Source organism: Aulonocara stuartgranti (assembly GCF_965226115.1).
Source record: "Aulonocara stuartgranti genome assembly, chromosome: 3".
In the NCBI taxonomy this organism is placed as follows: domain Eukaryota; kingdom Metazoa; phylum Chordata; class Actinopteri; order Cichliformes; family Cichlidae; genus Aulonocara; species Aulonocara stuartgranti.
In genome coordinates, this window is record NC_138941.1 from 77366837 (window position 1) to 77488732 (window position 121896).

Sequence of the window (121896 nt, forward strand, 5' to 3'; positions counted from 1 at the left end):
GCACTTCTACACCAAGTTTTTAGATTAGATAAAACTTTATTAGTTCCTCGGGTGGGTTCTAATAGCACAGCACCGACAGAAGTCACAGAATGTGAGCTGAAATATATACATACATATATAATAATATACACATGTATAAATACAGAGTATACAGAAGGGATCATAGAGTAAATAAGAATACAAGGGAATTGCACATTTCAAGTAATGTGAGTCTTTTGCACCGTTGGATATTAACAAAAGTATTACACAGTGAAAGGCACTACAGCTTTTTTTTTACGCTCGCGATTTTTGTTCCACAAACCAAAAGAACAAAGATTCAACCTTTAATATATTTTCATGTGTGTTTCAAGCACTGTGACATATCACACACACACATGCTGAGTGTGTCACTGATAAAGCTGTGACACAGCAGCTCACTCAGTCCAGTCCAGGTAACAGACTCACCTGTTAGCAGCAGCTCTGCCCTCACAGAGCTCAGCTGCTTATTTCAGTCAGCAGGAAACATTAATATTATGGACTACAGCCGTCTGTCAGGGCCGTTCAAGGACACAACGTCACACACAGGTTTAAACTGTTAGACTCATGAATACCCACAACGTTCGATGCACATCTATCTTTAACAGGAGCAAACGGCCTGATCAGATAATATAAGAACTCATAAAAGCTCATTTATGTAAATCTCTGCTTGGACCAGTGAAACAGTCTCACACTGATTAAACACCATCACTACTTCAGTAATGACAGAGGGGCGTAGGCGTGCTCGTGGGACAGCTTCCTCCAGCTGTGGAAACCAGATGTGGAAGCAGACTCCCTGATGTTGCAGTCCAACACCAGTGTGAGCAGAGAGGACTCAGCTGCTGGGCGGAGCTTATCTTCCTGTCCTGTTCAAATCCAGCATGAAACTCTTCTTATGTTCCCTCTTCAGTCTGATCCTGTCTAACAAACATCACTGTTCACCTCCTCCTCCCTCTGTGACTCCTTCATGTCCACTTTACTCCTCAGTAAGTCTCCACAGCTCCAAGCCAGCTCTGCATTCAGAGTTAGTCCACGTTCTCACCTCCATCTTCAACCTTTCCTCAGCCAGAGTGTTGTGTCTGTGCTTCCACAGGCCCCGCTGGTTTACAAACTTGTTCCTGTTAACGGAAACAAGATGAACAGCTTTTACTTGCTAGCAAGGGAGGACCGCTCGGTGTGTCAGGAAAGCACTGAATCCACCCACAGACGACCTTTTACTGAACACAGTTACAGTACACACAAGCACCACCCATTGTAACCCCCTATGGTCAACAAACATAAGGCCCTATGTGTGTGTGTGTGTTTGGGGTGCGTTTGTGTGACCTCCTGCCCACAAAGGATGATAAAGCAGGAAGCTTACTAAGCAGCAAACAGAGCCCTCACATAGATGAGCCTATAAGAAAACACTGCAGCCTCCCCACCAACAAACTGGCTGGAGAGGTGGTCAGAGACAAAGGAACGTCTTTGATCAGGCTGCTTGAACCAAGACTTACAAACTTAAGTAACACAATGACAACATTTAACAACTTGACTCCAACACAGAGCACTATCCCCACATGCTTCAAGACCACAACATCATGCCCCTCCCCAAGAAAAGCCCAGCCACTAAACGCCTGCAGACCAGTCGCACTGACTCCCATCATTGCAAAGTGCTTTGAGAGAGCGGTGCTGGCCTACATCCAGAGCAACATCCCAGACACTCTGGACCCCCTGCAGTCTGCCTACCGGCCCAATAGGTCCACGTCAGACGCCATCGCTGCTGCCCCTCACTACTTCCTCTCCCACCTGGAAAACAAAGACCTCAGGGTGCTTTTTGTTGATTATAGCTCCGCCTTCAATACAGTCATCCCTCACAAACTCATTCCCAAGATCCTCAGCAGCTTCTACAGCTGCACTGTGGAGAGCACACTGACCAGCTGCATCACTGCATGGTACGGCAGCACTACTGCTATGGACCAAACGCCTGCAGAGAAGATGATCAGGACCCCGCTGCCCTCTGCATCCACCATCGCAGAGTCCAGAGGAGAGCTGCCTCCATCCTCAAAGACCCCACATCCCCCCAACACGGCTGTTCACACTTCTGCCCTCAGAACGAAGGTTCAGAAGTTCAAAATCCAGAACATCCAGACTCAACAACTCCTTCTTCCCACTGCTGTCAGACTCTTGGACAGCTGACCTGTTTTAACAGTAATGTTTGCACATCAGGTCATCTTTTATATCAAGCTCACAGCTCCTTTGCACATACATCTACCTCACACTTACATTTAGTCTCCACTCATTTATTCATAGTATTTGTATTTTATCTTGTTCTATTTGTATTTATTAGCCTGCATCTGTGTGTGGACAGCACAGAGATCCACATCTGAAACCATCAACAGTCACATGTAGATCTGCTTCATCTTCAGCTCTGTTTCGTTTTTGTCTGATCTTCTCTGAAGCTTCCTGACAGTCAGCAGCTTTGACCTTTGACCCACATGAAGCTAACATGTGACACAGAGTCAGGACGCTCCGTGGAGATCCATCAGCACAGCAGAAACACGCTCGGGGTCATCATCTTTAGAAACTTCCTGTGGATCCTACAGTCTAAGATCCAGAACTGTCACTAGGATGGTTCAGTCATTTCACATCAGCTACAATTAGAACTCAGAGCTGAGCAAATATAATCAATCACATGCTGTAGAAACATAGAAGTTTCTATCCTTCAGAAAACATCTGACAAAAAGATCTAAAAGTGTGTGAAGAGCAACACTTGTTGTTCTCTAAATGTTTGGCCACAGCTGTAGAAAACACTGTGAGTGTTGGTCAGTAATGACATTTCATTTAATTTCTCTTTGTGCAGGTGAACACTGTCCAATCTTCTATCTAAATGACTGCTTTGTCTTTAAAAAGGTGAAGAGCCTGAGGCCGGTGACCTTTCCCCGAGTACATCCTCACAGCGGCTCACAGGACCAGGCCTCACTCCTGTCCTGCCAGAGGAGAAGCTTCAGAGTGTCCGTGCAGTTCAACCACACCTGTCATATTCAGTACGGCGTTCATGCAGGTTGCTACCCGACAGTTACAGCATGTAGTAATACAGTCCCACTGCCTGTTCAGCATATGCAAACATATTCATGTTCAAGCATGTGATGACAAAGGCCTCCCACTGTGGGCATTTCATCATGTTTAGGAGCCTCATCCAGCCACACATCTGATCAGTGGAGTATTAGTAACACAGAAAACTAAAGAGGACACATGTTACTTTTATCTTTATTTGTTTTATACATCTGTCATTGTTAGACATGAGGTTCACTGAAATCATTAGTTTTGTCAGATTTCTCTCCCTCTTCCATGTGACTGTGTCAGCTCGTCAGCATCTGTTTGGGACGAGAATGCACCAGGAAGTAATGAAAAGTACCATTAAAAGCAGGAGAGGTTCTTATATTACAGAAGAAGAGATTATTTAAAAAACTATCTCAATGCCATCAATGATTTATGGCACTGAGATAGTCCCGTTCTACCTTTAAATACTCGAGAAACAACAAGTAGGCCTGCAGTGCGAGAGCGAAGAGACCTGAACACTGAACAGAATCAGAATACTTTATTAATCCCTTGACTACGTCATGATCCACCTGATCGCTCCGTACAGACAGAGGCTGAAGCTCTCCAAACCTGTCATGAGGACTAAAAAACTGTGGAGTAACAAGTTGCTGGAGGACCTTGGCACATGTTTACAGATGAGGATGAGTTCATGGACGCTGTCGCCTCCTATATCCACTTCTGCGAGGACAGCATCGTGCCATCACGCACCAGGGTGAGTTATAACAGTGACAAACCCTGGTTTACTCTTAAACTCAAACAGCTGTGGCTGGAAAAGAGACAGGGACAGAGGCCAAGTACAGGTTCAGTAAAGAAGTGGACATTGCTAAACACCAGCACTCTGACAAGATGCAGCAGCAGATCTCAGAGAACGACTCTGCCGACAACTTCTTCTTGGCCAACACCGTCAACGACTTTTACTGCCCTTTTTATGAGCCATCAAGCAGCCTTCATACCTCCACCAGCCCCAACAATAGAGACACCTCGGACACTAATTTTTGATTAAAGTGTTGTCTTGCAGTATGTTTCGCACTAAGTACCACAGCAATTCCCTAATGTTGTAAATCTGCTCAATGTTTGGCAATAAAACCCTTTTCTGATTCTGATCTGGAAGGAAATTATGTAACAGCTGTTGACAGAGGAAGATCAAAGCTTCTTTAAACTGCGTGAACCTCAAAAAGCTAGCAGAGGGTCTGCTCTTCATCCACCAGCTCCTCTTCACCATGTTTTACCACCAGAGGAATTTGGGTTTTTATTTTTTCCTTTCTGTGGAACTCGTCAGACGTCCTGTAGGAGCAGACAGAGGAGCATCAGATGTATCCAGTCTGGTCTCATATTGACACACATGTAACATCACATGGTCCAGTTTCACAAAGAGAAGTGAAAAATCAGCTGCATGGGAGATGTTTGGTAAATTTCATGTTTTTTAGGGTGCTGAATCCAAAAGTTATGTCAATTTCTCTCCATCATGTACAGTGTTTTTGCAAAACATGAGGAGTTTCCATCAAAAAAAGTACAGCAACGATAAAATAAAGGACCCATATTTTATTACAATTAACTATGTATCATTGTTCTGCGATTCCTCAACTCCTGCTATGAACAAAATAAACCTGTTGAGACATGATCATTGCTCATCTGATCATCCTTACACTTTCTATTTTTATGTCTCTTGAGTCTCTATCTTAGAAATACTTGAATTAATGTAAGAAATCATTATTGGATATGGTTTTCTGACTCAAATATAGAACAGCAGATTTCAGCTTGAAAAAACTTTATTACACTAAAAACATGAGTTTTGCCAGACAACCTGATGAGATGGCATTTTTAAATACTTTTTCCCAGTTTCAGTGAGAAAAAATCTATAAGAAACAGTAAATCAGTCCAGCAGTACTGGAGGAGGTCCAGAGGTGCACAAGGAGGCCACCTTAAAGATCTGACACATTTAAATCAGGTCTGGTTTTATTTCCATCATCCTTTAAGGAAGGTTTGGATTTGTTATGTCACTGTGATATTCACATCATGTCAGTCACCTCCACACTGAACACTTCACACCAGCTTTAACAACAGACAAAGAACAAGAGGAACAGAGAGAAGGAGGGAGGAAGAGGACATGATTCAGAGGAAGGACAAAGGAGAAGGGAAGGGACAAAATGCATTAAGGCCGCAGTTAGCCTGCGACTTTTGCATCCCCCAATTTTGGGGCAGGAATTGGCCGGGGTTTAGTAGTCTGTTGGGGCATTACGTGGGGATGCGTGTACTGCCCCAGGGGTGGAGAGTGGGTCATGCCATTCAAGGCAGCATTTTTGCAGAAGAAAGCTCTCTGTGGGGAGCCATTGCTCCCCACTCCTAACTTTTCACTCCCATTTGTCCTGCAGACTTCGAGGGCTAGGGGCCGTTTCGTCCCAGCCAGTGCTCTATATTAGCCTTTCTCTCACATATGTAGCATGAGAGAAGGTATAACACTGTAGAAAAGGAGTGCCTGGCTATTCAGTGGGTGGTGCCGGGGAGACAGGTAAGGCCACAGGTGGAGGCATTTAGACTTCTCACAGTCTCTTCTTTTTATAGTGAAGCAAGAGAATATACAGTGGGGCAAAAAAGGTTCTGTGTTATTGTTTGCCATCAGTCTGACTGTGGCATATTCAGTGTTGTGTTATCAGGGGTTCTTCCAAAAGTGCAGTATTCATTCCTTGGTTCTGTCCGTGTTGAGGATGAGGTGAAGAAGCTTCTGTGATGAAAAGAAACTCAAAGAAGTCCAGACGCTTTTCTCTCCAAGCTCCTCAGACTACTGACGCTTGTTTCTCTCTTTGTAAAATGAAATTTAAAGTGAATTTTGAATCAAATGTTTCTCTTCTTTCTCAGAGTGCAGACATGTCTGCTGCCAGCAATCTGCGATCTGAAGATCAGTTTCTGTGCTCCATCTGTCTGGATGTGTTCACTGATCCAGTCACTACATCATGTGGACACAACTTCTGCAAAACCTGCATCAGTCAGCACTGGGACATGAGTCAGAGCTGTCAGTGTCCCATGTGTAAAGAGACTTTCTACACTCGACCTCAGCTGAAGATCAACACCTTCATCTCTGAGATGGTTGCTCAGTTCAGACGTGAAGCTCAGCAGAAAGCCAGCAGCAGCAGCTCCGAGCAACAAGCTGCCAAACCAGGAGAAGTTCCCTGTGGACTTTTTGGTCGACTCCTTTGCTGTCTTTTACTTACTTACTTAATTAATTAAGAACTAATTTGTGCTGTGTGTGTGTGTGTGTGTGTGTGTGTGTGTGTGTGTGTGTGTGTGTGTGTGTGTGTGTGTGTGTGTGTGTGTGTGTGTGTGTGCGTGTGTGCGTGCTGTCATTCACTTGCAGGTGTTTGTACCATTAAGCTGTAATAACAAGAACAATAAATAAGAGATTAGGAACAATATTGAATCTATATATATATAATATAATAAATAATATATATAATTATATATATTATATATAACAATAAAAAATGCTATGATTCACATAAATAAAAATAAAATGTATGATGGATGAAACCTTATCAAGGCTCTCAGCGCCTCCTTTGTTCTTGTTGTAGTCCTGGATCATCAGAGGCTTCCTGTCCTCTGTGGTGCTGACAGCGGCGTCTTTGTGTAGGACGACAAGATGTCAGGATGACATTTCTATTCTTCTTGGGAACTTATGACACAAGAGTGTGTGTGTCAGTGAAAGCACATTTGGATGAGAGTCCTTCCTCTGGTTGATACCAGCTGAGGGGGAAGTTCAGGCTTGTTCTTCCTCACTGTCCCTACCATGGTGAGCTTTCTTTTCAGCAGCTCCTGACCACCTGTCTCCTGAAGCACCGTGCACTTGTGGATTACCAGCTTCTGCAGTCTTTTCCTCAACACTAACCCTCATATAGTGTGAATGATGTTGTGAAGCTGGTTAGGGTTTAGAATGTACGTGGTTAATGATGTGCTTTTGAACACACCATGTGTGAAATAGTCCCATGTGACCCCGTGGGGAGCTGTTTATCTTGTGCCTTGTTTCTCTCCTGTTCCCACCTGTGTTTTTCCCTCTGAAGAACTGGTAACCAGTGTGAAACGTCAGGGATGCTCGATCAGACCAGTGAGAGCAAACAAACCCAGCCCTCCCAGCTTATGGTTTAATCTTTATTGGGGGAGAAAACTTTTTAAGCCCTAATTTTGACAGGGAGTAGAGTCTTTGAAGCCTTTTCTGGATCCTCAGAGGGGATGAAGGAGGCAGAGGAGGAAGCAGAGATCGGTCTGTGTTTCATTGTAAGATAGAGACCTGGACCATTCTGGGAATGACAGCCGACTTTGGCCCATCGGTGGAGGATCTCATGAAGAGAGAGGGCAGGGAGAAGGACAGTGTTTCATCGATAACAGCTCCAACATCTACAGTGTATATAATATATACATCAAAGTATATTTGCTATACTTAATGTATATAACATCATGTTCTTCTGTCCCCTTCACAGTGCAGGAGCGTGTCAGGATAGATTTCACTGCGTGTTGTATTTGTATAACTGTGCATGTGACAAATAAAGAAACTTGACTCTAATCAGCACAAACGAGGCTCTGACACATGGATTGTTTTTATAGTTTATTTAAAAGGATTAACCCCAAAATGTGAAAACAAGACCATCAACAGGCAAGACAGAGCTGACAATGTTACTGATGTCTGTCTGTAAATAAAGGGTGAGTGGAAACTAAAACTGGGGTTGGGAAACTTGCTGTGATCACTAACAGCTGCACGAGTTCTGGAGTCACCAATAAAACAAAAAGTATAAAAAAGGTTTAGCAAGCTCAGCATTACATAGATAAGGGATTAGGTGGGGATACTTTCAATGCAAACCCAGGATGAGAGCACGAGGTGAGGCAGAGGAGGAGCAGGGAAGTGATGAAGGAGGACCAAAAGGATTCTTCTGTATCTTTGGGTTTGCAGCAATAAGCAGGTGGATTTTTAATGTTTCTAACTGTTTGCACAGTTTCCGTGCTGTTATTCTTTAGCTTTGGGGCCGTTTTATAATAGTTTTGTCTGAGGTGTTTAAGCTTCTATTTGTTCATCCACAATATTGTTTAGCTGATTCTATATGAGCTCGTTCCAGTTCTTTCAGTCAGTCTGTTGCTTCTCTCCCGATCATTTTCCCTGTTCCTCATAAATCCCAAGGGTGGGGCCCGTGGGTCCATGTTAGAGTCTGGACACATTTCCACCCTGAAAAGAAGAAATGACATTCAGTTACCTTTGTGTGCAGCAGAAATGCCTCCTGGGTGCACTGGAGATAGAAAAGCACATCCCTCACTTATTTTAAAGCTAATGCATTCAACAGCATTTCTATAAAATCAGACCTGATTTTTATTCCATCATATTAAGCCCATCTCTCAGCATAAACATTACTGTCATGGGTTACTTTGATAACTCCAAACTACAGGAGGTCAGAGGTCGTTAGAAGCTCCCTGGCTGTGAAGAGGCAGGAGGCGAGCTGTAGGAAACCCTTTGACGGCTGATGAGGAATTGTAAATGCTTTTTGTTGGAAGACGGCAGCTCGTGAAAGGCAGATGTGCAATGCTTTTGTGCTGCACGACCATCGTTGAACATCTATAATCCAGTTTTAAGATCCCTTTTTGTCAGGTGTGACTGCACTTAAAGAGGCCTGGAGGCCTTTTCAGAGGCGTCTCTCTTCGTGCATGAGAGACAAAGGTGCCACCCTGCCTGCTGGCTTTGTTATCTTCACACCTCGGCTCATATGATTAGGTAGAGGATGATTAGGGGTCCATGACCCTCTTGGGGACTCTCCCATATGGCTAAATGTGGGAGTCTCCATCAGCAGCTCCTTACACTACGCTGAGCTGGATGACTGAGAACCGACATACTTCCAGGTGAATGTAACGCTACGGAGAAACTACAGCGAGAGTAAACCTGCTAACTTTGGTGTTTTTTCAAGTATCGGGTAATTTTATATGTGACTTTTTCTATCAGGTGAACAAACTGTGCATGCATATTCACGCTAAAGTTAAATGCAGAGAAAGCGCAGAGTCTCTGCTTTCAGAAACAATTGGATTAGTTTCAATTGAGCGAACGGTTCAAACCTTACAGTGATTTAAAAACGTTGCAAAAACCTGTTGGATTGTGAGTTTCAGGCATTAAATGCAATTCTACATCCGGACACTAGAGGGCGCAGAGCGCGATGGTGGTACCGAGCAGTGTTTTGGGGCGCAGAAGAAGAATTTCACAGAAAGAACTTCCTGTTGTGAAGCTAACCCCAGCACAGCATGTGTGTCGTTTGTGTTCACGGTTTAAAGAAGATTATTGTGTTTTCGTCTACTTGTTACCCAGGCTGACAGCAGCTTCACTGCCTCAGGTTAGTAAACATTACAATGACTGTGCACGGCGCACCTCACAGTACAGGATGTTGTTCGGTCATTCGCACATCTCGGTAAAGGATGCGGGTCATTGTGTGTACACTGTGGCTTTAGGCTGCAGGTTGATGGATGCTAATGCTAGCGACTTGGCTAATGCAGAATACAGTGGAGCCCCGACTTACGAAAAGTTCAAGTTACGAAGGCACTGAACGGCAATACTTCTGCCCGTGTTACGGCAAAATGCCCGCGTAACGAAATCCGCTGGCTCTGATTGGCTGAGCCTTCAATACCCACAGTGCCTTCCGAATCATGTGACAACCCCTTGGCTTCCGTACTTGCGCTTCGCTGTTCCACTTGAACCACGCAGCTAGCAAAATGAAGCGTAAAGTACTGTCGATGAAAACAAAGAGAGAAATTATTGATAAATATGAGCGAGGTGGGAAACTTAGTGCTATTGCACGCGAGTATGGCCGAAATCCTTCGACCATAGGAACAATTCTAAAACAAAAAGAAGTCATCAAAGCAGGTAAACCTTCAAAGGGCACCACCATCATGTCCAAAAGGAGGACCCCCATACACGACGAGATGGAAAGGCTTCTCCTTGTTTGGATTAAAGACAAGGGAGAGACTGGCAATACCCCCACAGAGACTGTCATTTGCGAGAAGGCGTCCTCAATTTATAATGATTTAGTAAGTAAGGCAGCTTCCGATGAGCAGCCAACGGCATCGACGTCCTCGCAGGAGGCACCGCTAACCTCCCCAGAGTTCAGGGCATCGCATGGGTGGTTTTATCGGTTCAAGAAGAGGACTGGCAACCACTCCGTTGTGCGTCACGGCGAGGCAGCAAGTTCCAATCACAAGGCTGCCGAAGAATTTGTTAAAAAATTTGAACTTATAAATCAAGAAGGCTACATCCCCCAGCAGGTATTCAACTGTGACGAGACTGGCCTCTTCTGGAAAAAGATGCCGCGGCGTACGTACATCACCGCGGAGGAAATAAAGATGCCAGGCCACAAGCCCATGAAGGACCGTCTCACCCTCGCCCTGTGTGCTAATGCCAGTGGGACTGTAAGGTCAAGCCACTCCTAGTGTACCACTCAGAAAATCTGCGTGCCTTCAAGAAACACAAAAACTTTAAAGGAGAGGCTCGAGGTTATGTGGAGGTCCAACCCCAAGGCCTGGGTGACCCGACAGTTCTTTGTCGAATGGGTCAACTTGGTCTTTGGCCCTGCTGTCAAGAAGTTCCTCGAGGAGAACGAGCTCCCCATGAAGTGCCCTCTGATCATCGATAACGCCCACCCCTCTGGCCTCGAGGACGATATCCTGGAGGAGTTCTCGTTCATCAAGGTTCTCTTCCTCCCTCCCAACACGACCCCTCTCCTCCAGCCCATGGACCAGCAAGTGACCTCTAATTTAAAGAGACCGTACACGAAACACATGTTCAAACGGTGTTCGGACATAACAGAGAGTACGCAGCTCAGCCTCAGGGAGTTTTGGAAATATCATTTCGACATCGTTGCATGCCTCAAGTTGATTTCTTTGGCATGGCGGGAGGTGAGTCGTCGAATGCTAAATTCTGCTTGGAGGAAGCTGTGGCCTGATGCTGTTGCCCCTCGAGATTTTGAAGGCTTTGAGGGGGAACCTCAACCTGAAGTCAAGGTTGAGGAGATCGTAAATCTCGGCACCGCCCTGGGACTGCAGGTTGACGAGGAGGATATAAACGACCTTGTGCATGAACATCGAGAGGAGCTGTCAACGGCAGAGCTGCAAGAGTTGGAGGCGATGCTGCACTCATCAGTACAGCAACAATTCAGCGAGGAGGAGGCCGTCATACCATCGGCCGATATCAAGGACAATCACCCTGAAAAGAACTTTACCGCTCGTGCTATAGAGCATTTTGGTGACGTCTGCCTCTCCCACTTCAGATCCATTTTGAAAAGTAGACAGAGACAGACGTCGTTGGATAGATTTTTCACAAAGAGGCCAGCAACAAGTCAACCTTCAGGTGAAAGTGTGCCTTAGAGGGCGAAAAGCGATGAAAGTAGCAGTAGTGATTAGTTCAAAAACATAAAAATGCACTAAAAATAAATGATAAAATAGATTTTTTTTTTTAAATTATCTAAGTTTAAAAAAAGTTTTAGTTTTAATGTTTAGAACGTCATGTACATGCAGCATATGTATGCATGCATACAGCTGACACATTTATACACTTATTCCTCTAATTTTGAGTTATTGGTAATGTTTTTACCCAAATGCGATACTTCTTAAAATACAAGCAGACATTACAAAGAAAGCTGAAGTGTTACTAATTGTGTAAAAATGTCTGAATTGTTTTTTGTTGCCTTTCTTTTTTACTTGTAGTGTTTTAGATGTCAGGGCTGTTGGTGGATTAAAACTTTTTGTTAATAAAAATAATGTTCTCTCTGGTCTTTAATGTGCACTTCAGTGTCTGTTGCACTACCTCCTGATGTTTAAAGCCTGATTAATCTTTGAATTAAAAAATCAACAACTTTACACCTTAATGTTATGCCAGTTTCCGCCGTGGTGGTGCTGTATGTATGTATGCATGCATACGTATGCTTTCTTCAGCCTCCACCACCTCCGCCACCAAGAACTCCGTCTCCAGCCAGCATCTAAGCACTCAAAAGGCGCGATGGCTGCTTCGATTTACGAAAAACCGTCGGGAACAGATTAATTTCGTAAGTCGGGGTTCCACTGCAGTGTGTTGCTGTGACATTTGTGAGGTTCCCTCAGACACACTCTGCCAGTCTTGTTGCTGTTAACAACAAAATATTAAAAAATCCACCATCTGTTCCACCGTCACCAGTTAATCTGGAACACCGGGTGATTTAACGCTACTCCGTGTTCATACTTGGAAGTATTAGCATGTTATTGACTTGGATACTATATTGTTTTAAGCCTTTGTGAATGTTTGTTCATTTTAAAGTGAAAACGCCATCTGCTTTTGGCACAAAACTATCGAATTTGCAGCTTCGGTTAAGTGGGATGGTTTGTCAGACATCACTGTAACATCATCCTACAGTAGGACCGTTTGTCAAACAGTGGTTACATGATGTCTGGAGACTTTCTGGTTCAGTTTTGTTTGTTTAGCAACTTTTGCTCATTTACGTAACTGCTGTTTTAGTCATGGCTTGTTTTCTTTGCGTTTGCTGGTTGTAGAAATGGTTTCTATGAAGCGTTTCTTTTAGCTGAACGAACTGCTCGTGTGCGTGCATGTTTTATACATGTGCTAAAGTTAAATGTCTTTGTGCAGAACATTGTGTGCTTTGGAGAAACAGCAGAGGATCAACAAAGGTTCAGTTTTAAAGTAGGTACTGCTCTGTGTCCAGTGTAGCGACATAGCTAGCTTTGCATCATACCGAGACACGCTACTGGTGCTATAAAGTGATGTGCAGAGTTTGTCTCTCTCTTTGTATTTGCAGTCCAAACAACATGGAGAAAAACATTGTGTACTGCCTGCTGTGCAACAAGCCCCAGCTGTTCATTTGGAATCACCTGAGCGGAGTGTGCCTGAAAGACGGCACAGCACAGGAGAGGGAGCAAGAAGCTTCCAGAGCTAAAGCCTCCCAGAAGCTGTTTTCCAGGGAAGGTCGACTCTGGAGCTTCTCGGAGCTGCAGGAGTTTTGCAAGGACGCAACATCTTGCACCAAACTCTGCAGTCGCCTTCAGAGTCGTGGCTTTATCATCACAGACACTCCCCAAACCTTCCCAACACAGAGGTCTGATGAGCTTGTTGCCACTCTGGCTCACACATACTGCAGGACACATACGCACTTTGAACACTGTCTTACTGTCACCTTTGCAACAGCTTTGATAAGAAGGAAATCCTGGCCGTGGCCAAAAGGGACATCGAGTATTTCCACCAAAAGCTTGCAGGCGGTGATTGCATCCCCAGCGTTGCCATGACAACGTTCAGGCAGTACTGCGAGGCCATCCTGATGTTACAGCACGGACTGACAGCAGGTGCTGTTCAGGAACTTTCTGTAAGCGCCGCCAACAAAAACAGTAAATTATAAGTGATAGTTGATGGAAGTCACCCTGAGCTCCAACACTTTGTCCCACACCCACAGGTGCAGGACTGGATGGAGCGAAGGGCAAGCTTGAGGATGACCATCCAGGAAGAAGAAGTAAGTCCTTTGTTCTCAGCAGCGACTCTCTTCCTGCTCTGTGTGGACCCTGGGAGGTGATTTATAGTTTTCATTGATGGCTCTTGTCTCTGCAGCTGTTGGAGTGCTACTTTAAGAACATCCGCCCAGTGTGCTTACAAAACCAAAGAGTTGGCAGTGACGACGGGGGCAGGTTCTTCCTGGGAGAAGGTGGGGTCCCTCTGACCAACCCAACAGGAGATGTACAGCGCCTGAGGGCCAGGTGAGTGCTGCACACCACTGGATCCATACTGGCAAAACTTTGCCAGTGTGGTCATAGCACTCAAACACATGTGTTGCTGCGTTTGTTGGTGGATGTAGAACTGCTTCACCTTTCTAATTTGGTTAGATACCTGCGCAGCGACACTGAGGATCCTGCGGCTGGGTCAGCATCACACTCAGCAGGAGTAGAAACCTCGGGACAGGCCAGGTATGCTTTTTGTTTTTATGTTACCCACTAGCACAAGAAAACCTGCGTTACAAGTTTCCACATCCAAACTATTGGTGGGTTTCTCTCTCATTCTGTGTAGGCCCATTTCCACAAAGCGCCTACCACTCAGGGAATGGGATGCCTTCCAGCAGACCTTCCCAGTAACCCTAAATGGAGAGCCACCTTCAAAACGCCGGTGTGTACAGGCTGGTTTTCCACACTACCGAGCCCACTACAAAAGGTGGAGGGAGCTTCAGCTTAAGCAGCGAGTTCAGCACATCCTCGGTAAGCCCGTCATGCTAATGGACGCTCTGCCTCCATTATTTACAGCTCTAATATATACACATAGCTCAGCAATTCTTCACATCACAGAGGTTCAAATATACACGATTGACTCAGATGGTTGATTTGCAGTATTCCTCACGCCTCGCTCTGGGACAGGGTGTGCCAGAAGAGGCAACGCCCCTCAGCGTGCAAGAGTACAGACGGCATTAGATAAGGAGACCTGGAGCACCAACAAGCCCACTGTTGATGCCGTCCTACGGGCCTGGGTTGCTCCACAGCCCAGGATCCAGGACAGCCCGTCCCTCATGTCCTCGATTTCAGAGCAGAAATGGAAGGGCCTGGCTTTGAAGGACTTCGGGGAGGAAAAGGGCAAAGGTAAATGCACCTATCGTTTGGACCACACCCTCGTTTGACAGCAAGTCAACATTTCTAAAGAGCTTATGATGACTTCCTGTTGCTCACAGGTGTCATCGCCCTGATGCCCTTCAACAAAGGAGACGTCGTCTGCGACTACCACGGAACGTGCATCACCAAAGCTGCAGGGAATCAGAGGCGGCAGTCAGGGTCTCTCTTCTTCTACAGGGACGAGTGCCACAGGGCTGATGCCACTGCGTCCCCCTGTGCCTGCCACCTGCACAAGGACTCCTATAGAAGGCACATGAACCATTGCCAAAGGAATCCAAACGTGAAGCCACAAAGGTTCACCGTGAACTTCCCTGCTGGTCCTCGGGAGAGTGTGCTGTTCATCGCCCTGAGGGACATCGCGGTTGGAGAGGAGCTCCTGTGGGACTATGGAGTCTAGAGATGGCACCGTGTTTTATGTCCCATATCCTACATTTGGATTTCTGCCCACACCGACATGACTCCAATAGTGTATTTTATAATCAATAAAACTGTTTTTAATATATTGCTGCGTTTTGTATAAGTTCAAACTCAAGCTAAAGCTATTCTGTTATATATCTTTCTCAGAGGTGAAATGCCGGTTGACTCGGTCCATCCCTGATGGAGTCTCCCATAAATCCTTTGGCTGGACATTTGACTTGTCTTTATTTTTCCTTTGTTTGATGCTTTGCTTGGCTTTTGTTGTGTCTGACCTTTTCTGATTAAAAGAAAATTGAGCTCACAGGACACCATGTTGCCTCAGCTGATGCAGTCCTCTTTGCAATAATGTTTATTTCCAAAGGAATTTCTAGAAATTCAGAACAGTAAAATTCACAGAATGAATTAGAAGATAACTCTGATGTAGTTAAACTAAAATCCTCTGTGGGGGTTAGTATATAAACTCTTAACACCTAGTTAGCATGAATAAGTGTTGAATGATCAACTCCAGACAGATTTGGTATTCAACACTAAGTCAGAGTTAACGTTCCAACTCTCCAATAAGAGTTAAATTAACTTATAAAGAGACTTTAAAAGAGCTGAAATCAAATCTGACAGTCTTCATTTGGACATGTTGGATTTTTTTTACTTTTTTTTTCACTTTTTAACATGCATGTAGAAGCATATCACACGGAGGCTCTCCACCCACTGTGAGACAGGCAGTGAGTACTGAGAAACCTGCAGAACACTCATCATTTAGAGTCTGACGGGGGTTGACACTAAAATACTTTAAATGTTTAGCATGAAGATCAGAGCCTTGGATCCCACATTTGATTCACTTTGTACCAAAGCATCAAGGGTTTCACAATATAAGAAGGGTTCTCATATAATTCATGAGAGATGTGATGCTAACGATGCAGCTTTATTATCACTGGACGCTCGTCAGGCCTCGGACAGAATAGACTGGTCAGATTTATTTAACCTTCTCCCAAGATATGGATTTGGAAATCATTTTCTCAGATGGGTTCAACTTAACCCGTCACATTGGAGTGTTCCACTCATCAGGGGTGCCCGTTATCTCCAATGCTATTCATTCTGACTATGGAACCTCTGGTGATGACACTTAGAATGAGAGCTGTACTATTTGGTTTCCAGTTAGGAGATCGAGAGCAGAGATTGGCCCTAGGCCCTAGACTGGCTGTCTGTTAGCAAAGTTGCAAAATTAATGCTACAAATGGAGCTATTTAGACGATTTTCTGGCTATAAATGATTCAAAATCCTCCTCCGTCCTATTCCTGAACAAGGATGAAAGGTTATGCAGAGTTTTTATATTGAGTCACTTCCTCTGCCTCCTCCAAAAGAATCCTTTCAGAAGTTAAACGATATCTTTAATTGGTTAATTTGGAATAACAAAGGTCCTAGATGAAGACTTGGCTTGTTGTACCTGCCATATGAAAGAGGGGGTTACAATTCTCTGATCTTAAACTGTATCACTGGTCTGCACAGGTGCGCTCAGCCACGCTCTATTTTTCCACTGAGACACCTGCAGCCTGGATAAAAAGTGAACAAAAAACAGTGACAAACCTTCAGTTTGATCTGCATCTATGCTCTGCAAGCTCAAAAAATAAAAAAATAAAAAAATATATATATATTATTTTATTTTATTTTAAAGTTTCCACTTGACAGAAATGTGTTTTTGTTTGAGATTCCCGAGGTTCGCACGGTGTCATCCTCCTGAAAAGGAAACACCTTGTGGCGTCAGGTGAGCTGCAAAAGGTGCTGTCAGTCACATGACCCTGAGCCTCAGCAGGAAGTCTGACCCCTTCATAATAAAAGCATGTTCTTCACCTGCACTAATCAGGCTGAGAACACGCTGGGCTGGAGTCACGTGATCGACTTGTAGTTCAAACACAGCTGTTTCCTTTCCTGAGTTCTTATCACATCTCCTAAACACATTTCCTCCACCTCAGAACGTTTCTATCAAGGAAAAGTGCTTAGGAAAGGAGGTAGAAGACCACAGAGTGTATGTGAACGTGAAGGGCTTTTATTGTGAAATGCGGGGTAGGGAAAAGTTGTTCCGCACATGCGCGGTAGAGATCCTGCGTGAGCAGAGACTAGTCAGTTTAATAAGTTTGATGATTTGTTTAAAATACAGAACAAAAGTAAACAAAGTAGGACGGTAGGGCATCATGGCGGCTTTATGAACGGTAAGAGGCGGGAACACGGGGGCGACGGTCAGAGGGAGGACATCAACAGGAGGAGGACCGGAAGCTGTTTGAAAGCCGTGAGCGGGAGTTTGTCAGCAGGGGGAGAAACCGGCACCCGGAGCGAAGACATGGACCCCCTGCAGGAGCTCCTGGACCGGGTCAAGCCCAGCACCGAGGCGGTGAGTCCCAGACTGACCCTGTTTGCCCGAACTGAGCGATAAATAACAGTCTACGTACACGCACAGCCCTGCGTACGTAGACTGTCTGCGTCATGACGTAAGGCAGAGCAGCAGCCAATCGCTGTTTCGAGCTAATTCTATAGCAGAAATCCACACAGAAAAGAGAATATAAGGATGTGAGCCTGTTCTACATTTATTATTGTGACCTCCGACCTGCTGCTTTGTTTCTTTAGGAGTCCCTGTGGTTAAAGAACATCTTCACCTCCATCTCTGAACACCTGAGTCCTGTGGTGTGTAGCTCCGCCCCCTCGCAGACAGGTGAGTTCCTGTTTGTTTGAAACAGCTGGCTGATAAATCAGCTGTACTTTAAATCCTTAATGACGATGTTCACTTATGAAACCAAATACTATTTAAACCATTATTTAAACAGTGAAAGCAGGGCTCACCTGCCCTCACAGGTGTCATCAGAGCAGTCCAGTGTGTAGATGTGAGTGTGGTTCAAAGGTCAGAGCCATGAAGGTGACCGACTGTCAGTGAGGAACAGGGAGGACTAAGAGTCTGAGGATGAAGAGCAGCTGCTTCCTCAGGTGGTCCCACCTGTTCACACACCAGCTCTGGTGTCCACTTCAGGTGTTCTCAGTGGGCGGGGCTTCAGTTGTTTATGTTTGTGTTTACCCTTTAAACTTTGTTTTCCCAGGTAACCACGGTGACCTCAGCCTCTTCGATCTGAGCATGTGTGCGGTGCAGGCGATCCAGCAGCAGATGTGTGTGGCCCACAGCTTACCTGTCAGCTACAGGTAACGCCCGCTGACATCATCGCTGTAGCAGGTCACGTGACCTGGCCTTACCGCTGTCCTCCCGTCTGTCCGCAGGCTGCTGTCCGTCTCCCAGCTCGTCTCCCAGCAGCACCTGGCCTGCGTCAGCAACCTGTCCTGGAGCACCAATCAGCAGAGAGCCTGGGCCAGGGAGGCGGAGCTCGCCGTGCCGGGTCAGAGGGCGCTGCCGAGGGTCAACCTGCTGCTGATTGGCTGTCTGAGAGAAGGCCCTGACGGAGAGTACAGGCTGACGGACGCCAGCGGCAGCGTCATGTGTGAGGTGAGTCAGAGGGGGAGGAGCCTAACCTTAACCCATGGTCCATCAGCTGGTTAGTTCTCAGGAGCTTCTTCACAGCAGCGTCACTAAACCGGATCTGGTCAGAACTGATGGTAACGAGGTCACAACAAACTGCAGGTGTTCATGTGCAACGTGAATGAAATCGAATTCCTCTTTAATTCAGCTCATTCTCTGTGCAGGGACACAAGTGCTGATAGAGTCTGGTCATCACACGCTTCTCTGCTGATGTTTACATCAGCATGAAACAAGCAAACAAGCTCAACAGCTGACTTTCATTTCTGTAACTCAGAAACATCAGGACTTGTTAAATGTGAGCTGTGTTTATATGGATTCACTTAGCTGATCGATAAGTAAGGATGTAAAGACAGAGTCTGTCAGCAAGTGAGTAACTGTGCTGGCACAGACGTGATGACAGCAGAGCTTTATAAAGATGTGGAGCCTCCTCCTCACATAAAGTATACAGATAGCATCACCTGCAGTAACCTGACAGATTACAGTCAGACAGCTGCAGCAGGCTCAGTGTGGTCCTAGCATCACCGCACGGATTAATGACTCACAGTACTTGAAATGTGCAATTCCCTTGTGTTCTTATTGCTATTTATTCTATTCATCCCTTTTCTATACTCTGTATTTGTATATGTGTATATTTCTGCTCACCTTCTGTAACTTCTGTCGGTGCTGGGCTGTTGGAAACCGAATTTCCTGGAGGAACGCAGCCGAGGGATCAATAAAGTTTCATCTAATCAGATCAGATTAGATTAGATTAGATTGGATTAGATCTGATCTAATCTAATCTGATCTAATCTGATCTAATCTAATGTAATCTAATCTAATCTAATCTAATCTGATCTGATCTAATCTAATCTGATCTAATCTAATGTAATCTAATCTAATCTGATCTGATCTGATCTAATGTAATCTAATGTAATCTAATCTAATCTAATCTAATGTAATCTGATCTGATCTAATCTGATCTGATCTAATGTAATCTGATCTGATCTAATCTAATCTGATCTGATCTGATCTGATCTGATCTAATCTAATCTAATCTAATCTAATCTAATGTAATCTAATCTAATGTAATCTAATCTAATCTAATCTAATGTAATCTGATCTGATCTAATCTAATCTAATCTAATCTAATCTGATCTGATCTAATCTAATCTGATCTACTGCAGCTATAAAACAAACGGCATCACTGCAGATCAGAGCTGATGAAGTCAGAGTGTTTCTCTAACAGGAGACACTCTTTAAACTAGGGCTGCTCGATTATGGCAAAAATGATCATCACGATTATTTTCACTGACATTGAGATCTCGATTATTTGACGATATTTATTTAACAATAACAATGTGTTGAATAATGACTTTAAAGTTTGTCAAAAAATAATATAAAATAGTGCAAATACTGATAACAGTGCAAATGTTTGCAATATAAAAATGAATGAAAAATGTAAACATCTGTGTTTAGTGAACTTTGCAGTGTTGCTCTGTGGTGCAGCTACTACACCGTAGCAACGTTTACACACTGTGTCTACTTGATCCACGTCTGACTGAACCCATAATGTTTCCACACCACTGAAGTTTTTTACCTCTTTTCAACCAATGGCAGTCACTCTCCTCTCCAAATAACTTCTGCTGAGCTTTCCGAGCTTCCCTCGGTCCTCTTAATCAGCGGTCCCCAACCCCCCGGGCCTCGGACCGGTACCGGTCCGTGAGTCGTTTGGTACCTCTTTTTGTTGTGACATGTGTTCGAAATGCAGAGAGGTGCGCTTGATTTACCACATGGAGCAGCGCGAGAGTAAAGCACGAGGGAGGGGCTAATAATCGGCTCAGTAATTTTTAATGATCGTTGAAAGCCCACATCGTAATCGTGATTAAAATTCGATTAATTGAGCAGCCCTACTCACAGTACTTGAAATGTGCAGTTCTCTTGTGTTCTTATTGCTATTTATTCTATTCTTCCCTTTTCTATACTCTGTATTTGTATATGTGTATATTTCTGCTCACCTTCTGTAACTTCTGTCGGTGCTGGGCTGTTGGAAACCGAATTTCCTGGAGGAACGCAGCCGAGGGATCAATAAAGTTTCATCTAATCAGATCAGATTAGATTAGATTAGATTAGATTGGATCAGATCAGATCTGATCCAATCTAATCTAATCTGATCTGATCTAATCTAATCTGATCTACTGCAGCTATAAAACAAACGGCATCACTGCAGATCAGAGCTGATGAAGCTGTCATCATCAGTACAGGCTTCCAGCATCCACCCAGGACACACTCCGCCTCTCTCTCACCCGCGTCTCTCTCTCTCTCATCCAGTGCCTGTCTCTCTCGCCCCTGTGGCTCCATCGTCCCGTTTTCCTCCCTCACTGGAACTACATCCCCCACAATGCATCGGGCCAGGAAGAGGCCGCAGGCTTCTTGGAGCTGATTGGCTCCCCTGTCCTGTTGTGTCCTGGTGCTGAGCAGGGATTGGCTGCTGCTCCTGGAAGGGTGGAGCTAAGCGGAGCAGTGGGAGTCGGAGAGGCCGGCAGGCTGCTGAGGCACAGGTGGGTCACATGACCTCTGAACTGCAGCGGAGTTTCTGAGCAGTGTGTGTGACAGATGTGTGTGTGTGCTCCAGGGTCAAAGGTCAGCGGCTGAGCGTGTTCGGAGAGGTGGGCTCAGTCTGCCCTCTGCTGGCCGTGGCAGGAACGACCTTCTTTTGCTTCACGCTGACGGATGAGTCGCGCTCGCTGCCCGTGCTCGTACAGGTACCAGCTCTCTGAGGATGATGATGGTGAGGAGGGACGATGAAGCTCAGTGTGTGTGTGTGTGTGTGTGCAGGACAGCAGCCGGCTCAGCTGGATCCAGCGTGTGTGTGTCGGGCAGAGCGTGTGTGTGACAGCTCTACGTGTGTGTGCGCTACGAGGCTGGAGAGGAAACAACATCCTGTGTGTGACGAAGCGCTCCGAGCTGCACGCCGACTACACGCACACACAGGAACACACACAGGAACACACACACTCTGAGTCCCTGCTGTCACAGCCTGCTGAGGACGACTGTGAGGAGGCGGAGCATGAGGAGGTGGAGCTGGACCAATCAGCTGTGAGGATAAAGCAATCCAAAGTCATCAGCTACCAGGTGAGAGTGCTGTGAGCTCTGATTGGCTACCACAGGTTTGTACCTGTGTGCTGATTACTAAGCCTCCTCTGCTGTGATAGGGCACGGTGACTGAGGTTGTGAGTGAGGGGGCGGGGCTCTACGTGCTGGATGGGAAGGTGGGTCTGTGCGTGGCCTATCAGCCGGCGGCGAAGAGGAAGCTGAGGGCGGGAGACAGAGTGGAGGTGAGTCACATGATGTGACATCATCATGCCCGTTTGTGTTCGTGGCAGCCACGACTAATAAAGTTTGATGGTTCCTCCTCCTGCAGTTGCATCACGCCCACTTCCTGTACCGGCCCTGCCCGGACTTCCCTCCCAGCATGCTTTGCACCTGCCTGCGCTCCAGCCTGAGGGTGACGGCCTTCAGCAGGGCGGGAGGCTCGCCACCCGACAACCGCTGCCCGGGAGATGGGGCGTTACCACGGTTACTGCTGCAGAGAAACACAGATGTGTCCGATTACCTGTGGACCTGTCACCTAAGCTCGCAGCTGGCACACAGGTGAGGCTCCACCCACCACCACCTGTCCACAGTCAGAGACAGCAGAGCCTAACCTTTGTCCTCCTGTCCTCCGCTGGCTCTGGCTTGTTTCCTGGTCCTGGTTCTGGTCTTGGTCCTCAGTCTGGTCCAAGGTGTGTGGAGGCAGCAGTGTGTGTGCTTGCTGTCCTGGAGGCTGATGGAGACTCTGAGCAGAGCTGGAGGACGAGGACGCAGAGACATCTACGCTGAGATGCTGGACGAGCCTCACACCTGTCCTGTGACGCAGGTAGGTCCCACTCTCACCTGTCTTCCTTACAGGTGAGTGTGGAGCATGCTCAGTGTGCTCTGTGTCCCTGCAGTACAGCGTGTCCTCGGCGGTCCGGCAGTACCTCGGTGTGTCGGAGCTCCTGGAGTCCCTGCAGACTGGCTGCTGGTCGTCGGCCCCTCTGAGCTCTCTGCTGCCCCCTGATGGCTCCAACCTGACCTCCGCCCAGATCAACGGGTTCCTGTCCTGGTCTTGCAGGACTCTGTCCTCCGAGCCTCGGGGTGGAGACGCTGTGAGGTAAGGTGACAGCAGCTCCCACATGAAGTCATGTGATTACGTACCAATGATTTTTGCCGGTTTGTGTGTCAGGCAGCGCCCCCTGCTGCTGGTCGGCGTGCTGGAGCTGCCGTCACAGACGTCTGAGTTCAAACACTCGATGCAGCTCAGAGACGCCGCGGGAGCTGCAGCCTGCGTGCTGACGGAGAGCAGCGAGGAGGAGGAGGGAGCGCAGAGGGCGGTCTTTAACAGCGCCTGGATCGGTACAATGCACGCACACAGACACACACACAGGGACACACAGCTTTATTCTTTAATGTGTGTGTGTGTGTGTGTGTGTGCTGCAGGTTGTCTGGTGGGTGTGGTGCAGTTCACCATGGTGACAGAGAGATTCCTCCAATCAGATTTCCCCTCCTACCAACACCTGGACCAGGACAGGTTCATCACACACAAACACTGCAGGTACACACACACACAACCTGCAGCATGCTGACTGCTCATTGGTCCATTCTCTGTGATGTAGGAGGGCGTCTGATTGGTTCAGGGTGTGAGCTTCCTTCCTGGTTGTAAACATTATGAGTTAAATAAAGCTGGGTTCAATTCACAGGGTTTACCTGCAGTTCTCTCTGGACCACCTGCACATCCTGAGTCCATCTGTTGCCATGGAGACACACCTGAGACACAAGGGGGAGGAGCCAGGAGGGGATGTCACTGCCAGGAAGCAGACAGTAGCAGAAGAAGAAGAGACTGCTGGGAGTAAGAGGAGGAGAAGAGGAGAAGAAGAAGAAGCCAACTCCGGCAACCCCTGGCCCTGTGTCTCCATGGTGATCAGGGTGGAGCAGAAGGAGGGTGTGTCCTGGAGGAATACAGGGGCGGAGGCAGAGGATCAGGAGGCAGGGCTGAGACTGTGCTTCTCAGTGAAAGCTGCTGTGATTGGTCCAGTGGTCAGCTGGAGGCGGGACCCGAAGAATGAGCCAATGACAGAGAAAGAAAGTGAACAAAAGCAGGAGAGAAAGGTGAGAGACGCACCTGTGTGTGTTTACCTGAGCTCACCTGGATACACAGTTACATGTGTGTGTGTCTGTGTGCGTGCAGGTGGTGCTGGTGTTCTCAGGTGTGTGTACGCGGTGGTTTCCTGTCCTCCAGCCTGGATGTTTCTACAGACTCATCGCCGCTAACACTCAGGTAGCAACCCAGCTTTGATGATGTCACTAAGGGGCGTGGCCAGAGGTTTCCCTCATCTGTCTCTGCTCTCTGATATTAGTACACATGAACACGTTTTTCAGCTTTAACTGTAGTTGTTCACACACTGAGGTTAATTATGGAGTTCCACAGGGTTCAGTGCTTGGACCAGTTCTGTTTACATTATACATGCTTCCCTTAGGCAGCATCATCAAAACACAGCTTACATTTTTACTGCTATGCAGATGACTCCCACCATTCCTGTTTGTGGGGAGTTGATCTGACCTGAATCCTTGCAGCTGATTGGCCCATGTGTCTGTCAATCAGGATCCCAGTGTTCTGATTGGCTGTGGAGTTTCTGAGCGCAGTTGGGTGGATCTCCACGCTGAGTCAACCCTACAAGTCAGACGTGGTTGGAGATTCCACACTCTGACACGCCCACTGCTGCTGCCCACCTGCAGACAGGTAACACTCGGTTTGCTCCCCGTCTTCCTCCAGGACCCTTAAACTTTTTTTATAGAGATTGACAGACCATGTCACTTTCACGCATTGCATTGTGGGTACAAGTGGCAACAAAATCAAAACACTGCATTAAGCGCTAGCATTTCCAGCACTTTGGGGTCCTTCGGGACTAAGTAAAGAATACAAATACAGGCCATTTACCGTTTATTTAGCTGTTGTTAAATATTTTATCTCCTGTACAGGCCAACACAATCTGTTTGTCGTTTCAGGTTGTAGTGTTACACTGTGGAGGTATGTGATAACGACAGGAGAGGTCTCTGTGTCTCACTCCAACAACTTTTTTATTTGACTCTCAGAACTTCACATATATTGAGCGCCAAAATCTCCACCCCAACACTTCCGTTCAACTTGGGTGTGAGTGGAGCCACCTGGTGGTCCGCCACACATACCCCCCCTTGAACACACAGTTAGGTCCCTATTCAGTCCAGGACCCTGGGTCTAAGCAAACGACCCGAACGACTGAACCTGGGAGGGAGAGAACATGCAGAGGAAGGTCCATCCTGTGAACGAGGCTGGTGAAGGCGAGCAGGAAAGGCAGGAGGAGGCTCAAACGCCGGTGGTCCGGGGGTAGTCCTGGGGGGAAAACCAGAGTCTGTCAACCCCATCGAAGGAGGGCAGCCACGGCGAGGGGCCTGGGCCGGCACCACATTACTGTCCGGAAGAACATGTGCAGGTTTAAGTCTGTCAACACACACAGTCTCCCTTCGACCCCCAAAATCCAAAACAAAATGTTTCTGGCCCGGTTCAATAACCCTGAATGGGCCGTCATACAGCGGCCGCAGCGGTGTCCTGTGGGCATCGTGCCTGACAAAAACAAACTTAGCAGTCTCTAGAGTCTTTGGAACAAAGGTTTCAGGCACGCAATGGTGCACCGGACCAGGAACCCGAAGCGAGTGCAAAAGTGGGTTGAGAGATAGCACCGATGGATCGAAGCAGGGAGGAGGATTTTCGGGCAAGAATTCTCCAGGCACGCGGAGGGGCTGACCAAACACTAGCTCAGCTGGGGAAGCGCCGAGATCCTCCTTAACCGCAGAGCGCAGCCCAAGCAAAACCCACGGGAGGCGGTCAACCCAATTGCCATCCTTTAAGGAGGCGCGAAAAGCAGCCTTAAGCGACCGGTGAAACCGTTCACACATCCCATTAGCTTGCGGGTTGTATGCGGTTGTGCGGTGGACTTTAGCCCCCAGTCCATCAGCCATGGCCGACCAAAGCTCGGATATGAACTGGGGGCCTCTGTCTGACGTAATGTCCGCGGGTGGGCCGAAACGCGAGACCCAGCTTGACAAAAATGCCTTGGCCACCACTGCTGCGGTAGTGGACGCCAGGGGAACCGCCTCCGGCCACCTGGTGGTCCGGTCAACAACAGTCAAAAGGTGCGTAAAACCTTGTGACTGCGGCAGAGGACCCACCAGATCGACATGCACATGATCGAAACGTTTGCCGGGTATGAAGAACGGCTCCAGGGGCGCCTTGGTGTGTTTATGAACCTTCGCTCGCTGGCAGGGAATGCACGCCGACGCCCATTCCTTAACAGATTTGCGAAGGCCTGGCCAAACAAATTTAGAGCTGACCAGTTTAACAGAGGCCCGGACCCCTGGATGAGAGAGAGCATGTACCGAGTTAAAAACTTGATGACGCCAGGAAGCGGGAACCACTGGGCGAGGGCGGCCGGTGGAAACGTCACAGACGAGGAGGGGACCACCGTCCTGCACGGGTCTGTCCTCTAGTATGAGGCCCGTCTGGGTGGATTTAAGCGCGAGGATGTCCGGGTCACCGCTCTGATCGGCAGCCATGGCGGAGTAGTCTATGCCGAGAAAGACGGGAGAAACCAGCGCACGGGACAAACAGTCAGCCACATGATTGGATTTACCAGCCACGTGCCGAATGTCTGTGGTAAACTCAGAAATGGCTGCCAACTGGCGCTGGTGGCGTGCACTCCATGGATCAGAAACCTTGGACATGGCAAACGTCAAGGGTTTGTGGTCCACGTATGCGGTAAAGTGACGACCCTCGAGAAAAAAACGGAAATGACGAGTCGCCAGGTGGAGCGCCAGTAGCTCCCTGTCAAAAACGCTGTAATTGCGTTCGCTGTCACGTAGCGTACGGCTGAAAAAGGCGAGGGGCTGCCAGACACCCGAGATTCGTTGTTCCAGCACCGCACCCACCGCTATGTCGGACGCATCGGTGGTCAACGCAATCGGCGCTGAGGGGGATGGGTGGGCCAGAAGGGCAGCATTAGCTAACGCTGACTTAGCATCAGAAAACGCTTGGATGCTTTCCGGAAACCAGTCAACGGAGTCATTAGCTTTTTTACCTTTTAACGCCCCATAAAGGGGCTTCAGCAGATGTGCCGCTCTGGGGAGAAAACGGTTGTAAAAATTCACCATCCCCAAAAATTCCTGCAGTGCCTTAACATTCGTGGGACGCGGAAAATCCGAAACAGCTCAGACTTTGTCAGGCAACGGAACCGCGCCCTCGGCGGAAATACGGTGCCCAAGAAAATCAAGAACGGGCAACCCAAACTGGTATTTAGACGGATTAATAATCAGTCCATGCTCCGCCAAACGCTGAAAAACCTGCCGCAGATGGAACATGTGCTGCTCCTTCGAGCTGCTGGCCACCAGTATATCATCAAGATATACAAAAACAAAGGGCAGCCCGCGCAAGACCGAGTCCATCAACCGCTGGAAGGTTTGGGCGGCACCTTTCAGGCCAAACGGCATGCGCAGAAACTCGAAAAGGCCGAAAGGTGCAATTACGGCGGTTTTGGGGACATCCTCCGCGCGCACGGGAACCTGGTGATATCCCCGTACCAAATCGATCTTCGAAAAAACCGAGGTCCCCGCAAGATGGGCGGAAAAATCTTGGATGTGGGGAATGGGATAACGATCGTTCTCTGTGACATTATTAAGACGGCGGAAATCCCCACAAGGTCGCCACCGACCATCAGATTTAGGCACCATGTGTAACGGAGAAGCCCAGGCACTGTTCGAACGTTGCACGATGCCCAGACGCTCCATGGTGGCAAATTCTTCCCGAGCGACAGCCAGTTTGGCAGGGTCGAGGCGGCGCGCGAACACCGGGGGCCCTACTGTAGTTATGTAATGCTCCACCCCATGCTTCGTCACAGTGCTCGAGAAAGTGGGGACAGAGAGTGAGGGAAACTCAGAAAGCAAACACTGAAAAACATCACCCGAATCTACTGACTTAGCATGCACCACGGGCTGAGCACCCCGAGTCAAACAGGGTAATGAGGAAAATGACACAGCATCAATTAAACGTCTGTTAGCAACATCAACCAGCAGTCCGTGAGCACAAAGAAAATCAGCGCCTATTATAGGCACAGAGCTAGCAGCAACAACAAAGTTCCACTGAAAGTCACGGTCGTGAAAGCAAACAGTCACCAACCTTTCACCGAAGGTTTTGATGGGAGAGCCATTAGCCGCTGTTAGCAATGGCCCGCAGCCCTCAGCTAGCCTGTCCGAGCCAGCCGGGGGAAGAAGGCTCTTCTGTGAGCCGGAGTCCACCAGGAAACGCCTCCCCGAGCGTGAGTCCTCTAAGAAAAGCAGCCTTTCCTTGTTGCCAGCGGTCGCGGCTGCTACAGAGCGCTGACATGCCCGTTTCCCTGGGTCTGGAAACTGCAAGGCGGGAGACAGCGCCGTGCCTTCGCTCCAAAACGCTGGTGATAAAAACAAAGCCCTTTTCCGCGGTGCCGCCGTGCAGCGATTCCGGCCACTGTGGACGAGTCGGAGGGCCCCTGGAGCATCGGTGAGGGGGCGGGGGAAAACGCTGGTGAGTCCTGAACAATCGCCTGGACGCCGAAAGTCCTGGTAGCCAGGAGGATGCGATCCGCCTCTTCCGCAAGGGAGCGGTAATCCTTCGTGGCCAATAGCAGGGAGTTGGCAAGGCCAGCGCGCACTGGAGCCGGCAGCTGTCGGAGAAAGAGGTGGGTGAAGAGAAATCCTCCGTCATCCGCGCCCAGCAAGGACAGCATGCTCTCCATGAGCTCGAGAGCGGTGCCGTCGCCCAGGCCCGCGAGGGAAAGGAGTTTCTCGGCCCGCTCAGCATCAGAGAGGGAGTAACGCCGCAGCAGCAGCGCCTTGAGGGCGGCGTACTTGCCTTGGGCTGGGGGGTCCCGGAGGAGAGTCATCACGCGGCGGGTTGACAGCGGGTCAAGTGAGGCCACCACATGGTGGTATTTAGTATCGTCGGCTGAAACTCCACGAAGAGCAAACTGAGCTTCTACGTGCACGAACCATGAAGGAGGATCGTGAAGCCAAAAATCCGGCAATTTAAGCGCCACAGCAAACGCAGCCATCGGCGGAGGTGAAAGTCCGGCGGCAGCCGATGCTTCCAGGCCGGAGCTGGCTTCGTCGTCGAGCCTTAGCATGTTCACTACAGGGGTCACCAATGTGGAGGTATGTGATAACGACAGGAGAGGTCTCTGTGTCTCACTCCAACAACTTTTTTATTTGACTCTCAGAACTTCACATATATTGAGCGCCAAAATCTCCACCCCAACACTTCCGTTCAACTTGGATGTGAGTGGAGCCACCTGGTGGTCCGCCACAACACAACATTTTCAGATCTAATAGAAAAACAATGAGTGTTTCGTAATTCATTCAATTTATTGTCTTTATTTCTAACTGGCATCATTGTTTCATTCTATTATAGAATCTTACAAGAAAGAGGCAACATTGTAAAAATCCATCAGCTTTATTAGCTGCTTCCTGAAAAACAAATCAACAATGCAAAAAAAAAGAAGAAGAAAAAAAACATTGCTAACAACATACTGGAAAACAGTCATTCATCACTTGCTTGCTTCAGTACAACCCTTGGGCACATATATGCGGACGTTTCGTGGCTGTTTCGATATCGCTCTCTCTCTTAACCAATCAGATCTGGCTGTGGTAGCAGCTTTAAACTCGGTGTGACCCAGGCTGATAGAGGCGCCCAGTCTGGATCACATTCCTGCATTTTGTTTCTGGTTTTCCTACAAAACACAACAAACATTAGCCCGCAAAGCCACAGTGAACAAAGCAGCATAGCAACGAATTCAATTCAAATCAATATAAGACTTATTTGTAACCTACATCAACAATCATGTTATGATAAATTACGTAGTAACTACAACAGAAGACTTAATAATACAACACAGTTAATAATACAACAGCTTCTTGCCATTTTTGTGTTTGTTTTTATTGTTGTAACTGTTTACGTGTGAAAGCCTGCGTGCGCTAGTACCTCTTGCCACTCGTTCCCACAATCCTTTGCGGTTTTACCCCAGAATGACGTCATATTTTTAATGTCTCTTCTCTGTGTTTTCAGGCCGTCCCACCCACAGTCTTGTCCGTCTCAGAGGTCTTAGACTGCAGGTAAACTGCTCGTCCCTCACTGAGTCGCCCCCTGTGGCCATCCGAGGAACTGCAGCTGCAGCCTGCTTTAAACTCTTACTGGTGTGTGTGTGTGTGTGTGTGTGTGTGTGTGTGTGTGTGTTTCAGCTCAGAGCTGGTGTGTTTTCAGGGTGTGGTGTCTGAAAGGATCAGTGTGAACAACAGGACCGCCCACTCTGGACACACACACTCAGGTACAAACACACAGGTGGTTTGTGTATCAGGCTTTTCTGCTGTGAAGTTGTAACATGGGGGTCTATGGAGGCGACTCACTGCTGCCTCTGCTGGACACTAGAGGAACTGCAGGCATCAGTGCTTCAGGTCTGAGTCTCAGGTCTGACTGTTAGCTGAATGTGTGTGTGCAGGTGTGCGTCTCACTCTTTGTGACCAAGCTGGGAGGAGTCTGCAGGTGTACCTGGACCTAAGCCACACCCCCTACCCACCTGGCCTGTTGCCGGGTAACACTCTGCTGTTGTCTGGTTTCCAGAGGAGGCTGTCCAGGTGAGACACACATAGACAGGCTTATAAAAGTTTGGACTCTTTATTTGGACTCATTTCCAACAATGTCAGCCCCAATAAAGTTATGGATCATCTTGCATCAATAGGCTGCTGGTTTTCTTTACTGGTTTCAGGCGTTACCAGTAAAATAGTTGTTTGATCATCTGGAAATGTAGCCAGATTTATTTATTTAGACAGAGATCTTGACCCCCCAATGTTCAATACAAAGTCACGCCCATGGTTACGTACCTGTGCGGTTTACCTGTGTGTGTGTTTCAGGACAGGAAGTGTGTACTGCACGTACTTACCTGTCAGCTCCATAACTGTGGTCTCCCTGGGAGACACCAGGTAAGTTTACAGGTAAAGTCTGGTTCACGTGTTTGTCGTGCTGTTGTTTATTTGTTTGTTTGGTTTCTATCAGCTCGGCCCAGCCTCCTCCTCCTGCTCCCATCATGCACCTGGGTGAGTGGGCTCTGAGCAGCAAGCAGAGGTGCGCTGTGGGACAGGTCAAAGGTCACGTGGTGTGTTTCCTGTTCCTGCAACTGCAGTGGAGCTGCTCGCTGTGTGGCAGCGTGTACACACAGGTACTGCATAAAATACACACAGTGTGTACAGGATGTGTTTAGTGTCAGTTTCTCGGGTGCAGTGAAAGTACTCAGAGTGCTTCATGTGTTGTTAGCGTGTTGGTGGCGTGTTAGTGTTGGTGCAGTAAGTAAAGTGTTGTTTTGGAGGAAACTGCTCACGATTTCAGGTGTGTGTTTACCTGTTGCTCTCTCTCAGGGCTGCAGCAGCTCTCAGTGTCACTCGACCTCGTCAGTGTTTCAGTCCAAAGCAAAGTAAGAGCAGCTTCCTGTTGAGCTCACCTGCTGATACGTGTTAATCACCTGGATGAGTCAGGTGACAGTCACATGATCAAACCATGTGGCTCTGCTCTTCGATCAGGCTGGTGATCGATGACGGGACAGGTGAGGCTCACGTCTGGTTCTCAGCTGCTCTGGTTCGTGCTCTGCTGGGATTGGCTGATGCTCAGTGGGAGGGGCTTCAGAGAGCACTCAGGGTCAGAGGTCACATCAGAGTCTTCCCTCGTGGGCAGAGCCAGGTCAGTAGCACCTGTCAGGTGTATATGTTTACCTGTCACAGGTGAGTCACGTGCTCATCGTCGTCTTTAGACTTTATTTTGTCTTTAAAATTTAAGATGAGGCTTTAACTGTGAAAGGGCACATCCTGTTTGTATCCTGGTAACAGCTCCGTCTGCTCACACCTTACTGCTGAACTGGTTTGGGGGCGTGGCCACTTCCACCTTTAAAAGTCTGTAGGTGTGACGGACCCACGCTGGGCTCACGTGAACAGGAGGGAGGGGCCTTACAGCCGTGTGTTTCAGTGAGACTCAGGTCGTGCCCCTGACTCCACCCACTCGACCTGATGAAGCAGCAGGTGGTGTAGTTCTTAGGGTAATGGAGGGTGGAGACCACAGGGGAGGGGCAGGACAGCGAGAGGCATTTAGGACTCGGGTCACACCAGGAGAACCCACAGGGCCCCTCCACCCACAGGTGGAGCTGTGTTAAAAGACTGAAACGTCCTGTGGTCAGAGGAGGTGAAACGAGAAGAAGATGCAGCTACAACCCAAAGAACAGCGTCCACACAGTGAAGCACGGTGGGGACGCTGTGGGGGGGCCACCACAGAGAGAAACAGGCGTCCTGCAGGACGTTTCCACAGGGCCGAGCCGTGAGTCTGCAGAGACATAACCTCTGTGTCTGTCTCAGGTGTGTGACGGGGACGCTGACGACTTCCTCCTCCACTTCCTGTTGTGTCTGTGCAGCAGTGATGTCATGATTCGGCCGCTCAGCCTCACCTGCAGGAAACACACCAACCAGAGACCAGAAGGTAACCCCACCCTCACACACCACCCTCACCACCCTGACTGCAACCTTCAGAGTGTGTGTGTGTGTTTCAGAGGTGAGGAGGTTCACTCGAGGAGACAGAGAGTTCCTGACCAGACTGGCTCCTCCCCTTCAGCTCACCTGTCTGCACCTCCACCCTGACTGAGCTCCACCTGCTTCGTTCTGACTTCATCTGTTCTACGTGTTCGTACAAATAAAACTTTATAGTTCCTCCTCCTGTCACACGGTATCTCACCTTCACTGACCCTGACGCTGGTGATCAGGGTCAGAGGTCACACGAAGCTCTCTGGGTTTAACAGGTCATGTGACCCTTCTACAGGAAGTGATCCCTGTGAGTGGCGCCCACATCGGAGACGTTCTCAGATGGTGATTCATGAAACCTAATTGGTAAAACTAAACACTGAACGTGTTTCGGTTTGTTTACAGAGGTCAGACGGTGAAAGCTTCAGCCTGACCAGGAAAGAATCAGTCCTCTTTAAATCACACTTACTTTAAATGAATTCCTCCTCACCTTCATGTGTTTTGTATTATTGCATCTTATACTGAAAGAGTTCATCCATCGACACATTTGAATCCTGCAACATTTCACCGTGTCAGTTTGTCATGAATTGGACTATTTTAGGATTTCAGTTCATCTTTCCAATAAAGCTGGCAGCTCTGAAACAGCTGTTCTCTCTGAGGCTGTTTTGCATGTAAATAAAAGTGAAATAATTAAATGTTCTGTGAACAGACCGTCCAGTGGAGCTCCTCAGGGCTCTGTGCTTTCACCACTTTGTTTTCTATGCTAATGAGTGTCAGAGCACGTCAGCATCAGTCCTTCAACATGGTCACAGCCTCTGATGAAGGTGTTCAAATGTGGCTTTTAATCCAGGTTTACACTTAAACAGTCTCCATGAAACGGGCCTCTGCCCTCATTCATCCTGGAGATCACTCGTCTAAACCAACCAACATAAAGAACGTGATGTTTTCAAAGCGAACACGTACACACAGTTGTTATGGATACGATTAAATGTAGGAGCGATGATTTGTGAAATCCTACATGTGTGTTCTAACATGCTTTAATGATGGCATGAGCTGACAATGAATAACATAAAGTTAATAGTTAATCTGCAACAAAACTTTTTCACCGCTTCAGTTTTTGGTCTTTTCCACATACGGTTGTTGTTGTCATGGAAACAGAAACCAATCGGGCCTTGGATGGACGTCGGGAGTTCTTAACAGCAGCTCGTTGTTCATTCTGATGTTGTTTTTTAATTATATTTTATATTTAATATCATATATTGGCCGTTTTCAGCTTTATCTGAAGGGCCACAGGTCAGACTCCAGCTGGGCCTGCCGCTCTCAGCCTCACTCTGAGGAAGCCCACAGTCTGTCACAGTGGAAACTACACCGGGGGACCCCATCCTTGGGGTGGACCCATTTTTGTTGTAGCGTGTTTTGGGGTTTAAAAGCCACAGAGACGCGGTGCTTAGAAAAAATGCATTTCAGCTGTGCTGATGCTCCTGACATGTTGGAACGTTGGGTTGTGTTGCGTGGTTGAGAGGAGGCGGCAAAACACCTAGCAGGCTAGTCGGAAGAACACACACCCACGCTGGTATCAGTAATCCACGGTGGTTCTTTAATACGCCTTCTTCAACAACCATATAAAAGCCCGGCTGAACGGCTGCGGCTCAACAACATAACGCCCAGCGTTCATACAACCCAAGCGTTGCAAACAAAACAAGAAGAAAACGTAAATCCGTCCCTCGTTAAGCAGAAGCGTGCAGGCACGTGTCCTCATAATCCCAGAGAGAGAGCAGCGGCACAAACTGATGACACCATCAACCCTCGACTTGGGTGTCTTAAAGGGACACCACACCATAGTGGCTGTCACAACGTATAAGACTGGGGAAACCTGCATTCAGCTGGACCTGAAAAACACTATGTCCAGATAAACACAATCAACTTTTGGAGAAAAATAAAAGATTCTTCATCAGACTAACAACTAAAAACATGACACTCACCTTAACAGTATGGGCTACATCAAATATATTCAAGACCGACAACAACACTTCTCACTGCTGCTAATTTTAACTAAACAAAAAGTAGAAAAAGGCAATTCACCAAGTCTTGAAAAGTAAAACTGAAAAATAGAAACACAGAATAAAGTAAAATATCCATCCAGATCTTTACCACCAACAACATAAAATCTATCTTGATTAAATGGCCAAATTCTCCAATAAGTGAGCAATAATAAAGTAAGAAAAAATAAGACATTCAATTTATGGACGCTCAAATTAACAGAGCGACATTAAACGCACCTCATTGCCTGCCGTAGCGTTCTTCGCAGCTGCACTTCACCTCAAAGGTCGGTTAATACATCGGATTGAACTTAACCAAAGTCCAATTAAAGGAAAATAAATGTTTCTAACAAATACAATGAAGAAGATTAAAATAATTCACTGTCAGTTACTGTCGCTGTGAGTTTGACGAGGTCAGCTGCTTCATTTGGTTCTGCCTAAAGTTCTCTCAGTGATCCAGTGTTTATATGATAAGATACGTGTTTAATGCAGAGAGTTGGAATTACAAGTTGGTAAGAAGCTTTTTAACAAAGGTTTGATTTAAGCTTTAAGTTCAAAGGTGAAAGAAATTTCACGTTTGATGAAGGAAGATCAAGGCCAACAAGGACATAGGTCAAAGGTCAAAATAAGGTGAGAAAATATGATAGATATATATAATCAATCAATAAGGTGAAAATATCAGATAAAAGGGTTTTTTTGGTTATAAGGAATAAAGAGGTCAAAGGTCAAAACAAGAGACACTGGTAGAGACCTCAAATCATTGTTACTGAAGAAGGAGGAGTTCTTTAACAGTACGACATTGATAGAGTTTGTTTGTGTGTTTGAGAGTTCAGACTGAAAGGGAGCGCACAATCGTGTGTGTCTGCAGCTGTTGTGTTGTTGCTGCATCGTTGCCTCAGGGGGAAAGTTGTGTGTGTGTTATGCAGACTAGCAGAGACTGCAGCTGTCAGCAGCCACACACACTTTCTATTCTTCAAATCAAATCACAGTGAAACATGTTCACTGACAGCTCAGCTTCAGCATCGTCTTCATGCTGTGACTGCAGCCGTTCAACTCTGTTTGTCTTTAACCCAAATCATCACAACATGCAAATATAATCATCAAAATGATGTGACTGGAAGGATGCAGCAGTCTGTGCTCCACCTTTCTCCTCCACACCTGCAGGTGGAGAACATGGATGCATGAATCTCTACAGAGTTCTTTGAATATTATCCGTCTCATCAGTTTTCAGTGAACAAAACTCCTCACAGAGCCAAAATAAGCAGTTTGTATCCAACATAACTCAGCTGGACTCTGATGCTCCGTATAACAGCCACACATGAGTCTGGATTCACTCAAAGCATTGAACAAACTTTATTGGAAATGAAGCTTTTGGACATTTGTTCTCTGATATTTGCTCTTCAGCTCGAGTCTCCATCAGTGGGAACATTTCCTGATTCAACTTTTCTTCTGTTCAAATCAAACTCCATGAGAATCAAAGTGTGAATCAGAGTCCTGATGATCAGATTCTATAGAAACATGGAGACTGTAGAGGATTTACACTCAATATGTTCATTTGTTCCCTTCAAGAAAAATCAATCATTCATCCAATTAAATCAGTCGTTGATCAGTTTGACAGGACAGATGATCAGAGGTGCAGAGTTTTTACCTCAAGTTTTTACTTCAATCAGAATCAGAATAGAAATCAAGCGGTTCTTCCAATGAAAGGGATCGATTAATGTTATTGACAGGACAGATGATCAGAGGTGCAGAGTTTTTACCTCCATCATTAGGATTGGGACTGAAGTATGGGTGGAGTTTGTGAGTGAAGGAGCAGCCAGTAAAGGAGTAGATCAGAGCTGCAGCACCTACATCATAAAAGGAGACCAGACCCTCCTCATAATCCACAAACACCCCCACCTTCTCAGGACCAGGATGGAGACAGAGGGGGACGAGAGGGTCAGCAGCAGCTTCGTACTCATTTCCATTTACCAGCCCTACAATCCAGAAACCATCCTGAGGACTCGCTGTGATTTGTCCCTTCCTGTTGATCGACTCTGTGGCCACTCCTAAATCCCAGTCAGTCTTTCCTTTAACCTGAACCTCAAAGTAAAATCTGCCTGAAGAGAAACTCTGCTCTCCTAAAACACAAACATACTTAGAAAATCTCTCTGGGTTGTCTGGAAGTTTCTTCCTCACATCACTATGATAAACTTGTTTTCCATCATCAGACAGGATGAGTTTAGGATGAGCTGTATCAGGATCCAGAGTCACATCCACCTCATGCTGCTGCACCCTCTGCAGCTCAGCCTCAAACAGCTTCTTCTTCATGGGTTTCCAGACTGTCTCCTCCAGCTGAGCCACAGCTCTCCCCACAGTCCCCTCATATGATGGTGGATGAACTCTGACCTCTGTCCAGTCCTTGCTGGGTGGAGCAGCTTTCAGGGAGGAGAAGCTTTGGAGGAGGTGGAGGTGGTCTTCAGAGCGTGAGAGCTGCTCCACCTCAGAGCTTCTCTCCATCAGCTCAGAGATTTCCTGTTCCAGATCTTTGATGAGACCTTCAGCCTGTTTCTCTGTAGCTTCCTGTTTGTCTTCGATCTCCTTCATGAGCTCCTTCAGGCGTCTCTCAACAGACTCCATCAGAGCCGTGAGGACCTGAACACCTTCTGCTTTCTGTCTGTCTGCAGCATCTTTACTCATCTTCACCGACTCTGTGATCTCCTGAATCTTCAGTCGTCTCTTCTGGATCATCTGCTGAATCTCAGCCTCTGTCTTCTCCAGCTCTGCCTTCTTTCCTTCATATTCTTCTCTCAGAGGAACAAACTCGTGGTTCTTGTGGTCTAAAACAGGGCAGCGCACGCAGACACACGTCTGGTCGGTCTTACAGAACAGCTCCAGGAGTTTATCGTGCTTCGTGCACATCCTGCCTTCCAGGTTCTCCACAGCATCAACCAGCTGATGTCTATTCAGACGTTTCAGTGTCAGATGAGGCTCCAGGTGAGTCTGACAGTAGGAGGTCTGACACACCAGGCAGGACTTCAGGGCCTTCAGTCTGGTTCCAGTGCAGACGTCACAGGGAACTTCTCCTGGTTTGGCAGCTTGTTGCTCTGAGCTGCTGCTGCTGGCTTTCTGCTGAGCTTCACGTCTGAACTGAGCAACCATCTCAGAGATGAAGGTGTTGACCCTCAGCTGAGGTCGAGTGTAGAAAGTCTCTTTACACATGGGACACTGACAGCTCTGATTCATGTCCCAGTGCTGACTGATGCAGGTTTTGCAGAAGTTGTGTCCACATGGTGTAGAGACTGGATCAGTGAACACATCCAGACAGATGGAGCACAGAAACTGATCTTCAGATCGCAGATTGCTGGCAGCAGACATGTCTGCACTCTGAGGGAGAAAGAAGAGAAACATTTGATTCAAAATTCACTTTAAATTTCATTTTACAAAGAGAGAAACAAGCGTCAGTAGTCTGAGGAGCTTGGAGAGAAAAGCGTCTGGACTTCTTTGAGTTTCTTGAAGACGTTTCATCAGAGAAGCTTCTTCAGTTCTCAGAGTAACTGGTGGAGACCCAGCAACACACTCAGACACAAACTGGTTCATCCAAACACAAACCTAACATCGTAGTGTCTGCTGTACAGTGCAGCGTCCAGATGGACAGGATCAACGTTTGGGGATGAAGATAAATACAGTCGTTACAAAGATGTGAAATTGTTTCTCTGTTTTACAGAAGGTCCAAGATTCATCCAGATCATTTGTATACTTGAATAAATCAGTTTGTTGGATATTTTCCATCAATCACTGTGAAGTAAACTTCGACCTTGTTGGTGACTGAATACTTCTTATTGTACGTCCAGATCAACGAGCCATTAATATTAAACAGTGACTGTTCCAGTAGAGCTGACAGTGAGGAGGACGATGAATCACAAACCTCAGAAATGTGTTATTAACTGTTGATCCAGTATTTTAATGGCATTGATGAGAACATGTTTATTCAGAGGTGTCTGTATATTTGTTCCATTTGTGCGTCAGTAAAAACTGTCCTGTTTTCTCTCACAGATACTGGAACATCCTCACAAACTCAGGATGTGGAAGAAGATGAACTTTCCCAGTCACTCGCTGGGATACATCATTCATGTTATTCTGGATCCTCAGAAAACATTGATTTATTTTTGTGTTTCACATATTTGTTTGTCCAAATCAAAGATTGATGTTAGTAGAGAAGAAGCCACCATGATAAAGCCTGTGTGTGAAAACGAGATCAGTGGATTTGATCAAAATCCCATTTAAGGAGGAATTCTGTCCTCCAGTTTGTTTAAATAAGCTTTGGGATTAAACAGCATCATCTATGTTTGTGTCTGATGACATGTTTGATCCAGGTCAGCTTGAATATCACAGCTGATGTGTGGAACTCTGACATGTTTAAAGGCTGATTATCAGGATGATTCAAACACATCTGTCTAAATAATGAGATTCATGTTTCCACACAAAGTTATAAAGTGCAGCATCGACTGTTTTCTGAATGATTGAGGATCATCTGTGACTCTTAAAGGATACACTAAGTCAGATAATCTTTGTAAAATGTGTGAATGACTTTTTGAAGTACTGACCAAAATCTGCTGGTTTACAGTATCAAAGGCTTTATATCAATAAAGAATAAATAGGTGTTTTCACGTCTGTAATCCTTATGATCAATCAGATCCAGAATCAATCTAAGAGGAACAGGAAGTGATGAATAACCAGGAAGTGTGGAGTCAGTCTGAAGTCCAGAGCACAGACTGAGTCCACAGTCCTGAGCAGAGCCACAGTGAGACTGAAGCAGCAGCTCGATGCTCCTACAGTGGATCTGTGGTTACATGAGCAGCTTTCTATGGATCCAGTGTGACTGTGATGAGTCCTGATGAAGTGAACAGAGTGAAGATTTGTGTAGAGGCAGGAAGTGTGATCAGCTGCACTCACCACTGTTGCTGAGAGGAACCTGATGGACTCCAGTGAATCTTCTTTTAGAGACAAACAGGACTCGACTGCAGCTCTGCTGCTGCTCTCTCACACTTTCACTTCTGCAAAATGACGTTGGGCTTCTTGTTTTTCAGCTGTTGCTCCGCCTCTTCCTGCCTCTCCCTTTACAGGAATCAGCCGGTCTGTACTCAGTGACTGTGTGCAGCGGGTGGGAGGAGTGAGGAGTGGTGTGTGGGTTCACACAGTAATGACGGCCTCAGGTGATCAGGAGAAACTCACCTGGATTTCCTTTTTCCACAGCAGACTGAGAGCTTCAGGTGGACCCTGAAGGAGGTCTCAGACACAGGTGGTAAAAGTACACAGTGTGTACTGAAGTAGAAGTACTACTGTTAAAAATACTCCAAGTACTAATTCAACTTCTTTACTGAAGTAAAAGTAAAAAGTAGTGGCTGTGAAATGAGAGTAAAAAGAGGTGATTGAAGAACATTTCTAACACGTGTTTATACAAAGCTAACTGAACCATGTGCTGCATCAACGTGATAATAAAATAATATTATTCACTTTGTTTCTAATAAATATTCCCAGCTTGAATCAGACAAGTTGAACATGAGCAGAGAAAAAGAAGGAAATCCAAATATTCCTGTGTTCAGTTTTCTCCATTTACAGGCCGACTGTGCCTCTAAACAGGAACATGAGCAGGAAGAGGCTGAAGTGGATTCAGCAGGTGGAGGATGCCTAACATCAGCTGGAAAGATTTACTGTGACGTTTGTTTGCTGTTTTCGCCTCGTGCACGAGAACATCACCAAATAAACTCCAGACAGTTTTTAATATTTCACTGTTCAAGAGCAAAAAGACTGACGGACTGTGTTTAAGGCCACCTCACAAATGTCACACATGAAATATTCAGTGTTTATTTGCTGGTTTGTTGGCAGCAGCTCCTTAAAGTCTGTCACACATCTGTTTGACCGTCTCCAGTTAATCTGAGACACCAGTTAATCTGCAACAGCAGCATCAGGCGGCTCAGCTGATCTCTGGTGTGTAGCTGCTGTGCTGCGCTCCCATTCCTCAGTGAAAGCAACAGCAGAACAAAAACTCTCTCCATCCACATGTTTGAAAAGAAAGCTTTTAAACAGATGAACACACTCAGTAAAGGACAAAGAAAGAAGTAAGAAAAAATTAGAGTAAAGAGTCAAAGCAGGAGCAACTGAAACAGGCTGCATGCTAGCTGCTGCATGCTAGCTGCTGCATGCTAGCTGCTGCATGCTAGCTGCCGCATGCCAGCTGCCGCATGAGCACTAGAACTGTTCAACTTCATTGTTATGATTTTAGCACCGAGTTACATGAAATCCTGCATCAAAAAGAACAACACAGCGATCACAGACATGTTTCTGCCAACAAACCAACATTAACCCAGAAAAGCCTCTAAAACAACCTGCTGTGGTTTGGAGTAGAGATTCCTGAATTTACCAGGTGCACCTGAAGGCAGCACAATTTAAACCGTAAATAATGATGTAGGTGCGCAAATCCTTTTCAAGCATCACACCATCAAATGAGCCGGCTTATGTTTGTTGCACTTCTACACCAAGTTTTACGCTCGCGTTTCTTCATTGGTGATTTTTGTTCCACAAACCAAAAGAACAAAGAATCAACCTTTAATATATTTTCATGTGTGTTTCAAGCACTGTGACATATCACACACACACATGCTGAGTGTGTCACTGATAAAGCTGTGACACAGCAGCTCACTCAGTCCAGTCCAGGTAACAGACTCACCTGTTAGCAGCAGCTCTGCCCTCACAGAGCTCAGCTGCTTATTTCAGTCAGCAGGAAACATTAATATTATGGACTACAGCCGTCTGTCAGGGCCGTTCAAGGACACAACGTCACACACAGGTTTAAACTGTTAGACTCATGAATACCCACAACGTTCGATGCACATTTCTCTTTAACAGGAGCAAACGGCCTGATCAGATAATATAAGAACTCATAAAAGAAGATCTAGTTCCTGCATTTATTACTTCCAGGCTGGACGACCGTAATTCATTATTATCAGGACGTCCTAAAAACTCGCTGAAAAGCCTTCAGCTGATCCAGAGAGAGTTTGTTTCACACTGGTTCCTGTTCTACCCGCTCTACTGTGGCGTCAGCTCCCAGTCTGCAGTCAGGAGACCTTCTAGCTTTGACATCATGCTTTAAACTCTGAAAGATTTCATTCTGTTTCCTCCAGAGAACTCCCCAAACCAGCAGAACAAGAAGAACCACCGAAACCAGACCTGCTACAACCAGCACGAGGGTGGAGGAGGAGGGAGGAGCGGAGGAGTCTGTTACAGGCCAAACAAGAGCAGGAGAGTTCACAGGATTAGAGGAGGTGCAGGTGTGGAGATGAGGAGGAGGATCTGCAGGAGACATGGTGAAGATGGTTCAGTCAGCTTATTTTTACTTCAGGTGAGTTCAGGTCTTTATACAGGATGTGATGTCATTGTCTGACCTCTGACCCTCAGAAAGCCCTGAGGAGATTCTCCAAACACATCAGTAGCACAGGAGTAGAGACCTTCATCAGACTGCTGGACGTTTGTGATGATGAACTCTGATTTATTTCCAACATGACTTCCATTAAAGAAGAAATGAGCTGTGATGATGTCACCATTGCTCTGTCTGCAGCGCAGTGACATCACTTCCTGCTGGCACAGGATCTGGAGGGATCTCCAGGATCAGAGCTTTATTGGATCAGCAGACACAAACAGAGTGATGCATAAATCTGTGACTGGCATCAAATGTGTTTGTGTTCTTGTTGGAGCCTCACTGATGGTTTCACTTCATCAACTCACTTGCAGACAGCAGCAGCACACACACCTGCAACAGGAGGTCAGAGGTCAGTGAGAGTCAGAGGATACTGAGGGTCAGAGGTCAGTGAGAGTCAGAGGACACTGATGGTCAGAGGACACTGAGGGTCAGAGGTCAGTGAAGGTCAGAGGTCACTGAGGGTCAGAGGTCACAGAGTGACACAGCCTGAGTGTATCATCATCATCATAGTTTATTTATATAGCACTTTAAAAACACACAAGGCTGACCAAAGTGCTGAACAATAGAAACATAATAGATACAATAAGAATAATAAATAGGATAAAATTACAAACATAGCAAAAACAATAAAATGTAAGTAAATACAAGTCAGTTAACCACTGAGTCAAAAACAAGCAAATAAAAATGTGTTTCTCTGGATTTAAAAGCAGCACTGATGTCAACTGCCTCGTGTGAAGAGGAAGATTATTCCAGAGGAGCCACGATGGAGAACGCTCCGTCTCCTCAGTTTCAGCCCTGATTTGGGGACTGAGAGCAACGGCCGCTCAGCTGACCGGAGCGAACGAAGAACACGGTGAAGAACAGTTCCTGTTCTGTCAGTGACATACAGGAAAGACAGACGATGTCAGAGGAAACATGGACTGGTTTAGGAGGAAGTAGCACCAGTTTAGTGTGATGGTTTAGTCAGAGTGGGAGCTAAAAGTGAACCTATAGACAGAGCTCAGAGGAGTGTGATGGTCCCCAGTTCCAGAAACGGTGGCAGAGCCGAGATTAATAACAACTAAGAGGATATTTGCACAAATGGAAGAAAGCAGTCTTACATATTTGTTTAATATGAGCGTTGAAGGACATGTCCTGGTCAAAAATGACTCCAAGGTTCCTCACAGCGTTACTGGAGGCCAAGGTAATGCCATCCAGAGTAAGAATCTGCTTAGATACCATATTTCTAAGCTTTTCAGGGCCGAGTACAATAACCTCAGTTTGATCTGAATTAAGAAGCAGAAAGTTAGCGGCCATCCAGGTCTTTATGTCTTTAAGACGTTCCTGCAGTTTAACTCATTGATTGTATGAAATCTCCCAGAATAGATGGTTGGAGTGTTTTCTAATCATATTGTGTTGGGGAAACATGCACATGTAAAAAGTTCCAGCACATCGAGCTCTGTGACCAACACTTGTGTGTTAAGAAGAACACTTGTATAACAATATGGTGTGAAATGAAAACTCTGACGTTCAACACAGCATTGTTTCAGTCATCAACACATTCCTGCACTTTAGCTGATGTGTATCATGTGGCTTGATGGAAACCTTTTGAACACAAGCTCACACACACAGGTGCACACAGACACACACTGTGTCGTCCTGGGCTGCTGACACTAAACACATCGTGCATTATCAGTCCAGTGTGCTGCTCAGTAGGATTCAGTGTTTATTAGTTACTGTTACTGGTGCACATGATGCTGCTGCTGTGGTTTGCTGTGGTTTACCAACAACACGGCACCGAGCTACCCTAAGGAACTGCTTAAATCGTACGTTCCTGCCTGATCATCTACTCAGTTACTCTTGGTGCAGCCTGGATCTCGGCTGAAGTCTAGAGGTGACCGGGCGTTTGCCCTGGCTGCACCAGAGTTGTGGAATAACCTTCTGATCGTGATTCTTTTAAATCACGGTTAAAAACCTGTTTGTTTAATCTCGCCTTTCCTGCTCGTTCATGCTCGCACCTTAGACTTACTCTATTTTCCCTTATACATATTTTTAATGCCTTGTGCTTTCATTATGTTTTATATTACCCCTGTGTATTAGTGCCATTGACCTGTGAGTATATTTGATACTTTGCTGAGGCCTCATAAGACTCGTGTTACTTCCCTGTGTCTTATGTTAAGCACTTTGGTGTACCGCTGGTTTTTAAATGTGCTCTATAAATAAAGTTGTTGTTTCCTTGGTGTGCTGGTTTCTTTTTGTTTCTTTTTGCTTCTTTTTGCTTCTTTTTGCTTCTTTTTGTTTCTTTTTGCTTCTTTTTGTTTCTTTTTGCTTCTTTTTGTCTCTTTTTGTCTCTTTTTGTTTCTTTTTGTTTCTTTTTGCTTGTTTTTCTGCAGGATGGGATCAAACAGATTTTAGTCTTTTCTCTCTGTCCCTCTTCTCCTCTATGTTTCTCTCCTTATCTTTACTTTGTCTTTCTTCTGTCTCGGCCCAGTCCTGTCTGTTCTGAGTGTAATAACTCAAAAGTAAAACAAATCTATTACATTTAGCATAGCAAAGCCATAATGATCCCTTTGCGAAATAACTGTGGGGGCGTTTTTCTTGGCTTTCAGATTGTTCTGATTATTCTGATGGTTACAGGTCAGGACAGGCAAAAGAAAAATGGTGTCAGCTGCATGTCAGTGAAACTGTACACTTACCTCCTACTAATGACATCAATGAGATATGATACCAACCACTGCACCTGCGACACCTACAGCCTGCTCTAATGGCTCTAACAGCACATCATGATCACAGCATTGAACACATCATACATTTGGGCAGGTTTGTAGAAATGAGAGCTGCTCAGTCCAAACTGGCTGAAAGCCTCCTGTCCTGTTGGAGTCTGTGCTGTGATTGGTTCTCATGTAGTGCTCTTCTACACCACCTGAACTCTCACTTTACTCAATATTTACTGGCTGTATGAAACTCGCCTCACACAAACACTTCTTTCTGTGCTTTTTCTATCAAAGTGCTTTCTGTCTAACGCACACACATCCACAGTCCAATGCATCTAACTTTGTGTTCGCGTCCCGCCCGAGGATATTTAGCATGCAGCCTGGAGCCGCCAGGAGTCAAACTACCAACCTCCAGGGTCTTAACAGGTGCCCGCTTGACCTCCTGAGCTGTGAGAGTGAAAGGATGAAGGTGGGACTCAGGAGCAGGAGCAGGGAGGCAGCTGCAGCCTTCATGCACTGACTGAGAGACGCCTCCAGCTTCCCTTTGATCTCATCGGGTGTGTGCTCTCTGTGTGAGTATGCTGCTGTGTTACTCTGATGAGTTGCTGAGGCTGTGATGATTAAACAAGCTGTTATCATCATGAAGAATCCCCTCCACCCTCTGCACCACCTACTGGACAGTCTAACAGGTAACTTTGCTGCCTGACACTCTGCACGCATCGCCTGCATCTACCAGTGAGACAAACGTCTAAATCTAAACTCTCGTACAGAACTTAAACCCTTTGCTTTACTATTGAATTGTTCTTGTCACGTTCAGATTGTGGTGCAGTTTCAAAGTGACACAAAAATCTGTTGGTGACTTTAAATCTTGTCAAAGCACAGAGACGCTACGAGCCCCTCACTGCTCCTCACAGAGACCAGAGGAGGGTGGATGAACTGTTGGTGTCTTTGCTGATGGGTTAGATGAGACGTCACACAGAGGGTCTGTTACAGGGATGTCAGGGGGTCCTGGTGTCCCACAGCAACCACACATGGCAGCAGGTCATGTTATTGATGGCATCATTGTGTAACTGTGTGTGAATCAGGACGTATTAAAGAGTCTCCTTTACTGTCTGAAACTGTCCAAAGCTTCCTGATCAACACTTCCTGCTGCACTTTCAGATCCTCTCTCTGCTCACAGGAGAATCAAACCACTGACCTTTGACCTCTGACTCCTCAGCGTGTTTGCTCTGCAGCTTGTAAACGATGACATAATGAAACATGTCGTTACAATAATGTCAGATGTTGGTGTCGCTGACGTTAAAGTCACAGTTGTAGATCACGAGAGCAGAAGTGTCGTGTTCAGGTGTGACGCAGCTGCTGTCATTAGATTTAAATAGAAGCGAGCGTCCAGCCAATGAGATCAGTCCTGCTCTGTGTGCTCTCTCCTGGTTGGTCTGTGGATGTTGTCATTACAGGTTATTTCAGTGCGGTTGGGGGTGTGGCGTCCTGATGGTGTTCCTCCTTCAGCTCGGCTCTGTCGGGGTCGTAGGTCCAGTGTTTGAGTTTCTGTAACTTCTTCATGTTTTTGGTGAAATGTTCCTGGTTCCTGTTACCATGACGTCTCAGTGTTGTGTCTCTGGGCTTCTTGTAGGTGACGTCTGGTTCTTTTGTCCTCCTGGTCCTCTGTGAGTTTTGTCCTTTGGTGTCCCTGTTATGAAGTCAGTCAGGTGTCTCTGTTTGGGCACCTGTGTGAGGTTAGTCTCTGTGTTATTGTGAGTCTCTGGTCTCGTGCACTTTGTGTTGTCCTGATTCTCTCCTGCTGTGTGTTTATTGTCTCCTGTTGTTCATTTCATGCTTCACACTCATGCTGTGTGATCTCTCACACAGCATGAGTGTGCTCTGTGTTTCTGTTACACGTCCCTAGTTTCTTCATTTAGTGCATGTTGTTGTATTGAGACTAGTTTGAGTTTATCAGGCAGTCGCATTCATGTTTCCACACTTTCATTCATTCATTCACCTCAAAAATGAATTGGAGATTACTGATGGATGAGTGAACAGATCAGAGACTCTGTAGAGTTTAACGTTTTTAACCTTTCGAGTCATCGAGAGGCTCCATCAGCTCAGTGGTGAGGTTGTTGTCAAAGCCCTCAAAGCCCTTTTAACCAATAGAGCTCATCCAGGTCTTTAACAGAAGCTGCAGGTTAACTCTACAGATCCAACAGCAGCGTGATAAAGAACGATACATTCGTTCAGACTACAATAAACACATTCAGTTACAGAGTCACAGGTAAGGGTCTCATACTGTGATGTAGTGCAGGAACTTTTATATTTACAGTAAAGTAGAAATGAAGCTGGTTAAAGACAAAGTCAGGCTGACATTGTGTGAGAGAGGAGTGCAGACTGCATTAATAACTAACATGTACACTATAAACACAACTGCATGAAGGTGAAATACAAACCATGTTTGGGCTCTTGTGGCTCACAGGTGAGTTCAGGCTGAAGACTCGTCATCCAGACTGATGGAGAGCAGCAGGAAGCACTTCCTGAAGTAGCACTAAAGCTTGTGAATGAATTGTTTCACAGCACGTGCAGTCCCATTAAGAGATTAAAGACAAATAAAAGACTTTAAACGAGCCTCACATGTACAGGTAGGGAGTGGAGTGAAATTAAAATGGGCTAATGTGCTCAGACTTGTTGCAGTTAAAGACGTGCTGCAGCACAAGCTGCAGACTCATAATGGATGCATCAGTAACCCCACAATAAAGTGCGTTACAACAATCCAGCCTAGATGCAACAAAGGCGGGTTACTGTCTCAAAAAGCTGTTTGCATCAAACAGGAAGTCGCCCCGTGTCTTTTATTGCTAGGAAGGAAGCCTTTTATGCAAGAAGGGAGCAAGAAGGTGAGATGTTGAGGGGATCCTCACATGCATTATTCTCTCTCATGGACAAAATGATTCAAAGCTGTCCAGAGAGACGAATCCCCGATGCTGCTAGAATGCTTGGTGATCAATTAGCTGAAGGTGGTGATGGACACTTTCATCTTCTTCCCGTGCTAAACCACCATGCTTAAAAGTGTTTGAGTTCACTGAAGGCTCAGCGTGAGCAACATGTTGTGAGGAAGTCTGTTGTTGCGTGTTGTCTTCACTGATCTCTGATGTATGTAAGGCTCTGGTCTCCTTCTCTGTGGTCCTCTGATGCTGTGTTGAAGCTCTCTGTGGACCAGGGTTGTTGCTCTGACTGCAGCAGCTTTCCTTTGGTTTGCTGGTGGTGTGCGTGCTGATCCAACATCAATGTGCTGTGACTGGTGAACAAATGCACATGTGTGTAACCATGTTATTGTAGTTTTACTTTGTCTGCACTAAATGAGTCAGTTTGGCCTCATTTTCACCAAACAGAAAGTTGTTTCTGTGACTGAGTTTGATCTCATCTCCTCTGCACATGTTAATGTGACTCATCAGGTCCAGCTGCCCATCAGGAAGCTTCTGTGTAGAACAAAGGAGGTGAAACGGACTAACTCGGTGGGGGAGGGGCTTCCTGCTTCCAGGAAAAGGTCCGGCTGTGTATCCTTGCTGATGGTCATCATCAGTGTGTGTGGAGTAAACAGCTATAACACAGTGGTCAGCACAGACTCCTGACACCATCACCTTCATCCTGAGCTGATGGAGTCCTGACACCTGCTCAGTGTGTTTAACATTTTTCTCTGTGTGTGGATTTAAATGTTTGTCCGTTTGTCCTGCAGCGTCAGCTTTTGGTCCTGCACAGTGCTGCGACTCTCAGCTTGTGTTTCTATCCTGCACGTCTCTACATGATGCTCCTGAAACTGTTTCCTTTCCTGCTTCATCTTTTTCCTTAAAAGGAGTTTAGACCGCGAGTCGTTGCTGATAAAGGGAAGTGATGGACTTTCAGTCTGTGCTGGTGATGATGAGCAGCTCTCAGGCAGGACCAGTATCATGGGCATGAACAGAGTCAGGATCAGCTTTACCATAAACACAGACAGCTGACAGATGTTGATGTGAGGAGCTGTTGATGCTACATGTCTGCTGTGTGCTGCTGTGATTGGGCAGCTCTGCATCATAGGTCCACCCAGCAGCGTACACAGGCCTTGAAGGGTGGAGAAGGAGGAGCTTATCAGAGCGCACTGGGATGTGATGGAGCTGTTGTGCAGTTGCCATGGTGATGCTAGCATAGTATAGTGTGTATATGTGAGGACTCAGGAGAGGCCCTCTCTCTCTCGCTGTCTTATTTCTTGTGCTCGGCCTCGTTGTGTTGAAGCTCTGACAGCCTGAGGTTACTTTGCACAGACTGTTCATGTCTTTATCACAGAGCAAACTCCAGCAGAGTCAGCAGATCCTCATCTCCCCACCACACGTTTCTGTGGTGATGCTTGAGTCAGAGTTGGTACATTTTCAGTCAGCGAGGAGGAAAATCCTCTCAGTGGTTCTTACTGAATAATGTTCAAGAGAAAACGTTTCATTAAAGTCAGAGTTGTGATTTTCCGTGTGTAATGTTGCTGCTACGGCGATTTCCTCCACCCAAACTGAAAGCAGCTGAGTGCAGAGGCAGGAAGATAAAAGCATCACCGATGAACTTTAGTTACACGCAGTAAGAACATGACTGTGACTGTAATGTGATTACTGAATGGATTAGAGTATCAAGGACAAGCCTGAATTCTGTCTTTGTGCTCATTGTTGCTCTCAAACTGTGAAACACCGTCAGCTGACAGAAGAAAAACTACACCTGCCAGTGTAAACATTCATTTACTGTAATGATCATCCCTGACTGTCGTCCATCACCGTGTGTTGGTGATAAAGTTTATTTATAAATCTCCTAACTCACACGAGTGTTTACTGCATGTTTCAACAGCTTTAACTTTATTCATATATATTATTAATATCAGCCTCCTTTCATGTCTCGTGGACCGAACTGTTCAAACAACGTGGGACAAAAAGGCTTCAACTTTTTTCACAAGTCATGATTTTGGGTTATTCTGGAAGCATTTTGACTGAATTTACAGGTAATATATTGATTAGAGTTCATTTATTCTTTCGGTGTTGTTGTCTCTGTTTCCTGGGGGAGGACGTGCTGGATTACATCTCTCGGGTGGACTGGTGGTGTTGGGAAGACAGAGGTCTGGGCTTCTCTACTTGGAGCACACGAGCAGATAATTGGAAGAAGAAGAATCAGGAAGTTGAAATTCTGACTTTGTTTTTTCAATGGTAGAAAAGATGTTTCAGTCTTCTTTTGTCCTTTGCCCTCACACACTTAGATTGCTCCTCAGAGGCAGGGCCGTGCAGAGACGTTTGAAGGGGCTCAAAGTTTAAAAACCAGGCTGGAGAACAACAACACATTCATCAAGAACCTCATATGGAAGGACATCATGTTACATCACTGTGATCATGTGGGGACGATGCAGAGCAAACGTAGCCTGTGTTTTACCTGATGGGTACAATGTTGCTGTCGGTCTGAGACATTACAGAGTCCACAGGAGAGATGGGAGCTGATTAAACACGTGTTATGAGATAATAATAAAATGACAGTGCTTGGAAACACAAGGCAACAAAACTGTGAGAAATCAACTCTGCCTGTGAATCACTGTCTGACTCTCTTCCTCCTTCCATCTTCTCTCCACGTGCTGCCCATCTGAGAACACTTTGCTATTGTATTGATCTGTTACTTAAGTATCCACACATGACACCTTTACACCTGATCCATAATAAAGTAATGATAGAAAAACATTATAGAAACAGAGCCCTGCAGCTTACTGTGAAACTAAAGATGTTCCCTAAAATGGTGCACAGACAACAACAACAACAACAATCTTTATTTATAGAGCACGTTTAAAAGCCTTGGGCATACCAAAGTGCTTTACATAAAACAATTAAAGGTTAAAAAAAGGAGCTTATCAGAGCACACTGGGATGTGATGGAGCTGTTGTGCAGTTGCTCCTCAGAGGCAGGGCCGTGCAGAGACGTTTGAAGGGGCTCAAACCTACAGACCCCTGCCTGCTGTACCCAGTGAGCTGGCAGCTGACGAGCATCACACAGGTGATGTTTGTCGCACTGTTGCACACACAGCACGCTCGTCTGTTTCAACTCATCAGTTGCCACAAAACAGCTGAACGTGTCCATAATAAGCTGACACTGCTGTGTGTTACAGGCTACAGTGTGCGCTGTTCACCTGCTTACTGGTTTCCTTTGCATCAGTCTGTCTCCCAGTTTGTGTTTCTCCTGCAGCTCTGCACCACCCATGTGGCTCTTTGTGAGCTCGTTCCCACCTCGTAACCAGTGCACTCTGCCGTTAAGAGCGATCATTGGTTAATGGTAGTCATGTGACTGCTGCGAGCCAGCTCATTTTATTTAACAAAATTGTGATTAATAGTTAAATATTATTGTTGAGGGGCACAGACAGGACTCCACACACACATGAAAAGAAAAAACCCTCAAGAAAAGGCCACTGGTGGGACCCATAAAGAAGCGCTCAAGCCCCTCCCACCCCCACATGCCTGCTTAGATATGCCAGATGTTCTGATGTGCTGATGAATTTGAAGTGATTTAGTTTGAGGAACTGATCTGGAATTGCTCTAAAGATTTTCAGTGTTTGTTTGCAGCCTGGTGAGCCTCTGTTTTTATACCCGTCATGTTGCTGACGCGATGCCAGATGATGTTTCTGCAGCTCTTTATTTTTATTCATATAAAACATGGAGTTTGTTGTCATGTTTGCCTTTTGCTGCCAGCAGGTTCAAATCAGCCTTTTTTAATATTTTCTCAGTTTAAACATTTGATGTTTTTTCTCAGTCGTCTTGAGATTTTGTTTCATTTATGAGATCATCACATTCTTTCAGTGCCATGATCCACAGACAGGACAGACTCAAAGACATCAAACTCATGTTTGGATCTGTGTTAGTTCATTATCTGATGCTCGTCAGCTGCAGAAATCCTCTCAGGAAAAGAGTTTCAGCTTTTCTTCAGGGTCACAGTGATGCGTTCAGGAACACCTGTGAAACACAGCAAACTGAGTTCTGCTTCTCTCAGTGGGACGCTCGAGTGTTTGGGTCCCTCTGTGGTTCACTTTGCTGGCCTCTAGTGGCCACGAGGTGAACTCATCATGTTGGTGTCAGCTGTATTTGACAGCAGCCACCAGTCTGCAGTTCTGTATTTGAACCTTTGAATCTCCACAAGTGCCTCATGCGGGCAGATTTTTGGACACTGGGTTTAAACAAACAAATGGAATCGACTGTAAGTATTATTTTTTCTATGAATATGAAATAATAAAGTGTACATTCATTTTTTTTCATGATTTTTTCTGTTTCAGATTGGAAATGGCTGTTTTGAGCTTATCACTAAAATTGTCCAGTCAAAGGTACTGTATGTTGTATATGATGATTGTCAAGCTTTAATTTAGAGAGTTGTTGTTTTAAATGTTTTTGTTTACATTCTAGGGGATAAGCATTTACATAGAAAATCTGTATGTCTCGCTCGGGCCCCTTTGGAGGTGGGGTGCCCCCGGCCTCTCGGCCTGGGGCTCGGTCACTCAGGCACAGCTGGGGGCCGGCGGAGCTCACGGGCGCGTCACTGCAACTCCCCCTGACTTCTGCTCCGCGGCTGCTGGGCGAGCCCTCATCTGGGACTCTCCTCAGCTCTTACTGGAACAGTGGCGCGGCTGCCCCTCTGTTGGTCTTCCTTGGTCTCTTGTGTTCTGGGGGCCTCTGGATGTCTGGAGTTTTGATCTCCTCCATACCCGCTTCACACCCTGGAGGACGGGGCTGTGGCCCCCCCACACTCCCTAGCAGATCATTACATGGAGAAACCTTTGGAATGCAAGCATGCTGATCCACACAGGTGTACACATGGGTATTCACAGACGCGGACTAAAGCTTTCTTGGCTGCTGCCTCAAAGCACACTGTGCGCTGTCTATCTTGCGTGCTGCACAATATCGTTTATTATTTAGTAAATACTGATATCTATGACTAGCTAGTTTATTGTGATGGTGCTTTGATTTCTCTATTATTATGTTGCTCTTTGTTGTTTGCTGTCTCCTCTGTTTGTTTGTTTTTTTTTTTTTTCTCCATACAGGTGACCCAGGAGTTCTTTTTTTTTTTCTCTCTCTTCCCCCCCCTTCTCACCGTCTCTTCTCCCCTTTGGTTTTCTTTCTTTCTCTCCCCCTCTTTCTCTCATTCATTCCCCCTGTCCTATTTATTAAAAAAAAAAAAAAAAAAAAAAATGACAAAGGATGAACTGAAGCTCTGCCATCACGTAATGTCGCATACTGCTGTTTCTGATGTCATTTAGAAAAAAAGAAAAAAAAAAAAAGAAAAAAAGAAAATCTGTATGTCACCCGGACTTGGCTTGCACCCTATGGCTGTGATCCATTGCAGTCCTTTCCTGTAAGTGTACCGTCCTTTAAAGAAACAAGCAAGTAATCCAAATGATTTTTTTTTATAACTTTGGTGAGAGTTCATATACAGGATACTTAAAAAACAATTCTGTTTCAGACTGATGCTCAGAGGATGCACATCATAGTTCTCCCTCTCTGGACCCCTGGTCATTTCCAGTTGTGAGTAAGTCTTGTTTTTTACACATACAAACTGTTAGAATTTTGCTATGTGTCTGAGATGTATTCAAGCTTTTATGACGCAGTTTCAAAAGTCTTTGATTGTGATCGCTTGCAATGACATTGTTTTCAGGTTTGAAGTCATGGCTAACTGTCTTTTAGGTACTGAAGCCACCTAAAAGAGAAATCCTCTTTCTTGACCCAATAAACACCAAGGCAGGATTTGGTGGCCAACAATATGTTTCACTTTTGAGGTCACATTTTTATAAGCATTTTTGGTTTGTTCCGGAGTTTTCAGGAACCTGTTCAGTGTTCCAGGTTAAGTGCATCCCAGATCATGTTCTGCTGATCTTGAGTGTTCACACATACAGTACACTCACATGCTTTTTTTATAAACTATATCAGCAAGTTTCTGTGTGGAGTTTGCATGTTCTCCCCGTGTTTGCGTGGGTTCTCTCCAGGTACTCCGGCTTCCTCCCACCGTCCAAAGACATGCAGCTTGTGGGGATAGGTTAATTGGATAATCCAAATTGCCACTAGGTGTGAATGTGCGAGTGAATGTGAGTGTGAATGGTTGTCTGTCCCTGTGTGTTGGCCCTGCGACAGACTGGCGACCTGTCCAGTCTGTCGCCCTATGACAGCTGGGATACGCTCCAGCGACCCTGAAAAGGAGAAGCGGAAGCGAATGGATGGATGGATGGATATATCAGCATGATGCTTCAACATTTTATTCTATTTCTCATCTTCACATTATGATCAAGTCAGTGATGCTGTCTTTAGATGACTTTCAGACATAAATAGGGTCTTCAAATGTTCTAGTTTAACATAAAAGACCATTAAAAATGAGTTTATAAAATATGCCAACCTTAACTTAAAGCTGTAAATGCTTTATTTTGACCAACTGTGAGCATGTGACTGTACTTTTTCATTTTGTTATGCTGTTTTGTTGAGGTCGTGTTCCTAAGGCCTGTAGTTACAGTTGGTGCTATTAGCAATAAACATTTCACACCCATCATCATGACATCTGTTAACTTGTGAATGTAACTGTCTTTAAAAAAAGGAATCTTGCAGTGAAGATCATTCCCGGGCAGTGGTCAGAAAAAAAGAGCTTTGACTTGAAGGTATGTGCTAGTTTAAGTGTATGGTGAATGATATGAATTACACTAGTCTTCTTTTAAGGGATTTTATTAACGAGCCTTTATTTTCAATGTAATACAGGGTTTTCCAAGCCAAGACTATGGAGTTGACTGTGGGATCTTCATGCTGATGGTAATTTTTCTCTTCTCTTCTTGAGATTCAGAAGCTAATTTAAGCTTCTAAAAAAAGGACATTTTTATTTTTTCTTCCAAATAGTCTGCTCTGTACGTGGCACTGGATGCTTCATTTGACTATACTGTAGTAAGTATTCTATTTACTTTCACAGCAATGGAATCTTGAATCTTTTGAAAGTTGTTAAATATGTTTCATATTAATATTTTACAGTCAGACATGCCCTACTTGCGTAAATGGTGGTGCTTGCTGTTGATGGAGAACTTTGATCTCAGGAGGTATTTATATTTTGACTTCTGTTTTATGTTGTGTCAAAGTTTACACACCTTAACAATATCAACATTTTCTGTTAAGCTCTGGCAAGCTATTTGCACACTGGAGAGAGGAAGCCAAAGCTGTGCTTGAAGGACAACACGTGCCCATTGTCAGACTGAAAAAGTTCCAGGAAGTCAGTCAGGTCAGTATTCACTTTAAACAGTAATTACATGGTTAGTGACATTTGAATAACTGTTAAAAAACTGTTCTGCAACAGAGAAATAACTATGTTTTCATCCCCGTTTGCCTGACACAGGAGCCAGCAGTTGTTGAAGATCTGCGTCCTGCTGTGCAGTGGGTTGTCCAAAATAAGGCACTTTTCTGTGGACATGTAACAATGCCCAAATATGTGTCCTTAAATCAAGAGGACCAGCAGAGGGTCTTAAGAGACATGTCAGAGGAAGAAGACACTGGAGCAAGGGACTTGTTCCTCTTTGTTTTTCAGTTTGCAAAGGACATGGAGCTCTTTTTGAAAGCATGTGCTGATGAGCAGGGGCTAAGGGTCAGTGCTATGACATGTAATGGACAAATGAAGGCACTGGCTGTGTTTGTTTGTTTGTTTGTTTAATATGTTGTTGTTGTTGTTGTTTTGTTTTGTTTTTTGCGTAGTACAAAATTCCAATTAAACTTATTTCAAAATGTTGTTCACTTTATTCTGTGTCCATACTTATAATAAAGGATTACAGTGAAACAGCATTAAATGTAAATGTAACAGCATTTTTTTTAAACTTGTAATTTCAAAATAAAAAGCTTATTGTTGATATTAACAGTAAAGAATTGCAATCAATAATATTTTTTATACATTTTAAACATTAACACTCTGGGCTCTATCCTGGCCATTTGTGGACACTTCACTTATTCTTTTTTTTTTGACTACTGCACTGCAGTGGACCAAAAGAATGACACGGGTTTGATCTTAAGGATCTAATAGTTGTGTGTGTTGTGCATGACATTGCCACACAAATATGTATTTGCAAGATAGAGTAGAATAAATTATGACGCATGAAATATTACATAGGCTGCAGTGAATTTCTGTTGATACAGACTATTGAGCTTTGAGTTTCCCAGTCAAACTTAGCTTTGAAGCACCTGCTAAAAACACTTTTACTCTTGTACATTTCATAACAAGACACCATAGCCGAAATATTAACAAAATATATATTATTAAAAAATTCAAAGCTACACATACAGCAACAAACACCGTTAGTAAATGTTTCCTGGAGTTTATGCAGGTGCAGAAAGTGCTGCTGCTGTAAGTCAGCCTAACAGCTTCCAGATCACTTTTCTGGAAAGATGGTAGGAAGGGCATCACTGCTCATTTCTACAGTCTCCCAGCTCTTGCAATACAATCCCTTTGTACCATGAAACCACTTCGCAGTACTAGGAGTCCACTAAAACCTATAAAGAGAGTGATCCTGGAAGAAATGGGGCACACACTAGTGACCTCAACAATTGCAAGACAGCCTTTTCCCCGATGCTCAGATGGGGAAAAAAAGGAAGTTTCATGAAAACATTAGGACTTTATCACCGTTTTATCTGAAAAGTTAATGGTAATATATAACCTAACTGGCTATAAAGAGTAAAAAATGTAGATACAATTTTGATTTTGATGAAAAGGACTGGTGCTATTTTAAAGAGTCACGTCGGTAAAAGTAGAAAAATGTTTTAAGAAATATACATTTTATAGCATTTTGTGAACATACACAAAAAGTGGCCATTTTTGGCAACAAACAAGCTGAGAGAGTTTTGTATTTTTTGCTCTCCTTGAACAAAAATAATAGTGCATAATAATCAATGTTGATGTTAATCAATTAGATGTCCCAGACTCTACTATTACTAATACAGCAGTCCCTCGTTTATCGCTGGTGTTACGTTCTAAAAATAACCCGCGGTAGGTGAAATCCATGAAGTAGCCAACTTTATTTTTTACAATTATTACAGATGTTAAGACTGTAAAACCCCTCACTACATGCTTTATACACTTTTCTCAGACAGACATGAACATTTTCACACTTTTCTCTTTTGTTTAAACACTCTTAGAGTTCAAACCTTCGTAGAAACATAAGTCCAGTATTATGGAATGAAACCTAAAGGTGCATTTGAGGGTGCAAAACGTTTCGTCGGCATTGTTGTGTTTGTTTGGGAGAAAACTTACAAACATACAGTACAGCACTTCAGAGTTACACTGCTAGCGATCGAAGATTTATGTAAATTCGACAAGCTAAACGCATTCTGTACTGTACAGCAGGAGTCCCCAACCTTTTTGCACCACAGACCACTTTAATGTCAGACAATATTTTCAGGGAACGACCTTTAAGGTGTCGCGGATAAATACAACAAAAGAATTAAAAAAAGAAACTGTGGTATTTTGTAAATATAATAATAAACATGACTTGAGCTGTGCGCCAACAACAATGACAGTGACATCCTCCTCTCTGCTTCTTAATGCTCTCTGGTCGCTATGGTAACGCGTAAATAGTTCTTTCAAAATAAGACACACAACTACAACCATACATTTCACATCGGAGGATCAACTATCGCAGAACGGTACCAAAGGACTCACGGACCGGGACCCGTCCATGGGCCTATTAGGGACCGCTCCTGTACAGGACACACTGGACTAGATTGATTGACAATGGTCTACAGCAATCAGAACGCACAACACGATGTACTGTAAAACAAATAAATAAATCAGCGAAACAGCAAGTGTCGCGGAAGGTGCGCCGCGTTATAGCGAGGGACCACTGTACACTTTTGGCCACAAACAATTTAGGGGATGGTGAATTTTTTTGAACAAACCCAGAGTGTTAAAAACCCCCCACTTAAAACCATTTTTATTTCTCAGCAGCATCAATAGTAACAAAAACGCAATTTAGTTTTCGCTGTCAAAGTCGATTTAACTGAAGTTACGTGTTTCCGGTTACCGTGGAGGTCACGTGTTTCCGGTTACCGTGGAGGTCACGTGTTTCCGGTTACCGTGGAGGTCACGTGTTTCCGGTTACTGTGGAGCTCCACAGTGGCTGCAGCCAGGTGCTCTTGGTTAAAAGACGCGCAGCTGCATTTTGAATTAACTGGAGCCGGCAAAGAGAAGAGTGTTGGAGGCCCGAGTAGAGGGAGTTACAGTCGTCCAATCTGGATATTCTGCCCTCACTAGGGTGTGAAGCTGGTTTCTAGCTTGGCAGATAGCTAACAGGTCCACAATAAACATCCAGGAGTCAGCGGATACGTTTTAGATGTTTACTGTTGAAGCACTGTAAAACTGGTACAGAAACAAAAATAAAATATTAAATTTCTGCTGTAATTGCCTTTTCTTTACAACATCAAACATTAAGCCATGCACTACAATGTATATAACACATAAACACAAACTTATCCAAACCCTTTCACTGGTTATTAGGCCCACGCATTTAGCGATTAGCTTAATGCTAACATTACATGGGAAATCCCATAGACGGGCTAACGTGTTAGCATCGCGGCCGTTTTACCTCACAAAAGAAAGTTTTCCACACAAACCTCTAAACTGCTACACAAAACTATCGCGGGAAAGCTTACAAAACAGATAGCAACTACTTACAGGCATGTGCTCTCTCAGGCTCAGCAAGAAAAAGTGAACAAAAAGTGGAACAGACAACAGTTTGGCTATAGGACTGTTTTTCACTGGTGAGGTACTACGGCAAGTCTGCTGGTACAAAAAACACACACCCAAATGATCATGCCTGCCTTAAAGGGGCAGCACACTGGATGTAATAAATGCGTGGATAAGCTTTTCAAGGTCCTTTAAAGGAAGGAACGGCTTTGCTTTAGATATCTGACGCAACTGGTAAAAGCTGTTTTTTTATGTTGGTGTAATGCAACTGAAGTAATGTTGTTAAGTCTTTGAACTCATATTCGTTTATTGTCATGACTGTATTTCAGGGCTGGACTGGCCATCGGGCATACCGGGCATTTGCCCAGTGGGCTGCTCGTGATTTTTCGTTTTTATTGGCCGATGGGGTTTTCTTCCTTTTCTTTTTTTAACGGTATAAATGAGTGGTGGTGGATTGGCCAGTTGGTCATGATCGACTCTGGGCTGGACCAATTACAGCCGAGGAGGTCAAACTTTAAAGTTAAGGTGAAAAGGAACGGGATTTGTGCCGTACTACTTCAGCTAGAAAGTTGCTAATTCAATCATGAAACTGATCAATGATCAGCTGATCGGCTTTTCTCTCTGCGCCAGAAAGAGGAAACCAGCGGAGGTCGAATTAAACAACAGCAGCACGTTTAAGCTTGATCAGCTGTTGTTAGAATTTATTTAATATTAATTTCTAGTATCAGCTGATGTTTGCTGGAGCCACAGCTGTAAAGCTGCTGGTCATGATGTCGGTTTGGATATGTGGTGAGAGGGAAACATGAAGATGAAACCAGGAGATGTCCTTACTGGATCATCAGAGCTGAACAGGAGGTGATGGAGAAACAGGTTTACCTTTCAGGTGACAGGAATGAGTTGAAGGGAAGTTCTGAACTGTTTCTGTGTGCTACTGTTTAGAATACCAGAATAGGGAAGGTGGTGTAGGTTTAAGCTTATTATTAAAGGATTTTTGACTTTTCCTATAATACCATGGTGGGCCGGTCACTAGTCAAAATGCCCATATTTTGTGCCAGTCCAGCCCTGCTGAATTTGAAGTTATTTTTATTTTTGTATGATACCTGATTTATATTGAATATGACTGAAGTAAACTAAAGTCTAAACTACTTAGTCATTTGTTTAATTGTAATTTAGCATTATATAACTCACATATAAAACTATCAATTGTAATTTTAAATGGTTTAAAAGCATGTAGAATAGCATATGTAGGCAAGTACATTTCTCCTTTTTATCAAGAAGCAAAGACAAAAAGGAAAAAAAACTGAATCATTCGTCCCCACCAATGCCAAAACGAAATCTACGCCCTTGCACACAGCTGTGTCCAGCAAGCTCCACCCACTGCTCCTAAAAAGGTGTGGTCAGTGATGGATCTCAGCTTCCCGTGCCCCTCCCCTCCCCTGCAGCCGAGCCACAAACATCCACAGATACACACAGTGTTGTTAACGGTTACTCCACATGCACATGACACTGACACACCTTATATTTGGTCAGACTTACAGAAACAGCCAACAGTGCACTTTCCAAGAACACAGGTTTGTCGGAGTTTATACATTAGCTGTGTGATCATACTGAGAACACACAGGACTCAACAGGCCTCAGTATCAGCTGACAGCATCTTCAGCACCATCTGTTCACTGATGTCCTTCACTGATCAATAATCAAATAAACACATCAAACTGATTGATCAGTGATCAGAGCAGACGGATCAGTGGAGCTGATCCTGATGGCCTCTGCTTATTTCTCGGCCTGATTTTTCCCTGCAGAGGAAACAGAAGAGTCACACCTCACACACACACACACACAAACATGAATGAACTAACTAACCTTTGACTGTGAGCCACACCCTCTTGTATCTCCAGGCCTCCTTGCTGTTGACCTCACATCCGTATCTCCCAGCATCTCCCACTTTGAGGTGTCTCAGGGTCAGACTGAGGTCTCCAGACCTCAGAGCGTCTTCATTCATCTCAGTGCGACCTTTGTAATGGTCGTCCTGTTTGTCGGGCCGGTCAGAGCCGTTCTCATACACGTGGACCTTCATGTATTCTGGTTCATAACATTTCCACACCACTTCACTGTCGTCAGGCAGGTTTTCTGTGGTTTGAAAGGGAAGACAGATGGACTCCGCCCCCTCCTCCTCCTCCACCTGACACTCTGAGAGGACAACAAACAACGTGAGCATGTTAACATTTTACTTGTTATTGATGACACACCAGTCGTGGACTTTATGTTTTTACTTAATCCCCCAGTTTTTATGTTGATTCATAAAAGCTGAATCAACATAAAGCGTCTACAGCCTGTTCATAGCCCAGCATCATCCTTAAACCATTGGCTGTCTGAGCGGTGTGTAGACTCATGTGGGTCTCTGAGATTCTGATGAGGAGAGACAGCATCTATCCAGCTTTGGAAGAAGCATTTAGGGAAATCTGTATGCAACACTGAGACCAGGATGTTTCCAGCTCACACACCTGCTGCTGTTGTAAAGGTTTCCATCACTCGTCTCATTTTAGGACATTGGGAACGAGCTCAGGGTTTGTTTTTGCAACACTATAGCCGGGCTAATAGAGTCAGAGCTCTGAAGTCTTATGTGTGATTCTCTTACACTCATCTCATCTCATGAACGTCCTCACAATATCTGAACCACTACAAAAATGAATCAGATTTACAGTTTCCCACAAACTTATCTTTGAGCCTGGTTGATGCTTTAACTGCTGACATTTACCAGTTTCTCTCCCACAAACTACTTCAGTCATTACAAACCACTGACTTACCAAACACAATCTGTGAATAAGGATCATCTGCATACTGACCTTCGACTTTCAGCTCCACTTTTTTCTCCATCAGGACTTTTCCCTCCCTGCTGTAGGCGGTGCAGGTGTAGGTGTCCCTGTCTGTGTGTGTGGGGTATGTCAGGGTCAGACTGAGGTCTCCAGTCTTCAGCGGGTCTTCAATCATTTCTGTTCGGCTCCTGTAACGTCTGTGCTGTTTTTCAGAGTCTTCCTGATACACGTGGACTATCCTGCCATCTCTGTCCTTCCACACGACTTTATTTACCTGAGACAGGTGAACTGTGGCTTTGCAGGGCAGCTTGGCAGACGTCACACCTGAACCCACCTCCACCTCACGAACTGAAAGAACAACCAAGCACAACATGAGCTGCACAGCATCAGCACACTTCCTTTGACAGGATGAAGTGAAATGTTTGCAGTAAAACATGTTGGACTGGTTCCAGTCTGAAACGTGTTCCTTTGCTCCATGAAGAGACTGTGCTGTGTTTGGTGTCCAATCAGCAGCAGAGCTGAACTGAACGTGTCTGCCAGATACCACAGAGTCAAAGCTTTCAGCGTCTCATGGTTTCACTCCAGTCAAAGCTGTGAAGAGTGTAAAAGCTCGAGGGAGAGGTGGACGCAGTGTTTCTGTAACACTCATCACACATCTGACTGCACTTACAGTAAACCATGGACAGGGTAACACATGGACCTGCTGTCCTGATGTTACTCTGTGTTTTCTGAAGTCCTGCTTCCAGCCTGGAGATGAGCTTCTTCAATGGTTGTCACAGCTTTTTCTATCCATGGGGCCTTTTTTCTTTAACTATTATAAGACTAATCCATCTGACCAAGAGAAGGATCATCAGAGGAGAGCTGAAACTAACAGGTGTGGTTATTGATTGCACCTAACTGTTATGTTATCAGTCAGTTGCATCATCAGTGGATAGCAGGATGGACACTCCTGCAGGCACTTAGAGCTCAGCGCGTCTCCTCACTACCAGCTTTAGTTACTTTCTGTTAGCCTATTGTTGAAATCTCCCAATTCTTTGAATCTTTGGGCTGAAGGAAGGACAGTACTCGGTGTATAAATGCTCAATCAACAATCATTTATTTCCATACAATTCAACACTTATGAGCATTAGAACCATCATGATGGGGAGACATGCCTGCAGAGGGTCACAGCAAGTCTCAAAATGGTGACAGGTTGCTCAGCTTCTTATAGCCTCTAGCGGCCCCCACCTAGTCGTAAAAGCCTAAACATTCACATTCTTTCTCTCTTACTAAGTTATGACCTCGGCTCCTTGTTTCTCTGCTCTCTGTAAGGTGGGGGTCTGTCTCTTCTATTATCGGCACAAGGTCCTCTGCACACAACATTCTCTTCATGATTCAGCAGTATGAAATGTCAAGAAACAGTGTAACACATTCAACAGTGTCGAGTAATACAGGTCAATCCAATAGATCTAATGATTTTCACACTCTTTTAAGTCAGAAGTATAATGCAAACTAAGACTACATACTGATCACACCATCTAAACTAAAGGATAATATATGTCCTACAGCTGTTATCATAATTCAACTACTTTGATTACATATATAAGGTAACATATGGTAACAGAATAATATCACACTATAATGATAATACCAGAAACTTTGGCCCTTCAAACAAAGAGTCGGTCCAGACGTCTTGTACAGGATAACTGGGATCTAACAGTTCGTGGTAACCATCAGTGATGTAAAGATCACTAACAACTCATTCAGGACAGAGACGTCAGCTATGGTGCTGTCAAATCACCAAATCAAACTTTGCTGATTACCTTCAAGGTTCTGATATTTCATCAGATGGTCCAATAAAACACTCACCTTCTTTGTTCTTTAACGTTTTGTATCTACAAGACAGCCATGCAGCAAACATAACAACCAGAGGAACCAGAGGAACCAGGACACCTGAGAGGACTTTGAACCAGACTGCAGAACGAGGAGGAAGTTCTGTGATCGACACAAAACAAACAACCTGAACATCAACCAACAGATTTTTAGAACTTGCCATTAGCATGCATCTGACCTGACAGCACTGACCTGTGACCTTCAGGTCTACATAGGTCTTGTTCCGATCTTGTCCATGCTTGCGGTATGTGCAGGTGTAGGTTCCACTGTCAGAGACTGTGGGCTTCCTCAGAGTGAGGCTGAGGTCTCCAGTCTGCAGAGCCTCGGCTCTCAGTGATGTTCGACTGAAGTAACGAATATTCTGATCTTTAAAATCGTCACCACTCGGCAGACGCACGTGGACCGTTGGGTCCTTGAGCTCCTCACGGTCCCACACTGCTGCTGTGGAGTCAATGGTAACATCAGCTTGTACCTGACAGGGCAGCAGGACAGACTCCACCCCCTCATACACCTCCACCCCTGAGGCATGCTGGGAACCTGAGGATAAAAATATAAAGCAGGTGAGTGCTGTGATTTTGTAACAGCTGAGAGACACAGGACATCAGGTAAAGTTCCAAAGAGTTTCCTGATGGTTCACAGATGAACTAAACAGGTAAAGAGGAGCCGACTGAGTCAACAACCAGGAAAGTGAGTGACTCAGTAGAAGCAGACGTCCTCATGTGCAAACATGTCAGCCTGTCTGACTCTGAGCCGTCCCTCTGATGGACACAGCTCTGATGCTGGAACATTTTGTGGTGGATTTGTGTGTGACATGTATACCTATATAACTATATAGACTATCTATCTATGTGCACTGAACATAGATATTTTAACTTTCACGCAGAGTCTTAAGCACATGGTTTATTAAGGGGGTACAGTAACAGTTGATGTACGGGGAGATTTCTCCTGAGTAACTCAACCTCCCCAATACACACTCGTCTTTCATGCAGCACAACCAAAACAGTTACACTGTATGCGTGTCTGTGATTATGTCATACGATATAATCTCACACACACACACACACACACACACACACACACACACACACACACACACACACACACGCACACACACACACACACACACACACACACAGTGAATTTCCTTTCAGTGTGGAGATGATGCAGCAGAATTTAGCTTTGTGTTGGGTTCTGATGAAAAACAATCAGTAAGGTTTCGTTTGTATATTTACAACAATTAATGCAAAATGAATCAGAATAATCTGAAGGAAGCTGACAAATATGTAAAAGATGCCACTGTGACATGAAACAGGTGAACAGCAGAGATGCAGTTTGTTCACAATAAGTTCAATATGACCTAATGTTATATTAACAAAGTTACCATTGAAATGTTAAGATACTGAAGTAAAAAACTGAAGACACTTACTTCAACCTTCAAATATAAACAGCTTCTAAACAAACTGCTGTGATGTTGTGTTTCATGAGTCATCAACCTGTTCTTCATGAGCTGCTTCAAAATGAATAAAACACTGAGATCTGAGTGAATGTGTGTCAGTGCTTTATTCATGATGAACTAAAACCTCACTGAGCTTCATAGTTCTCAGTTATTTGAGCCACATGGTGGGATCCACCCTGCATCACCCGAGCAGGGAGGGCTTCATTCAGCAGGACACAGAGAGCAGACATCAGTGCACTGCATATATAATAACCTGTGTGTGTGTGTGCGCACATGCATGCAGAGTATCAGAGCAGCTTTCTTACCGAGTAAGAGGAGCATCAGCATCAGTGGCATCTTCATAAATCTGATCCTCAGTCAGACACACGCAGCAGCACTGCAGACACTCCCAGAGGCTGCTGCACAAACACCAGCTTACTTTCACTTTCATTTTCATGCAAGGGTTAAAAATGATTGATTTTTAGTTTGAGATTTATTATTATTGTTGTTTTTTCTGTCCTGTTCAGCAGCTTTAGAAGGAGAATTATGATCTGAATGCTTCGTCAGTTTATTTATCTTGTATGTGAATAAATAATATGTATTGTGTAACAGTGTTTGAGCTGACAGGCTGGGAGGGGCAGATTATCAAGAAGAAAGAACAAGCTAGAGTGAGAAAGAGAAAGAGAAAAGAGGGAAAATGTGCAGTAAAGCTGTTCAGAGGCTCTGAAAGCTAAAATTATCTGAGAGTCCCGATCAAAAGTTTAAGACTGCTTGAAAAATGTCAAAAAATCCTGTTTTGCTTGGTTGGATCTTAACAAGGTTCCAAGTAGAGCTTCAACATGCAACAAGAAGAAATGGGAGAAAACATTTTTTGAGCCTGCAATTTATTTAAAACAATGCTTAAACTGAAACAGGCGGTTTTACAGCTGATCAAAAGAAAAGAAAGAAACACAGAGACTAAATGCACACAAGGAGGTGATCAGGGGAAGTAGAAACACACGAGGAAACAGCTGACTGGAATACACCTGATGACCAACGTTCCCTCTAATGTTTCATGTGTCTGAACACACAAACTGAGCGTCCCTTGGACCACTGTGAGCAACAGCAGACGTGTGCACTGTGGTCACGCCAGCATCCAATCCATCCAAGTTACATGTTTATTAAAATAATCAAATTACAGCATTTATGTTAGACTACTTTTAATTAACTGCTTTAGCCCACTTACAATGAAAATAAAATCTTGTTCCTGACCTGTGCAGCATGTTAACACTATTGGAAGTAAAAATAACTTGAACTCCAATTTTGAAAACACAACTTTATTATTATTTTTTTCTTAATCTTTAAATATAGTAAACATACCTTGTGTGCCACAGACTGCTCCCAAACACGAGGGGACAAGTAATACCTCTAAAACACTTAAGTTGGCTTTATTAAACGTTAGATCTTTAGCTGGGAAAACATTTTTAATTAATGATTTAATCACTGAGCACAGCCTTGATTTTATGTTTCTAACTGAAACTTGGTTGGACCAAAGTAACAGTGGAGCTGTTCTCATCGAGACGACCCCCCCTAACTACAGTTTTATCAGTGAGGTCAGGGCGAGCAGGAGAGGAGGAGGGGTTGCTGTCTTATTTAATGAATCATTTCAATGTAAGCAGCATCTCCTGGAAGTTTTCAGTCTTTTGAATATGTGGCTTTACAGCTGAAGGCCCCATCCAAAGTTGTGTTTCTTAATGTTTACAGGCCTCCCAAATACTGCACAGACTTTTTTAATGACCTCAGTGAACTGCTGTCTGTGATCTGTGTTGATTTTGACTGTGTAATTATTGCTGGGGATTTTAACATTCATGTGGACAACCCTCAGGACAAAGGGACTAAAGACCTGAGTAACACTCTGGGCAACTTTGGGCTGACTCAGCATGTAACAGAGGCCACATATAATAGAGGACACACTCTTGACCTACTGATCTCCAAAGGCCTGAGCATTTCAAAGGTTACTGTGTCTGATGTGGGCCTGTCTGATCATTACTGTGTTTTCTTTGAAAGTAAAATCTCAGCCCACATAAATATATCAACAACAGTGATCACAAAACGGTGTATAACTGAACACAGTAGTGCAATTTTTAACCAGGTCTTCCCATTAACACCTGACCTGTCCAGAGGGTCAGTCAATGAGCTCGTCAATAGCTTCAATGCTAACATGTTAAATGTAATGGACACTATTGCTCCCATTAAGGTGAAGGTTATCTCTGGAAGGAAAAAGTCTCCATGGAGAAACTCCACACTGGTGAAAAATGAAAAAAGAGAGTGTAGGAAAGCTGAGCGCAGATGGAGAAAAACAAACCTCCAGGTTCATTATGACATTTATAAAGAGAAACTTCACAATTATAATTTACAACTGAGGAGTGCAAGGAGGTCCTACTTCTCTGACATCATCACTAAAAACAGCCATAATGCTCGGGTCTTATTTTCTACAGTTGACAGGCTAACAAACCCTCCTGTGTCAGTGGCAGCTGAACTTCATTCGACCATGGCCTGCAATGACTTTGCCAAATTCTTCACAGAAAAAATCCAAAAAATTAGACAAGCAATTGGTACATCAACAGCAGATCCAGGATATGTACTGTGTCCACCAAAAAACTGTTTAAACACCATGAAACAGTTTCAACCTATTAACAGCAAAGACCTGGAGGACATCTTAGGTCAACTGAACTCCTCCTCCTGCTGTTTAGATGTCCTGCCAACAAGTTTTTTCAAAAAGGTCTCAAAGACTTTAGAGTCAGACCTGTTACAGATCGTCAACTTTTCTTTATTATCAGGTGTGTTTCCAGAATCACTAAAAACTGCTGTAATCAAACCTATACTGAAAAAGGACAATCTTGACAAGACACAAATGAACAACTACAGGCCGATCTCAAATCTCCCGTTTTTAAGTAAGATCATTGAAAAAGCAGTTTCTCAACAGCTCAGTTACTTCTTAAACAGAATAATTGCTACGATGCCTTCCAGTCAGGTTTTAGACAGAACCACAGCATTGAAACCGCTCTGACCAAAGTGTTTAATGACATATGTCTGAATACAGACAGTGGAAAAATGTCAGTCCTAGTTTTACTGGATCTCAGTGCAGCATTTGACACAGTTGACCACAACATATTACTCAAACGACTGGAGAACTGGGCAGGTCTTTCAGGAACTGTACTAAACTGGTTCAAAACATACGTAGAAAACAGGAAATACTTTGTATCAATAGGTAACTTCACATCTGAGCAGACAGGTATCACATGTGGAGTTCCCCAAGGTTCCATCTTGGGACCCCTTCTGTTTAACATTTACATGCTCCCACTGGCACAGATTATAAAGAACAACAAAATAAACTATCATAGCTATGCAGATGACACACAAATATATATCACAATGTCACCAGGAGCCCGAGGCCCTGTACAGGCTCTTGGTAAATGCATTGAGGAAATTAATGACTGGTTGTGCCACAATTTTCTCCAGCTAAACAAAAACAAAACTGAGGTAATCGTCTTTGGCGCCAAAGAAAAACGATTACAGGTCACCAGAGAACTTCAATCTATACATCTAAAAACCACAAACCAGGCGAGAAATTTGGGTGTAGTGATGGATGCAGACCTAAACTTAGAAAAACACATTAAGACAATAACAAAGTCAGCTTACTATCACCTCAAGAATATATCAAGGATAAAAGATCTGATGTCTCAACAGGACCTGGAAAAACTAGTCCATGCATTCATCTTTAGTAGGCTTGATTACTGTAACAGCATCTTTACAGGTCTACCTAAAAAATCAGTCAGACAACTACAGCTCATTCAGAACTCTGCTGCTCGAGTCCTCACTAAGACCAAAAAAGTGGACCACATCAGTCCAGCTCTGAGGTCTTTACACTGGCTGCCTGTCCGTCAGAGGATAGACTTTAAAGTCCTGATGCTGGTCTATAAAGCTCTGAATGGTTTAGGACCAAAATACATCAGTGACCTCCTGACCCAGTATGAACCTTCCAGATCCCTCAGGTCATCTGGATCCGGTCTTTTATCAGTTCCCAGAGTCAGAACCAGACACGGAGAAGCTGCATTCAGCTTTTATGCTCCTTATATCTGGAACAAACTCCCAGAAAGCCTCAGATCAGCTGAAACACTCAGTTTATTTAAATCCAGGTTGAAGACTCACCTGTTCTCAGCTGCATTTGAATAAAGCACCAAATCCACACTTTTAAGCTTAAATTTCAAAACTTACATTAACTACTGATTTTATCTGTTTCTGATTTTATCTGTTTTGATTTTATATACTGTTTTGTTTTGTTTGTTTGTTTGTTTGTTTGTTTGTTTGTTTGTTTGTTTGTTTGTTTGTTTTTTTAAGTGGGTTTAGAGCTCTGGGTAGCTCCCCAGCTGGGTCTAGACTGGGTCTAGAGAGTATTTTAAATTCAGGGAATTTAAAATAGAAAGTAGCTCGTCCACAGAAGGACTGGTAGCTCCCCTTACGATAAGGGTTCAGATCGCGCGAACAGGTGTGAAATGTGTGTGTTTAGTTAGTTTGTTTGTTTGCTTGTTTTAATCAATTTTAAATCATGCTTTTTATTTGTTTTTGTTTCTAATGTCTCTGTAAAGCACTTTGAATCACCTTGTTGTTGAATTGTGCTATACAAATAAATTTGCCTTGCCTTGCCTTGCCTTAAATAGTATCATCAACATCAGTACATCTGTACATCAGTTGAAAAGCTGCATCAAAAATTCAAGTAAGGAGTTACTTGTCCAATGAAGCCTTCAATAGGTGGACTTCATTTTTAAAGCAAAAATCTGAGTAATTTTCAAGAAGCGACATTTGTGAATGAAAAATTTTGCAACTATAAACAAGTTGTTAATCCCAAATTCTATTTTCTTATTTTCTGTTTGTAGGCCAAATCGAATTACTTGAAAGGTTAGAGAAGGGCAGTCAATATTTTTAGAGGTTAACCAGGACTGAAAACCATCCCACAAACATCTGGAACTCTCACATGAATAAAAAAGGTGCTCTGTAGTCTCAATATCACTGTTGCAAAAAGTGTGTTCGTATCTATACTGAATTTCTTGTGAAGACAGTCGTTGGACGGGTATATGGCATTTAAGATTTTAAAGTGATTTTCTTTTGCTTTTGGTGGAATTGGAAAAGAAAGATACTCAGTCAAAAACCTCGAGTTATAATCTTTAAACAAATATTTTCTTTTTAATTGAGAAGGAAAAAGTTGTTTGGTTAGAATTTTGCATGTCTTTCCTTCAAATTGACGATCATCAATAATTAGGGACGGCTCACAAATTATAGAGGAAGAACAGGTTAAACTGGCTTTAGCCATCTGAATCATTGCAGGGGGAATGGCTTTCACAACTTTAATGAATTTACTCTGAGTACATGATAAGCCATAATTATCTATGAATTTATTATATGATAATAATAAATATATATTTTAATATTTAATTTAAATAAATACTTATTTTCCACCCTGATTTATGAATAAATTCTTTACAAATCCTACCATGTGGATTCATGGATTTTTTTTTCACATTCTGTCTCTCACAGTTGAAGTGTACCTCTGGTGCAAATTACTGACCTCTGTCATCATTTTAAGTGGGGGAACTTGCACAATCGGTGGCTGACTAAATACTTTTTTGCCCCACTGTATATATATAATAATAAAAACTGCAAAGCTAAACTTAACCCTGGTTAACCCTGGTAGTTAACCCTTAACCCTGGTAGTTTGCCCTGGTTCAGCTTTGACAAAGTTGTCATCTTGTACCCTGTCAGAGCCCTGTATGCTTGCAGAGACCCCTACAGTAGGGCAACATGTCCAAACCTTTGTGTTTTAGCTTTATTTATGTCTTACACAGCATCCAACTCTTTAGCTGACTTAATAACTTCAGCTAACGTGAACAGTTAGTCTAATTCATTGGTGCAGCATTACTGGATCACCTCTGTTTGAAGTGATATAACGTGATGTACAACTATCACTGAAACAGCAAACTTTGTAAATAAACAAACAACACTTCTCACAAAATGTGTTCTTTATACCTGACTGTATACCTTCAAGCCTGTAGTTATATTTATTATCAGTTAGAGCCCCTCCTCATTGTTCTTCTTTGGTGCAACCCTATAAATACAGTGTACCCCTTTTGCCTCTCCCCTTTTCTACAATTCCCCAGTGGGAGACGTGGGTAATTCGTATGGGACTCATGGAGCATCTCTCTATGAGCACTCAGTGCTTTAAACAGTGCGTCCCAGTTTAACCAGCAGCCTTCACACCACACATCACACAGACATGGAAACTTCAAACCCTCAGACTGAAGACACCATCAGAAATAAATAGATTGTGATGAAGATGAAGAACTGGACCAGTTTGCTGTGGTTTCTTCTGTTCCTGTCAGAAATAAGAGTCTGGCAGCACTTTGCTCTCCTTCCACATGTTTAAGGAGGAAGTGAAGAAGAGCGAGTGAGTCAGTCGTCTTCCTCTGTGGGCCCAACATCAGGCAGCAGCCACGTATTTTTAAAAACCCAGCACACTGCTTCAGAAACACTGAGTCCAGGTGACCAGAGTCATGTGATCAGTGAGGTCTTCACTCAGGACGTCACTGCTTCAGGACCTGATTCGGAGGTTTATAAGGACGTGGATCATTGGTGTTGTGTGAGAGCTGGTGAACCATGGGGAACATAAATAAAAACCAGGCCATCAGCAATTTACCTCTCAGTTCTAAAACCTACATAATACACTATACATATAGTTATATGGGTTATAGTATGTTATAAATAAATGTAGCTTCACGCTGCACTTCATATGTTTTTCCACTAGATGGCAGCACAGAGGCCTGTGTTGGAAAGCTTTGAGTAATGAAGCGTTTTCAATCCAAGCTTCAGAAAGCTTCATGTGATCATCAAGGAAGCAACCAGGAAATATCTGCTGTGTGTAAAAACAGCAACACAAGAATCCAGGATGAAGACAAGAAACTCAAAGCTCACACACAAAACAGGCGGAGCTAATTTTGTGACGTGTTTCTGTAAAAACACCACAGAAGTGAATCATCAAAGTTTCCATGTGAGCTGATGATGCTGCTGCAGAGTTTCTGTGAACCTCCTGTGACCCCGCCTCCTCATACAGAGACATCTTATTGGCTTTATTCATTCTGCTCAGCACAGACGTGCTGCACCCTGGATCCCAACAAGAGCTCCAGTTGGATCCAGTTTGATCCAGTTTCTGCAGTAAATCTAATGACGGGCGTCTGTCTCTCCTTAAGCTTTTCTGCCCACAAGGAGAGCTCTGCCTCCTGCCGCTCACGGGTCGTGTCATTCTGTCAGGCATGTCGTGTGTGGAGGTGAGGAAGACATGACCCAAACGCTGGACTCACGGTGCAGGATAATGGTGTTAATGGTGTTTTATTGTAGGTAGGCTGGATGAACAGAACATGAACTGAAATGACTGACTGGGTGACTGAACTGAACATACATGCGGAGAGACAACATCAACATCAATGACACAACAAAGAACTGGAGGAAACTGAGGACTTAAATACACAGACTGATGCGGATGATAATGAGAGACCGGTGAGTACACAGCTGAACATAATCTGGCTAACGACATGAGAGACGAGCTGATACGGGAAAAACAGGAAGTGAGAACAACATTGATGTGGCAAAATAAACTGAACATGAACAAACTGAAACCACTGGGTCAATGACCCAGCAACCCTGACAGCTGCATTGCTGGCTGATCCCAAAAGGTTGATTCTGCTCATCTGGACGTTTTCAGTGGGAGAAACGTTTGGTCACTGATCCAGGTGACTTCTTCAGTCTTAGCTGACTGCAGGTTTCCAACCTTATAAACAGCACATTTGCACAATGATTGAAACTAGCAGCAGTGGTACCTGATATATATTATAGTAATAAAATACATAGACATATATAATACATACTAATGATGAAGGAACTGAGCTCACAGTCCATTTTTCATTTAGTGAACTACTCAGTTTATTTTGGGGGGCTCAGAAATGCTCACTCTGTTTGTACATCACTTATTGTCAGCAATAGACTCATTCTGCTTTGTGGAAATAAACATGTGACATTATTTCCTGTGTTTTTGATGCAGCGTTTTATCAAACTAGAGCTGCATGATAAACAATGAAACGGCTTCTAAAAGTTTGACGTCAAAGAATAGAATGAATAGAATAGAATGCCTTTATTGTCACTATACAGTTGTACAATGAGATACAGAGCATCTCTGTCACCAAATTCCAGCATATTCTTCACCAGGACCCTTTGTGATATTTTTCATGTTTCATACAAACTAAAGTGATACACAACATACGCAGTGCTAAACACAGATATTTACATGTTTCTAAGAGTTTGATAACGAAGCTGTTACCAACATCCTGCACCATGTTCTTGTTCTTGTTCAAAATGGGAAAAACACAAGACTAGTTTCAAATAATCAGCGTCTGCTGTTTATTAGATAAGCCGCATGCATTATGATCCCTCAGTACAATACAATCATTTTCTGCTTGAACTGCATTCAAAACAATTGAGCCAATATTTTCAGCTTATATGGCTGAAACATTTTGAAATGATGAGCTTCCAACAATGAGTAAAAGATGTGGAGAGTTTGGAAACATCCCATTAAGAAAGAGAAATCAAACATTTGGATTCATTTTAATGAGCTCAGACTTGTTGAAAATGCAGAGGAGCTGGTTGTGAACTGAGCTTCAGAGAAAAACAACATATTGATATTCACTCTGAAACTTTGAGTGTAAAAAGACAGAAAAACAACATGTGGATCCTGGAATAATGGGAGCTTCCATCTTTAAAGGACTGAAGAGGAAGAAGTTTACAAGGAATCATTTAGAACAGTTTCAAACATCAACTGATTGAATCCATGAATCTGAAAACATGTTTCTGTGTGAAAGAGAGACATGTACAGACTGAACTATCTGTTCAACAGTCAGAGTGTTTCTCTAACAGGAGGACACTCTTTAAACTAGGGCTGCTCGATTATGGCAAAAATGATAATCACGATTATTTTCACTGACATTGAGATCTCGATTATTTGACGATATTTATTTAACAATAACAACGTGTTGAATAATGACTTTAAAGATTGTCAAAAAATAATATAAAATAGTGCAAATACTGATAACAGTGCAAATGTTTCCAAAATAAAAATAAATGAAAAATGTAAACATCTGTGTTTAGTGAACTGTGCAGTGTTGCTCTGTGGTGCAGCTACACTGTAGCAAAGTTTACACACTATGTCTACTTGATCCACGTCTGACCCCTCAAACCCATAATGTTTCCACACCACTGAAGTTTTTTTTACCTCTCTTTTCAACCAATGGCAGTCACTCTCCTCTCCAAATAACTTCGGCTTAGCTTTCCGAGCTTCCCTCGGGTCCGCTTAATTAGCGGTCCCCAACCCCCGGGCCTCGGACCGGTACGTGAATCGTTTGGTACCGGGCCGCGAGAGTTGAGGCTCAGGTGTGAAATGTATAGTTTTCAGGGTTTTTATCAGTGTTCAGCGTTATTTTGTTATCATTTTTATCATTTACTCGGTTTTCCTTGGTCTTTTCACGTGTGTTAGGAATAAATTTTCTTTTTTTCGGTACCAGTACTAGTTTTATTTTGTTGTATTTATCCGCGACACCTTAAAGGCCGGTCTATGACAATATCGTCGGGCATAAACCGGTCCGTGACGCAAAAAAGGTTGGAGACCGCTGCTCTTAATTGTTGTGACGCGTGTTCGAAATGCAGGGAGGTGCGCTCGATTTGCCACACGGAGCAGCGCGAGAGTAAAGCACGAGGGAGGGGCTAATAATCGGCTCGGTCATTTTTAATGATCGTTGAAAGCCCAGATCGTAATCGAGATTAAAATTCGATTAATTGAGCAGCCCTACTTTAAACTCAGCTCAGCACAGGGACACTGAGGAACCAAGATACCTGAATCTAAACCCAGGATAAAGAGTTTCAGTGAATGTGGTGCTAAAGGTGTGAATATGAATCAGATTGTCAGAGGAGACTCTGTAGAAGGACAGAGTGCCGGCAGGAATGTCCACATACACCGCTACTCTGTTAGAGACAGAGATGGAGGAGGAGATGGATGTTCCTCTGCTATTGTGCCAGACAGAATGAGGACCATCATCGTAGCAGATCAGGCTCCAGGACTGATCATTGTAACCAAACCAACAATCTTTACTGTCTCCTTTCCTTCTGATTCTTCTGTAACTCACTGACATATAAACCCCTCCTTTCCACTCGACCTCCCAGTAACAGCGACCAGTCAGACCATTTTTACACAGCAGCTGAGGCCAGTAATCAAATCTGTCTGGATGATCAGGAAATGACTGAACCTCCTCCACATGTGCCACCTTCCTGTTGTTGTCAGACAGTTGGAGTTTTGTGTGTACTGTGTTTGCGTCGACTGTGAGTTGACAGGAATCTGATGGAGAGAACAAACACAATCCAGCTGCAGTTATTGATCATCTGTTCATTGATTGACTCCTGACATCAGAGATGTAAATGAGTGATGTGACAGTTTGAAGATGGTTGAATGTGTGCTGCTTTGTTTTCATGAATCACATTAAAAACCCACTTACATTTCCTCAGACCTGGTCTCAACCACTGGACTCCAGCAGGCTCCACCCTGAAAGGAGGGGGGGGGGGGGGTGTCAGACCAGCACAGTCTCTTTCAGCATACACAACTGGACATTACATGGCTCTCATATACATACTGTTAGACACTGATAAAGGAACAGTGCAACATTTTCACGAATACACTTATGAGGAAAACATTGAGACAACAGTTTATCCTGCCCCGGATAGGGTTACTGAGGCCCACAGCCAGAAGAGGGGACATGGGCCCATCCTCCTGCAGGCCCACCACCCGCATGAGGTGCCGTAGGGGTCGGGTGCATTGTGTGCCGGGAGACAGCCAGGAGCAGATGCCCTGGCGGACCGATCCCCGGCTACCAAAATTGGCAATTGGGACATGGAATGTCACCTCTCTTGTGGGGAATGAGCCTGAGTTAGTGCATGAGGTTGAGAGGTACCGGCTAGATATAGTCGGGTTCACCTCTACGCATGGCTTGGGCTCTGGAACCAGTCTCCTGGAGAGGGGGTGGACTCTGTCTCAGTCTGGCGGGCTGGGGTGTGTATGCTACTATCCCCTCGGCTTGCTGCCTGTACATTGGGGTTCTTCCCGGTGGATGAGAGGGTTTGTTCTCTGCGCCTTAGGTTCAGGGAACAAGTCCTGATTGTCATCTGCACTTATGCGCCGAGTTGCAGTTCAGAGTACCCAGCCTTCTTGGAGTCCCTGGGTGGGGTGCTCCACCTGAAGACTCTGTTTTCCTACTGGGAGACTTCAATGCTCACGTGAGTAATGACAGCGAGACCTGGAGGGGCGTGATTGGGAGGAACGGCCTCCCTGATCTGAACCCAAGTGGTGTTTTCTTATTGGACTTCTGTGCAAATCACAATTTGGCCATAGCAAACTCCTTGTTCGAACATAAAAGTGTCCATAAGTGCATGTGGCACCAGGACCCTCTAGGCCACAGGTCGATGATTGATTTTGTAATCGTATCACCAGACCTGCGACCATATGTTCTGGACACTCAGGTAAAGAGAGGGGCTGAGCTGGGGAGGACGCTGGACAGACCCAGTGCGCCTAAACATGTAGTGAGGGTGTGCTGGGAACGCCTCCCAGAGGCCCCAGTCCGTGAAATCTTCAACACACACCTCCGGCAGAGCTTCAACAGCATCCAGAGGGAGACTGGGGACATTGAGTCCTAATGGACCATGTTCAGCATCTCCATTGCCAAAGCTGCAGCATTGAGTTGCAGCCGCAAGGTGGTTGGTGCCTGTCGTGGTGGTATTCCCCAAACCAAATGGTGGACACAAGAGGTGAAGGGAGCCACAAGGCTGAAGAAGGAATCCTGTCAGGCTTGGTTAGCCTGTGGGACTTTGGAGGCAGCTGACAGGTACAGACAGTCAAAGTGGATTGTGGCTGAGGCAGTGGCTGAAGCAAAAATTTGGGTGTGGGAGGAGTTCGGAGAGGCCATGGAAAAAGACTTTTGGACTGCCTCAAAGAGATTCTGGTAAACTGTCAGGCGTCTACCAGTATTGTGGATAGTGTTGGTGGAGCGCTGCTGACTTCGACTGAGAAAATAGTCGGACGGTGGAAGGAATACTTGGACGACCTCCTTAATCCCACTGACACGTCTTCCAAGGAGGGAGCAGAGTCTGGGGATGAGGGGGATGACCCGCCAATTTACGGGGGCGAAGTCACTGAGGCAGTTAAACAACTCCTTGGTGGCAGAGCCCTTGGTGTGGATGATGTCCTCCCCGAGTTCATGAAGGCTCGGGATGTTGTAGGGCTGTCCTGGTTGACACGCCTCTACAATGTTGCGTGGAGATCAGGGGCAGTACCCCTGAACTGGCAGACCAGGGTGGTGGTCCCCATTTTTAAAAAGGGGGACTGGAGGGTGTGTTCCAACTACATTGGGAATCACACTCCTCAGCCTCCCTGGGAAAGTCTATACAAGGGTGCTGGAAAGGAGAGTTCGTCCGCTAGTCGAACCTCGGATACAGGAGGAACAATGCGGTTTTCGTCCTGGTTGCGGAACACTGGACCAGCTCTTTATCCTCTCAAGGATACTTGAGGGGGCATGGGAGTTTGCCCAACCAGTCTACATGTGTTTTGTGGACTTGGAGAAGGCATTCGACCATGTCCCTCGGGGTGTCCTGTGGGAGGTGCTATGGGAGTATGGGGTGTCTGGCCCATTGCTACGGGCTATTTGATCCCTATACAACCATTAAGAGCTCGGTTCACATTGCCGGCAATAATTCGGACTTGTTCCCTGTGGGGGATAAGCTCCGCCAGAGCTGCCCTTTGTCACCAATTCTGTTCTTAATTTTTATGAACAGGATTTCTAGGCGCAGCCAAGTGGCGGAGGTCTTTCACGTAGGTGGTCTAAGAATCTCATCTCTGCTTTTTGTGGATGATGTGGTTCTGTTGGCTTCATCGGTTGATGGCCTCCAGCTCACTCTGGAACGGTTCACAGCCGTGTGTGAAGCAGTGGGAATGAGGATCAGCACCTCGAAATCCGAGGCCACGGTTCTCAGCCAGAAAAGGATGGAGTGCCCACTCTGGGTCGGGGACGAGTTCCTACCCCAAATGGAGGAGTTTAAGTATCTCGGGGTCTTGTTTGTGAGTAATGGGAGAAGGGAGCTGGAGATCGACAGACGGATTGATGCTGCAGCCGCTGCACCAGTCCGTCGTGGTGAAGAGAGAGATGAGCGCAAAAGTGAAGCTCTCAATTTACCTGTCTGATCTACGTCCCTACCCTCACCTATGGTCACATGCTGTGGGTAGTGACCAAAAGAACAAGATCACAGATACAAGCAGTGGAAATGAGCTTCCTCCGAACAGTGGCTGGTCTCTCCCTTAGAGATAGGAGAGGGTAGGGAAGTTCAGCCATCTGGGAGGGGCTCAGAGTAGAGCTGCTTCTCCTCCACATTGAAAGGAGCCAGCTGAAGTGGTTTAGGCATCTGACAAGGATGCATCCTGGGCGCTTCCTGGGTAAGGTGTTCTGGGGGAAAGACTCAGCTGAACATTTCTATCTATTTCTTACCTTGGCTCATGTGATGAGGCACATAATTAATAATGGGTCAACGACCCTTTTTAGGGATAACCAAATTTTAAATTAAATTAAATACCTAAGTCTCTCCAAAATTTTATTTTAGAACTGAAGAAGCTTCTCATATGAAATGTCTGCAAGAAAAAGCCCAGTTGCTCTTTTCAAGCTCCTTAGATTGTCTGTAATGAGCAAGCACTTCCCTTCATTTGTGACATCTGCATGAAACAATCAGGAACTGAATGTAGGACACAGCAGATGTTTTCAACTTTTCCTCCTCTATCAGACATTCTCTCCATACCTGAGAGTGTCTAGTCTCCAATGTGGATCCTTCAGTCCAGCCAACAAACTCTGGACTGAGTCTCCTGGATGATTGTAGCTCAGGTCCAGCTCTCTCAGATGGGAGGGGTTGGAGCTCAAAGCTGAAGCCAGAGAAGTACAGCCTTCCTCTGTGATCAGACAGCCTGATAGACTATATAAACACACACAAAAAAACCAATACATTTGTTAAAACTTCACTAAAGGCTTATTTTCAATTATTTTTATGGATAAAATACCCATTCAAATTCAAATTTTATTTGTCACAAACAAATGAATGATAGTCAAATGCCAAGTCCACAAGATACATGTAGACTTGTTGGATAAATTCCATGCACCCTCAAACACCTGAAGAAAACTTTGTGAGATTTCTTGTTTTATTTGTTTAAGAAGAAATAGACAATTTCATCAAATTCTGATATGTAATATTGTAATATTTTTTTTTTTATAGACCAAGGAAAACCAGTCATAACAGAGAATTTACACAGTTAGTAGGTAGTGTGCAATTTAGACATTTTTTGTTTGTTTGTTTGGTGTGTGTGTCAGAACAGTTGGACAATGATGGAATGTCACACACACTGCTGTTACGGCTGCCGTCGTGGGCTGGGATTATGACATGTAAATGTGAGTGTGCAGGTGCGCCTCCAGGAGTGGTGGATCCCGAAGATGGTACACCAGGAGTATAAGACGGCGCGGTTGAGGACGGCAATCATCCATCCTCGGTTTTACCCCAACCAGCTGGGGCTGCGACATGCCCTGTGTTGCTCTGCAAGTCATGAGGAAGTTCGAGTGGATCGCCTTTTCAGTTGGGTACAGTTTTCTCATGTTTAGTTAGTCAGGGAGGTAAGTGATTGTTGTTTAGTTATGTTTTTGGGGGCTACGTAAGCAATCGCTCCTCTGAGTTAACTTCTCTTATTGTTGTTTACCGTTCGAGAAGCCAAGCAGGAATTCCTCCGTGTCAGCCCAGCTGATCTTGTTTTTGGACACACGGTACGCAGGCCGTTGCAATTACTTAAAGAGAAATTATTGTCCGAATCGCATCGGGTGGAGGATAATGTGTTGGATTATGTGTGTGCTTTTAAGGAATGTCTCTCTCGTGCAGTTGGCCCGCGACCACTTGAGGCGAGCCCAGGGCATTATGAAAGCACGTTTTGACAAGAAATCCGTGGTTCAGAATTTTGCCCCGGGGGAGAAGGTGCTGGTTTTGCTTCCAGTGACTGTGTCTAGCATTCGAGCTCAATTTTCTGGTCCTTATGAGGTGGATCGGAAAATAAGTGATACTATGTCATTAAAACGCCTGATCGGAAGCAAAAGTTGCAAGTGTGTCATGTTAATATGCTCAAATGTTATGTGTCCAAAGAGCTCGCCACCGGTGATGTAATTTGCTCTGGGCACCACAGAGTACCACCCACAAGACGATGGTTTGATGGAAAAAAGTGGCTGTATACTGGGGGCTCGGAGATTGGAATTGCGAGATGTTGGCCACTTTGGAGTCCTCCTGCTCTCATTTGCCACCCCCTGCTCATAGGGATGTCCTTGCGTTAGTGAAAGCTCATCAACCTTTGTTTTCTGACTACCGTAGGCAAACATCTGTCCTGTGTCACGACATCACGGTGGAAACTGACAGGCCGATAAAACAGCACGCTTATCGTGTAAACACCACAAAGCGGAGCTTGATGCAGTAGGAAGTTGAATATCTCATTGAGCATGGCCTTGCTATTTCCAGTCATGACGCGTGGAGCTCGCCTTGTATTCTGGTAGCGATAGCGGACAATATTTCCAGAAAGTGAATGCGGTTACCAAACCAGACTCGTTTACGCTCCCGCGGATGGAAGATTGCCTCGATCGTGTTGGTTCTGCTCAGTATGTTACAAAGCTGGACCTATTAAAGGGGTACTGGCAGGTTCCATTAACACCTAGGGCTTTGGAGATCTCTGCGTTTGTAACGCCCGATCACTTCCTCCAATATACAGTGATGCCTTTCGGGTTACGTAATGTGCCCGCAACGTTTCAACGCCTTATGCGGCAGGTGCTGTGTGGAGTGTCTAAGTGCGAGGCATACTTGGACGACGTGGTTGTCTATTTTACCTTGTGGCCTGAACATCTCGCAACACTTTCTGAGGTGTTTGGGCGGTTCAACGATGCCTCCCTCACGCTCAACCTTTCTAAATGTGAGTTCGGGAAGGCTACTATTACCTATTTGGGCAAGCAAGTGGGACAAGGGCAGGTATGGCCCGTGACTGAAAAAGTTCAGGCCGTTGTGGACTTTCCAGTGTCACAAACTCGGCACACGTTGCGTCGCTTTCTGGGCATGGTTCTATCGGGGGTTCTGTAAAAACTTTTGTTTTGATTCAGGGGAACACATTTTTTCCCTTGTAGTTTTGGCATTGGCTACGGTCCACGGTAGCCTGTGTTACTGTTCTTATAAATAAAAAAATAAAAAAACACCCGGTAACCAGATAACATATCGTCTCTGTCTTCTGTCGGAGGGATATTAAAATATGTTATATAGTTTCGTCTGGCTTGATCGCAAATGGTGTTCTATGACTTTTGATGGTTATAACCCTTTATACTTTTTATATATGAAATTTCTGCACAAATTTTGGTCCTATTGAAATGAATATGAAACTACAGTCCATCTAGTGGTATGAATGGCAAACTACAGTCATGGTGCGTTTGGCTTCCTCTAGTGAAAGAAAGGTAAACTATACTCAATAGCAGTACATTTTTGCTCTAGTTAATATTAGCGGCTAAAGTTTTAAATGATTTCTTAAACATGTTGGTGATTTAATGCTAAAAAATAAAAATAAAAAACATTGTTTTTAAGTGTTTTTTGTGAGATTTTAGGTTGTGTTAAGGCAGTACGTCAAAATGAAAAAAACAAAGAAACTGCCAATTTAAACGTGAGGTTGTGTTGAATAGAATGCCAACAAACGAGACATTTTCTTTTAATGTAAAAGAATAGAAAGGTCACATTACAGTTAGTGAAAAATAGCCAGTTACACTTTTGATTTCTGAAGGGTAAATGACTGCTTGACTGTCTGAGTTCTAACCTGAGAGTTTCCAGTGTACAATATGGACTCTCCAGTCCTGCAGACAGAAGTTTCGCTCCCAAATCTCGCAGATCATTGTTACTCAGGTCCAGCTCCATCAGACTAGAGGACGGGGAGGTCAGAATTGAGGACAGAGCCGCACAGCTTCTCTCTGAGAGGTTGCAGCCACTTAGTCTGAAACAATTATTATTGAAAATAGTTTTATTGTTTCATGTAGACAAGAGAAATACACTTCATACAGGGAGTGCAGAATCATTAGGCAAATGAGTATTTTGTCCACATCATCCTCTTCATGCATGTTGTCTTACTCCAAGCTGTATAGGCTCGAAAGCCTACTACCAATTAAGCATATTAGGTGATGTGCATCTCTGTAATGAGAAGGGGTGTGGTCTAATGACATCAACACCCTATATCAGGTGTGCATAATTATTAGGCAACGTCCTTTCCTTTGGCAAAATGGGTCAAAAGAAGGACTTGACAGGCTCAGAAAAGTCAAAAATAGTGAGATATCTTGCAGAGGGATGCAGCAGTCTCAAAATCGCAAAGCTTCTGAAGCGTGATCATCGAACAATCAAGCGTTTCATTCAAAATAGCCAACAGGGTCGCAAGAAGCGTGTGGAAAAACCAAGGCGCAAAATAACTGCCCATGAACTGAGAAAAGTCAAGCGTGCAGCTGCCAAGATGCCACTTGCCACCAGTTTGGCCATATTTCAGAGCTGCAACATCACTGGAGTGCCCAAAAGCACAAGGTGTGCAATACTCAGAGACTGAATGTCAGAAATGTATATTTGTGAATGTGGAGATGTTATATTGGTTTCACTGGTAAAAATAAATAATTGAAATGGGTATATATTTGTTTTTGTTAAGTTGCCTAATAATTATGCACAGTAATAGTCACCTGCACACACAGATATCCCCCTAAAATAGCTAAAACTAAAAACAAACTAAAAACTACTTCCAAAAACATTCAGCTTTGATATTAATGAGTTTTTTGGGTTCATTGAGAACATGGTTGTTGTTCAATAATAAAATTATTCCTCAAAAATACAACTTGCCTAATAATTCTGCACTCCCTGTATCATTTTGTTACAAAAGTCTTTAAAATGAGTACATATTTACTTACAGAGCTTTGTTGGCGATGTTGACCACTGGCAGCAGCCTCAGAAAAGCCTCCTCTGAAGCAGAGTATTTCTTCAGGTCAAACACATCCAGATCTTTTTCTGATGACAGTAAGATGAAGACCAGAGCTGACCACTGAGCAGGAGACAGTTTGTCTGTGGAGAGACTTCCTGAACTCAGGGACTGTTGGATCTCCTCCACTAGAGAACGATCATTCAGTTCATTCAGACAGTGGAACAGACTGATACTTTGCTCTACAGACAGACTGTCATTGATCTTCTTCTTAATGTACTGGACAGTTTCCTGATTGTTCTGTGAACTATTTCCTGTCTTTGTCAGCAAACCTTGTAGGAGAGTCTGATTGGTCTGCAGTGAAAGACCAAGGAGGAAGCGGACGAGCAAGTCCAGGTGTCCACTTGGACTCCGTAAGGCCTTGTCCACAGAACTCTGGTAGAAGTGTGTCTCTGCAGATTCTCTTGTTTCACGTGTCTGGGAGGTTGTTTGCTGTTCTTCCAGCAGATTGACTCCAGAGTTGATGAAGGTCAGATGGACATGAAGAGCAGCCAGAAACTCCTGCACACTCAGATGGATGAAGGAGAACAGTCTTTTCTGGTACAGTCCACTCTCCTCTTTAAAGATCTGTGTGAATACCCCGGAATACACTGAGGCCGCTCTGATATCAATGACACACTCTGTCAGGTCTGATTCATAGAAGATCAGGTTTCCTTTCTGCAACTGATCAAAAGCCAGTTTTCCCAGAGACTCAATCATCTTCCTGCTCTCTGGACTCCAGTGTGGATCTGTCTCAGCTCCTCCATCATATTTGATCTTCTTCACTTTGGCCTGAACCACCAGGAAGTGGATGTACATCTCAGTCAGGGTCTTGGGCAGCTGTCCTCCCTCTCTGGTTTCCAGCACATCCTCCAGAACTGTAGCAGTGATCCAGCAGAAGACTGGGATGTGGCACATGATGTGGAGGCTTCGTGATGTCTTAATGTGGGAGATGATCCTGCTTGCCTCCTTCTTATCTCTGAATCTCTTCCTGAAGTACTCCTCTTTCTGTGGGTCAGCAAACCCTCTGATTTCTGTCACCATACCAACACACTCTGGAGGGATCTGATTGGCTGCTGCAGGTCTTGTGGTTATCCAGACGCGAGCAGAGGGAAGCAGTTTCCCCCTGATGAGGTTTATCAGCAGCACATCCACTGAGGTGGACTTTCTAGGGTCAGTTAGGATTGTAGTTTTGTGGAAGTCCAGAGGAAGTCGACACTCATCCAGACCATCAAAGATGAACACAACCTGGAAGTCTTCAAAGCTGCAGATTTCTGCTTCTTTGGTTTCAGTAAAGAAGTGATGAACAAGTCCCACCAAGCTGAACTTTTCCTCTTTCAGCAGATTCAGCTCTCTGAAAGTGAATGGAAATATGAACTGGATGTCCTGGTTGGCTTTGTCTTCAGCCCAGTCCAGGCTGTATTTCTGTGTTAAGACTGTTTTCCCAATGCCAGCCACTCCCTTTGTCAGCACTGTTCTGATTGGTTCATCTCTTCCAGGTGAGCCTTTAAAGATGTCTTCTTGTCTGATTTTTGTCTCTGCTCTGTCTGGTTTCCTGAAGGCCATTTCAATCTGTCTGACCTCATGTTCATCATTGACCTCTGCAGTCCCTCCCTCTGTGATGTAGAGCTCTGTGTAGATGTGATTCAATAGGGTTGGGTTTCCTGCTTTAGCGATCCCCTCAAATACACACTGGAACTTCTTCTTCAGTGTAGATTTAAGTTTACACTCACTCCAATAGACGTCTCTATTAGAAGTTCCTAAAAGAAAGAATAATTCAATTCAATTTTATTTATATAGCGCCAAATCACAACAACATTCGCATCATTGTACAGCAGAATAGACAACAAATATCAGTCCAGAATTTTTATATTTATGTTTGACTATCACTTTAGGGTTAGACATTAGTAAACAACCTGTTCAACCAGCAGCTTAAATCTTTATAGAAATCCTCTTACTCTTGTGCAGAAGGTCAGCTAGTTCATCCTGCTTCATTCTCCTTAAAAAGTCCAATGTGATCTTCACAAATGCCTCTCTGCTGCTATTCCTCTGCTCCTCGTCCTCACCCACTTTCTCTTCAACCGTTCTCTGACCTTCCAAGTATTTCAGATAATCTGGACTGACTGACAACTTTTTGAATCTTCTTCAGTTCATTCTTCACAAAAGTGATGATGTTGTCCTGCAGTAGCTGGAATAGAGTATTGTGTCAATTAATATGTTACATTACAACCTCAACTGGTGGTGCAGTGGAAGAAGAGAGGAACAATGACCAGAGGGAGACCAGGAACAACAGACAGAAATAGCCAGGAGATATGAAGGTGTTGTCATAATCATATTTCTGTTGCAGTCCACAGCATATTTTGATTCTGGAAACAGAGTGAATATTGCTACATCATGGTAATTGTAGTCAGTATGTTCAAGGGAGGTTGTTAAATTGGAATGTTTAAAAAAAGAAGCAAAAAAATAAATCAAATTCTGAGATCAGATAACTCAACTTTGCATTGTTTAGAGTGGAATAAATGCTATAATAATATGATAAATAACTTTTTCTAAAGTTTTCCAATCATTTATCCAGCTTTCATAGTTTATTAGACACTACCATGACAGCCAAAATTAAAGGACCTGTCTGTAGCAATATGTGTCAAGGTGGTCATGGGTATAGATAAAATTACAAACACATCTTTTTTGACCAGCCCAGCTGCTAAAGCTCATTGTTTATTTGAAACAGTGTTTAGTTGTGCTTCTAACTTGTCTTATCTTGCAATTAATACTACGAAAAACTAATACTTGCAATATGTTTGAAGTATAAATAGCCGTTCTTTTTGAGAAATTACTGAATAGAATAGATGTTGAACATGTACAGACCATAAATATGGAGTCCAGCTGTGTTTGATGCTGCTGGGTAGACTGACTTCTGGGAACCTCTGAGCTCTGCTGGCCCACTCTGTGGAGGAATCATGAAGAATTAGTTCAACACAGGAGAAAGATCAATATTTGAAAATGCTGAGTTTTGGCTCTCAGAAAACACCATCTTAATGCTGCTGGCAAAAACAAGAAAAAGAAAAAAAGAAGAGAAATGGAAAAGGAAAAAAACCAGCTTACACCACTAAATACCTGGAGCTCTTACAAGAATAAAGACTGGTAAATCTTTTGTAATATTTCCAATGGTCTAATTATCTTAACTGTAATGACACAGATGACATGTGTCATTAGTGTTTTCTAACCTGCCAGGATTAAGGCACAGAGTTAGCCATCCATACCTGACTCCTTGGAAACTACATAACTCTCTGTGTAGTTTCTCAGTCATCCAGGTCATGGAGCTTGCAAGACAGTGATTGTAATAGCAGTCTAGCGAGGAAGGACCGGTTAGCAGGTCCAGCGGCCATGTGGTGTGGAACTTGAAGCCAGTCAGTTAAATCAATCAACAGACCCATACTTAAGTGTCAATATCAGGCGAGCGTTTCAGGCTAAGGGAAGCATGTATAATTGTGAGAGGCCATAAGAAGATCATTTGTAACCTTCACTAAAGCTGTTTCTGTGCTGTGCTGAGCTCTGAAACCTGACTGAAACTCTTCAAATAAGCCATTCCTCTGCAGATGATCTGTTAGCTGTTTGACAACTACTCTTTCAAGGATTTTTGACATGAAAGGAAGGTTGGAGATTGGCCTATAATTAGCTAAGACTGCTGGGTCTAGAGATGCTTTTTAAGTAAAGGTTTAACTACAGCCAGATTGAAGGCCTGTGGTACATAGCCGATTATTAGAGATAGGTTGATCATATTTAAGATTGAAGCATTAAGAGATTAGAGATTACTCTTATTTTTCATAAGTGCACAAATCGTACTCCAGAATAGATTATTTTTTGCTTGATTCTAAATTTATGTCTAAAGTTGTATGCTCAACTTATCATAACATATTGATCTGGGATCACTCTCCAACCTCTTTAGTCCTGGACTTCTGTGGTACGAAAGTGCGCATGCGCCAACCAGCGTGCAGCCTGTTACAGTCGCTCCTGCTTTTCTCTTAGTTTAGCTCTTTTTTCTTACGTATTCTTTTTTTTTCTGACTTGTATTTTCCTCCGTTTTCTATCTCTTACTCAATCATGTGGATTGAGAGAGTTTTTGTTCTTCTGGTGGCCGTGGAACTGTTACTTTTATCATGGAACGGGACCGCGGCACATCTCCTACACGCACGGACTGTTTACTCCAGAGATCAGCTGATCGCCCTGATGCCGGCCGGCTCGCTGGCCAGGCCCGCAGAAGTGCCCGCAGAAGTACCAGCTGAAATTTGGAGGAAAACACATCGGGGATGCAGAGGTCAAGGACAGAAGAGAAGAAAAAAGGTGACGGTGAGACAGCGGAGGCTCGAAGCGAGGAGGAGGTTTAAACCGTGTCTGCCGTCTATCGTGATGGGAAATGTGCGATCGTTGGCAAGTAAAATCGACGAGCTCTCAGCACTGGTACGGAGTCAGAGGGAATACCGAGAGTGTAGCCTGATGTGTTTCACCGAATCATGGCTGCACCAGGTCATTCCCGATGAGAATGCTTCCGTGGAAGGCTTCCACACTGTTCGGGCGGACAGGGACAGCATCGCTAGCGGTAAGCGTAAAGGAGGGGGGCTTGCTGTTTTAGTTAACAACCGGTGGTGTAACCCTGCCAACATAACAATCAAAGAAAGGATTTGTTGCCCGGACACTGAACTGTGTGCTGTTGGACTCAGGCCGTATTATTTACCCAGGGAATTCTCTCACGTCATCTTGGAGGCTGTTTATGTTCCCCCCTCTGCTAACCCCACAGCTGCATGTGACACTATCCACTCTGCCATAGCTCGGCTACAGACTCAGCACCCGAGTGCCTTTATTGTGATCTCGGGTGACTTCAACCATGTATCACTGGACAATACACTACCAACATTCAAACAATATGTGGACTGTCCCACCAGGGGAGAGAAAACTTTAGACTTACTGTATGCTAACGTCAAGGATGCATACAGCTCCTCCTCCCTCCCCCCACTTGGTAGGTCAGATCATAACCTGATTCACCTCACCCCCCGCTATGTGCCAATTGTGAGGAGGGAACCTGTGACCACCAGGACTGTTAGGAGGTGGTCAGAGGAGGCAATAGCGGAACTACAGGGCTGTTTCGAGGTGACCGACTGGGAAACACTCTGTGAGCCTCACGCCGAGGACATCAATGGGCTTACTGAGTGTATCACAGACTACATAACTTTCTGCACCGACTCCATTGTTCCAGCTCAGACTGTTCATTGTTACCCAAATAACAAGCCGTGGGTGACTAAGGACATCAAAGCCCTCCTCAACAACAAGAAGAGGGCTTTCAGAGGGGGCAACAAAGAGGAGGTGAGGAAGGTCCAGGTGTTACTAAAGGACAAGATCAGAGAGGCTAAGGACAATTACAGGAGGAAGCTGGAGTGGAAACTCCAGCAGAACAGCATGAGAGAGGTGTGGAGGGGCATGAAGACCATCACTGGATTCAGGCCAACCAACAGCAGGGGAGCTGAGGGAGGTGAGAATAGAGCCGACGAGTTGAATCTGTTTTTCAATAGATTCGACACCACAGTGTCTGCTCCCACCCCCACAACCTCACCTGCAGTCAGCCTGGAATCCAGAGCCACACCACTGTGCCAGCCTCTCTCTTCACATGTTGCCTCCTGTGAGATTCCTGACACCCCTCCCCCACCCATCACCTTCACTCAATACCAGGTTGAGATGCAAATGAGGAGACTTCACTCAGGCAAGTCTGCTGGACCAGACGGAGTGAGTCCCCTTGTCCTCAAGGCCTGTGCCCCCCAGCTGTGTGGAGTCTTTCATAAACTGTTTATGCTGAGTCTGAGTCTGCAGAGGGTCCCGGTGATGTGGAAGACATCATGCCTCGTCCCTGTACCAAAGACGCCTCGTCCCAGTGGCCCCCAGGATTACAGGCCCGTGGCACTGACCTCCCACATCATGAAGACCCTGGAAAGGCTCATCCTGGACCAGCTGCGACCCATAGTAAGACCACATCTGGATCCCCTTCAGTTCGCTTATCAGCCTCGTCTCGGAACAGAGGACGCCATCATCTACCTGCTCAATCGTGTCTACACCCATCTGGACCAGCCGGCGAGCACTGTGAGGGTCATGTTTTTTGACTTTTCCAGTGCTTTCAACACCATCAGGCCGACCCTCCTGGGTGATAAGTTAGCAGCGATGCAGGTGGATGCTTCTCTGGTGTCCTGGATTGTTGATTACCTGACAGGAAGACCACAATATGTACGTCTCCCACAGTGTGTGTCTGACAAGGTGATCAGCAACACAGGGGCACCACAGGGGACTGTCCTCTCCCCCTTCCTCTTCACCCTCTACACCACAGACTTCAGCCACTGCACAGAGACCTCCATCTTCAGAAGTTTTCTGATGACTCTGCGGTGGTTGGATGCATCAGCAGGGATGATGAGACAGAGTACCGGGCTGTGGTCGACTCCTTTGTCACGTGGTGTGAGCAGAATCATCTGCAGCTCAACGTGGCAAAGACCAAGGAACTGATCGTGGACTTCAGGAAGACCAGGAAACACTTGACCCCTGTTTCAATCCAGGGGGTCAGTGTTGACATTGTGGAGGACTATAAATACCTTGGAGTACACATTGACAATAAACTGGACTGGGCTAAAAACACCACAGCACTTTACAGGAAGGGCCAGAGTCGTCTCTATTTTTTGAGGCGACTGAGGTCCTTCAACATCTGCCAGAAAATGCTGAGGATTTTCTATGAGTCTGTGGTGGCCAGTGCGATCCTCTATGCTGTTGCATGCTGGGGGAGCAGGCTGAGGGTCGCAGATGCCAACAGACTTAATAAACTGATCCGTAAGGCCAGCAATGTTGTGGGGATGGAGCTGGACTCCCTCAAGGTGGTGTCGGAGAGGCGGATGCTGTCCAAGATAAAGACAATGTTGGATAACACCTCCCACCCACTCCATGACATGTTGGTCAGTCACAGGAGCTCGTTCAGTGAGAGACTGAGATTACCGAAAAGCACCACTGAACGACACAGGAAATCATTCCTGCCTGTGGCCATCTCCCTGTACAACGCATCCACTTAACACACTGTTTGCTGCTACAACTACACATGTTTCTTTTCCAAATATTTATTTATAAGTGACTTATGTATGTATGTATGTATATATATGTATATATTGTACTATTCTTAGTTAGCGTATTGTCTGTCTTGTCTTAATGTTGGTTTAAAATGGAGCACTGTAACAAAAAATAATTTCCCCCAGGGATCAATAAAGTATTCTGATTCTGATTCTGATTCTGAAACAACAGGGTTACTGGCGTTTTCACCCGTCACTCCTGTGTGAGACATCCTTTTGCCAATTTATGACAACTAAAATATCAGATTTCTTGGAAGCTAATGATAAACGTTTCTGATTCGATTTTATGGGGAACATTTAAAGTGGTAATGCGAGGAGAAATTATTTCTTTTGAATCTTCGTTAAAAAAAAAGAACGCTGGAAACGCCTGTTCGAAATAGAAGCTGAATTAACACAGAACAGGACCACAAGGCCTCCTCTTGTCCCTCTTTTTTTTCCAAGACATAATTAAAAGGAAGTTTGAGTATAACACAATTTTATCTAGTCAAGTAACAGATCAGCTATTTAGGATCAGACAGAAGCATTTTCAGTTTGGAGATAAGCCCCATAAGCTTCTTTCTCGGCAGCTAAGAGGCCTACAGGCCAGTAGGGCTATACACAAAATTTAATCAAGATCAGGCGAAATTTTAATTAGCCCTAAAGCTATTAATGAGCGATTTAGAGAATATTATGAAGAGCTCTATATGTCGAAATCATGGGGCAATATTACTGATTGGTTAGGGAAGCTGGATCTCCCGAAAATGAATGACGTTGCACGAGAGGCTTTAAACTCAGATATTACTATTGAAGAAGTTTCGAAAGCTATTAAGTAATTCCCCAATGGAAAGTCCCGAGGCCCAGATGGGTTTGGCATTGAACTGTATAAAAAATACTCTGAAAAGCTGGCCCCGCTTTTATTGAGAATGTTTAAGCATTCTTTCCATACTCAAAGATTTCCCCGTACGCTATATGAAGCTAATATTTCTTTGTTATTGAAAGAAGGAAAGGATGAAACAGAATGTCCCTCTTATCGACCTATTGCTTTGTTGAATTTGGATATGAAAATTTTCACTAAAATTTTGGCAAACATTAAATGGACATGTTGGATCAATTATCCATCCGGATCAAACTGGGTTTGTCCCCCAGAGGTTTTTCTTCTTTAATGTTCGAATGTTGATGAACACTATGTATCATAGGCACTAGGGAGCTTCCAAGATCGCAGTACTGAGCTTAGATGCTGAAAAGGCGTTTGACCAGGTCGAGTGGGCCTATATGCTTCGGTACTGGAGAAGTTTGGTTTAGGCGAACAGTTTATATCATGGGTTGATATGATATATAGACATCCCTCTTCTTCCATTCTTATTAACCAAGATAGATCAGCGCCTTTTCTTTTTTTACACCACGGGACACGACAAGGCTGCCCTTTGAGCCCTTTGCTCTTCGCAATTTCTATTGAACCTCTTGCAGTAGCCATTAGGAATGAGCCCTCTATTGACCCTGTCCGATTGGGGAATCTCAAGCACTACATTTCTTTATATGCGGATGATGTTGTTTTGTTCTTGTCAAATCCTGAGCAATCTGTTCCTGTACTTTTAGATGTGGTGAGGTCGTTTGGGGAAATCTCAGGTTATACAATTAATTGGCAGAAGAGTGAGTTTGTGGCTTTAACTGCAATTTTGAAAGTTTTGCCTTTTAAAATTACAGACAGATTGAAATACTTGGGTGTTATTTTGCCTAAGGTTCCTAAATTGATGTTTAAGTTGAATTATCTTGAACAAGTTGAAAAATTGAAAAAGGACATTGAGAAATGGAGGGCTCTACCTATTTCCATGGTAGGTCGCATTAACGTAATTAAAATGGTTTCCCTTCCTAAATTTCTATATTTATTTTTTAATTTACCTATTTTTTTGAATAAGCAATTTTTTAAAGTGATCGACTCAGTAGTATTACCATTTGTTTGGGGCTTTAAAACTAACAGGATATCAAAAGTTCATGTATGTAAGTCTAAATTTAAGGGTGGATTTGCTCTGCCACTGTTTCAGTTTTATTATTGGGCTGCAAATGCTAGAACTCTTGCTTACTGGCAGGAAGGGTACAAAAAGGTCATGTCTGCCGATACCGCACCTTGGGTGGTCATAGAGAGTGGTGGGGTTGAGAATAGTTCCCTCCCTGCTCTTCTTTTTTCATCCTCTAATCCACGAACCAAGGTCAATAATTTTATAGTTTCGAACTGCGTTAAAATCTTTAGTCAGATCAAAAAAGGTTGTGCTCTACCAGATACTTCGATCCATACTCCAATATATTGTAATCATGCATTTCCACCCTCATGTTTAGACGCCTCTTTTGAGGTCTAGACACAGAAAGGTATTATTACTGTCAAAGACTTATTTATTGACAGGCAGTTTGCATCATTTACCCAGTTGCAGAACAAGTTCTCTCTCCCCGCATCACATTTCTTTCATTATTTACAGATAAGAAACTATGTTCGTCAGAGTATTCTTAATTTTCCATCTCTTCCGGAAGAGGGGTCAATTTTTACACTCTTCTGAGCTCCCCGGATTCTAAAAAGTTGGTTTCTGGTTTTGTGAAAGCTTTTTCTGAGTATTTAAATTTTGAATCTGACTTTTTGAAGATGGCATGGGAGGAGGAGCTTGGTTTGCAAATAGGAGATGAGGTGTGGGAGAGGAGTCTGTGTAGGATCCATTCTTGCTCTATAAATGTAAGGCATCAGTTAATTCAATTCAAAGTGCTTCACAGACTTCATTATTCAAAAACTAAACTGCACAGGATTTGTGATATATGATCGTTGTAAACTTGGAGAAGGTTCTCTCACTCATTTATTTTGGACTTGTCCCAAATTGCTTAACTATTGGTTGGACATTTTTAAATATTTTTCTGGTATCTATAATTGCACATTAGAGCCGGACCCAATAATTGCATTGTTTGGAACTTCCTCTTCCCTTTTACACCTCAGCCCTGCTGCACAAACTGCAGTTTTGTTCGGAATGGTAATTGCTAAGAAAATTATCTTGACTCTCTGGAAGTCGGATATTGTACCTCAATTCAAAATGTGGCAAACAGAACTGACTGCTCTACTACATATGGAGAGGATTAGGTACACATTAGCGGACAAACTTAGTAATTTCTTTGATGTGTGGCAGCCATTTTTAGACCATGTATTAAAGCAAAGTCCTGTTTGATCGATCACCAATAACTCGGCCTACCACCTTAGCGTTTTATTTCTGTTTATTGCCAGTTGAAGTAATTTTGAATAATTTACAATAGTAATTTTACTAGTAATACTACTTCAACTGATGTTGAAGTAGTATTTTTGTCGTTGCAGTGTAATATTTTGTCTTATTTGTGTGTTTTAGCCCTTGTTGTTATGTTGTCTGTTTTTTGTTTTTTTTGTGTCTTTCTTTTTTCCTTATATCAAAACATCTCAATAAACATACTTACAAAAAAAGATCGAAGAATTAATTAATGGCAGGACTTCTTTGAGCAGTTTTGTAGGAATGGGGTCTAAAAGACACGTTGATGGTTTGGAGGAAGTAATTATTGAAGTTAACTCAGAAAGATCAATTGGAGAAAAAGAGTAACTTAACATCAATGGTACTAAGAGTAGCTGTAGATAATATCATTATCTGTGAGATGATTATGGGTAATCTTTTCTCTAATGATTACATTTTTTTTTGTGAAGAAGTTCATGAAGTCATTACTAGTTAACGTTAAAGGGATGGTTGGCTCAAAAGAGCTCTGACTTTTTGTCAGCCTGGCTACAGAGCTGAAGAGAAACCTGGGGTTGTTCTTATTTACTTCAATCAGTGATGACTAGTAAGATGTTCTGGCTTTGCGGAGGGCTTTCTTATAAAGCAGCAAACTATTTCTCCAGGCTAAATGATGATCTTCTAAATTTGTGACACGCCATTTCCTCTCCAGATTACGAGTCATCTGCTTTAGGCTACATGTTTGAGAATTATACCACGGAGTCAGGTACTTCTGATTAGAGGCCTTAGTTTTCACAGGAGCTACAGTATCCAGTGTTAAACATAGAGAGGAGGCAAAGTTATTAACAAGATAATCGACCACTGTTGGGGTAGCGTTCGGGTAGCTGCTCTGCTCTGTGTTGGTACAGGGCATTGAAGATGATAACAGTGGGTGGATTATATTCTTAAACTTAGTTACAGTGCTTTCAGAAAGACATCTACTTTGATAAAGTCTACTCTCCACCGCTGTGTAATCAATTATTGTAAATGTAAATGTTATCAGGAAATGATCAGACAGGAGAGGGTTTTCAGGAAACACTGTTAAATGTTCAGTTTCTATGCCATATGTTAAAACAAGATCTAGAGTGTGATTAAAGTGGTGGGTGGGTTCTTTTACATTTTGAGATACTTCAATTGAGTCTAATGAAAAAATTATATGCCATGTTGAGGCTGTCATTTTTAGCATCTACATGGATGTTAAAATCACCCACAATAATTACTTTATCTGAGCTGAGCACTAAATCAGATAAAAGGTCTGAGAAATCAGACAGAAACTCTGTGTAAGGTTTATACATAGGCTGGTGTGAAAAATTGCTGCCACACCGCCCCCTCGGCCTGTGATTTGAGGTTTCCAGTTCCAGGTCACTGTTCGTGTGGTCGAATGGCCGGTCAGCTGAGCAGTTTTGCATTCTTTTCTAACTTTAATGCTCTTTCCATTGTTGTTTTTCGCCGTCTACTCTGTACATTTCGTATTCTTTCCTTTTTCTCATTTTTGTGGACTTGTTTCTGACACTTCGACATGACCCCAAGGCTCACCTACACCAGAGAGTCCCTCATTCAGCTGTAGCTGCAGCCCAGGCTCCGGCTTTTCCGCTCTGCTCCTACAGACTATTTTCCCGAGGAAATACTCTTGGACACGGAAATCAAAAAACTCACAAAAACAAGGTAACCAGGAGGGGATTAAAGAAGAAGGGGTGAGAGCCAGACTCAAGAGGGAGACACACAACCAACGAGCACTCCTGTCCATTAACCTAATGTGTGGTCTCTCCGCAACAAGCTGGACGAGCTGCAAGCCTGCGTCAACCACTTGCATGAGTGATGACGACAGCACGCTGCATATTAATGGATTTTCACTACCTCTTCGTCTGGACGGAGACCATGAACGCACTATAAGCAACATGGCGGCGGCATGTCTGCATGTAAACAGCAGCTGGTGCTCTACAGTCATTGTGAGGGAGAAGCTGTGCACTACAGACATCAAGCTTCTGGCTGTTTCCCTGTTCCCAACTCTGGATAGTCATATTTTGGGGGGGGGTTTAATAAATTTGTCCATATTTCTAGAAACGAGAGCTGCTCCATCCAAAGTGGGATGAATGACATCTCTCTTAAAAAGACCAGGTTTCCTCCGGAAAGTCTCCCAATTATCTAAGAAGCCCACATCGTTTTTTGGACACAACTCAGACAGCCAGCAGTTTAAGAAGAAAATGTGACTAAACATGTCACTCCTGGTCTGATTTTGGAGGGGACCAAAGAAAACTACAGAGTCCGACATAGTTACACACGATTCAATATTGATTTTAGTGACCTCCGATTGGCGTAACCGGGTGTCATTACTGCCGACGTGAATTATAATTTTACTGAATTTACGTTTACAGTTTGCCAGCAGTTTTAAATTTCCTTCAATGTCGCCTGCTCTGGCCCCTGGAAGATAATTGACTATGGTTGCCGGTGTCTCTAGCTTCACATGTCTGAGAACAGAATCACCAATTACCAGAGTTTGAGCCCCGGCGGGTGTGTCGCCGAGTGGGGAAAAACAGTTAGACACATGAACGGGTTGGTGGTGTACCTGGGGCTTCTGTTTAGGACTATGCTTCCTCCTCACCGTGACCCAGCCGCCCTCTTTCCCCAGCTGCTTGGGGTCTGCCGGGGAACAGGTAGCGGGGCCTACGCCATCTTCGGCTGCACAGGGGCCTGCTACAGGGGCCTGGCTAGCTACGGGTGTATCGGGGGGGAACCAAGTCTCCAATTCAGTAATCCTGGCCTCCAGAGCTGCAAATATGCTACATTTGTTACAAGTATCATTACTGCTAAAGGAGCCCGAGGAGTAACTAAACATCTGACACAATGAGCAAGAAAGTGCAGGAGGAACTGGTGAAGAAGCCGTGGTGCTAACGAGTCGGCTACGAGCTAAGCTAAGCTAATGAAACAGTAGAGACACAGTGAGTGAATACTTTGGCTGTAAATTATTTGCCAAGTCCGTTAACTATTGCACCTCCTCTCTATATGCTGACGAGACCCACCACAGTCGTGTCATCGGAAAACTTGATGATGTAGTTTGAACCGTGCATTGCTGCACAGTTGTGAGTCAGCTGAGTGAACGGCAGTGGGCTGAGCTGAGCCCTTAGGGGCTCCATTGCTCAGTGTGGTGGTGTTGGAAATGCTGTTACCGATCTGGACTGTCTGAGGCCTCTCCATCAGAAAGTCTAGGATCCAGTTACGGTAGGTGTTCAGACCCAGCAGGCTCAGTTTTCCAATCAGGTGCTGAGGAACGACTGTGTTGAATGCTGAACTGAAGTTTATGAACAGCATTCACACATGTGTCCTTATTGTCCAAGTGGCTGAGAGCAAAATGTAGGGTGGTGGCAATGGCCTCGTCTGTTGACCAGTTTGGGCAATAGGCAAACTGCAATGAGTCCAAGATGGTGGTAGCAGGGCCTTAATATGCCTCATAATGAACCACTCGATGCACTTGACCATGATGGGTGTGTGTGCAACAGAAACACCTCCTAGAACATCCATTCTGTACATTCTGATTGCTGTGTTTTTTGAAACAGTCCAACACACACCGCTTCACATATGAACATAGAAATGTGTGTGAAAAAGAGCTGAGCTGACATTAAACATGATGGAGATTTATTCACAAACACTGAGTCACAGCAACATTTACACACACATTACCTCTCTGCAGGAGGACACGTGCCTGATTTAAAATTAATGATTTTATTTCACTGGTGTTTCTTCACAAAGCAAATATTTCATTCTGTTGTGGCATTTTATTTCCAGTAATTCATGCAGTATTAAAATTTGTAATGTGAAGGTTCCTCAGCCGGATCCCAAACAACTACATTAACCACTTTGGAGAAGACCAAATTTTTTTTTAATATGTTTTACTTCTGGTTTGCTTAAGGCGATTTTCAGTTGTTTAGAACCCAAAGGCTTGTTTTTAAGAGACAGTTTAAAGGGGATTGAGGGAATGACGTGTTTGCACTGCAGTTTATATCCAACAACATCAAGCAGTTAAATCAAAGAGTTCACAGCTCACCTCACTGCAGCAGACAGAGGCTGGACTTTAAAATCAATAATGTCAGCTTTAGACCGGTCACTCTTTAAGGAGACAGAGCTGGGTCCAGGTTCATGTTTGCATTTAGTTCCCCGTTGGTTCCTGTGAATAATGATGGAGCAGTGAAGTGTTTGCACTACAGTTTATGTCCAACAACATCAAGCAGTTAAATCAAAGAGTTCATGTTACTAACAGCTCACCTCTCTGCAGCAGACACAGGCTGGACTTTAAAATCAATAATGTCAGCTTTAGACCGGTCACTCTTTAAGGAGACAGAGCTGGGTCCAGGTTCATGTTTGCATTTAGTTCCTCGTTTATTCCTGTGAATAATGATGGAGCAGTGATGTGAGTGCTGAGCTGTGACATGGAGAAGAGTCATGGACAGTTAGAGATGGTCATCTCACCTCTGAGCTTTGGTCTGGCTCTCATGTTCCCCACACAGAGTGCTTTTAGAGGGAGAGGCTCCCTCCTCTCTGTCCTCACACTGATCCATGCTGCTGAAGTCACATCAGCTCACACACACTTTCTACCTGCAGAGGAAACACAAATCATTCATGTGCACATCAACTGAAATCCTCCTTTCCATCATGTGTGCTGGGGGGGGGGGGGGGGGGATACAGATACAGAAGGACTTATAATGTAGAGGGAGCTGCTTATTGGGGTTAAACCCAAGAAAAAAGAACACAAGCAGCTCCCTCCTCTATGTGACATCATACTCATGAGGAGGGAAACAAGCTTTTTTATGATGTTGGGTGCTTTAGCCAAGGATACTTCATAAAAGTTCAAACAAACAAAACTAGTAACCCCATGCAGCACAGCTGACCTTTGTAAGTATCAACAATAACAACATGCTATTTAACAGAGCCATATAAAGACTAACATACATCAGCAGTTTATTTGATTTGCACCCTAATTCACTGATCTGATTTATGTTATGTAAATAGAAATGTCCCACTTCCTGTTATAACGCTAAAGACAAACTGCTAAAGAAGGAAACAAAGCAAACTTAGTTTCTTCAAACGCACACCAACTACAGGCTCCACGCCACACCCGGACACTAAACACGGACACACAGGTGAGCTGCTTCCTGGAAGGAGGCGGGTTTAAACCTGAAGCTCAGCTCAGGAGGGTTGGAGCGGAGCCAACAGTTGATGTCTCCACTTTCTTCTTTTTTGAAGAACAAGTTGAATCTATATCTAACACACATGTAAACAAAACATTCGTTTATGATGTCCGCTCTCCGTCTGCTGCTGTCCCTGCGAATAAAAAGTCCCGGAGCTCTCCGGTCGAGCTCAGGCAACATTCAGCGTGTTTTATCTGATCACACACACTTAGAGAAAATGGCGGACACATTCGACCTCGTTGAAAAACATTACACACTGACTTTAATGGAGAGACCGGAAATACAAACACAGTTTGTTGTGTGAAGAAATCCAACACGAGCTGAACAAACAGTAAAGTTCCTAAAGACAAACTGTTAAAGGAGGAAACAAAGCAAACTTACAGTTTCTTCAAACATACACACCAACAACAAGCTCCACTCCACGAAGCTCAGGAAAGTGAAAGTAAACTTTGAGCAGGACGGAAACACCCAGAGAGGCGTTTGAGGACACTCACGAGCATCGAAACACTGTGTGCTGCGTTCAGGTGCACCTCAGAAACTCCCAGATTGTTGGCAGGTCGTGATTTATTTCGGTTTTCCTGTTTGAAGCACAAACATCATGCATCACTTTGTTGTTCTTCTTCCTGCAGCGTTTGAATATTTCAGCACTAAACTGATGTTTGTTCAAAGCTCATTTCAACCTGTTGAAGTCATGAATGAAAGTGCAGACTGAGAGTGGATCACATGATGTTTAAGGTGTGTCATGTGACATGTTCAGTATTGTCACACATGTCTAGATTGTCCCTGATATCATAGCTGCTCAAACACTGATGATTATATTTGAAGAATTATTCCTGATGGCAGCAAAGTTTGAATGGAGCTCTCTGTCTGTGCTGATTTGTCGCCCTCTGGAGGTCAAAGCACAAACTGCATGATGTCACTGTAACCACCACAGTGACAGGAAATGATGCTAACGGCTGTCGTTAGGCTCACTGACAGCAGTGCTGATGTGTTCATGTCAAACACTGGATCAGGTCAGACTCCTTCATCCTTCTCCAGCATGAGGCCGCCCTCAGACCCACAGGAGCTCTGACCTTTGACCTCCTGACCCTATCCACTTCAGTCTCTTTGCATCTTTAAATGCAAATCCATCCAAACTGTAGCCGAGCACCAAAAGCTGGAAGTTGTTATATGAATGATGATCATAGCAGAGTTCCTGTTTCCAGCTCAGACGTGTTAAACGCTGCTGCTGTGCTACATTTGTCATTTCCTGCTTCCATGTCAAAGTGCTGAACTCATCTTATCACTTTAATGCAGTAAAGCAGGAGCTGTAAGTCTGACATTTATTTACTGTCATCACAAACACACACAGCTGGATCAGCACCCAGACAAAGGGCTGAAAAAATCAGCATTTGATTATTATTATTATTATTATTATTATTATTATTATTATTATTATTATTATTATTATTATTATTATATATCCTGTTTATGTGGATGCACTTTACTGATCACATGACTCTGAGGGATGTTTCCAGCACCTCGCTGAATCTGAGCCATGAAGATTTAAAGCAGCTCTGAAGGCAAAGCAGGTCTGAGGCTGTGTTAGCAAGCTGTACCTAATAAAGTGGCAGCAAGGACTCAGTCAATAATGATCAGAGCCAGCAGGGGGCAGCACAGAGAGGTGAGGCGCTGTCAGAGAAGCAGGCTGACATCAGACTGGTCATATTCCATCATCTATACTGAAATAATCATCAAACACACGCAGAGCAGAAACATGTGGAAACATCTGGAGCTCAGTCTCAGTTTGACCCCTCAGAGGTTTACCTCAGTCCTGCTCCTCTGCTTCCTGTTTACAGCGCACATCATGCTGTGTACTGAGAGTCATGTGGTCAAAGTGAGGCCCTGGTACTCTGACAGAGAGCTAGCACAGTCATCCTAATGTATATCATCACTACCAGAGAGCATTCAGCTTTCACAGCAGCCAACATCCTGTCACACTGAGCATGTGCAAACACAGCTCTCAGCCTCCATCACTCACAAGCTCCACCCTCCACTTAAAAGCCCAGAACAAAGCTTGTGACCAACACAGCGCAGACAGAGGTGATGTCCACACTCTGTTTCTGGGTGGGAAACTCACCTGTGGGCGTGGCTGTTCCTCCCCTACAATCTCTGATGTCACAGCTGCTAAATTAGACTGAAGCCAGACTCAAACAGAAAACAGCCTCAGAGACTCAGAGAGAGCGCTGCTCCATCTCTGGACCGTAATATATATTCCACCACTATGCTGCAGTGCATCCTGGGATAGGGTGGGCCCACCTGTCATTCAAATCCAGGGAGAAGGAGGACAGGTTTGTGGGAGACTGGGATTCTGGACGGCCTTCGTGGCCTCGCTGTGATGTCATGGACCTTCAGAGGAAGCAGAGGCTGAATTGAAACACACCTGCTGACTTCCTGTGTTCTGCTCTGACAGCTGCCATGTGTCACAGCCTGGATAATAAAGCCATCAAACTTCACTCAGCTCCAATAACAACATCAGTGTTTGATGTCCAGAGGATTCATCAGCTTTAACCATGATAGAAGCAGGAAGTTAAGATGAACCATGTTGTGACTGAAGGACAAAGCTGAAACATACAGATGTGTACAGATGTGTGGAAAACTAAGCAGCAGCCATGTTTGGAGGCTCACTGAAGTCCTCCCAGCTGACAGTAGAAAAGTCTGATTTTTACTGTGAAAGCCACAAACATGTTTAATGAATCATTTTTAGAACTTAGAGAAACTGTTCATGTCCAAGATCTTTCCAAACACCAAATCTATACAAGCTTTACATGAAATGAAGCAAAAGTAAACTCAGGTATTATCTGTACAAATACTTTAAAGTGTTCCAACAACAATCAGGTGCATATACAATAAGGCAAGGCAAAGCAAGTTTATTTATATAGCACAATTAAACAACAAGGTGATTCAAAGTGCTTTACAGAGACATTAAAAAACAAAAACAAATAAAAAGCACGATTTAAAATTGATTTAAAAAAACAGTAGATAAAAATCAGAACAGTAGATAAAATCAGTAGTTAAAATTTAAATTTAAAATTTAAGCTTAAAAGTGCGGATTTTCTGTTTTATTCAAATGCAGCTGAGAACAGGTGAGTCTTCAACCTGGATTTAAATAAACTGAGTGTTTCAGCTGATCTGAGGCTTTCTGGGAGTTTGTTCCAGATATAAATGGCCTGTATTTGTATAGCGCTTTTCTAGTCCCTAAGAACCCCAAAGCGCTTTACACAACCTGTCATCCACCCATTCACACACCCATTCATACACTGGTGATGGCAGCTACATTGTAGCCACAGCCGCCCTGGGACGCACTGACAGAGGCGAGGCTGCCGGACACTGGCGCCACCGGGCCCTCGGTGGAGCATAAAGGAGCATAAAAGCTTAATGCAGCTTCTCCGTGTCTGGTTCTGACTCTGGGAACTGATAAAAGACCGGATCCAGATGACCTGAGGGATCTGAAAGGTTCATACTGGGTCAGGAGGTCATTGATGTATTTTGGTCCTAAACCATTCAGAGCTTTATAGGCCAGCATCAGAACTTTAAAGTCTATCCTCTGACGGACAGGCAGCCAGTGTAAAGACCTCAGAGCTGGACTGATGTGGTCCACTTTTTTGGTCTTAGTGAGGACTCGAGCAGCAGAGTTCTGAATGAGCTGTAGTTGTCTGACTGATTTTTTAGGTAGACCTGTAAAGATGCTGTTACAGTAATCAAGCCTACTAAAGATGAATGCATGGACTAGTTTTTCCAGGTCCTGTTGAGACATCAGATCTTTTATCCTTGAAATATTCTTGAGGTGATAGTAAGCTGACTTTGTTATTGTCTTAATGTGTTTTTATAAGTTTAGGTCTGCATCCATCACTACACCCAAATTTCTCGCCTGGTTTGTGGTTTTTAGATGTATAGATTGAAGTTCTCTGGTGACCTGTAATCGTTTTTCTTTGGCGCCAAAGACTATTACCTCAGTTTTGTTTTTGTTTAGCTGGAGAAAATTGTGGCACAACCAGTCATTAATTTCCTCAATGCATTTACCAAGAGCCTGTACAGGGCCTCGGTCTCCTGGTGACATTGTGATATATATTTGTGTGTCATCTGCATAGCTGTGGTAGTTTATTTTGTTGTTCTTTATAATCTGTGCCAGTGGGAGCATGTAAATGTTAAACAGAAGGGGTCCCAAGATGGAACCTTGGGGAACTCCACATGTGATACTTGTCTGCTCAGATGTGAAGTTACCTATTGATACAAAGTATTTCCTGTTTTCTAAGTATGTCTTGAACCAGTTTAGTACAGTTCCTGAAAGACCTGTCCAGTTCTCCAGTCATTTGAGTAATATGTTGTGGTCAACTGTATCAAATGCTGCACTGAGATCCAGTAAAACTAGGACTGACATTTTTCCACTGTCTGTATTCAGACATATGTCATTAAACACTTTGGTCAGAGCGGTTTCAGTGCTGTGGTTCTGTCTAAAACCTGACTGGAAGGCATCGTAGCAGTTATTCTGTTTTAAGAAGTAACTGAGCTGTTGAGAAACTGCTTTTTCAATGATCTTACTTAAAAACGGGAGATTTGAGATCGGCCTGTAGTTGTTCATTTGTGTCTTGTCAAGATTGTCCTTTTTCAGTATTGGTTTGATTACAGCAGTTTTTAGTGGTTCTGGAAACACACCTGATAATAAAGAAAAGTTGACGATCTGTAACAGGTCTGACTCTAAAGTCTTTGAGACCTTTTTGAAAAAACTTGTTGGCAGGACATCTAAACAGCAGGAGGAGGGGTTCAGTTGACCTAAGATGTCCTCCAGGTCTTTGCTGTTAATAGGTTGAAACTGTTTCATGGTGTTTAAACAGTTTTTTGGTGGACACAGTACATATCCTGGATCTGCTGTTGATGTACCAATTGCTTGTCTAATTTTTTGGATTTTGTCTGTGAAGAATTTGGCAAAGTCATTGCAGGCCATGGTTGAATGAAGTTCAGCTGCCACTGACACAGGAGGGTTTGTTAGCCTGTCAACTGTAGAAAATAAGACCCGAGCATTATGGCTGTTTTTAGTGATGATGTCAGAGAAGTAGGACCTCCTTGCACTCCTCAGTTGTAAATTATAATTGTGAAGTTTCTCTTTATAAATGTCATAATGAACCTGGAGGTTTGTTTTTCTCCATCTGCGCTCAGCTTTCCTACACTCTCTTTTTTCATTTTTCACCAGTGTGGAGTTTCTCCATGGAGACTTTTTCCTTCCAGAGATAACCTTCACCTTAATGGGAGCAATAGTGTCCATTACATTTAACATGTTAGCATTGAAGCTATTGACGAGCTCATTGACTGACCCTCTGGACAGGTCAGGTGTTAATGGGAAGACCTGGTTAAAAATTGCACTACTGTGTTCAGTTATACACCGTTTTGTGATCACTGTTGTTGATATATTTGTGTGGGCTGAGATTTTACTTTCAAAGAAAACACAGTAATGATCAGACAGGCCCACATCAGACACAGTAACCTTTGAAATGCTCAGGCCTTTGGAGATCAGTAGGTCAAGAGTGTGTCCTCTATTATGTGTGGCCTCTGTTACATGCTGAGTCAGCCCAAAGTTGCCCAGAGTGTTACTCAGGTCTTTAGTCCCTTTGTCCTGAGGGTTGTCCACATGAATGTTAAAATCCCCAACAATAATTACACAGTCAAAATCAACACAGATCACAGACAGCAGTTCACTGAGGTCATTAAAAAAGTCTGTGCAGTATTTGGGAGGCCTGTAAACATTAAGAAACACAACTTTGGATGGGGCCTTCAGCTGTAAAGCCACATATTCAAAAGACTGAAAACTTCCAGGAGATAGCTGCTTACATTGAAATGATTCATTAAATAAGACAGCAACCCCTCCTCCTCTCCTGCTCACCCTGACCTCACTGATAAAACTGTAGTTAGGGGGGGTCGTCTCGATGAGAACAGCTCCACTGTTACTTTGGTCCAACCAAGTTTCAGTTAAAAACATAAAATCAAGGCTGTGCTCAGTGATTAAATCATTAATTAAAAATGTTTTCCCAGCTAAAGATCTAACGTTTAATAAAGCCAACTTAAGTGTTTTAGAGGTATTACTTGTCCCCTCATGTTTGGGAGCAGTCTGTGGCACACAAGGTATGTTTACTATGTTTAAAGATCTTTTAGAGTGCAGCTCTCTGTGTTTTGACCAGGCCACATGTCTCCTGTCACCTAAAAGTACAGAAATTTTAAAACCTTCTAGTAAACAGGGTCCCAGCTTCTCCTGGGAAAAGTCACCACTGCCATAATCCTCGCAGCCCGGACCCTCCACACATCACACATCAGACTGCGGAGACAGAGCATGAAGGTGGTAAGGAGGAACTAAGGGGGGCGAGGCTGGGCAATGTGACTTCGATTGCTCTGTTGAGGGTGGGGCTCGGTGGCGAACCTTTGGCCGCTCTGGTGGGGGGTTTATGGGGGACAAAAAGGGATTGGGACGGGGGGTAGATCTGAGCCCAGCATTGACCCGCTCCATCATCTCTTCAGTGAATTTCAGGTGTGGGGAGGAGGGAGAAAGGGAGGGGGAGGAGGGTGATGGCCTGTCAGGGGTTTGGGGGACTGGGGAAGATCCTGGTCCTGGTCGTTGGTGTTGTTGAGAGAGTTGGAGGCAAATAGGGACCCCTCTTCTTGCCTCAGATGTCTCTCCTTTCTGAGGCTCCTCCCGGGTGGGGGCAGATGGAGCTCCTCCTCAAGGTTTCTGCTGGGCTTTGTCTGTTCTTGGAGTACTGTTTGTTCCTCTTTATGAGATAACTCCTCGTTTATCTCAGCCTTGGCACCAAGCACAGATGGATGACGTATGGAATAAAACAAGTTGGAGGTGAACAGTTTCACCCCTGACTTGTTAAAATTAAATCCATTTGCTTTAAACAGATGCCTGCGTTGAGGATAAGGTAACTATAAAAATGCTGCTTTTTCTGTTAAGAACACTTTAGTCCTGATGATCTATAAGTGTCCAGAAGCGATCGCAGGTAAGCTCATACGAAAAAAAGAGAAAAAAATCAGCATAAAAATCAATAAAAGAAGCAAAGCATTTAAAGAGCAAAGAGAGGAAGCCCTTAAGCACCTTCTTCGCTGCCGCATATTCTTTTCTTCTTCGTTGTATCTCCGGGGCATAATCAAGTACAAGTACTTAAATAAATAAATCATTAAATAATTAATTAAAACTGTCAATAATTATTTAAATGTGTTATTAATTAAATATGTCAATAATTAATCAAATGTGTCAATAATTAATTAATTACATGTGTTGTAAATATTTATGTAATTAAATATGGTGTATTTAATTGATTCATTATGGCAGTCCTGGCGTTCGTTACCTCGGGGATAAACTACATGTTTTATGGCAAATGTGAGATGAGCCTTTGTGGTGTTCTTGGTCAGCAGTGGTTTTATTCTTAGAACTCTCCCATGGAGGTGATTTTTGCCCAGACCTTAAATAAGGCCAATTGAGTTATTCACAAAAATATGTTCCACATGTCTCTTTAGCCAGAAGAGTAAGTGTTCAAAGTCTTTTGTGAGTAATTCTGATTCTCTATGCAGATGTATTTGATTGTACAATCACTTTTGTGATACCATGCAGCTTTGTAAGGATTTGAGTACCTTTTTACCTTAATGTCTCGCACAGTGGCTCCTGGTAAATTACTTCAAAGCAAGGGCATACTGCTGCTACACAGGAAATGACCGCTCATAAATGAATAAAAAAACCATCTGTTACACTCACCTCTGACACTGAGAGTCACTGATTTCTGTAAAAGCATGTGTCCATCCTTGTTATCCAGGTAACTTCAGGCTCCACTCTGGGATTACTGTACGATGGAGGTGTTCACTTCTTACTGGGATAAATCGCCATGGTAACAGATGCTGTAGACCTAACCTGCTCTAGAGCTGGTTATGTTCCAGATTAGAGATCAGCGTGTAGTGACCAATCAACAGTGCCATCACTCATGGAGGATCCCTCAGAGCTTTCTATTATTTCTATTATCTCTACTTGAATATAGAGACCAGCTCAAGGTGACTGTTGTTGTCATTTGGAGTTATATATATTAGTATAAAGTGAAGTGCAGTGAGAGTAGGAGGCTGCAGAATCTGTGTGTTTCCCTGATGAGCATCAGTAACAAAGAGATCATCAGTGAGTGAGTGTCATCCTCCGTCATCTCTAACTCTAACCCTTTACTCCAGTTTTCAGTTACTGTGGACCAACAGCTGTTACACTCACCTCTGACACTGAGAGTCACTGATTTCTGTAAAAGCATGTGTCCATCCTTGTTATCCAGATAACTTCAGGCTCCACTCTGGGATTACTGTACGATGGAGGTGTTCACTTCTTACTGGGATAAATCGCCATGGTAACAGATGCTGTAGACCTAACCTGCTCTAGAGCTGGTTATGTTCCAGATTAGAGATCAGCGTGTAGTGACCAATCAACAGTGCCATCACTCATGGAGGATCCCTCAGAGCTTTCTATTATTTCTATTATCTCTACTTGAATATAGAGACCAACAGCTGTTACACTCACCTCTGACACTGAGAGTCACTGATTTCTGTAGCAGCATGTGTCACCATGGCCACTAAGTTGAAGGTCTTTCAGCTTCAGACTGAAGTCTTTAGTTCTCAGAGGATCTTCATTCATCTCTGTGGTCTCTGTGATCCTGGTCCTGTAAGAGATGCTGGTGTTCATTGTTCTGATACACATGGACCGTCATGTTTTGGTGTTTCCACTCCACTTTGACGTCCTGAGGAACATCATCTTCTTCATTAATTTTAAAGGGCAGCAGGACAGACTTCTCCCCCTGTGCCACCTCCACCATCTCCACTGGGTAATCTGAGAACAGAACAATAAGACAGATGTCAGTGAGGTTGATCCTCCATCATCTCCCCTGCTGTGTAACCAGTAGGTCTTAATCCTGTTTTCATGGTCACACTCAGGTCTCTGCTTCTCCGTATTTCTGTTCCTTTAACAAAACTGTTCTAACATCTCAGGTATACCTGGACTAAAACCTCAAACACTGCAAGCTCTGTAACTCAATCACTGAAGAAACATTCTGAGCTCTTCATATACCAACAGATCCTCATATCAGAGGCTTGTTCTCACCGTCCTCTGTCTGCTTCTCCTGATATTTATGAGAAAAATTTAAAAGTTTCAGTTTAAAAAGATGTTTTTTTTAGAGTTAACTTTGTAATAACCACCCAGAACATGTTCATTTGATATAAAGCCTATGTAAGCAGGTGGGTGGATGGAGGTGGTGTAAACAATCACTGAGTGTCTTTGAACTCTCTCACTTTCACTTTCACTGGCTGCTTGGTTCACTATAGAAACGACTGAGGTTTGAGTTCAAACTAGAGATGGCACGATACCACTTTTTTATGTCCGATACCGATATCATAAATTTGGATATCGGCCGATACCGATATGAATCCGATATAGTGTTTTTAATCAATAAAACTGTTTTTTTGTTGTTTTTTTTTTATATCTTGCTGCATTTTGTATAAGTACATACTCAAGTTCAAGCAAAAACAAACAAACACTAAAGCTAAAGCCCTATTCTGGTATTTTAAAGAGTAAGCAACCTAACTAATAGGGTTGCAAGCTCCCAAAAAAAAAGGGAACCACCCCTCACGCTCCACCTCATGATGCTTAATCGACGTAATCAACTTTATATTGATGCAGTGTGGAAAAAAAAATGCACAGAAATAAATTATTTTTCAAGAATAATTAAATAGATTCAACATCTTTCTTCAACAGAACTGCAGACTGCACAGATGGTACCTTCCCAAAGGAAAAAGTACTATAGCTTACTAGGGTATATTAGACTTAACAGTTACTATATACAGTAATAGACTTCTATACATTTTACATCAGATTAAAACTTTGGGTGTAAGATTCAGATAATTATTTATTAAAAGCTCGACATTTTAAATGAGAATAAGAAAGAAAAGTATGTCTTTGTGCCCCCTTTTCCCTGTTCATGCCCTATCGGCCCCCCTGGCTAAACTTTGCTAGATCCGCCCCTGCACAGTTACCAGCCGTCAGCTACGTAGAAAAAGATCCTGGTGTAGAAAGTAATATTAAATAAATTCTAACAACAGCTTATCAAGCTTAAACGTGCTGCTGTTGTTCAGCCGCTGGTTTCCTCTTTCTGGTGCAAAGTGGGCCAAAAACAAACAAGAGAGACGGACTCGCAACAGAAAAGGCGATCAGCTGATCATTGATCAGTTTAACGATTAAAGTAGTAGCAGGAGAGGGAGGGAGGCAGTTGCTCCTTATATCGGTTGTTAAGTTTAAAGTTTACAAACATTCAGAGATGAACTTACACACTTGCTTTACTTCTCTCTTCTTCTTTGGCTCTCGGAGGAGGCGGACGCACTTTTCCTCCTCTCCCTTATCTTCCCTGCTTAGCCTCTTGTGTCCTTGTCTTGTGTTTTTTATTATTTTTCCCTGGAACACTCTCTCACAGTCTGTTCTCTAAAACCTAAAAGAGGAATTATGGATTGGATCAACTGGTCCCTAAATGCAACTGACACCCCTTTCTCAACAAGAAGTCTGGGCTTGGGTGAGCCTGAGTGCTGAAGATATCTACCTATTCGGAACCATGGTAACAGGGTTCTGGCTGATCGGAGCTGGCTTGGCCCTGACTTAACGAAGAATTAAGAAAATGGAACCGGCTGTTCAAACCCCCACAAGGCTGCCCGCTGGGATTGGAACGATGGGAGAGGCGTGAGTTTCTCAAAATGGGCTCATTGAGTGCAGCACAGATAAGATCTTGGAGAGGCTACGGCTGCTGTGAATACTCAGAATAAGATCTCTGACTGCAGACTGGATACATCTCGGAAGGGCTAGCCCGGAATAACATCTCTGGGCGCAAATTGGATGACATCTTGGGGAGGCACACTGCCGTGAGTTCTCAGAAATTGACTCCTTGAGCACAAGAAATGACAACATCACAGAACGCAAGTATGGTGAAGCTCGCGGCTCTCCAATGGGAGATTGAGAGACCAGTGTTGGACTGTAGAACTGCTTTGAAATTCATATGAGCTGTTCGCACTAAAGTAAAAAGCACCATCACTTCATGCAGATACCCCTTCGGCGCCAGCTGCAAGGCTGGAGCTGAACAACAACTCCCTGATAACGACTGTGTTTAGTCTGTTCCTTCCCATTCCATGCAAGGCCACCTGGGTTGGCTGGAAGACTGTTTACTTAGCCTGGCAGGGCGAAGGACACTGTCTCAGCTGAACTATGGACACGCACACACATACATATACTGATAAGCACTCACTGACGCATCACCCGCCCTACCCCGGATCCAACGCCACCTCCAACGCTTACCTCCCCTCTGATGTGGACATCGGGTCAGTTGGAGGTGCAGTCAAAGATTGCAGCGGTCCCAGATCAGATGTACACACTGGGACTCTTTCCCATGTTGCTTGTCTGTGTTTATTGTTCTATGGTGTGTTGATATCTGTGCATTCCTGTATTATCCTTTTGTGTTACACATTTCAACGTTTTTTTTTTTTCCTTGCTACCTGGCCTGACCTGTCTCCCCAATGTGATGTTTGTATTGTATGTACGGTCGGCAAGGTCTGTCATCTCGGTTGTGGGCAAAAGACCTGCAACTGACAAATAAAGGCCATCTCATCATCATCAACTTCCTCGGAGATGAAATGCCGGTTTGGTAGCGAGTCTCCAAATGCTCAACCAGACCGCCGACAGGTCTTGCACGCTACAGCTGCTCTATCACGTGATGCATACTGCTCCGTCGTGCTACGGTTATGAGCCGAGTTACGCCATGTCGCAAGTTTTGTGAGGTGCTTTTTTTGATTATTTAATGGATCGGATTACATTTTTTTTTATTTCTCTCCGATATCCGATCCAGTAATTTAGGTCAGTATCGGACCGATACGTAATATCGGATCGGTCCATCTCTAGTTCAGACACCAGAAATCACTGCTGAGACGTCTCACTGTTTGAGTGTCACCGACCAGTCACTCGCTAAAGAATGAAATCTCCCATTAATACTGCCCGCTGAGCAGAGGTGGGTAGTAACGAGTTACATTTACTCCGTTACATTTACTTGAGTAAGTTTTTGAAAAAAATTTACTTTTAAAGTACCTTTTTTCCACGATACTTTTTACTTTTACTTGAGTACATTTGTGAAGAAGAAACTGTACTTTTACTCCGCTACATTTGGCAATATTTGACTCGTTACTTTTTTTTTTTAATAATTAATTTCACACATTGGATAATACTACTAATAAATTATGGATCATGCCGCCACTGGAGCTACCGGCAACTCTTTCACCAATCAGACGTAGCCATGCAGTCACATGACCAGATATAAAATGGCGGGCCGAGTAGCCCAAGCCTTTGCTGGGAGAAAGAAAGGAGGGAAACGAAGAGCTTTGGATGGATTGTGGGAAGACAACCAGCATAATTTAAATCAGTTAAACATTAGTCACAGAGTGCCGTTACCAGCAATACCTCCATGGATACTTCCTGATGCTAAAGTAGACTTAACATTGTTGGACAAGAAGAATAAGGATGAGGCATTTATTTGAAACGCTCATACAGTTCAGGCTTACATTGTCCAATATTATAGTTATGTTCAAATATATACAGACGCCTCAAAGAACACAGCCGGTCAAACCGGTGTAGCAGTTGTGGTCCCAGTTTTCGGTGGAAATAGGTAAAAGGATTAGTGATGGACTTTCTGTATACACTGGGGAAATGCTCGCAATATTATTAGCTGTTCAGTGGGTAGAAGACATGAGGCCATTACATGCAGTCATTTGTTCAGATTCAAGTTCATCATCGGTCAGTCTACAGCACAGTCATTCAGAAGGTAGAGCAGATGTTTTAGCAGAAATTCAGCAGACACTTTTCCAAATACACCTGATGGGACTTGAGATTGACAGACCACGTGACTTTCGCGCATTGCTTTGTGGGTACCCGTGGCAACAAAATCAAAACACTGCATCAAGCGCTAGCATTTCCAGCACCAGTAATCATTAATTCTGTGGTTTTAATCCCTACTTACATTTTATTTGCCCCAAAAACAGTTCTGTACAAAACGACGGAGAACACGGCAGCTCCGTACAAAGACAGACGTGACAAAAAGGCAAAAAAAAAGTAGGAGGAAAAACTCAAAGGAGTGAAAGTGTCAGACCCATATGAGCACACAGAGTGGAGTAAGGACATTAGCCTGCTGCCCAACTTTCATCACGCACATATTTATTATTATATGGTCCTAAGTGTGAGTTCATACACTCACAAGATGTTTTGTAACTTCACATCCTGCAACAAGCCCAGGTCCAGTTTACTTTGGTGATTTGGACTATTCCATCTCACAGCTGTTGTTAATTCTTTTTCCTTTATCTTCTGTACAGGCCAACGCATCTATTTGTTGTTAGGTTGTAGTGTTACACATTTTCAGATCTAATAGATATAAAATGAGTGTTTTTCATTAAATTATTGTCTTTATTTATAACTGGCATCATTGTTTCATTCTATTATAGAATCTTACAAGAAAGAGGCAACATTGTATTCCATCAGCTTTATTAGCTGCTTCGTGAAAAACAAATCAACAATGCAACAAAAAAAAGAAAAAGGTTGCAAAACAACATACTGGAAAACAGTTATTCATGACTTGATTGCTTCAGTACAACACTTGGGCACATATATGCAAACGTTTAGTGGCTGTTTTGGTCTCGCTCTCTCTCTTAACCGATCAAATCTCTCTGTGGTAGCAGCTTTGAACTCGGTATGACCCAGGCTGATAGAGGGGCCAGTCTGGATCACATTCCAGCATTTTGTTTCTGGTTTTCCTACAAATCACAACAAACATTAGCCCGCAAAGCCACAGTGAACAAAGCAGCATAGCAACGAATTAAATTCAAATCAATATAAGACTTATTTGTAACCTACATCAACAATTATGTTATGATAAATTACGTAACAACTACAACAGAAGACGTGCGTTTGTGGAAATGCTTGGAGCAGACTAACATGTGAGCTGGAGTGTTCTGGGACGTTATATTTGGTCTTCCAATGGCTGCAATCCAGGCCATCCGTCGGCTTGAGACTGCCATGAACACTCAGAATAAGACCTCTGAGTGGAAATCGGATCACATCATGGCGAAGCTCACGGCTCTCCAACGGGAGATTGAAAGACCAGTGTCAGACTGTAGAACTGCTTTGAAATTCATATGAGTTGTTCGCACTAAAGTAAAAAGCACCATCACTTCATGCGGATACCTCTTTGGCGCCAGCTGCGGTCGCAAGGCTGGAGCCGAACAACTACACCCTGATAACGACTGTGTTGAGTCTGTTCTTCCCGTTCCATGCAAGGCCACCTGGGTTGGCTGGAAGACTGTTTACTTAGCCTGGCAGGGCGAAGGACACTGTCTCAGCTGAACTATGGACACACACACACACACAGAGACATATATACACATGCAGATATACACTCATCCCCCCTCCAAACGCCTTCGAAGTTTATTCCCCTCCGATGCTGACGGTGGATCAAGGAGACCAGCGCACAGGCTGCAGGCCCGGATGTACTGTCTAATTCGGCTGTCTCTCACCCTTTACCCACCCCTGTTACTTGTCATGTGTTTCTTTCGTGTATTAAGATTTTTTCATGTGCAGAGGTGTTTTTTTCTGTTCTCAAACTGATCTCCCTGTTGGAGCTCAGTCTGGGGGGAGTTGTTTTTTTCTCCTAATCTTTCCTCATGTGGTGCATTTTACATTGTTATACCTCTCTGACCTGTCTTCCCCATGTGATGTTTGTGTCATGTATGTATGGTCGGAGGGTAAGATGGCGCCGCCATTGCGTGCAATAGGTCGGCAGCCTTATGAAATTTCCCACTCGTGGGACTAATAAAGGTATCTTATCTTATCTTATCTTCAGCATCGTCTTCATGCTGTGACTGCAGCCGTTCAACTCTGTTTGTCTTTAACCCAAATCATCACAACATGGAAATATAATCATCAAAATGATGTGACTGGAAGGATGCAGCAGTCTGTGCTCCACCTTTCTCCTCCACACCTGCAGGTGGAGAACATGGATGCATGAATCTCTACAGAGTTCTTTGAATATTATCCGTCTCATCAGTTTTCAGTGAACAAAACTCCTCACAGAGCCAAAATAAGCAGTTTGTATCCAACATAACTCAGCTGGACTCTGATGCTCCGTATAACAGCCACACATGAGTCTGGATTCACTCAAAGCATTGAACAAACTTTATTGGAAATGAAGCTTTTGGACATTTGTTCTCTGATATTTGCTCTTCAGCTCGAGTCTCCATCAGTGGGAACATTTCCTGATTCAACTTTTCTTCTGTTCAAATCAAACTCCATGAGAATCAAAGTGTGAATCAGAGTCCTGATGATCAGATTCTATAGAAACATGGAGACTGTAGAGGATTTACACTCAATATGTTCATTTGTTCCCTTCAAGAAAAATCAATCATTCATCAAATTAAATCAGTCGTTGATCAGTTTGATTGACAGGACAGATGATCAGAGGTGCAGAGTTTTTACCTCCATCATTGAAACAGGGACCGAAGTATGGGTGGAGTCTGTGAGTGAAGGAGCAGCCAGTAAAGGAGTAGATCAGAGCTGCAGCACCTACATCATAAAAGGAGACCAGACCCTCCTGATAATCCACAAACACCCCCACCTTCTCAGGACCAGGATGGAGACAGAGACGGACTGAAGGACCAGCACAAGCACTGTACTCATTTCCATTTCTCAGCATCACAGTCCAGAAACCATTTCGAGGACACAGTGTGATTTCTCCCTTCCTGTTGATCGACTCTGTGGCCACTCCTAAAGTCCACTCAGTCTTTCCTTTAACCTGAACCTCAAAGTAAAATCTGCCTGAAGAGAAACTCTGCTCTCCTAAAACACAATGATAGTAAGAAAATCTCTCTGGGTTGTTTGGAAGATTCTTCCTCACATCACTATCATACACTTGTTTTCCATCATCAGACAGGATGAGTTTAGGATGAGCTGTATCAGGATCCAGAGTCACATCCACCTCATGCTGCTCCACCCTCTGCAGCTCAGCCTCAAACAGCTTCTTCTTCATGGGTTTCCAGACTGTCTCCTCCAGCTGAGCCACAGCTCTCCCCACAGTCCCCTCATATGATGGTGGATGAACTCTAACCTCTGTCCAGTCTTTGCTGGGTGTAGCAGCTTTCAGAGAGGAGACGCTTTGGAGGAGGTGGAGGTGGTCTTCAGAGCGTGAGAGCTGCTCCACCTCAGAGCTTCTCTCCATCAGCTCAGAGATTTCCTGTTCCAGATCTTTGATGAGACCTTCAGCCTGTTTCTCTGTAGCTTCCTGTTTGTCTTCGATCTCCTTCATGAGCTCCTTCAGGCGTCTCTCAACAGACTCCATCAGAGCCGTGAGGACCTGAACATCTTCTGCTTTCTGTCTGTCTGCAGCATCTTTACTCATCTTCACCGACTCTGTGATCTCCTGAATCTTCAGTCGTCTCTTCTGGATCATCTGCTGAATCTCAGCCTCTGTCTTCTCCAGCTCTGCCTTCTTTCCTTCATATTCTTCTCTCAGAGGAACAAACTCGTGGTTCTTGTGGTCTAAAACAGAGCAGAGCACGCAGACACATGTCTGGTCGGTCTTACAGAAGAGCTCCAGGAGTTTATCGTGCTTCGTGCACATCCTGCCTTCCAGGTTCTCCACAGCATCAACCAGCTGATGTCTTTTCAGATGTTTCACTGTCAGATGAGGCTCCAGGTGAGTCTGACAGTAGGAGGTCATACACACCAGGCATGACTTCAGGGCCTTCAGTCTGGTTCCAGTGCAGACGTCACAGGGAACTTCTCCTGGTTTGGCAGCTTGTTGCTCTGAGCTGCTGCTGCTGGCTTTCTGCTGAGCTTCACGTCTGAACTGAGCAACCATCTCAGAGATGAAGGTGTTGACCCTCAGCTGAGGTCGAGTGTAGAAAGTCTCTTTACACATGGGACACTGACAGATGACATTCATGTCCCAGTGCTGACTGATGCAGGTTTTGCAGAAGTTGTGTCCACATGGTGTAGAGACTGGATCAGTGAACACATCCAGACAGATGGAGCACAGAAACTGATCTTCAGATCGCAGATTGCTGGCAGCAGACATGTCTGCACTCTGAGGGAGAAAGAAGAGAAACATTTGATTCAAAATTCACTTTAAATTTCATTTTACAAAGAGAGAAACAAGCGTCAGTAGTCTGAGGAGCTTGGAGAGAAAAGCGTCTGGACTTCTTTGAGTTTCTTGAAGACGTTTCATCAGAGAAGCTTCTTCAGTTCTCAGAGTAACTGGTGGAGACCCAGCAACACACTCAGACACAAACTGGTTCATCCAAACACAAACCTAACATCGTAGTGTCTGCTGTACAGTGCAGCGTCCAGATGGACAGGATCAACGTTTGGGGATGAAGATAAATACAGTCGTTACAAAGATGTGAAATTGTTTCTCTGACTGTTTTACAGAAGGTCCAAGATTCATCCAGATCATTTGTATACTTGAATAAATCAGTTTGTTGGATATTTTCCATCAATTACTGTGAAGTAAACTTCGACCTTGTTGGTGACTGAATACTTCTTATTGTACGTCCAGATCAACGAGCCATTAATATTAAACAGTGACTGTTCCAGTAGAGCTGACAGTGAGGAGGACGATGAATCACAAACCTCAGAAATGTGTTATTAACTGTTGATCCAGTATTTTAATGGCATTGATGAGAACATGTTTATTCAGAGGTGTCTGTATATTTGGTCCATTTGTGCGTCAGTAAAAACTGTCCTGTTTTCTCTCACAGATACTGGAACATCACAGCTCCTCACAAACTCAGGATGTGGAAGAAGATGAACTTTTCCAGTCACTTGCTGGGATACATCATTCATGTTATTCTGGATCCTCAGAAAACATTGATTTATTTTTATATTTCATATATTTGCTTGTCCAAATCAAAGATTGATGGTCGTAGAGAAGAAGCCACCATGATAAAGCCTGTGTGTGAAAACAAGAGAAGTGAATTTTGTTGATCAAAATCCCATTTAAGGAGGAATTCTGTCCTCCAGTTTGTTTCTAATAAACTTTGAGATTAAACACCATCATCTATGTTTGTGTCTAATAACATGTTTGATCCAGTTCAGCTTGAATATCACAGCTTATGTGTGGAACTCTGACATATTTAAAGCCTCAATTATCAGGATCCTCTCCGTGAATCGCTATCTTATCGTGGCGGAGGGGTTTGTGTGTCCCAGGGACTATGTTGTGTGGGGGCTGATAGATAGATAGATAGATAGATAGATAGATAGATAGATAGATAGATAGATAGATAGATAGATAGATAGATAGATAGATAGATAGATAGATAGATAGATAGATAGATAGATAGATAGATAGATAGATAGATAGATAGATAGTAGGGTCTCGCATGGCAAATTGGTCCTGGGTGAGGGACCCGACAAAGAGCGATTCCCTGGAGCCAGGCCCGGGGAGGGTGCCCAATGGCGAGCGTCTGGGCACAGCCCGAAAAGGGGACATGGGCCCATCCTCCCGCAGGAGGCGCCATAGGGGTCAGGTACATTGTGTGCCAGGCGGCGGCCAGGAGCAGAGGCCCCGGCTGCCAAGACTGGCAATTGGAACATGGAATGTCACCTCTCTTGTGGAATAGGAGCCTGAGTTAGTGCGTGAGGTTGAGAGGTACCGGCTCGATATAGTCGGGCTCACCTCTACGCATGGCTTGGGCTCTGGAACCAGTCTCCTGGAGAGGGGCTGGACTCTGTCTCAGTCTGGAGTTGCCCCTGGTGAGAGGCGGCGGGCTGGGGTGGGTATTCTAATATCCCCTCGGCTTGCTGCCGGTACGTTGGGGTTTTTCCCGGTGGATGAGAGGGTTTGTTCCCTGCGCCTTAGGGTCAGGGAACAAGTCCTGACTGTCATCTGCACTTATGCGCCGAGTGGCAGTTCAGAGTACCCAGCCTTCTTAGAGTCCCTGTGTGGGATGCTGGAAGGTGCTCCACCTGGAGACTCTGTTGTCCTGCTGGGAGACTTCAATGCTCACGTGGGTAATGACAGCGAGACCTGGAGCGGCGTGATTGGGAGAAATGGCCTGCCCGATCTGAACCTGAGCAGTGCATTGTTATTGGACTTCTGTGCAAATCACAGTTTGGCCATAACAAACACCTTGTTCGAACATAAGAGTGTCCATAAGTGCACGTGGCACTAGGACGCTCTAGGCCGCAGGCCGATGATCGATTTTGTAATTGTATCACCAGACCTGCGATCATATGTTCTGGACACTCAGGTGGAGAGAGGGGCTGAGCTGTCAACTGATCACCACCTGGTGGTGAGTTGGATCAGTTGGCGGGGGAGGACGCTGGACAGACCTGGTGCACCTAAACGCGTAGTGAGGGTGTGCTGGGAACATCTCGCAGAGGCCCCGAGATCTTCAACGCACACCTCTGGCAGAGCTTCAACAGCATTCAGAGGGAGACTCGGGAAATTGAGTCCGAATGGACCATGTTCAGCGTCTCCATTGCCAAAGCTGCTGCATTGAGCTGTGGCCGCAAGGAGGTTGGTGCCTGCCGTGGTGGTAATCCCCGAACCAAATGGTGGACACCAGAGGTGACGGGAGCCACCAGGCTGAAGAAGGAGTCCTATTGGGCTTGGTTAGCCTGTGGGACTCTGTAGGCAGCCGACAGGTATCGACAGGCCAAGCGGAATGCAGCTCGGGTAGTGGCTGAAGCAAAAACTTGGGTGTGGGAGGAGTTCGGAGAGGCCATGGAAAAAGACTTTTGGACTGCCTCGAAGAGATTCTGGCAAACCGTCAGGCGTGTCAGGAGGGGAAAGCGGTGCTCTACCTGCACTGTGTATAGTGCTGGCGGAGCGCTGCTGACGTCGACTGAGAAAATTGTCGGGCGGTGGAAGGAATACTTCGAGGACCTCCTTAATGCCACTGACACGTCTTCCGAGGAGAAAGCAGAGTCTGGATATGAGGGGAATGACCCGCCAATTTCTGGAGGCGAGGTCACTGAGGCAGTTGAACAACTCCTTGGTGGCAGAGCCCCTGGTGTTGATGAGGTCCGCCCCGAGTTCCTGAAAGCTCTGGACGTTGTAGGGCTGTCCTGGTTGACACGCCTCTACAATGTTGCGTGGAGATCAGGGGCAGTACCCCTGAACTGGCAGACCAGGGTGGTGGTCCCCATCTTAAAGAAGGGAGACCGGAGGGTGTGTTCTAAATACAGGGGAATCACACTCCTCAGCCTCCCTGGGAAAGTCTATGCCAGGGTGCTGGAAAGGAGAATTCGTCCGCTAGTTGAACCTCGGATACAGGAGGAACAATGCGGTTTTCGTCCTGGTCGCGGAACACTGGACCAGCTCTTTATCCTCTCGAGGATACTTGAGGGTGCATGGGAGTTTGCCCAACCAGTCTACATGTGTTTTGTGGACTTGGAGAAGGCATTCGACCGTGTCCCTCGGGGTGTCCTGTGGGAGGTTCTGCGGGAGTATGGGGTGTCTGGCCCATTGCTACAGGCCATTCGATCCCTATACAACCATTGCAAGAGCTTGGTTTGCATTGCCGACAATAAGTCGGACTCGTTCCCTGTGGGTGATGGGCTCCGCCAGGGCTGCCCTTTGTCACCGATTCTGTTCATAATTTTTATGGACAGGATTTCTAGGCGCAGCCAAGTGGCGGAGGGCTTTCACTTCAGTGTTCTCAGAATCTCATCTCTGCTTTTCGTGGATGATGTGGTTCTGTTGGCTTCATCGGGTGGGGGCCTCTAGCTCGCACTGGAACGGTTCGCAGCCGAGTGTGAAGCAGCGGGAATGAGGATCAGCACCTCCAAATCTGAGGCCATGGTGCTCAGCCGGAAAAGGGTGGAGTGCCCACTCCGGGTCGGGGATGAGTTCCTGCCCCAGGTGGAGGAGTTCAAGTATCTCGGGGTCTTGTTCGCGAGTGATGGGAGAAGGGTGCCAGAGATCGACAGACGGATTGGGGTGAAGAGGGAGCTGAGTGTAAAAGTGAAGCTCTCAATTTACCAGTCGATCTACGTCCCTACCCTCACCTATGGTCACGAGCTGTGGGTAGTGATTGAAAGAACGAGATCGCGGATATAAGGGACAGAAATGAGCTTCTTCCGAAGGGTGGCTGGCCTCTCCCTTAGAGACAGGGTGAGAAGTTCAGCCATCCAGGAGGGGCTCAGAGTAGAGCAGCTGCTCCTCCACATTGAAAGGACCCAGCTGAGGTGGTTCGGGCATCTGACAAGGATGCCCCCTGGGCGCCTCCTGGGTGAGGTGTTCCAGGCATGTCCCACCGGGAGGATGCCCCGGGGCAGACCCAGGACACGCTGGAGAGATTATATCTCTCGGCTGGCCTGGGAACGCCTTGGTGTTCCCCCGGATAAGCTGGAGGAGGTGGCTGGGGAGAGGGAGGTCTGGGCCTGTCTGCTTAGGCTGCTGCCCCCGCAGCCTACGCTCCGTGGCCCCGGATAAAGCGGATGAAGATCGATGGATTGATAGATGGATGGAATATCAGGATGATTTAGTCCACATCTGTTTAAATAATGAGATTTGTTTCCACACAAAGTTATAAAGTGCAATATCGACTGTTTTATGAATGATTTAGGAACATCTGTGACTCTTACAGGATACACTAAGTCAGATAATCTTTGTAAAATGTTTGAATGACTTTTTGAAGTACTGACTAAAATCTACTGGTTTACAGTATCAAAGGCTTTATATCAGTAAAGAATAAATAGGTGTTTTCACGTCTGTAATCCTTATGATCAATCAGATCCAGAATCAATCTAATAGGAACAGAAAGTGATGAATAACCAGGAAGTGTGGAGTCAGTCTGAAGTCCAGAGCACAGCCTGAGTCCACCGTCCTGAGCAGAGCCACAGTGAGACTGAAGCAGCAGCTCGATGCTCCTACAGTGGATCTGTGGTTACATGAGCAGATTTCTATGGATCCAGTGTGACTATGATGGGTCCTGATGAAGTGAACAAATTGAAGATTTGTGTAGAAACAGGAAGTGTGATCAGCTGCACTCACCACTGTTGCTGAGAGAAACCTGATGGACTCCAGTGAATCTTCTTTTAGAGACAAACAGGACTCGACTGCAGCTCTGCTGCTGCTCTCTCACACTTTCACTTCTGCAAAATGACGTTGAGCTTCTTGTTTTTCAGGTGTTGCTCCGCCTCTTCCTGCCTCTCCCTTTACAGGAATCAGCCGGTCTGTACTCAGTGACTGTGTGCAGCGGGTGGGAGGAGTGAGGAGTGGTGTGTGGGTTCACACAGTAATGACGGCCTCAGGTGATCAGGAGAAACTCACCTGGATTTCCTTTTTCCACAGCAGACTGAGAGCTTCAGGTGGACCCTGAAGGAGGTCTCAGACACAGGTGGTAAAAGTACACACAGTGTGTACTGAAGTAGAAGTACTACTGTTAAAAATACTCCAAGTACTGTTTCAACTTCTTTACTCAAGTAAAAGTAAAAAGTACTGGCTGTGAAATGAGAGTAAAAAGAGCTGATTGAAGAACATTTCTAACACGTGTTTATACAAAGCTAACTGAACCATGTGCTGCATCAACGTGATAATAAAATAATATTATTCACTTTGTTTCTAATAAATATTCCCAGCTTGAATCAGACAAGTTGAACATGAGCAGAGAAAAAGAAGCAAATCCAAATATTCCTGTGTTCAGTTTTCTCCATTTACAGGCCGACTGTGCCTCTAAACAGGAACATGAGCAGGAAGAGGCTGAAGTGGATTCAGCAGGTGGAGGATGCCTAACATCAGCTGGAAAGATTTACTGTGACGTTTGTTTGCTGTTTTCGCCTCGTGCACGAGAACATCACCAAATAAACTCCAGACAGTTTTTAATATTTCACTGTTCAAGAGCAAAAAGACTGACGGACTGTGTTTAAGGCCACCTCACAAATGTCACACATGAAATATTCAGTGTTTATTTGCTGGTTTGTTGGCAGCAGCTCCTTAAAGTCTGTCACACATCTGTTTGACCGTCTCCAGTTAATCTGAGACACCAGTTAATCTGCAACAGCAGCATCAGGCGGCTCAGCTGATCTCTGGTGTGTAGCTGCTGTGCTGCGCTCCCATTCCTCAGTGAAAGCAACAGCAGAACAAAAACTCTCTCGATCCACATGTTTGAAAAGAAAGCTTTTAAACAGATGAACACACTCAGTAAAGGACAAAGAAATAAGAAAAAATTAGAGTAAAGAGTAAAAGCAGGAGCAACTGAAACAGGCTGCATGCTAGCTGACGCATGCTAGCTGACGCATGCTAGCTGACGCATGCTAGCTTACGCATGAGCACTAGAACTGTTCAACTTCATTGTTATGATTTTAGCACCGAGTTACATGAAATCCTGCATCAAAAAGAACAACACAGCGATCACAGACATGTTTCTGCCAACAAACCAACATAAAGCCTCTAAAACAACCTGCTGTGGTTTGGAGTAGAGATTCCTGAATTTACCAGGTGCACCTGAAGGCAGCACAATTTAAACCGTAAATAATGATGTAGGTGCGCAAATCCTTTTCAAGCGTCACAGCATCAAATGAGCCGGCTTACGTTTGTTGCACTTCTACACCAAGTTTTACGCTAACGTTTCTTCGTTGCTGATTTTTGTTCCACAAACCAAAAGAAAAAAGATTCAACCTTTAATATATTTTCATGTGTGTTTCAAGCA

At 44.4% G+C, this 121896-nt stretch overlaps 6 protein-coding genes and 1 long non-coding RNA gene across 12 annotated transcripts; 3 read left to right on the forward strand and 4 right to left on the reverse strand.

The window, feature by feature from the left end:
* The first annotated feature begins 9288 nt into the window (after positions 1-9288).
* Positions 9289-15461, forward strand: LOC309703549 (uncharacterized protein). Of its 3 annotated transcripts, none has more exons than XM_082528455.1 (10): positions 9289-9446; positions 12722-12775; positions 12891-13187; positions 13277-13451; positions 13539-13595; positions 13691-13836; positions 13963-14043; positions 14144-14328; positions 14458-14703; positions 14793-15461. In XM_082528455.1, the coding sequence occupies exons 3-10, from the start codon at positions 12901-12903 to the stop codon at positions 15128-15130; spliced, it is 1515 nt and encodes a 504-aa protein (XP_082384581.1). In that variant the 5' UTR covers positions 9289-9446; positions 12722-12775; positions 12891-12900; the 3' UTR covers positions 15131-15461. The 3 variants fall into 3 exon arrangements, with proteins under 3 accessions (XP_082384581.1, XP_082384583.1, XP_082384582.1); XM_082528457.1 differs by having other exon boundaries at positions 14485-14703; XM_082528456.1 differs by lacking the exon at positions 12722-12775.
* Positions 15462-17217: 1756 nt separating this feature from the next.
* On the forward strand, positions 17218-38771 carry LOC309702911 (CST complex subunit CTC1-like). Of its 3 annotated transcripts, XM_082527546.1 has the most exons (25): positions 17218-17533; positions 17767-17851; positions 18231-18330; positions 18406-18628; positions 20969-21198; positions 21273-21402; positions 21476-21772; positions 21853-21975; positions 22062-22291; positions 22412-22556; positions 22630-22832; positions 22905-23074; positions 23159-23273; positions 23419-23827; positions 23907-23996; positions 24321-24458; positions 29844-29890; positions 30017-30102; positions 30274-30409; positions 30686-30754; positions 30828-30990; positions 31187-31242; positions 31349-31505; positions 32171-32291; positions 32362-33040. In XM_082527546.1, the coding sequence occupies exons 1-25, from the start codon at positions 17348-17350 to the stop codon at positions 32451-32453; spliced, it is 3801 nt and encodes a 1266-aa protein (XP_082383672.1). In that variant the 5' UTR covers positions 17218-17347; the 3' UTR covers positions 32454-33040. The 3 variants fall into 3 exon arrangements, with proteins under 3 accessions (XP_082383672.1, XP_082383671.1, XP_082383673.1); XM_082527545.1 differs by lacking the exons at positions 32171-32291; positions 32362-33040 and adding an exon at positions 38404-38771; XM_082527547.1 differs by lacking the exons at positions 32171-32291; positions 32362-33040 and adding an exon at positions 31652-31783.
* Positions 35698-39643, reverse strand: LOC309702912 (E3 ubiquitin-protein ligase TRIM21-like). The gene is made up of 2 exons (XM_082527548.1): positions 39304-39643; positions 35698-37734 (listed from the first exon to the last, which is right to left on the reverse strand). Exon 2 carries the CDS (start codon positions 37723-37725, stop codon positions 36031-36033), a length of 1695 nt encoding a protein of 564 aa, XP_082383674.1. The 5' UTR covers positions 37726-37734; positions 39304-39643; the 3' UTR covers positions 35698-36030.
* A 13446-nt stretch (positions 39644-53089) lies between these two features.
* LOC309701666 lies at positions 53090-54989 on the forward strand. 2 transcript variants are annotated; one of them, XR_014275211.1, is made up of 7 exons: positions 53090-53371; positions 54114-54174; positions 54272-54322; positions 54407-54451; positions 54536-54600; positions 54677-54779; positions 54894-54989. It is a non-coding gene; the product is annotated as an uncharacterized lncRNA (long non-coding RNA). The 2 variants fall into 2 exon arrangements; XR_014275212.1 differs by having other exon boundaries at positions 53090-53307.
* Positions 54990-59944: 4955 nt separating this feature from the next.
* On the reverse strand, positions 59945-64759 carry LOC309703207 (uncharacterized protein). Its single transcript, XM_082527919.1, has 6 exons — positions 64673-64759; positions 63104-63448; positions 62888-63013; positions 61070-61387; positions 60087-60413; positions 59945-60019 (listed from the first exon to the last, which is right to left on the reverse strand). The coding sequence occupies exons 1-6, from the start codon at positions 64707-64709 to the stop codon at positions 59997-59999; spliced, it is 1176 nt and encodes a 391-aa protein (XP_082384045.1). The 5' UTR covers positions 64710-64759; the 3' UTR covers positions 59945-59996.
* Positions 64760-73612: 8853 nt separating this feature from the next.
* Positions 73613-98587, reverse strand: LOC309703498 (NLR family CARD domain-containing protein 3-like). The gene is made up of 11 exons (XM_082528371.1): positions 98506-98587; positions 97406-97531; positions 97202-97321; positions 96984-97103; positions 85414-85492; positions 84507-84736; positions 82502-84308; positions 81379-81552; positions 78309-78479; positions 74972-75018; positions 73613-74814 (listed from the first exon to the last, which is right to left on the reverse strand). The coding sequence occupies exons 6-11, from the start codon at positions 84541-84543 to the stop codon at positions 74285-74287; spliced, it is 2766 nt and encodes a 921-aa protein (XP_082384497.1). The 5' UTR covers positions 84544-84736; positions 85414-85492; positions 96984-97103; positions 97202-97321; positions 97406-97531; positions 98506-98587; the 3' UTR covers positions 73613-74284.
* Positions 98588-113396: 14809 nt separating this feature from the next.
* On the reverse strand, positions 113397-121327 carry LOC309703531 (E3 ubiquitin-protein ligase TRIM21-like). The gene is made up of 2 exons (XM_082528437.1): positions 120240-121327; positions 113397-115325 (listed from the first exon to the last, which is right to left on the reverse strand). The coding sequence occupies exon 2, from the start codon at positions 115314-115316 to the stop codon at positions 113658-113660; it is 1659 nt and encodes a 552-aa protein (XP_082384563.1). The 5' UTR covers positions 115317-115325; positions 120240-121327; the 3' UTR covers positions 113397-113657.
* Positions 121328-121896: the final 569 nt, after the last annotated feature.

Coding starts and splice junctions, on each gene's coding strand:
- LOC309703207 (XM_082527919.1), bottom strand. CDS start 64,709: ATGAAGATGCCACTGATGCTGATGCTCCTCTTACTCG. Junction 63,014..63,103: donor TGTAGACCTGAAGGTCACAG/GTCAGTGCTGTC, acceptor TGTCGATCACAG/AACTTCCTCCTCGTTCTGCA. Junction 60,020..60,086: donor GGTGTGGCTCACAGTCAAAG/GTTAGTTAGTTC, acceptor TTTCCTCTGCAG/GGAAAAATCAGGCCGAGAAA.
- LOC309703549 (XM_082528455.1), top strand. CDS start 12,901: ATGGAGAAAAACATTGTGTACTGCCTGCTGTGCAACAAGCCCCAGCTG. Junction 13,452..13,538: donor GTGCTGTTCAGGAACTTTCT/GTAAGCGCCGCC, acceptor CCACACCCACAG/GTGCAGGACTGGATGGAGCG. Junction 14,329..14,457: donor GCGAGTTCAGCACATCCTCG/GTAAGCCCGTCA, acceptor GTTGATTTGCAG/TATTCCTCACGCCTCGCTCT.
- LOC309702911 (XM_082527545.1), top strand. CDS start 17,348: ATGAACGGTAAGAGGCGGGAACACGGGGGCGACGGTCAGAGGGAGGAC. Junction 17,534..17,766: donor TCAAGCCCAGCACCGAGGCG/GTGAGTCCCAGA, acceptor TTGTTTCTTTAG/GAGTCCCTGTGGTTAAAGAA. Junction 31,506..38,403: donor TCCCTCGTGGGCAGAGCCAG/GTCAGTAGCACC, acceptor TTTCTCTCACAG/ATACTGGAACATCCTCACAA.
- LOC309703531 (XM_082528437.1), bottom strand. CDS start 115,316: ATGTCTGCTGCCAGCAATCTGCGATCTGAAGATCAGTTTCTGTGCTCC.
- LOC309703498 (XM_082528371.1), bottom strand. CDS start 84,543: ATGAAGCAGGATGAACTAGCTGACCTTCTGCACAAGA. Junction 84,309..84,506: donor AGCTGACCTTCTGCACAAGA/GTAAGAGGATTT, acceptor TCTTTCTTTTAG/GAACTTCTAATAGAGACGTC. Junction 78,480..81,378: donor TGTACACTGGAAACTCTCAG/GTTAGAACTCAG, acceptor GTGTTTATATAG/TCTATCAGGCTGTCTGATCA.
- LOC309702912 (XM_082527548.1), bottom strand. CDS start 37,725: ATGTCTGCTGCCAGCAATCTGCGATCTGAAGATCAGTTTCTGTGCTCC.